This window comes from Peromyscus californicus, unplaced genomic scaffold (genome assembly GCF_007827085.1).
Source record: "Peromyscus californicus insignis strain IS unplaced genomic scaffold, ASM782708v3 Scaffold_10__1_contigs__length_136768540, whole genome shotgun sequence".
In the NCBI taxonomy this organism is placed as follows: Eukaryota; Metazoa; Chordata; class Mammalia; order Rodentia; family Cricetidae; genus Peromyscus; species Peromyscus californicus.
The window spans coordinates 91,648,134-91,792,312 of NW_026294391.1; the positions used below are offsets into that span (position 1 = coordinate 91,648,134).

General features: G+C 40.5%; 3 protein-coding genes across 3 annotated transcripts in view; 2 read left to right on the forward strand and 1 right to left on the reverse strand.

The window, feature by feature from the left end:
• Positions 1–15,155: 15,155 nt before the first annotated feature.
• Positions 15,156–95,651, reverse strand: Gucy2f (guanylate cyclase 2F, retinal). Its single transcript, XM_052746486.1, has 18 exons — positions 94,922–95,651; positions 86,020–86,321; positions 68,817–69,171; positions 67,362–67,449; positions 63,132–63,228; positions 56,548–56,679; positions 49,004–49,093; positions 44,432–44,608; positions 42,000–42,156; positions 36,974–37,123; positions 33,677–33,825; positions 31,514–31,677; positions 30,587–30,779; positions 27,134–27,308; positions 24,013–24,111; positions 20,973–21,067; positions 15,340–15,428; positions 15,156–15,243 (listed from the first exon to the last, which is right to left on the reverse strand). Exons 1-18 carry the CDS (start codon positions 95,649–95,651, stop codon positions 15,156–15,158), a joined length of 3,330 nt encoding a protein of 1,109 aa, XP_052602446.1.
• A 5,722-nt stretch (positions 95,652–101,373) lies between these two features.
• LOC128115614 (MLV-related proviral Env polyprotein-like) lies at positions 101,374–102,405 on the forward strand. Its single transcript, XM_052746500.1, has one exon. The coding sequence runs from the start codon at positions 101,697–101,699 to the stop codon at positions 102,351–102,353; it is 657 nt and encodes a 218-aa protein (XP_052602460.1). The 5' UTR covers positions 101,374–101,696; the 3' UTR covers positions 102,354–102,405.
• A 38,548-nt stretch (positions 102,406–140,953) lies between these two features.
• The window catches only part of Nxt2 (nuclear transport factor 2 like export factor 2), a 10,993-nt gene continuing 7,767 nt past the window's right edge, over positions 140,954–144,179 (forward strand). Inside the window, exons 1-2 of the mRNA XM_052746511.1 lie at positions 140,954–140,983; positions 141,916–142,002. Of these exons, the coding sequence (XP_052602471.1) occupies positions 140,969–140,983; positions 141,916–142,002 (102 nt within the window). The 5' untranslated portion in view covers positions 140,954–140,968. The remainder of the gene's footprint in view (positions 140,984–141,915; positions 142,003–144,179) is intronic.

Sequence of the window (144,179 nt, forward strand, 5' to 3'; positions counted from 1 at the left end):
AGTGATGATGATGATGATGATGATGATTCCCTACTAAAAGGAACAGATTTAGTAGTTTTCTGATTTGAAACTAACATTTACTAACTGACTCTTCAGAAAATTAATGATGCTTGGAATTAAGAGCCCCAGTTAATGTTTGCTCAGCAATAATGAGCTAAGAAAAAATAAAGATTTAGAAATTCCACAGTGACTTGGTTCGTCACAGACAATCCAGATCATGTCCACACCCCTACAGCAAACAAAGCTCTACTGTGCAGATAGTTTATCTGGTTTGGCTTCTTCTGTGACTTACCAGAGTATTTGCCAGATCTCTTTGCCATATGTGCCAACCTTCCCTTGGTTCTTGCTTTTGACACGAGATTGGAAGGGAGTCAGAAAAGAAATCCAATACTTGCCCTTCTGTTACTGCCTCTTTGACATTGTGATTTAAACTCAAACACTAGAAAAATTCCTAAACATATGCCAAGGATTTCCAGGCAGCATAAGGCTCTTCTGATTTCACAGAAGGAGGACCAACCAATGAGTGACTCCAGTGAGTAGCACCTTCAGCATCATCTAGAGGACAGTTTGTTGGAAATTGTGCTGTGTGGTTAGTTAGATAAATGGTGTTTTAGGTTTTCTGTTGACTGACTGTTCCACCGCTTAGCATTCAATACATAACTAATCCTTTTGGACACCAGAGGTTTCCATGAGCCTCTGGAAGCTTAGAGGCAGGGAAAGATCCTTTTTTAGGGGCTTCTGAAGGAGCCAGCACCTTGATTTTAGATTTTTGGGCTTTAAAATTTTTGATAATAAGTTTTCTAATGTTTTAAGTAAAAAACAAAACAAATTAAATAAATCATTCTGTCATCTCCCTGGAAGCCAAACTTATCTCTATGTAACTGAGCAGACAGAGATCTGAGAACATGTCAGAACTACAGATCCATTGGAAAATGTGTCCATTGCCTACTCACTTGGAACACATTCAAGTTCCTCTTCCAAAGACAGAGGTCATTGCTGCAATGAGTATCACAATTTAGTGAATTAGAATTCACTACTATAAATACCATATGGAATTTTAGAATTACTTAATATGAAGGAGAATTTTATGAAGTTCATCTGAGTCTACAGCTATTCCATGCCAACACATCTTATCTCGTCTGATATTGGAAGGAATTAATCTGACAAGATAGAGGATCTGGTAGTTCCTTGGTAGGTAAGTCATCATAGTTATAATTTTTCAAAGTCAGTGAACTTGGGCTAAAGTACTTGAAAAATAACTGGGTAATACTTGATCATAAACTGATCCACAGATTGGTAATTTCAAGTCTCTCTCTCCTGGAAGAGAAGAAAACTGAACAAATATGTTGTATGTGTGACTTACGTCACTGTAAAGTATAAAGACTAAATCCATTTGGAAAGTATAAGTCAGGAAATTATTAAGAGCATAGACTAAATGAAAAATTTGTGGTCTTTCCCTTGTACTGATGTGATATAACTAGCCAACTGAAACTTGTCCAAAAATTGGCACTATAGATGAAGGAACAATATGCAAGATCACATGAGAGGTTAGAAAAGACAGTGCCAAACAAAAAGATGCAATTAATCACCAATAATGTATTGGCCTCTTAATGGAAAGGGGTCATACTATGGTGAATAGAATTGCAAACATTATAGAATTAAGGACATGGTATATTTTCAATAGTGGATTCCCTTATTGACAGAGTTTGAATTTAGCAGCTACTATGCACCTGAAACAGAGAGAAATACAATTCTAGTTCAAGCTCTGTCATTTACCAGCAGAGCAAACTTGGAGCAGGTACTTTCTTATTGATGATTATTTCCCTAGTTGATGAAATTAAAAAGTTGAAGCCAAAGACATATAAGACCCTTCTTGCTTTGAAATTCTACAAACATGTTTATTGAAACCATAAAAAGGAATAAGGAATAAAAACAGAATATTTAGGGGCCTGCCAGTGGGACATTTGGGTACATAACAATGATGTCTATCATTGTCATCAACCATTGTGCTTGACCTGATTTCTTAATACATGCAGTGCCATTGCCAAGCACTTGACATATTGTGCCAATATTGCTATGAGTCACTGAGTTATTTTCATTGCTGTGTTTATGCCAGCTAATACTCTTCACACCTAGAATAAGAGTGTATACCCTATCTGGTGTCAGTACCTCATAATTTACATGGAATAATAAGGTTCTGGTAACCTCTAAAGTGATTTACTTTATTAGTCTGTGAAGACACCAAGAAATTTGGAGGTATATACTTCTTTATATTTTCTATATTATAAAGAAGCTGACATTTCTTTAACTCAATGGCACACATTTCAAAACCACAAATGCAAAACTGTAAGAGTTACCCTCACATCCTTCAGTGCTTTTAATATAATTGTCTCTCAGCTACAATTCCCATCAATAGAGAAGAATAGTGTGATCAGTCATTGAAATATTTGTATTTAGCTTTCAAATGTGGTATTAGGTTTTTATATGAAAAGTTTTGATAATGCTCACACTACAGCAAATATTGAAGTATACCACAGAAGACCAGCTTAGGGAACTTCAGAAGGTTTACAGCTGTCAGAATGATACACAGGGATAATTAGGGGAGGAGCTGCAGTCATTCTGCCAGAGATGATATCTTTTCCAACCACACCTACTACCAAATTTTTCAACAGTTAAACATTTTTTCTATAGGCTTTATTTCTAATTCCTATGAAGAACCCTAATCTATAAACTGACGTGAAAAAAAAGGAAAAACAAGCTAATAGCAAAAGGAGGTAAAATTGGTTTTGGTAATCCATCTGTCTATAACAAAACGTTAACTGAACTGATCATATGATATGATCAAGTGAAAATTATGGTATACATATTCATAGCCTTCTCTTTCCTCTATTGCATGAAGGAGAGATTTTCTGTTTTCTCATTCCTAGAACCTATCTTTGGCAAAATCCATCTTTGATCTTTTGTGCTATAGAATCCAGTAGGGGCAGAAAGAGCATATGAAAGGGAAGGGGGAGGAGTTACACTACAATCTATGCCAATGGCATAAAACAAAGTTCTCAGGGAGAGGAGGATATTGATATTTATGTGGATGTTTAGGAATGGTTAGGGAGAGGTGTTGTATTAAAGGGAGAGGCACTGGAAACATGGGGAATGGGAGTTTTTAAAAAGCAAGCAAGGAATTGTGACTTCAGTGGTTTACTCTTAAGTATGTACATTGTAGCTTTTGATTAGTACATGACTTTGAGTTCTTTTGAAATTATTTTCAATTACTAGACACTCCTATACTAGTCATGGAGGTCCAAACTCCATAAGAGTTTCAATAATTTCATAAAAACATCTTTCTCCTAGGTTGTGTGTCGTGGCCCTGTAGATATGCAATGACATTTCATAGCAGACCTGACAAATTGGCTTTTCCCAGTAGCTAAGCACCAAAGCCCTCCCTGGGGCCTTAGCAGTCTGGTGGCAATAGCGCTATTCCTCATCTCTGACATTTGGTTAAAAATTGTAACTTCCCCCATAATGCTTTGAAATCAATTTTCTCTTCTTCTGTCCTCATGGAAACTCTATGAGATTGCCCTATGGTCCTACGATATAGGATTAACATGTGTATTTTTATTGTCTTTTGCCAGTAAGTAATTGGCAGAGATTACAAATACTTGGCTCTTAATCTCAGTGCTCCTAGAGATAACCTGCACAGAATGTGGCAACAAGTTTGTCACCTAAAGGACGACTTGATACAGAAGATACTTGCAAGTAGATAAAGGTCATGTTAACTGTCTAGTCCAGGTTTCCTTAAATCATATTATACTATTATAGGGGAACAGAAAGCAACTTACCTAAACCCAAATACTTTAGCTTCCTTGGAGGGTAATGAAGGGAAAATTCATATTGACTTAACCTGATTTTTATATGCCTTTCTGTCTTTTTGAAGAAGAAATGATTTCTCATTTAAAATAATGTCTATGAATTCTGTAAAACTACATTTTCACAAATAAAAACATCAAGTATATAAAAAAATCACATTATCAATTCCACCTTAAATTAAGCAGCAGGGAAGAAATGAAGCACAGAGAAGCTCACAGGCATCATTTTTCCTCAGTAGGAAAGTATGCAAGCAACTGGGGAAGGGCTTGTGTTTTCTCTTATTCCTTTAGCTGACAAGAAACTCAGGGTGAAATTTAATGACCAAATATGATGGATTTGTCAGGGAGTCTGTCTGAATTATCTAGTACTATTTCTTACAATCTTTCCTTTTGGTTTTTTTTTATTTTGTTTTCTCCTTCGTCGTCGTCGTCTTCTTCTTCTTCTTCTTCTTCTTCTTCTTCTTCTTCTTCTTCTTCTTCTTCTTCTTCGTCGTCGTCGTCGTCGTCGTCGTCATTGTCGTCATCATCTGAATTAACCTGGTTTGGTGTACTTTTGACATTTGAATACTGCTTAACTTGTTTTAAGAACATAAGCAAAGGAATTATACACGTAAGGGTTCTCAGCAGAAAGAGAACTTAATTTAATACCTGAAATACTATCTTTCCAACCACTTGATTATTTAGCCTCTGAAGACGTCCAGATAGAGAAGAGATAGCTAGCACTATCTCTAAGGCTCAATCACTCAGTTGTGGACAGCTCCTGACCACTAGGAAGTTCTTACTTATGTAAAGTTTATAACCCCCGATTACATAATTTGACCCAGATTCTTCTGCGAACACAGAAAACAAAGTGAATATTATGCTCACCAATGAGTACATTCTTTTCAGCACATGAAATGGTAAAGGGCTTCCTATCAAACAGTAACCATCAAGGGAAAAATAGGCAACTAATTACAACATAATAAATATGTAACTTATTTTGGTAGTTTTAAATAGTATGTGTGGAATATGAAAACACTACATGGCTTTGCAAATAAAATTAAATTTAACTTCCAATGAATGCAACAAATATAATATAGTATGCTTTCAAATAATATATATATATATATATATATATATATATATATATATATAAAATGATGGTGAAAGGGAGGTGATGTAGATAGATACATGAATAGAAATACAAGAAAATATTAAGCCAAAAGGAAAAATTAACAGAAAATCCATTTATTTCATACAGTAAAATACATACAGAGTGCCACTTAAGTATATCAGGCACTGTATAGAATACAAAGAGGAATCAAACATTGTTCAAGCCCTCAAGAAGTATGTAATATTTATCTTTTCTTCTAAGTCAAAGTATAATGCAAGATAACAAATGTCCAAACACATTAAAAAGTTAATAGTTCATAGCCACTAAAGAAGTACAGATAAAATTATTATAGGAGTTGGAAAATAAGGATATATGTGTAGAAGAAATAAGAGCTTTCTAGAGGAAGTAATAGTTAACTAGACTTTCTTTGAAGGATAAGTGGTATTTGGACATGTGGAGGCAAGGAGACAGAGAAGGACTTTTGGGTAGAAGGAACAGCATGAATAAAGGCAGAAAATTGGAAGTCAGACCAGGTTAGGGGAAGCAGTAGGTATGGGCTAGAGCAAAATGTGGGAAGCAGAGGGTAAAGAAAGTTAAGTGAAAGTCAAGGAACTGACAAAAAAGAAGAAAAAGGAACACTGACATTTTTAAAGCAGGAATATTAAAAGATCAGTACTGTAAGTCGCCCCCACAAAAAAATATGCTGAATACAGAAAAAGTTTTATATACAGTGGTGGGGGTCAGGGGGAAATACATACAGGAACATAACCATGTTGTAACATACTTTTGGAATACTATCTCTGAAAAATCATTAAAGTAGCACTACACTTTCAAATTATAGGCATAAATGGAGATGATTCACATGAATGCTTGTCCTCGAAGCAACTGAGTACACCAATCCAAATCTGATCAAAGAGGTTCTACATGTTAGAAAATAGTCTTACTCTGTGTCTAGATGGCTCCTAGATCAAGAGATGCCTAAAAGAACAACCTGCTCTTGATTCTGAACCACACAAAAGACTAAATTAAAATACTGTCACTGATAAAGAAACAAGTTCCAACAGGCCGTTTTCTAAGTTGTTTCTTTTTATTGCCAGTGTGACTTAGAACAATTGCTTTTCCTTTGCTTTATAATCCTAGGAAAACATGGTCATAAAGAGTTCATCTGAGGCTACTTCCCAATCTGGGCTCAATCGCCTCTGCAGCTGCTGGCATCAGTGAGCACAGGGGCAAAGCCTCTCTATTGGCAGCCTGACCTTACTGGGTACACAACAGTAGCCACAACTCAGCCACTTTCATGGCTTTGATGAATAAAAGTGCTATTAATAAGTAGTGATCATATTCAGTTTTTATCTTGCTTTGAAGCAGGAAGGCTTGGTTTTCCTCTATCTCTCCTCGTTCTAAACTCTAGCCCTCATTTGTATGACAGACACATTGAAACCATTCTTGACATCTGCCAATGTCAATCATAACCTCAGAAATTTCTAAGAATTTAATTCTGTCAGACATAAACCGTGTACCATAACCTGTGAATGAGCCCAATCCATAGGATGAGGCAACTGGAAACAGAATTGGAGACATAGTTGTGTCTATTTATATCAAGTCAACTTAGTAATTGTATGGCCATGGATAAGATCCCATGTGTATGATAAAGGCAATTTATTTTCAAGAACTTCACAATCTTTCCTTTCTAGCCGACTTGTGATGGTGTCAACAGTTACACCATCCCATGCTAAACTATCCCTGTCAAACTTGTGTTTATGCATAAAGTTAGAACTATTATGCCCAGGATCTCTATGAAGTAGTTTCAAATATCAGAGGTTGTTCTAGATAAGTTAGAATTTTTTTTTAACAGAGGTAATAGCCGAAGAGATCAGAGAGTCACGGCTACCTAATCTTACCACCTTGCCACCATTGCTTCGCCAGAGAGAGAGCTTATAATGTCTGACTTGTCTTTTTATTGCCTTTCTGTTCTGCCTTCTCATTGACTCTAAACCCAACCACATGACTTCCTCGTCACTGCCTGTCTATACAGACCTCCAGGTCTCTATGGTTGGTACTGGGATTAAAGGTTTGTGTCACCATGTTTGGCTGTGTCCTTGACCACACAGAGACTCTGCCTGCCATGTGATCAGATTAAGGGCATGTGCTACCATCACCTGACTCTGCTTATGGCTCACTATGACCTCTGATCTCCAGGCAAAACTTTATTTATTAACATACAAATAAAATCACATTTCAGCACAAATAAAATATCACCATAGAACTTGTTTGCATCAAAATGGAAACTGAAGATTATATAAAGGAGGATAACTAGAAAGTTGCATTTATGCAAACTCTAAGCTTATAAGATTTATTAATTGTAAATTGACAACTCATATTTGGGATGTACAAAATGGAATTCTATAACAAACTTACACATTTGAATAATTTTAGTAGAAACATATAACAGGGTCAGAATTAATGGCTTAGTCTTCTGGCAAATGAAGTTAGCATCTTTTTTTAATTTTATTTTATTTTATTTTACAATATAATTTAATTCTACATATCAGCCACGGATTCCCTTGTTCTCCCCCCTCCCGCCCTCCTCCCCTCCCCCCAGCCCACCCCCCATTCCCACCTCCTCCAGGGCAAAGCCTCCCCCAAGGACTGAGATCAACCTGGTAGACTCAGTCCAGGCAGGTCCAGTCCCCTCCTCCCAGGCCGAGCCAAGCGACCCTGCATGGGCCCCAGGTTTCAAACAGCCAACTCATGCACTGAGCAAAGGGCTGTGTCCCACTGCCTGGATGCCTCCCAAACAGATCAAGCCAATCAACTGTCTCACCTAAGGTTAGAATATTTTCACCTTAGTAAAAATGGTTGTTTATCTGCTAACTAAATGGTGAATTCAGGGAAATGTTTTCTCATTTCTGAAGCCCATAATTTCCTCCATAGTATGATGGACTTGACATCTCCAAAGTCTCTGCCAATTCTATGATTATATGTGCAATTTAATTGGAATCAAACACCTTTGAAAAGTATTTAGGGACATCTGGAGCCACTCTAATCTATAGGGAGCCAAAGTGAGTATACAGATTAATGATTACTTCTGTTCTAGGTCTTTCTTTGAAAGTGATCCATTATTGCTTAGCCTATAGATAATCCAAACTGAAAAATAAGGAAAATGCCAGGGTTTCTACCAACCACTCCAGAAGAAATCCAAACAAAATCCAGTTAACAGTCACAGCATGTTTTATAAAACCTAGTTTCTGTCTATGTCTGTGTTGCACCTATCAACCATCTTGACCTGACAAGGAGACATGAGACAGGAAGACAACAAATTTCATTGTGCAGACTCCACGACTTCCTTTTTTAAAAAAGATTGATTTATTTATTATATATACAGTGTTCTGTCTGCATGTTTGCCTGCACACCAGAAGAGGACATCAGATCCCATTATAGATGGTTATGAGCCTGGGAATTGAACTCAGGATCTCTGGAAGAACACTCAATGTTCTTAAACTCTGAGCCATCTCTCCAGCCCTCACTCCTTCCTTTTTAAATTATTTTTGATACAGGCTTTTATATATCACAGTCTGGCCTCAAACTCACTAAGTACCTGATGATGACCTTGAACTTCTGACTCGCGCCTCCACCTGCTTAGTGCTAGGATAACAGTCATGTACCACTATACCTAGCTTATGGAGTACTAGGTGTTGGACCTAGCTAGGACTATGTGTATGCTAGGTCAGCACTCTACCAACTAAACTATATTCTACTCCATATTCCATTATTTTAATAATCTGTACAATTAACCAGGCGGAAAATGTTCTTGATTAGATCACCCATATTTGCCTGAAGAAGAGGTTAAAGTAAATGGTCAAACCATTGTCTTCTTTCAGCTAATTAATGCTGCCTTGATTCAACTGAGTAAGTTATATTCTGTTGCTTGATTATCACATAGATGTGGCCACCTAGTACACAAAGTACTGCTGTTTGGCTATTTGCCACTTCCTACTCCTTGCAAATTGATTTCATTTGGATTGAGGACAAGGATGTGATGAGACAAGATTCTTGCTAATCTTGTTGTTTGTATAATAGTAAGCCTAAGACAAGGCAGTCATGGGAGTCCTTAGGCCAATACAGCTTAATAGAGTAGCTTTATGTAGTAAATCAAGTTATAGACCTTGGAGGAGGTAGGTAGTCATCTGTTATCTCCTTCTACTTTGCTATGCCAACTGAGATAAAGAACAAATGGATCACCGAAATCTGCCCACATTCTACAAGATTCAACTCCTACCATAAAAATATTAGAAACATTGCTGGCAAGAAAATAAAAGCAGAAGGGTTTAGTTTGAGAACCAGCTGACTTATCCTGGCTAGAAGATATAACATCATAATCTATTGAGCCAGCCCAAATAGTAATTACAAAATAGAATAAATGATCTAAAGTGATTTTGAGCAATCCCATCCTCCTTTGTGGCTTTCTGTGTTTTCTATATTTTCTACGATTAACACATACTGCTATTGAGGTCTATAGAGAAAAAGCTAAAAGGAAAAAAAAAACTAAATAATCCCTCATAGATGACCATTTCAGTAAGTCATGCTGAGAATGGACAATAAAACTTCAAAAAAATTAACAAAACCTAACTTGTACCTCATTAGCATTTTGTTTTCTTTTTGCAGTAATTCATTCTGAGAAAAGAAACCAATCACAAGGAAACAAGAAGATATAATGGTTAAAATGAAACTAATTTAAATCTCTATTGGAAAATCTTTAGTTTTCTAAATTTTTTTTATAATACAGGAAATGCAAACCACTTAAAAAACATTGCTTTGAAAAAAATCATTTGGGTCCCCACCATCTGCAGTCACTGTACTAGCAAGCAACGTACTGATAATCCATTGTATATATGAATCAGACTATACCCCCACCAAGTCAATCAAATGAAAGTGAGGAATATGTTCCTTCTTCCTAAATAATTAATAAATACCAAGGCAAATAGAAGAAAGCTATTAATGGTGAAGGCATGCATGAAAAAGAAACCAAGAAGGAATGGAACAGCTTTACACAGAAATTCACTCATGATTAAATCAAGGAAAAGAAGATGTGGTCATAAAGAACACTGATAGACTAGAAAAGTACCAGCTAAAGGGCAAGAAAGGAAATAGGGGATAGGATCAGGCAAACAGCAAGGGAGCACTCTCATTAGGTCTTGTTGCCCAATGAAAGATTTGAGCTACACCAGTGGTTCTCAACCTTCTTAATATTGCAACCCTTTAATACAGTTCCTCATGTTGTGATGACCCCCAATCATAAAATTATTTTTGTTGCCACTTAATAATTTTGATTTTGCTACTGTTATGAATCATAATGTAAATATCCGATATGTACCCCCGTGAAAGGGTCATTTGACACACACCCCAGGGGTCATGACTCACAGGTTGAAAATTATTAGGCTAGACAGTAATTATTTTGAAGACCTACACATTGGGAAGCCCAGAACTGGAGTATGTCTGAGATGATCCTGATCTATAGAACGCTGTACCTTAACACTAATACCCATCCCCTGCCCTAATGACCCTTCCATTTTCATAGCAGAGAGCTTTGCTACCCCTTCTGAAAGAGGAACACTGCTTGGAATCATCTCTCACTCTAGAAGTAAAGTCTTAAAAGCTCAGCTTTCAACCGAGTCCTTGACACAAGTAGATGATGGCAATTTTATGTTTCCTTCTTCTCTAGAACATCCAGAAAAGGAATCAGAAACTCATCTCAAGAAAGTGAAGCCAACATCAGTCTTCCTGCATCCTCCTAAAATGTTGGCATAGTAAGGAAACCACCTAAGACTGTGAGAGATAGCAGTTCAGGGCACTTTGAGTCAGCACTGAAAGCAAAAGAACAGTTGGGGATGGCATTTGTCTCCAAACTCACATTCAGGGTAAGTTGATTATGGAAAAATTAAAGAGTGAGGAAGGTACCAAATTATACCTTAGGCATTTCTTCCTTTTAAAGGGGTTGTTCCAAAAGAATTAACTTCTTTACTGGCTTGCGTGTTTGTGTTAGGTTTTAATAAAAAGATTATTTTCATAATAAAGGGGAAGAAAGCATGCTTAACCACTTTAAACATGCCTGTGTCTTAAGCCTTGCTGCTTTAGTCCATGTGACTATGGCAAGCCACTGCCAACAACCTCTTGAAAATACAACCTGGAAAACTAAAAATACAAGTGAAAACAAATGTTGAAAGGGATCACTTTTAGGGACATGGATAAGGGACTGAAGACAGAGTAGTCAGAAGGGAGGGGAAGTATAAAACTTGAAGGAAATTGCTCACTTCTATGACTTCTATATCTTTTATCCTGACAGTGTCTCTTACATTTATTCTGTCATGTTCAGTGTATGTCCCTGAGGCCCAGGAAGATTCTCACCTACCAAGGACAATTCAATTGTATTGTCTAGATTCTCTTTACTTAGATAAGAAAAGAGACAATAACAATTTGAACAATAAGCAGTAAGAAGAGAAATTTCTTCTTAGCCTTCAGTTATCCAGATAACACAGTTAGCCAGGCTCATTTCCTGCCCTCCATTCTCTAGGCATTCCAATCAACTAAGATCACAGCAGAACAGGAGTAGCTGTACATTTATTTGCTAGAAGATCCCTTTCCCTTGATCTAATCTCATATTTCCCTGGATCTAATCTCATAGTATCAGAGTTATAAAGTATGCTCATTAAAAAAAAAACTGTCTAGACATCTGAATGAAATTAAAAGGAAAACAAAGTAGTTTCTACTTTTTGTGAAAATAGTCTTCTTATCTTCATTCAAGACACCCCTGATGCTTTGGAATGACTAAATTTAGATATGGTTCTCAACCCTTCCTTGGTATTCACATTCACTTCATTCTGCATTCAAATAGTTTGTTTTTTGTTTTGCTTTTGTTTGGTTTGGTTTTGGTGATATCTTGGTAATGAATAAAGCTTATGGGCAAAGTTCCTTCCCAGAAAACCCCATACATTGAAATTGGGCTTGACTTATCCCTGGAGATTTGCAACCACTGAGGAATAATCATTCATGAATATCTTGCTCAGGCAGAACAATGTCTTGATCTGGAATGAGCTTCTCCATTGCCTTGTCAAAAGGAGATTCAAATGCTGGAGCTCTTTCCATCTAGGTAGGAGAAAGAGAAAATAGTAAGCACACTTTCTGTATGCTTCCTTCCACAGGTTTTCAATATGAATGATTCTACCCACATACAACCGCTATCCTATGAATAAGCCATAAAATACTAAACTTTCTGGATCTTTAAATGCATAAACATCATTACATCTATACACAAATATTGGACAAAGGAGGAAGAAACATATACAGGTAGTTTTTAATTTGCTGATGAATAATTAGACTGTGGAACATGGAATACTTTCCCCCATAGAAACTATGAGATTATATGTATACAATGCTCAGATTTCTAGTCAATCTGAAAAGGCTGATATAGCCCATGTGGAGCTCCAATCTAACTCTCCTTCTGAAAGCAGAAGGTTAGGAAGCTTTTCTCCCAGTCTTTAAGTCTAAAGTATCTTCAAGGAAAAGATTTTAAAAAGGTGGAGTGAAAACTGATTTTCCCATCTTCCTACTCATTTAACCCATCTCCCAGGGGTCCATTGTACTCCTGTTCTCCCAAACCTGCCTCTGTGACTCCATTCTTCACAACTGACAACTTCCATAATTCTCCCTATCCCTATCAAAATGAAACTCTCAGGTCCTCCTAAACATAGAATAAAGTTCCTCTTCATTATGATAGAAATGGGTGATTAATTGCTTTGTACTCTGCAAAAGGTACATCCATGGATAAAAAAAGTGGCTTGTCAGTCTCAAATTCACCACAGTTAGTGAAACTTAGGAACTGTAAGGAAGGGAAGGGGAAAAGCAGGTTTGGGAAGCCATTAGTATCTAGGGATACAAGAGAAAGTGACTGGATCAACAATGTGGCCCTGCCTATCAGGCAGCCCCTGTAACCAATCTGTCAAAGCTGTGCCCTCTTTCCTAACATCTTTCCTTCTACAGTGTCTGGCTAACCACACAGGGCTTGATCAAAGTTTGTTTTCCCTTAATAGTGCCAATGATGTTGGCAGCAGGTCAGAACATTCATAGGTATTATGAGTCTTTTGTACATTGAGTCTCTTTCACTAAGAATCAGCCTGTAAATTCACAAAAATTTGCAAATATTCTGCAGTAAGTGATCTCATTGTGTGGCATTAACGCAGGGCATTTAATGAGAAATAAATGAGGTACTTGGGAATTCTTGGGTTTAGGTTAAGCTTTCTGAAATTTGTTAAGGGTGCTGCTCTTTCTAGAGACCTTGTGATTTTTCACAGGCCACCAAGGTCAGAATGGGCAATTAATATTATAATTAAAGCACAAATACAAATGAAGCCAGGATCAGAGGTTGAATCCCCTCCTGGGCCAATGATTTCAATGTTTCATATAGCCACCGTCCTGGCTAGCTGCCGAGGGTCCAATGAGTAAGTTTTGATACAGCCTAAGCTATATCTAAAGCCAGAAGAGCACCACCAAGCACACAGTAATGATGGTGAGTCAGCTGCACTATGTTCTGCTGCAATGTCCAACACATTTTTAGGAATAGGTAGGTTCTTCTACAATTCCCTCAATGTCTACTTGACTCTTTCCTTGGGGGAGGAGGGTCTTTCAAGAGCTTCCAGACTCTTTCCTGCAGTGAGATGGGGGAAAGGGGGAAGAGGAAAGGGACAGAGAAAAATAAGGGAGAAAGAGAGAGATCGAATCTGTGACTGGCAGTACCCTTGTTTCCCTACTCATAGGAAAGAATGTTTCAGGAGTTGATGACTGTGTGTCCCAGCTGCTTATCTGCTTATGCTGGTCAGCAGGAAAGAACAAAGCCAGACCACAGGTGGCAGAGAATCAGGAGGTGGTATTGAAAGGCCAAGAGCAGCTGCTTGTGAAACAGAACATTTTTGACTAGTACATAGTACTTGTGATTGTTGCAAAAATGAAGATACACTGTGGTTTTCTTATGACAGAACCACTCACAGACAGTTGACAAAACTAGCATGAGAATAGGTGTTATGTGGGTGTCTTTTGTAGATTTTGCTAGTATTGTGATTATTCTGGACCATGCTAGAAAGCAAGTGACCAGGAGTGTACAGAGATACTCGACTGTTTTTCTTAGAATCTTCTGATATCTGTCGACTTCTGTGACTTCCTAAAGATATGTGGAGAAGGAAATATGCTTTAGGGCCAAAGTTTCTTTCCATGAAAGAGAGAAGAAGAAATCAATACACAGGAGGCGAGTGCAGTAGTATGCACTTGTAATCCCAATGCTGGGCAAGCAGAGACAGGAAATTTCCTGGGGCTTGCTGGCCAGCAAGTCTAGCTGAATTGGCAAGCTCCAGGTTCAGTAAGAGACTCTGTCACAAAATAGAAAGTGAAGAAGACAGCCAACATCAGCCACCAACCACCGGCATCCACAAGCACATGTGATTGTCGCAAAAAATGAAGTCACAAAAGTCGACAGATACCAGAAGATTCTGTAGATGATACAGATATCAGAAGATGTGGAATATAAGGAACCAGTAGGTCTCTCAGTTATAATTATGTGGTCATAATTATTTTGCTGTTGCTCCTACAAAGCCATCTCATCTTAGCAGGGAAAAGGGAATGAGACTTTATCCTGAATCCAAGCCAGGATAAGTAATCTTATTTGCTTAGCAATTCCACCCATGGAAAAGATCAAGCAGTGCCTCCAGAGGAAATGACATAAGTATCCCCTTCAATACAGCCATGCCAATGTATCCCACAAAACCGAGGATATTTCTGTGTTGCCTAGATAGATGTATCTACGGACCAGCAGTGACTAACCATATGGCACAGGTGCTCAACAATGAGAGACAGGTGCACCTGCCTGGTAACTGCATAAAAAGGCCATAGTTGTCAGCATTCAAACATGTGATCAATGGAGAAGACAAGGAGTTCTCGGGCCATGGCAGCCAATATCCCTCAAGTATAACGTACTCTGAAACAGGCCTCACCACAATAAGGTTTTTGCCCAACTCAGTGGAGCTTGGAAGTTTCCCAGCTACACTACCTTCTGCCAAAAGAATACAGTCTGAGGGTGGCACACATGCCAAAGGAAGCCCCAGCTTGGGAAATCTGGCAAGATTTTGTGCCCTGTTTTCCCACTGGTCGTTACCTTATGGCTTGTTTCGCACCAACTGCCTTTCTGCTTTTCTTCTTTGAAATGCTGCAATCTCTGCTGGTTGCAAGCCATGGCCCACTTGCCTGCAGGGCAGGAGACACCAAGATAGGTATAAAGAGAGTGTGCCTGATTGGGGCATAGGAAAACTGATCGCATGATTAAGTCTGAATTCCACTTACCCATCTTTGCCCACTGGAGGAGGTACAGGAAGAGGTTTCGTGAAACCTTTTTTTCCAATAAGCCAGAAGGTCTCTTCTGTGCCTTTGCCCTTATTGAAAATACAGACAACCTTAACCACATAAGAGTCAACTTTTCTAAAAGAATCCTTTGGTCAGTAGGGTACAAGCATTCATTTCAGCTCAGAAATAGTCTCTGTTCTCCCAGAGTCAACATTCCTTGTACCTATTTTGCTATATGGCTTCCTTACCATATGCACCGGAGGCAAGACAAGCTCCAGATTCAAAGTGAACACCATATTTTTTTTTTTTTTGGTTTTTCGAGACAGGGTTTCTCTGTGTAGCTTTGTGCCTTTTCCTGGAACTCACTTGGTAGCCCAGGCTGGCCTCGAACTCACAGAGATCCGCCTGGCTCTGCCTCCCGAGTGCTGGGATTAAAGGCGTGAGCCACCACCGCCCGGCTGTGAACACCATATTAAGCTACATTCAGATGTTCTATGTACTCACCACTAGACAGCTCCATCTTCAGCAACATGTGAATTCCTTACTTCAAAGCAGTCAAACATCTGATGGTCAACTGAAAGTGCTGCCTATTATTTTGGCCCTGATCTTTTGGCTTTACACAAGCCACTGTCTTTTCCTCCTAGAGTACATGCATGCAGAGTCTACTTTCCCCTTGCTCTACAATCCAACAACTTGTATAAAAACCCAGAAGAGAAAGTACATGTCATCTACAACTTTGCTTTTAAGCCCAGGGTGTCTTGATTGCTGTGAGAAGTCTATATTTCTGCAGCATAGTTTTTCTTTCTGACAAGGGATTCCTCTAGGTAGGTTAAGACCCCAAGGATGCCCTCATTTATAGGCAATTTGGTTGGCTGTCAAGAATCACAGATTAACAGGCAGTGGTGGTACATGCCTTTAATCCCAGCATTTGGGAGGCAGAGGCAAGCAGATCTCTGAGTTCGAGGCCAGCCTGGTCTACAGAGCGAGTTCCATGACAGCCAGGGCTACACAGTGAGACCCTGTCTCAAAAAAACAAAAAAAAGAATCACAAGCCTTAGAAGAGAAGATCATAAATTCATGCTCGTCACCACCAGACTATCTCTCTGATGACCCTGAATCACCTCCCTCTATTCTTTCCCCCACTTTTCTAGTAAACCTTTCTCTTAATGTGCTTCTCTCTCTCCTCCTTTCAATTATTTTTTGCCTGTCTTCTCATTTCCTCCACTTCATGAGAAACACAGTGTTTATTTAGACAGAAATCCACATATATATTCTTTCCTTAATAATAATGGCAATAACCATATACAAATTAGGATATATAATTAAAGAGTCTCCAAGCAGTTTGCAAATATTTGGTTCAAACAAACCCACCATGAGACAAGTAGAAAAATAATACTCCAAAGCCCAAGTTCCACTAACTGACAACCACATAATTCACTTTCACATAGTAGGACTGTTTGATGCTACTCTGTCTTCTGGAGAGAAAAATAAACACAAGAATATACTCTATCACTCATTCTTGTATTTGTATATCCTTCCTATACCACAATTTTGAATAAAAAAAAAATGGTTCTCTCCTTAAGCATCTCACAGAATAGTTAACAAAAAACAACTACCAGGTCACCTTTTCTAAAACATTAGGCACTATTTGTCTACTTCCCCGTCTCTTTCGTCATGGTACTTAGTGAAATGTCTTATAGAACAGTTGTTTAGTAAATGAGCAGACAGTTCCATTAACTGCAATTCCTAACTTTGGAGCACTTAGAATTCTTATAAGGTTCATATTGTTAGAACTCAAACTTGAGGACCCAACTTTTAGCCATATTTAACTGTCTCTCTTGAGATCTACAGGCCACTAGGACAGCACGTTAATTTCCAGAGAAACTTTGTGAATGCCAAGATTATGGGTGGGTCCCGGGTCACTCTGGAATGCCCAAACTAATGCTTGCAAAAGACGATGGGAGTGTTACAGGCTCAGGCCAGGGTCCAAAACAAAGAGTATGGAAAGGAGCTACAGGGGTTCCTTGAGGTTTTGAAGCTCATCCAAGCTGATTCTTGGAATCCTGGCTCCCTGTTGAAACACCAACTTCCACTATTCTGAAGACAGGAAGAGAGGCAAAAACAACCAAAGCCAGGAGCAAACTCTCTGGCCCAACATCAATCCCTGGGAGGATGCCCCACCCCCACCCAGTGTGCATCCAAATAACAGCATCTTGCTTTGGCATGACACTTTTAAGACACTTTCACATCTCCTATCTTATTTATTCTTTATAGAGGTTCTTGAAGGTATTTTTATTATCAGTCTCATTCTACAAATTGGGACACTGAAGTCCATGACATTAAATGGCTCATTAATAAACAAGCGTAACAGACTTGAACCCAAATCTACCAGACTACAAATTGTTAATGCCTTTCTCTCCATACTACATGGTTTCTCCAATATATTGGAGTCACAGGGCATATCTAGAAGCTAAAAGTCAACTCTTAGGATCTTGAAGGTTGTGAGACTAATGAGCTTCCTGGTAATCTTAGGTAAGAACACACCTCTGTATAGATAAACAGAAACACAGAGATGATGGAGTTACTTGTCTGATGTCATACAATGATTAGAGAACAGACCTTCATAAGCCTAACAATATTGTTTCTTCATTTTTTAGTTCATCTGCACGTGTGTGTGCATGTCTGTGTGTCTGTGTGTCTGTGTGTGTTATGGGTTAAAAGAAGGAGTAAAAAAGATTGGAGAAGAGAAATCACAAAACAATGCTAATATTTATATACCAGAGAGCCAAATAGTACCTAATCCCAGAAATTAGAGACAAAGTCTGAAAGCGTCAACCTCTAGCAATGAAAACATATGTTTGCTGAGAACAAGAGTTTAGGGAAATCTTTTTCAGAATGAAAGTCTATATTTAAAAAAAAACCTCTGAGAAATGGAACTGATATGCTATGATATGTACAAAATTTCAGCAACAAGCCTCAAATTTGTCATGAGAACAGTGACCTAAGTAAACTCAGCTAAGTGAACAGGTAATAAAAAATTAGAATAAATTATTTATTTATTTATATAGCTATTTATAAGAATAGTATTTTATAAAGCCATCAGGAGGAAAATACTGAAAAAGCAGAACTGGCTGGTTAGGCATTGGTAAACTTGTTGCCAATATAATGCAGCAGGGGGTTAAGTGGGCATGGAGCTTACTCTCCCGATCAGCCAAGCTTGTCATCTCTAAATGAGTCCTTTCCAAAGCTACCTCAGCTTCCTCATTTTAGTCTCTTTCTTTTTATACCCACCCAATCACTATGAGTACCCAATGTAATTATTATATTCTATGCTTTTGCCCAATCTAAGCCACTGCCTGTATTCCATTAAGGCAAGCAACATAGAAAAAAAAAGTCATCACTTCAGTGAAGGAAATAACTAAAGGAAGAGCATTGCTACTGCATCCAAAGGTTGAGCTCAGGCAAAGAGGTGTTACAGTAGGGAGTTCAAGCATCAGTCAGCTGGAAGGAGGCCATGTTTGTAGCCACCATCTTTGAAATCACAGCTGGCTGGTCTGCACATGTGGTCTTTCTTCCCCCAAGTACTAGGGCAACTTTTGCTTGCAACAACAGAGTGGATGAGAGGTCAAATCTTTTTTTTTTTTTTCCTGTGTTTTGAAACAGGGTTTCTCCGTGTAGTTTTGGTGCCTGTCCTGGATATCACCCTGTAGACCAGGCTGGCCTCAAACTCATAGAGATCCACCTGGCTCTGCCTCCAAGTGCTGGGATTAAAGGCATGCTCCATCACCGCCTGGCAAGAGGTCAAAATCTTGAATTAAGACATTCTGAAATATAGTAGCTATCTGATACATGCATGTATTACCTATCTCTAATACAGTAGAAACCTCCTTTGCCCAACTCCTGCTATACAGTGTGTAATTTCTGACTCTCGTGGGGAAGGAAATGGAATGAACAGAAACAAACAAACAAAAAGCCTTTCCTATGTTCTCCCTTCTCTTTGTGTCTTCTCCTCTTCTTTCCTTTCAATATTCCTTCCTTTCCTCTCAGTTTCAACCCTGCCCTCTTAATGTCTCTTCCTCATGAGGCTCCTGCAACCCTAAAAAACAAGGCCCAGTGAGGCAGGTAAAAAAACACTCCTTCCTCATGCTTGCTATAATATCTTCCAAAATTCCCTGGGATCAGGGAACGTTTGGGTTGCAATAGGCTGCTTTGAAGTTAAGCCTCATTTCTCATTTGTGTACATGAAACTCCTAAAGAGTCGACTGCTCCTGTCTAGAATCTGTAGAGGGAAAAAAAAAAAAAAAAAAAAAAAAAAAAAAAAAAAAAAAAAACACCATGGGACTAGGGCCAGTTTTTCTCTTTTTCGGTTTCAAAAGTGAGAGCTCTTCAGTTCTTCGGCTTTTAGGTGAAATTTCTGTACCCAGCAATATGAGGAAAGTGCTTCAGCCTTTGTCCCTCACTCCTGGGAAATGACAGAATGTACGGTAGAATCACAAAAGCCTTGAGCGATCAGATTTGCTGCCCAAGTAATAGCCCTAGCCCCAGCCTGCCATTGTGTGAGTTCTCTGCAGAAGTGATGAAAAGCCTCTGTCCTCTCAGAAGTGAATCATCCCACCTACCAGAAGATACTAAAGATCTATTGGAAGAGCCAAACTAACACGGGGTAGAGAAAAAGGGGATCAATGAGAGTTAGGCCGTCAAATCTTTAACTCCTAAAATCTAATTACATGGAAATCACCACCACCATTCATGAATGACAGAAAGAAATGCACCACCCTTACTGCCCATCTTTTGCTTTTCCTTATGAATAATCGCTTAAAAATCATCTTCATATACCATGGTGTCATGGAAGCAAATCAGGCGTATTGAGATTTGGCCTGATTCTGAAGGCAAATGACTATGTGACCCTGTCGAAAGGCTTCACCTTTCTAGGTCTTGATTCCTTTCCTGAAACGGAGCAAGTTAGATCATCAGATCAGATCCCTGGCGTCTCCTACATTTAGGTCCACAAGATGAGAGAGATAAGGAAAATTCAGTGGAAATTCCAAAAGAGAGATTGGATTATCTTAGTGCCAAATTCCAGTTCAAATAATAGCCTCAACAGACAGGAAATATGTTATTAAATGTTTGTCTTTCATGGAAACAAACTGTGTCCCCATCCCCAAACCTTCCAGTGCCCCTGGCCTTGGAGAAACACCTGTGTATATAATGGGCCAATGATGTGACTGAAAAGTCAAAAAGACATTGAGTGAGCTGAAAGAAAATCTAAATTCAATAATACTATTCAGCAGTGCCAAAGAGCAAATAAAATGGAAATTAGACAATCAAAATAACAGCACAACTCATTAGTAAACCAAATTCTGGACAGTGCTCTTGGTTAGAAAGATAGAACTTACAGTCTGAAAAAAAAAAAAAAGCAGAAAGATTTTCAATTCTCCCACACCCTGTTAAAGGTTAATATTTCAAAAAGAAAAACAAAGAAGCACAAGACAACCTCAAATGGAACTCGAGAATCTGCCCAGCTTGCAGCTCCATGTCTCAGACTCCCGAGTGAGCTTTCTCAACAGACCGTGACCTCTCGAGACACAGGTGTGTCCAAGTGGTTTGGTTCCCCAAACAAAAGGTCATTATACCTTGAGCTCCGTTCTTCCACGAAGCTCTACTTCATAACCTTCACCCAGAGTTCGAAGAATTGTCACCGTGCTGAAACTGACATGAATTCGGTATGCTGTAAAAGAAGGGGAGGCATCACTTTGGCTCCTTTCTCACTGGTAAAAATCAATGAGACATTAACAATGTAATGAACGTCCCCGCTTTAGAGTACACAAACCTCTCAGAAAAGTGGAGAGAGAGAGAGAGAGAGAGAGCTTTAGTCCTACTTAAATAAAAGGAGGAGGAGAAGTGATGACCTCATCAAAGAAGGCATTAGCAATAGCACCTATCAGCCCTCTTGAGACACTATCTCAGATGAAAGGTCATGCAACAGCAAGGAGTCAGCTTAACTGAAAGGTGGAGATGGAGAAAGCAGCAATAACCACTGTGCTCTCCGCTACAATGTAACTTCCGCTGAGGAAAGTGTGACTTCAGCAGCCTGGTGCACCAGCGGTTATTAAGGCTGAATTATCCAGACCTATGTAATCCTTCTTTAGATTAAAAAGTGTCTTTTCCAAAATGGGTGCACTTACAGCCATCTCTTAGTATTATCATATTTAAAATGTCAGTGGGAAATAGCCCGAGATTTCTGTCAATCCATATTTTGGGAGCATCAGACATCCCCTTTTTTTATGGACAGTGAGTGCTTCCAGATATAAATGTGCATGAGTATATTCTTTTGTAGTCTTGGATTCCAACAAGTGACAGGAGCTTTACATTGGGGAATTAGATCTTTAAAAATTCATTGAGGACTAAATTGTAATTCTTTACTGAAGACCAACCACTTGCTCCCTGAGACAAGGTCCCTGAGCCTCCTAATAACTGTTACTATATGACCTGACACCTTGTTGAGATTGAGTCTTAAGTAAAAGTCCAACACCTGCTCTCATATGTACTCGCAGAAGCGGTCCATCTAGAGTCTGGTTATGATCTAACTAGGAAGGCATGGCTGAAAAGAACAAGAAATTTTTATCATGTATATTCATAGTGACTTTCCTTTTCTTAACAGCACACTACTATTGTTTGTCTTTCTCACTGAATCACATTCATCCAAAGCCTCTACTCAGAAAAAGGTTCTGTTTCTAAAAGCCACATCCCTGACTAGTGTATTCATTCCACTAGGTGCCATCGACTAGCATGTGATCTTCAGGAGGTCGGATGATCCTGCTTATGGGGGGCATATAGCTCAAAAGGCAGTTGATTTCAACCGCTGCCTAACTATGTGATAAGGACCACTCTTAAGTCCCTAATCACTCCCATTCAAGAAACCCAGTCTATTTAACTGGATGTGAAGGAGATACTGATGAAATTGATTTTTTTATTAAGATGGTTGCTACACGCCCTAGTGTCACATTCAACATGAGGTCAGAGGCTACCTCTTATCAGACCCTCACTCAGTGGCGGGGTTGACTGCCATACTCGGTTCATAGACTTTAGAAAAGCACACTAACCGGGTTCAGGAGCACAGAGGTCACACAAGCATGCTTCTTTGTATCCCATGCAATGCCTTCCTTTAGTAAGCCAGGGCTTACTAAACACTTATTGCGGATGATTCAGTGCATCCATTTTCTCTTTGTGCCTGACGACTGACTAGACAAGATGCTACCTAAATCTCAGAATTCAATTTTTGCTCTCAGCTCTCTATTTCCAAAGTGAAATGTGTGTCGTTTTCCCTAGTGCATACCAGAAGATGACTTCAGCCTTCTATGAGCTTACATCAGTTCTAAGCATTGTGCCAAATCTGCATTGCGGTTCCATGATCATTTTCATTTCATCTTGGGTTGCATTTCAAGCGCAAAGTCATGTGCAAAGTCATGTTCACAGAGTGGTTCCTGGAGGACTACTTCCATGGCTTCTGTCATATCTGTGGGGTTTTAAAGACTTTCCCAGATGCCAGAAAATGTATTCTGCAAACACTTTCTAAGTTCTGTGGTGCCTCTTAATCATGGCTGCACAGGCTAGATAGGCTAAGACTGGACCCATTGTCTAAACCTGTTTCTGTACATGAATGATGCGGAGTGGGGTCACACAGGGCACCACCCGCTGTGCTACAGGCCACCATATCATCAAGGACTAGTTTCAGAACGTTGCTGAAGCTGAGGAAGAGCTTGCCTTGCCTAGTAGCTGCCAGCACCAGGACTGCTGATGGTTTAAATGATTGCTTTCTTTCACTTAAAAAAATCCATGAAAACTGTGTATAGGATTTAATGCTGTTCCATATGTTTTCCTTATAATAACATTTGCTTTGCTTAACCATGATATAAATAAAAAGACATATTGTGGTGCTGACCATACCTCAGTAGAGGCAGTGAGCAACCAAGAAACCAATAAAGCATCTTGTCCACAAAAACCAACAATGACAGAATCATTTGTACAGTTTTAGTTGCAAAGAAAGGAAGAAGTAGAATCTTTGCTACTATGATCATTTTGAAGGAAGGAAGGACGAGTTTTATGTACAGGCAAGTTGGAATTAATTATCTTGGAATTCCAAGCTCCTTAGATTGAAGGATTATTACTAACTAAGTTCTATGGGCTTATTTGATAAAGCCAGAAACTCCTGGAGTCCTAACTGGTTCAAAAAATTGGACTAAAGCAGCAAATAGCAGCAGCCAGCTGGGAGGCAGCTGGCTCATGTGCCTTCACAAACTAGTTGAAAACTGAAAATGTCAGTCTCTTACCTAGTTCTTTTCTCTACATGACTCCTTTGTACCTACCAAGCTGGCCAATTCTTTCTTTTGCTCAAATGACTTTTTTAAGTTGTTTTGATCAAAATGACTGGCTGCTTCAGTGTCACTTAGCTACAGCTCTATTTCTAGAACAGGATAGGTGCATGTTCAGTCCAACATCACCCCCTACTGGTTTGCTATTAGAGACCAGAGAAATGTGTGCTAAGTCTCAATCGTCTTGAATTATCTTTCCTTTTTCCTTAAAACACTGAGTACCCCATTTTCTTCCTCCCCTTTGAAGAATCACTTTCCTAATCACAAGATGGTCCCACTCTGTCCATCTACAGATACTCACGTAGCCCGGTTGATTCCATTCGTGAAGCTGTGTTTACAGTGTCTCCAAACAAGCAGTATCTGGGCATGGTGAGGCCCACTACTCCAGCAACAACAGGCCCTATTAAACAGGAGGAGAGTGGAGCTGGAGTCAATAAGTGTGTACTCAACACTATTAGAAAAGATCCACAAACAGGGTGGGGGCAGCTTTGCAGAAGAACTAAAGTTGCCATCAAACCAATCTAGAAATCTAAAGGATGACTGATGATTGAGTAATGAACTCTAGTCTATAAGAAAGCAAATTTACCATGCTCCAAACATGACTACCTTTCTGATTTATACCTCTATTGTAGCAACAGTTTTACTCAAAATGATGATATCTGCCAACAACGATAAATAAACATCAGGATCAAACCAGAAGAGCCTGAACAAGGACTGAGGATTCAAACAGGTTTGTTGCAAAGAGAAAATGTGACTGTTTATTGTGCCTTATGGTTGAAAGAATCTTGTAAGTCTATCTCCCAACTGTGCCTACAAAGAGAATTATTGCTCAGACAATCAGAAAATGTGGAAAAAAGTAGAGCTGCCTTTCCATTATCTGTAGTAGGAGTGTGGAAGAACAGTGTGTGGAGATAATCTAAAATTATTTCCCATTTGTTCTTGCAGAAATTTTTGTTCTTACACTATTATGGCCGTGTTACATGTTGAAGATAACTGGAAAAAAAAAAAAAACACTTCAGCAGGCAGACAGAAAAATGAGTTCAACAGTCTACTGAAAGTCCCCCAGTCTTACCTTTCTGATTTTTTATTTTTCTATGTTTAAAATTGTCAGCATTATATTTTTGCTGTTTCCTATGTTAAAGGCATTGTTTTTGTTTCCAAGGGTTCTTTCTGCTGTGAATAAGAGCAAACCAGAACTAAAACTATATTTTTTTATTTTAATTCATTTCTTTCTTTTTCGTAGCATCTACTTGGGTATCATGGCAGGCACAATGGAAGTCAAAAAGAAATAATATATGGCCTACATTATACCAGATATTCTCATCTGAATAAAGAGAAGAGACTACCAAGCAGGAGGCAAGCCAGGCAATGTGGCTGAGGCCAACAAATGGTACAGACAGAAGAACTGGAGCAATTTAGAAGGTGAAGAGTCATAAGGAAGAAGGTTCCTGTGGGCAAGGTTTTCCCAGACTCTTGGAAGGTGAGTAGGATTCAGTTATAGAGAAAAGAGACATAAATGAAAGGTTTGTGATTGAGACTTCAGCATGCATGGTCTTTTTGGAAGTTCTTAGAGAAAACATTCTTCCAGTTCAGGCATCTGAGGAGAAACTACAGATAAGTTTGGGTTAAATGAGTTGTACAAAATGCAGTCCTTAGCCCACTAGAGAATTTTGAGCAAAGGTTATAGGCAGAATATTCTTTGTCTTTTTTTTCTTCTCTGGTCATGTATTGGATGCATTGAAGGAGGAGTGGATGAACCTATAGAAAAGCTATTAGGCATTTGATGTGGTGAAACCAAATAGAAGGCTTTGAAAAGGAGGTGATGGTTTAAAATTGGCAGCCAAAGTGGGGACCTGAACGACAGACATTGTGAGAAGAGAACCAACAGGCTTGTTGGCTATCTGATTGATGACCATGACTAAACTGGCATGGGGCTCTAGGTTTGTGTTCATTCATTGGAAAAGACAGTTTGAAAATTTAAATACATTACATTTGAAATAATTATGAACTGCCGGGCGGTGGTGGCGCACGTCTTTAACCCCAGTACTCGGGAGGCAGAGCCAGGCGGATCTCTGTGAGCTTGAAGCCAGCCTGGTCTACAGAGCGAGACCTAGGACAAGCACCAAAACTATGCAGAGAAACCCTGTCTTGAAAAACCAAGAAGAAAAAAAGAAAAAAGAAAAAATTAGGAACCACCCCAACTGAGGTACGCTTAGGACACTGCAGGTGTGACACTGGGGCACAAATGAGGACAGTGATTTTCTTTGGGGAGAGGGTGAGCAGCTGCTATAGTCAATGAAAAATATGAATAAGATATGGTCCCTGCTGCCAAAGAGCTTAAAGTCTAATGCGGTATAGACAAGACAATGATAATTATGGAAAGGATGAATAGAGAGAGGCAAGCATGGAAGCAATATGGTGTTACTAAAATGATCAGTCCAGGAAGGAGATGCTGGTGGCCTAGACTTGAGTAGTGATTGTCAAGAGGACACAAGACAGTCTCAAGAAATGTTTAATAGGGAAAGAAGTTTAAAACCTCGCAGTTGGGGCTGGCAAGGTGATTCAGAAGACAAAGGCACTTACCACCAAGCTTGACAACCTAAGTTTGAGTTCCAGGACCAACATGATAGAAGGAGAGAACCAAGTACTGTCAGTTGTCCTCTGACCTTCACATAAGCACTGTGGCATAAACACATACACGGTAGAATAAAATAACCAGTAGCTGGTTGAATATTGAAGGTCAGAGGGAGAGAGGAGTCCAGGATGACTTCTATGATGATAATCAGGTCATTGGCGGTAACACTAAATGAAATATAAAGCACAGGCTAAAGAGACATTTGTATGGGAAGAAAATAATTCTGTTTTAGACCTGGTGAGTCTAAGGACAAAGTGAAATGCTCAGGTGGAAATGTCACACATAGGTGTGAAGCTTAAGGGAAAAGACTGTCCTGGAGTTGTAGTGTTAAAAGGAAGTGATATAATTACATTTTAAGTTCTAAAACTGTGTTTATAAAATAGATAAATTGTCTACAGTCACCAGCATATATGTAGTACTTAAGTGGAAAAGATATTGGGGGGGTAGGTGCTTGAAGACATTTATGAGAGAGGGGATAAGTCCAGGAGGAAAATGTTCTTGATTAATTGATTACATTATCCTAAACCTCACAAATACTTGGCGATCTTGTAGCATAGTAAATGTAGACATGGCGGTATAGATAGAACAGGAGCTGCTGTCCACTGCCGTGGTGTAGGTGGAGTAAAGAAGAAAAACTGGCTAAGCAGAAAGAAATGAAGCATTGCTGGACACCAGGATAATCCAGCTGTCCAGAATCAGAGGACATCTACACATTTCTCCTTCCTCTTCTAAGGCTCCTACGAGGCACATGCAAATGGTTTCTCTTGCCTTCACTAGCTTCCATTACCTGAGTGCAGGCCTATGCGAATTCGGACTGGCACTTCTGGCATGTGTCGCATCTTAAAGGTGCCCACAGAGCTCAAGATATCCAGGGACATGTTGGCAATCTCAGCAGCATGCCTACTGCCATTCCTCTTTGGGAGGCCTGAGGCCACCATATAGGCATCTCCAATGGTCTCTACCTGGGTATTACAAAAAGTAGGATTAACAAACATGTAATCTATTCGTATTACTTCACACACACACACACACACACACACACACACACACACACACACACACACACACAGAGAGAGAGAGAGAGAGAGAGAGAGAGAGAGAGAGAGAGAGAGAGAGTTAGTTTCAGGAGTATGATGGAAGCCAAATATGTAAAGTGAGGAAGACAATGTGGGGCTGTCAATAATTCGCAGGCCTGAAAGTCCATCAGAATCATTTAAGGAGCTTTATTAAAATACTGATGTACAGGCCTCACAAGCAGAGATTCTGAAGTAAGTATAGCTTTTTCAAAGGCTATTGAATGACCCTAGGAAAATATCAAGCTTCAAGAAATTTCTATATGAAGGGAAAGTGGGACTGTCCCCAAGATGCCCCTGGCAAATTACTTGGGGAAAGTGTACCCAAGATACTGTCAGAGAGAAAGCCTTTCTCTAGCTAATTTTAGAGAAATGGGCAGCCTTGGCAAAGCATGGGGAAAGGCAAAGAAGGACAAGAAGAGTCCACCCCCTGATTTGTCATGCTAATATGACAATGTCATAAACCTTTTGGCTATGTGACCTAGGTGTTTCCCCACCAATCACCTCTTCCTCTCCTATTGCTATATCCTTGAGAGGTGATAATTCTGGTCTTTGACTATTCTGCAAGAACCAGAGAATAATTTTTTTTTAATTTTGTATAAAGAATCTGATCTGGATACTTGGAAATAAAGATGAATCTCTGCTCTTCATCTTCTCCACAGAGTGTGCTCACTCTTTTAGGTAACTCGTACATGGGAGCTTCTCAGGAGAATAACTCGTACATGGGAGTTTTCAGGAGAATTCAAGTCACAAGCAAACCGGAAGGACTTCTATGAAATGTGCCAGTCAGGATGGCCTACTACGCATTTGATTACAGCTAAAAAATCAATGAAATTCTGGAGACATACTGCCCTGCATAGAATCTCAGACTCACCACTTACAATCAAGGGGCAAGTTGCTTAATTCCTCTTTGCTCCATCCAGTGTGCCCATCTTTAAAATAAGATGATGCCAATGCCTCACTTGTAGGATTTTTAGGACTAAATAATTTAATGTGCATCAAAGCACTTAAAACTGAGCAGGTGGATGATAACATACGTTAAGTGTAAGTTATCACTACTACTACCATCATCACCACCACCAACAACAACAACAAAAAGCATGTCTTAAAGTCAGTCTTAGGACTATGGTTATTATTCAGTTCCATAAAATGAAGTTTAGGATTCACCAATGGGGCTCACATAATGACTTTCTAAATAACCAATAATAACGGACATTTGCCCCCATGGGACTTTTACTTCAATGTGCTTCCCTTCAGTCTCCCAGCATTGGTATGGTTTGGAGGGAAGATTTCTGCTGTCAAATGGTCATGACAGACTTAACAAAAGAAGGGTTAGAATGCAAATGTTATTTGGGTACAGTGAGTTAGTGGCTGGCCATTATCAGAGCATGGTAGTTGACCACTTCGCTTTGATAAGTTGTTACCCCAGAGACCCCAGTGATATAAATGAGAACATTAGAACACAAAGCCAGGCACAGGTGAGCACTGGTATGTAGATGGCTATGAGGAATTATGGGATGCAGCAGTCAAAGGACATTTCACGGGAAGCAAAGGCGTAGAAAAGGATCTGGTTGAAATGGGGCAGTGGAAGAAGTGAAAGTGAGAACAAATCACCAACTTCTGCAGTAGACTTACTTCTCACATCCATTTTAGATTATCGAGTTCCAAGGGAGGTGATTCCAATTTTATAGGTAAAGAAAATGAAAATACACACACATTCGGTGGCTCACTGATGGTTCAATTTTTATTTCCTTTGCACTGTGTTGTTTTTAATAAACAGGCTTGAAATTTTAGATTCCATTTTTGGATTCAGACAGCCCTGTTCCATCTTAAAAAACAAACCACTAACTCCGTATTGCAGCCAAGAAGTACCAAAATAGCTAATGGCTTCATCCCCAGGACCCCCAATGATTGTCTGAGCAGAATCAGCTGGATTGATTAAACTAGTGGCTGTGTTACTGCCCATGCTGAATCATCTTTGATTTTAGTTTCAACTGAATTAGCTTTCAGTGATTTGTTTTTCTCTTCAGGCTTCTTGAGTTCAACAAGTTAAGACAGGTAGTCTGATTCCATAGATTTTTTTCCTCCACAGTGGTTTCCATGTGCATTTCTTGATTAGTTTGCAGCTCCTACTGATTGACAGGTATGATGTCTATTTCTGAACCCTATTTAGATGACATAGTTTAGGCCTTAAGGGTCTCTATCTGTCTAATCTGAGATAAATACACTGCCTGGTGTGTGATTTGAGAGCTGGACCATTTGAGGCTACTGTGAAGGATCCGATAAATGAAGCTACTCATTCTCCAGCTCTTCTATGGTTCCTAAGACAGGAGTTATCTAAACTTTGGGATACCTGAGGCATCTTTTTCCTCCAACATGACAAGCATCCATGTCACTAGCAACATGGGAATGTCTCCACAGAACTATGAGACTTTTAGTCATTTTCTACCTATTTCTACCTAGAGACAACATATCATGTAAAAGGAAAAATAGTAAGGAAGTGTAGGGACAACAAGAGTGAAAAGAATTATCTGTTTTCTCCTCATATTCTGCAACATTTGATTTTTTTAAAAAAAGAATGGAACTAAGCTGGAAGGATGGGAAATGGTGAGTTAATACTTCTTCAAACCTTAGATGAATAGATGTACTTTGGGTTAGCCTATATCAATCCCCAAAAGGTGCATCTTTAGAATACTCTGGTGTAATGCTATGTTCCTTGTATAAAAACAATACCTAGGGAGAAAATCAAATTTTCATAGCATGTATTATATAAACATAAACTTTACCTAGGTGTACTCTAGGGCAGCCATCAACTATGAGAAAATCATCAGTATTTCTGTATCTTTTCATTACCCAGCACAATACTTTCTACATTGTGAAGATGCATCCAATGAACTACAATAGGTCTCCCCATCTTAACCTCTTCTTAGTCATAATTCTAGAAAACATCTCAAAAGAAATCTTTCTGGTAATCTGTTCCTTATTTGAGACTTGTTCTACCTGGCCTTCATTCTCAAAAGAATAGTAATGGAGTGATGTGTTACCTTAATTTTCATTCCTAAAAGACAACATTCTGCAAAATTGCATCCTTCAATTTTGAAATACACATAAATAAATCTCATGTAAAAGTTTCATGCTAGACAGCATTAGTCTGCTAATTAACATACCTTGTAGACATCATGACTACCAATGATGGCATCAAAGAGTGTGTACAGGTCATTCAGAAGATCCACCACTTCAATGGGCTCACTCATGGCTGAGATGGTGGTGAAGCCCACAATGTCACTGAAGTACAAGGTGACCAAGTCAAATCCCTCAGGTTCAACTGTGCAGCCCTTTTTGAGGGATTCAGCAACTGATCTGAAAAGTAGACATAGCTATTCCTAAGAAGAGATTAGCCTCCTTATGTACCACACACTAAAGACAATTTCTCTAAAAATCACTTTCAGGTAAATGGTGAGAAAGAGTTTCACCTGGGTAAAGCATATATTGAGTACAAAGAATGTGTCAGGCGCTGGGCCAGGTGCTGGAATATAACATTGAGAAGACAGATCTGGTCTCTGTCTCCATGGAGTTTCTTCAACTCCCAGTGCTTCTACCTTACCCTCTCTCTTTGGAGTAATGTTCCCTGTTGGTTAGTTTTCCACAAGACTAGTTTTAGCAATGATCTCCTTGAAGACCATATTACTTGGGGTGGGGTGTGCAATGGAAATTCTAGCAACAGATAAGGGAGAAAGTCCCCTGGAAACACAGGTCTGCTTCTTCCCTTTAAGAACTCCTGTTATTTGTTTTGTTTGTTTTGTTTTTAAATTGGCCATCCTCTTGGCTCTGTCATGAAGTAAGATATAGAAAAACCAAGCCGCCCAAACTGAAATGATCATTATGTTCCATAGGAAGTAGGGAATTAGGATGTATGTTCTGCTTCCTTGCTTTCCAATTATACTTTGATTTGAAGGTGTGACTCAAAGTCATTGGGAATAGAAAGGGTGAAAGACAGGGGGAGGGAACAGTTAGTTGATGGGTAACTTCTTTCTTCTTTTTTTAAATGGAACACATGTAATAATGATTCACACTCCTTGGGTGTTCACACATACAGTGGCAGCATCTGTGTTAGAAGCTTTTCCGTTTTCTGTTTTTCAATTTCCAGTTCTTCAGTCCGTTCCCGGATCAAATCTTCCAAGTTGCTAGAATACTGCTCCAACATCCGAAGCATAGAATCAATAATATTAGTCTTTTTCCCTTTATTGAAAGTTTTAAACTAAAAGTAAAAGAGAAAGAAGAGCCTATGACTACATGAGCCCCAAACTCAATACTGATGGAGTAGAACTCACCACAAATCTTTTCCTCTGAAGGGCCACATCAGCAGAAATGAGCCCAGATATAAATAGGAAAGGTCTCATTGTCACCCTGCTCCATTCACAGAGCACTTTCCATTCCCTAGCCCCCAAACATTTCCTCCCATACTCCTGATTCTTTCGAGCCTGAGCACAGAGGTTCAGAGCAAGATACTCCAGTTCTGAAATGCTATAACAATAGTAGCCATTTTTAAGGAAATAGGGTTTGGTCTAGAGCCCAGGTCAATTGTGGGTAACATAAGGAGAAATAGGGCAGGAATTGATGTTTTATCATTGAAGTTATTAACCTACAAAATCACCCTTATCCTCAAATGATACAGTGTTGTCAAAGATGGTCTTGACTACACAGAGTGTTCCAAATAGAACATGGCAAAATTTCCCTCTACTTCTTCCCATGTGATCCAATACTACATGGTTCCATCTAGTACCTGCCTTTCATATCAGTCAGGGTCATGTAGAAGTTTGGCTAGTTTTGGCCTGTGTTGTTCCCTGATTTCTAAGAGGTTGCTGCTTGGTATGAATGTTCAATACATCCTCTCCAGACCTTGTCCATCTGCAAAGAGCTTAGTAACATAAGCACTACAATCATGAGACAGTAGCTCCCTCCATGATGTTATAGTCACCATGTTCAGAACCAGAAAATATTGGTAGTGGCTTTGCTGGGTAGACTATGAAGGTTCTGCCCAACAAACTTTCTACAGCATGGCCACACATGCTCTGTATAGCACTCCTTGCCCCAAGGTGGACAGTAGAAGGCTCCTTCTAAAATCTGTCCACATCTATATGTCCACTAAGATCCTAAGCAGCCAGTTCAAATCCTCCGGGCTCCCCCTGTAGCCTCACTTAGAGAAGCTTATTCACCTCTTTGCATTTAAGCTGTATTAGATGCAGGAAGTGAGGAGGCTACACTTGTCATCAGACAGACTAAACTTCCAGTAAAGCATTTTAGTGAGGGTAGCCCCAGTAATGTTTTGTTTGAAAGTTGCATCATGGGCACCCTTACTATCTATCAGCAACTTCTCTCCTGTCTTCTGAAATAACATCTTCAGCATCAACACAAGGACAAATGATTTTTCATCCTGCCTCACAGTAAGTTTTTAGAAATGTGACCTTTATGGTCCTTTGCTTTTTCCATACCATTAAACACCTGTTTGAGTGTCCTCAAGAACTCTAGCCAGACTAATGGACTTCCATTGTTAGCTGGAGGACACGGATGACTTCCAAAGCAGGGCCCTCTCAGGCTTTCAGTCCAAGTCTTTCTCTTTTCCGCCTCAGGTACCTGCCAGTCACAAAGCAACTGAGTGCTGGACTCTAGCCAGGCTCAAAAGCCTCTTCTCCAGAGCTGACACAGCACTCATGGAGAGCACCCACAATTTCTGTAGCGTGCAAGTCAACAAGGCTTAGACTGCATATGCCAACAGAGGAACTCTGTCTTTTCTTCCACCCTCTTCCTAGCTCTGACTCTAGGAAAAATATCACCATCTTTAGAAAGGCAATATCTTAAGGAGAGGGCTTATCACTTTCCATGCACTCATTCCCTCCAGTAGCTCTCAGGAAACCTAAGAAATCTAGTTTTATGTTCTACACAAACAACCTTTCAAACAAGACGTATTTTTTTATGACCCTCCATAAACAACCTGGCATCACCTAAATACTATACTCAAAGGAGTTCCTTAGAAACATTGAAACATAGCTGTGTCAGAAGTACCACATGTGCCAGGACCATCATAGAGGATGTGCTGGTGGTATTCCAGGTTTAAGGACCTCAAAGCCAGTCCTGGGCTGCTTCTTAAAGAGGAATGTCCTTTCCCTTTGTAAGGAGCCCCTTCTGCAATATAAGACCCAATGAGTTTAGCCTCAGAGAGGCAAATTACAGGGTAATTATAATTTTAATAGATTTACCTGGTTAAATATTTCATCAAAAGTTGGTCGTTGTTCTGCAGCCTCAGCCCAGCATTGCTTCATCAGCTGGAGACATTCTGGAGGAGCATACTCAGGAGAAACCACAGGTCTATACACAGGGGGAGGCTTTTGAAGTCTGTCTATGATTTCTGACAAGGCACAAAAAGAGAAAAGTTTTTGAATCAGGAGAAGTGCACCAGGATTCAGCAGAGAGCTGAATTTCAACCAAGAAAGGGATTTGTCAGGAGAAAACATGAAGGGACCTTTTCTTTAATTTCCCCTCAGATAGCTTTAATGTTGAGTACGTCTCAGGAAAGGCCTTTTGGGAAAGGAGTGAGAAACAGATCAGTTGGACTTTTGTTACCATGCTATCCTGCTTCTGCTAGGTTATAGATGCCATTCATGATACCAATTCCAATAGGGCAGCTTCAGTATCCTGTCCTCTTCACCTGTCCTGAAGTCCCCTCATAATTACCACAACAAAGACACTGAGCCCTCTCTGTGAGTCTATATCCAGCCAAGGTTCATGCATTGGTTCCTAGGATAATCACTAAACAAAGGGAATTTAAAACAACAGTGAACAATTCGGGGCCTTATTAAGACTCTCATGGCCGTTGGTCAATGAATGCCGCTTGGAGTAGAAAATTTATTATACACCAAGCTATAGAATGGGCACTTGGCATGTGTTTGTTGTTTCATTAGATGCTCAGCACATCTGAGGTGGGCGCTCTTATTCTTCCTGCAGATGGTAAAACTGGAACATACAGAGTCAGTAACTTGCCAGAAATCACATGGGTAGTGACAGAGTTCAGGTCAGAACCCAAGCCATCTCTGCCTATTACACTGCTCTGCTTCCAAATGTCTCAGGTCTCAACTGCAAGATCACAGAACCCCTATATAGAGCCAAAAGTCTTCAGTGGCCAAAGGCTTAGTTTATCCAAACTGAGTCTTTTTCCAAAAGCAGAAAACTCTTTATAAATAGGAGAAAATCATTAGCTCCCAATGTCCCCATCAACTCATATTGAGCCTCAAACTCATTTTTCTGCTTCTAGCCTTAACTTCTCCAAACCATTCTAAAAACATATATCTGGTCATGTCACTTTTTAGTTCAAAATGCCTCCATGACTTCTATTTCCAACAGAATAAAGTCCAAGCTCTTTAACATGGCCCTGACTATTTCTTCAGACTCGCTACCCATCCCAAGTCTCCTCTCCACCACCACCCTCAACTTTTAACCTCTGCATCCACCACCAAACTTTGACTGCCTTTTCTACCTCTGCATTGACCGTAAGCCTTCAGTAGTGCTACTGCATATCCTAATGCGTGATGCTAGCCTCCAGGGAAGGAGTTCTGCTCCTGCTTCTCATTTCTCTCAGCTCCTTGTATAGCACAGTTTCTTCAACCCAGAGTAGCTTGTAATGGAGCTTCCAGTGCCATAGATTCTGTGGGAATGAACCCCTTGGAAAGTGACTGCTCCAGGAAGTCTACTTTTGTGTCATAAAGTATGTAGTTGACTTGGTCACTTCTCTGCTGAGGCCCAGCATGGCTTATCCCCTTGAGGATTTCACAGTCCAAGGAGATAAGCAATGAAAAATATTACAAATGTTTTAGCAGATACAGAGAGATACAGGTAAGAACAAAGAAGATGCACACTGAACAAGTCAAAGGAGGATTTCCAGCATTGGTGGCAGGAGTTGGATGAGCCAAGTGGGAAGAAAGTGAGGAAATTCCAGACATTATGAATGGCATGTGCAAAGGCATAGAGGTGAGGGAGACCATGTACTCTCAAGGCACTAGAATACTAGAAGTGACAAAGGGTAAACACAGGCAGGAAGTGGGTGGAATATGAAGGGCCATTATGCCACATGAAGAGCCTGGGCTTCATTCAGAGAGAGATGAAGAAAAGTTGGAGGGCTTTAAACACAGTGTGACGTGGAATTCTAACTGTGGCAAAAGACAGCTACATAACTTAGTAATATTTCCTACGTCTTTAAAACCGTTTACTTTGAAGTAAATTTAGACTTCCAGAAAAATTGTAGTAGGACTCAGTGATTACCTGCGTAATTCTCACTGAGCTTACTGTAATGTTAACACAAAATACCATTGAGGACATTGGTATTTGTCTAGTACTATTACTACAGTCCTTATCTGGATTCCGTCAATGTTTTCTCTAATGTATTTTTTTCTGTCCCACAATCCAATTCCAGATCTTTTTCTGCATGTAATTGTGTCTTAATCTCTTCCAATCTGTGACAATTCTTCATTCTTTTCCTGTCGTTCATGATTTAGATATAATTGATCAGGATTGGCCATTTATTCATTTATTTATAAATTCCACACTGGCCTGGAACTTGCCATCCCCCTGCCTTGGCCTCCCAAGAACTAGGATAACAAGACTGTGCTGCTATGCCCAGGTGTTGTTATCCCCACAAGGTTATTTTGTAGCATGTCTTTCAACTAGCATTTATCTGAAGCTCTCTAATGATTACGCTGAGGTTATTCTTTGCTTTTGTTTTTGTTGTTGTTGCCAAGAAAAAGTACTCTACACAGCCACAAAAGTACTGTACATACCTTGGTATGAAATAGCACAAAGGTGATGTACTATCTTACTGCATCATGTCAGGGGTACATGATATAGCTGTGTTTTATTATAGGTGACAGTAAGCTTGATCACTTGGTTAAGGTGATGTCACCAGGAGCCTCAACTTAATAAACTTACTATTTTTCCATTTGTCGTTACTAAGCATCTTCCGAGATCAGATGAGATCGGGCACGTTCAGAGTGGTATGGCCGTAGACAGTTACTAAGCATCTTGGAAGCTCACACTCTGAGAATATGCAGCTAACTTGTTACCTTTAAAATTTCCATGAACTGATGTTATTCTTCATTGACAGATCTTACCTAACACTCATGTGTTTCAGTGGGAGACAGGCAAGAAAAATCTGTGGCATTGCTACATGAAAAGACTGGCATCAGGGAGTAGCATGAGCAGCACTAAAGTACTTGGTAAGAAGTATCTCAGAAGAGCAAAAGTACTGCATGGTGGGGGTAGCGCAGACTAGAAAATTGACAGAGGTCCTAAAGTCCCTGAGTTTGTAAAAGGACCAGCTTCCTGGGTGAGAACATTTCTTCCAGATGCTAACTAAAACTGTCTGGCTCCAAGCCCTACCTTCACATAACAGACAAGGGCAGCTCTTTGCAGGGTAGCAGACTGTTACCACAGTCTTCCAGCAAATGGTGAGCTGCTGATACGGGAACCAGTGGGTCCCTGGTACCTTTTTCTCACTTTCAGCTTACCTTTGGCAGGCAGATCCATCATGCAGAAAGGAGCACCCCGGACCATCACTTCTTGCATGATGATGGCAAAGCTATAGACGTCTCCTGCAAATGAACCTAACCTGATGCCCCTAGGGGCTCTTAACAGTTCAGGGGCCGTCCACAGCAGCTCTGCAAAGAAAGAATTATCTAATAAATGTGAGGAGGATTAACTGACATCTGCAATGCCCTAAAGGGCTCTGAGGGTGCTGTTTTATTAACTGCTTTATATTTTTATTAGACAGACTGGCATGCTAGTGCCCCTCAGGGTCTGAATCTATTAATCTAAGTGATTACACACAGACAGAGAAAACTTACTACTCTCTCCACCACCACCCCCAGAACTACACAGCAAGACACAGTATAAAGGTGTGGGGAAGGTCAGGACACCAGAAGTGGAGGCACTATCTGATGCTTGCTTTCGTGCTCTCTTGAGCCTGCAAGTTGCAGTTGGCAGGTTTCCATGGAAAGGCAAGGGCAGTGCCAGACTGGTTGCCATGGATCTGCTGCTCGCTAAGATCTATATGTGTCTGGTAATTTGATTGTGCCGGGGCTCAGGGATTCACAACTTGCTTTCTCCAGGTCTTCTCTGCAAGGATTAGAACACCCTCAGGCCTCTGATGTTGCTTGCAGAGAAAAAAGGTACAGCAGCTACATACCTGACTGCAAATATTTATTGAGTATGTACTATGTACCAGGCACTGTGCTGTGGGGAAAAATGGTGCCAAACATGAAGCAAACCTTCACTCTCCCAAGAAGAATTTACAGACCAGGGGACAAGACAGCCATATGCATCCCTTATTGCAATACAAGAGGGCTAGTGATGAGAAGCACTATATGGTACAAGGAAGTGAATCTATTAAAAACCAAATTGGAGTAATGGCTGGGTTCTGCTGAACCTTAGGCCCTGTATGGGGTAAAAGTTTATCTCTGCTCCCATAGTTTAGCAGTCAGAACATCGAACATTTTTGTAGCAGGCACCTTAACAAATAAAGAAATTGACTTTATAACAAAAGAGCAAGTCAAAAGAGGAGGCGGGGTTTTGTTATTGTTGTTGAGCTATAAAAAAAAAAAACACCATTTCTCTGAGTTAAAAAATGATTGAATATGGGTAATTTCATCAGATTTAAACTAACAAACAACTGAGCTGGCTAAATTAATCCAGGAAGACTTCCTGGAAAAGTTCAATCTCAAATGTGCTCATTAAGAAGGTCAAGGGTGCAGCTTCGGGAGCCGAGAGGTGAGGGCTTTGCAGGCAGAAAGAACAGTACGTGCAAAGGAACAAGAGGCAGAAAGGAGCAAAGTGCGGGTGGTGGCAAGGTGGCAAGCAGATTAGTGGAGGGCTGAAGACAAGGGCTCTGGGAAGGAATAATGAGAAAGGAGAAATGGGGCTGGTGAAGTGGGAGGAGGAGGGGGGCTGAAGAATGGGGGCAGAAGGTGAGAGGCCCTGAGAGCCAAATGAAGGCATTTGGAGTGAATACAAAAGGCAGTGGGGGGGGGGGGGGCTGGAACTGAAGAGGGATTTGATGAAAACCCTGTTTGGGAAGATTAATCTGGCAGCCTGCACAAGCTGGATGGAAGGAGAAAGGCTGGAGTCGGGGAGATCGGCTGGGAAGCTCCTGCACTGAGAGCTCGCTGTGAGGTGAAAGGGACCTGAATGGGGGGGGGGGGGGGATGCAGCAGGGAAGCGGGAACCAAATACACTGAGGGGCTCCAACGGAAAAGGAAGTGACAGGGTCAGGCACCTCCTCCCTGGGCTTCATGAAGGAGGAGTTAGAGGAAACATGTTTATGTCCAAACTGGAAAGCTGGAGAATGCCTGCTAAGGGGTATAGAAGCTGGGGCCAGGGTTAGGGCTGGTGATGGCTACATTTTCATCACGTTCAATGTGAGGTTGTTAGGAAGGGAGCCTAGGAAACAAGTTCCTGCGAAGCAAGAAGGTGAGTAGAAAAGAGATTATTTGCTTTGTTAGTAAAAATCCAGGAAAGAGAATTGTAGCCTTATTTTTAGATAACCATGGTGAAGACGCCTGAACAAAAACTTCTAGACTTGGTCTTCTTCATGTGCCCATCTTCTCACTTTGCCTTTCAAGTGTCTGTTCCCAGTAACAGGCACCTCTGACTTCCCACCCAACACCCACTTCTGTGACAGTCTCTGGTACACTCACAACAGAGGTCCACTCGTGGTGGTTTGCTTTTATATCTCCCTTCCTAGAAAAAACATATTTACAAAAAAAAAAAAAAAAACCCCAAATGACTGAATGATCCTTTAGTCCAAGGAATGTCTCCTCTGACTGTGAGATTTCAAGCAGAGGAAGTTGAGGAGGGAGAGCCAGAGTGGATATTTGAAAGCAAAATCAAAAATGGCACTTGTTCCTGGCATGCTCTCCCTGCACCTCTAAAAGCATGAGACCAAGCAAACTGTCTGGTAAAAAGCTCAGTTATTAAATACAATCATTACCAAATAGTACTTTCAGAAAGCACTGGTGTGTATGTTGCTAATGGCTAAAACGAGCTTGTATCTGGACTACACTACAGTCAAGAGTGAACAGTAATGAACACTCCTCCCCATCTTCCAACCCATCCCCACTTCCTCATGTCCACTCCAGAACCATGTAAGAGCCACTAGCTACCATTACACATGGACTGTCCGAAAGGTGAGGAAAATTACTTAGGCTTCTTTTGTATTGGCTGCAGCCACTACTTACTCTGAACTTGTCATATTGATAAAGTCAACTTTGAAGAACCATGATGATATAGCATTAAAAAAGAAGAAAAGAAAACAGAACTGGAAGTCAAGAGATCTGGGTTTATAAATCCCAGCTTGACTACTAATCAATTTATTTTTTCTGAACCTCCGTTTTCCCAAAGCAGAAGTTGAGCCAGATGACCTTCAAAGACTGACCATTTACAAGACTCTATAAGCCTCATCATTTAAGATGGAGATCAGCTCCATTGTTTCTTTTTTTCTCATTCATTCATTAATCTGACAACTATTTATTCTGCCAGACACTGTGAAATTACTGAGGGACTCAAACCTGCTTCTTATCTCCATGGAGCTTATAATTTGGATATGGGGAATAGACAACTGAGTAGATAAGTATTATTACTAAGAAAGTACAAATCCACAATAAATTTGGAGACCTTAAAGATCTTGAAGAGAGCAACTTAGCTGGGCGTCAGCGGTCATAGGAAACCTCTAGATGCAGCAGTACTTAAGCTGAATCATAAAGGAAGAGGACTTAGCTATGCTCAGATAAGTGTTTATGACAACGAGAAAGGAAGAGTATCCCAGGCAGAAAGCATAACATGTGTGATAGGGCTGAAAGAAAGAGAGCTTGACATACATAAACAACCTGAAGGAGTTCATCAGGGCTGGAGCAAAGAGATAGAGGAGAAATGGTTAAGCTCAAACCAAGTAAGACTCATGTCAGTCAGGTAAAAGAATTTGAACTTTACCCTAAAGGCAATGGGAAGTCATTCAGTGAGGGACACTTACAACAAAATCAGATTTGCAGTCTAGAAAGTTCCCTGTGGCTATAGTATGTAAGTAATAGACACCAATTTGGACAGTGGAGTAAAATAAGGGTGAGAAACCAAGGTACAAACAGAGACAGTAGACAGTACATGCCCCCCCCCAACACACACACACAAATGCACACAAACACATACACAGAAGCATATGCACCCACATAGGCATAGCTCTACACAAACTGAAGAAATCCTTTCCCCACTTAAGACCAAATGTCCCTATAGTTGAAAGTTTTGCCAGTCTGTGAATTAAATGGAACTCTGGAAAAGTATTGTGTTTTACCTTTTCTCAATGTCTAATTTTTATAGACTGTTAAGTACCTGCCATCTCTGCAGCTATTATCCCAACACCCTATTGTAAAGCAAGGCAAATGGCAAACTAGGCATTCAAACTAGAATTAGACAAGCAATTACCACACAGCTATGTCAGGGACAGGGGAAGGGAGAGGGAGCAGGAGAGGGGAAATATCATAGCTGTCACTATGATTTTTCAAGAGTTTCAACTCCTCCAAAACATGAATGGACAGAGAAGGAAAAAACTGGGGTTTTTTGACTAGGTGAAGACCTGAACTGAATTGCTGCGAAGTCACTGGGTGGTCTTAGTAACTCATGAGCCTCTGTTCTCTCATCTGTAAATGGGAGAGTTGGACTAGATGGAGCCCTACAGTTTAGTGTTGCACACATTTTGGGAAGTGCAGATGTGATGTCCTCAATGAAAAGCTGTCCATCTCTATCAGGGCATGTGGCTCTCTGTTTTTTATTGTTCCTGCCTCCCATGTAGCGAAGTCAGCAATTTTAAAACTTGTAAGGCCACCGTTTTCTAGTGGCCTGTCTTTGGGGGATTGTCTGTTCTCCCACACCTCACATTTCTCTTTTAGCTTTGATGAGTTATGATTCTGCCAGGCATTCCTCGGCGCTGCCACTTGTGCACTAGACAGAAGACAAAAGCACAAAATGGAAGTCACAAGCATGCCTGCTTACTTATAAGTCTGTTGCTCTGTCTGAAGCCATCCCGCACAATCCATAGAGCACTCATTTGCAGGGGGCTGCCTCCTTGCTTCTTTCTCTCTGAAAGACACAGTGCTGATATGCTCTAGTGACATCCCATTCTAGAATATACCTTGTGGGGGTCCAACTTCTAAATTACTCTCCATTCAATCTGACAAGTATTTATTGAGCGCCTACTGTGTGCCTAGCACTCAGCAAGATTCTCCAGGGACTGCTGGGGTGTCTAAACAATACAGCCTAATCCTGCCTCAGCAGGGACTGAACATTATTGCAATGGCTTTGTTTGGAAGGAAAGGCTGGGCTGAGGTTACAGCATGCAGGCTTCATTCAAGTCCCTTGGCTTGGAAATGAGGCTGGATTTTCAACAAAAGTGAAGAGTTGAAATCACCAAAAGGCTTAAATTCAATGCATAGTTTCATTTGAACCTTGAAGTTACCTTGTGTGCATCAGAGGGTACAATTCATTGCTTACCTTCTTCAGAAGGTTCCTCTTCAGAGAGTCTCAGCATTTCTAAGATGTCATTAAAGCCATAATCTGTCACCTTTAGTACAAAACGCCCATCTACCACACAGTTCCGAGATTTTAGCCTCCCGTGAATAAATTCTCTGTGGTGTAAGTATTTCATTCCCTGCAGATGATACAACAAAATTTATTTAGGCACTCATTTAACTGTTTTATGCTTTTAGAGCCAATTTCTGTGATTGTTAATGGCATGGGTGATTATGATCCAGAATTCAACCTTTCTCTCTTACTTGCAGGCAAAGCAAACCTTTCCAGTTTAGACAAAGTCTAGCTCTAAAATGCTTGACTTTGATTAAGAATCATATCTTGTGTTTATTGAGAATTATGTGCACTGGGAAATCTATTGACATTTCAAGCACAAGACAAATCCATATGCGTGTAATTGCCAGGAACTGGGAGATTCTGATTTTCCTCAACAGATCTAATGCAACTTTCAATCCATTATTAGCAGAAGTAGAAACTGGTGAGGCTTTGAGGGATGGCAATTTAACAAGAGCTACAAAATTTTTACATACGTATACTGTAGGGGTTCTACTTCTTCAGAAAAACCATGTATGCTTGCATATATGTACACAAACAAAGCAAGGAAAACACTCACTGCAGCTTTGATTTTATATAGTGTATAACTGGAAATAAACTAAATATCAATAAGGGAGTAGCTAGATTTACCATGCATTCTTATCTTTGCATATTCTGTAACACTTAGAAAGAATAAGGTTGATCAGTACATACTTATAGTGATATAACTATAAACCAAATAGTAAGTACAAAATAGTGAGTTGCCGAGTTATGTGATGGCATGCACATTAAAAACAAATGCAATTGTTTTTAATATATGTAAATAAACGTAAAATGAATTTCAAGTCTAGCTTCCAAATTTCTAGCAGTAGCTAATTTACAGTAGAGGTGATAAAAGGAAGAGGGTTGGATAAATGTCAATATTTTTCCCACATAGATTTGTAGCACTTGATTTTAATTTAATGTACTATTTTAAAAGAAAAGAATAGCTAAAGGATGCTAGGTATTTCTGATCTGTGGGATTGCTTGAGAGCCTTCATATGGCATTCAAATGTGATGTAGAAGAACTCTCCATCAGATGAGTTTAATCACTTGCAGAGAAATACATCTGTATTTTAGTGCAGTCATCTCAGCACTGTTGATGCCAAGTGTCCTTTTAGTGAACTAGCTCTGCTTTGCAGCCTGATACCTCTTTGATTTCTCATGCTTTCCATTTTCTGCTCTCAGGAAGGCATGCTCTTCAGTACTTCCAAGCCCAGTCTACAATGGGCATGCTTTTCCCCAGGATAGCTAGTGCTTGAATATCACTCACCATGGGCCTGAAGAAAATAGTCATTTAGAGACGTCTCCCTTGACTAGCTGGGTGTTGCTTGCACTGTGAGTAGAAACGGCACTAGACTAGAAACTGGTGGATTTGCATTTGTATTAGCTATGACATTACTAACCACCACAGCATTCTACTATCAGCTCTTTCACATAATAGTCAGCTGATAAATACATATTAAGAACCTATTATGTGTGCTAGATATTGCAAAATAAAGGCTGTCTCATGTAGCTTCTCTGAGCCTCTGGGGGCTTGGAGAAGGTTAATTGTGGCCATTTTACAAAGGGAGAATGAGATAATGTCTTCCCCTTTCATACCTCCTTGAAAATGTTTAAGTCACTATACAAAATTCAAGGTTGTGATTAATGTGTACATAGCTCAACAAGTACTCAGACCAACTCCATTAAAATACACATACACAGAGCTTAATGTCATCTCATAGAGTTCATTGGCTTTATAGAAGATCATCCATGGACCTTTCCATAAATTCCCATTGTAGTAGTCCATGGTACAAACAATGGAGCTGCTGCCTTATATAATCAGTGGACATTTGTGTTCCAGTGGTAGAGTCCCATATCCACACTTAGATATGCAAAGTCTCATCATCTAGTTCCAGACTATGACACCTTTTAGAAAATGAAAGCCAGCAGCTGGTTCTAAATAGTGTGGAAGATTCTAGGCATGAGTACTTCCCTATATCCACAAAGCAGAGAAGTGGGATATGGCTAAAGGCAGAAGAGGACTTAATGGCAAACAGAAGAGATGGAAATGTGGCCCTCAGATTGAGAAGAAACACAGGCAAATACTTTCTATATCAATACTCCATAATGCGTATGGACAAAAGGGTGGTGGGAAGGTAGAGAGTCAGTACTTGGGAGACAAGGCACAGGAGTGAAATGATCACAATAGCCCACAGGAAAGAAAACATCTCCAAATCTTAAATTTCTGACCTAAAAAAGTAGAACAAAAACAAGTCAAAATCTTTGTAAACTTCAAATCTATAAGGAAAATCCAAGACTCCCTTAGTCTTGCCAGTAACCTTGATGAGATCCAGCAGTAGTGATGATTTGAACATCCAATCGAGTTTCACATCATCATTAGTCAGTATGTCTTCTAGGCTCCTCCGAGAACAAAATTCTGACACAATAGCAAACATCCCTGAATCATAGAAGAAGCCCACTAAAGGGTTGACATTCTCATGCCGCAGGTCTTTCATCTACAAAGAAGACATACAGAGAACAATCACAGCTGTCTTCTTTCAGTGGCTGACTGTTGATTGTACTACACAAAAGGTACAAGAATAAGGATATGCAAGATGTCCACATGAAGACCCCTGTTTTTATACAAACTGTAAAAAATGAAAAAATGAGAAAAATAAATATATTTTATATTCTTATTTGAGATATGAGAAAATGATAAGAAGATCATATGAGAAAAAATAAATACAATGCAGTCACTTGCCCCAAAAGAGCTCACACTCAGTGACAAATAATAGCAAAGTGATCTGAAAAATATATCTCATCATGTAATGTGTTTTAAAAGAGACCATGAGATGTTAAGTGAACTCAGAGGTTAAATATCTCATCCAGACAGGCAGCAAGGGAGGGAGGTATCAAAGGAAGCTTTCCAAAGAACTGATAACTAGACTGTACTGAAGAACATACAAGAATGGAGTTACAGATGATTATGAGCCACCCAACATAGGTGCTGGGAATTGAATTAGGGTCCTCTGGAAGAAAAAGCCATTACTCTGAACTGCCAAGCAATCTCTCCATTCCTGGGACTTTTAAAATTTTGTACCTCTGTCCCCACAGCTTTTTTGGCAGCATTAGGAATATATTTGAAAATTAAGAAAAAATGAAAATTACTACAAAATGTGTTGATAAATACAAAACAATGTATTTTAATTGTCTTAATTTCTATAAAATATGTATGAATATTTAAAGTAAAAACTGGCCCTGTATTATGTGGTGCATGATATACATGAAGGTAATATACATTCAAACATTAAAGCAAAGAATATAGACAAGCTAAAAAGAGCAATGTGTTCACAAATTTCCCGTTTGGGGTAAAGTGGTACAATATTAACTCTAAGTATATTATGACAAGTTCAAAATGCATTCAGGACTTTCTAGAACAATTACTTTAAAAATTAAATGAAGTATACCTAAAATGCAAATATAAGAAGGAAATTGAAGTCCCTCCACATAATTGTAGCCCAAAGGAAGGCAAGAAAAATGATCAAAATAAAACAGAGAAATAGATGAGGTCATAAACAGCAGAGCCAGCTCTGAACTATTTCAGTTGGTACCTCAATGTACTGAAGACTACAGTTACTAAGTACAGGTTGTAGAATAATGGGGGGGGGGAATGCCAAAAAAAAAATATATGCTGCCAGAAAGAAAACATTAAATCCAAAAAATAAATAGATTGAAGGTGAAAAGATAGAAAAATACACAAAATTGAATGAGATAATGAAGTGGCTATATTATTATTGAATAAAATATAAATCAGGAAAATAAGCATTTCCAGAGTGAATGGTTTATAATGATAAAAATGAAGACCACACTATCATAAATGTACATGTGAGGCTATATCCTGGAGCTGACTAGTACTGAATCCGAGGAAGAAAATTTTACAGAATTCTGTCAACACTGTTTGCTGACATTACACAGGTAGGCAAAAAAAGAAAAAAAACCTCATAATGGAAGTATTTACAAAACAGTAATCAGAAAATATTCAAAATTGTGGTTTTTTTCACATAGAAATGTTGCAAAGTATTTACTAACACACTAACATATATACCCTTCCTTAACATTAGAGTATCAATGTACACAAAGAAGAAAAATCATAGAATTAAACAATAGGGAAAATTTAATGAAAAACACATTGAAAAGAATGTAGTAAGGATATATAAGATCAAAAGTGATCCTAACAATAAATCTTTCTGATAAACATAGTTGTACAAAAAAACCCTAAGTATTTAAAGAAGTACTTTAAAAGAATAGTGTGGAATGAATAAGTGGAATTTATTCCAGCTATGTTAAGATTTCCTCAATACTTATTTTAAAGCAATGTACCTTACTATATTAACAGAATAAAGGCATGAACAACAGCCATTTCACCAGGCAAAAGAAATTGTTTTGAGAAAACTACATAATTGAAAGTTCTAAACTATCAGGAGTACATATCTATGACTTAGAGATAATATTAGACGTAAGTGAACTGTATTGAATACTTTTCTTTTAGAATCAGAAATATGGCAAAGATGTTGACCCTCCCTAACCAACTGCAAAGCCTGTGTATGCATAATGATTGAAAAATAAAATAATATAAATAATATGGGAGAAGGGAAGGCTCCTTCTTATAATAAATGTCAACCAGTAAGTATAGAAAGAATGTTAGCATTATAAAATGATTGCCAGGCAGTGATGGGCACACACCTTTAATCCCAGTACTTGGAGACAGAGGCAGGTGGATCTTAGTGAGTTTGAGGCCAGCCTGGTCTACAGAGTGAGTTCCAGGACAGACAGAGGATACAGTGAAACCCCATCTTGAAAAACCAAAAAAGAAAAAAGAAAAAAATTATCAATTAGTAAGTAAAATAGTGAATAAGAGTGAACTATAAAAAAAGACCCAAGAATGGTGTCTCACACCTTTAATCTCAGCTCCTAGAAGGCTAAGGCAGGAGGATTGCTATGATTTGGGGGCCAGGCTTTATTACAAAGTGAGTTATAGAACAGCCTAGGTTACAGAGTAAGATCCTATCTCCAAAAAAAGGGGAGCAAACTATTTCCATAGATTCAAATTATTTAAAAAACATGTACTAATTGTGTGGGGCAAAGTAACTCACGGGTGAGGAAGCTACGTAGTTATCACTTCAGCAACACACTCAAAGTGAACATCACCAACAGTGGGATGGTCAACTTTGTGTGTCTCCTGGATAAAGTGCACAAAAAAGACTACCTCACTCCTGGAATTATGTGGCTAAAGACACATAAAGTAAACCATGAGAATATTAGGCAAAGTCAGGTAGAGGGCAAATTTACCAATCAATAACTGACCAGACTTCTTCAAAAACTATTAAGGTGAAGAAAGAGAAGTCTGAGAAGTTGTTACACCAAAGAAACCCTAAGAGATATACAGCCAACTACAATATGGGAACCTATAGTGCAAACTGACATGGGAAGAATTGCATTATAATTGTATTGTATTAAGACAATTGATAAAATTAAAATATGGGTAGTAATTTAAATAACAGTGTTGTATAAATGTTATATTGTCTGATTTGAATCATTGTACTGTAATGAAGTATAAAAATGTCCTTGGCTTTAGAAAACAAATGCAAAAGAATTTAAAGGTGAAAGGACAATGTCTGTCACTTACCTTTAAGTGACTCCAAATGTATAAATAGACAAAAGAGCAAACTGTAAGCAAGTGCAAAATCTGAGCAGACTATGTGCAGGTCCCCTGAAACATTCTTGAGGGTTCTTCCATAAAATTGAATTCATGCCCAAATTAAAACTCAACATACACACACATCAAAAAGAGAAGGTGTGATGCACAACCCCCTGTGTTGGCTTATCTCTTTATTCACACACTTATATTTTATCAGCTTCCATAGTTTGGGCCACTTTGTCTCTTTGAGTATAATTTTTAGGGTTAGCATCTCAGGTCATAAAATCACTGTGAAATGGGCTATTTCAGCTGCCTTTGGTCCTCTTGGATTTATCTCTGATTATTTTCCCTTCATTCCAGGCACCAAAATTCTATGTAAGGGAAAAAACACATCATGATAGTTCCTCTTAATCCTTAGGAAAACCCTTGTTCCCCATGGGCCACATCCCTTGTTTCCTTTCTTTCCTCACTTGTACTGGGGTCTGCAGGCAGTTGGTCCTCATTCAGATCTGTTGGAATGATTTACCTGCTTTGTAAATATAGAGAAATTTACTGTTAGTAGCATTTGAAGGAACCAAAGACAATATCCACAAATCTTTCATGGACTCCAATCCAAGTTCAAGGAGGAGACAAGAATTTAAATGGCTTAGAAGAGATCATGCCTGACTTATTTATAGGCTGCTTCCTTAAGTAAACCATCCAAGGACACTTTGAACATAACCAGTGGAGTTAGGAAAATATCATATTTCAAACACTAATTATCAGGTGAATCTTCAAGGTCTGAAAAATGGGCATATTGACGATTATGGTATACTTAATTGATAATTATATTAATAGGTATTATTTTGTAAAGAAGTTATGAGCCAGGAATATGCAAGATGCATTGTGTGCATTGTCTCTTAATTCTCTTCCTGATATAGGAAGGAAGGCAGTAAAAAGCAGACAGACATTTTGCAAATAGGGACATGAAGGCGCAGGGAGTTTGGGTGATGGGCGCAAATTAATAAAGCTCCTTCTTTGATTCAGATTCAGTGTTTTCCATTTTCCTACCTTTGCCATTGTGTCACAGAATCATACCAAGCTAGTAATAACAAATCTGCCCTTCCCCTGCACAGATTTTCTAAGGTTGCCTCATTCTGGATGGTCACTGTTAATTACTTGGAAGAAAGTATTGGTTTGAATAGGAATGAATAGAAATGAGGGTTTCTCATACCATTTCAAATACATCACTTGCACTTGATTTAATAGACTTAATGTCCCCAAAATCTCCAGGAGGGAACTTCTTCAGCCACACCCAGTCACCCTGGAAAGAAAAGGAATAGAACACTGATGAGATTCAGTTGTCGGCAACTAGAGCAATGTACCTTCCACATAAAAGGCTTAGAGTAAAATTACCACTACAAGCAGATTTTGTTTTCTCCCCCCCACCCTCTACCCCAAAGAAATTCCATATTCTGGGTTAAAATTAACTCATAGAAAGTAGCTAAAGTTAAAAGTGTCAAAGCACTCAGAGCAGGGAAATAACCCACGTGTATGCAGATCCCAGGAAATACAAGGATACCACTCTGAAATGTCTTCCTTAACTAACTGCAGAAAGTGCTAGGTCATTTCACTTAGTCATAGCTAAGTGATGTGGCACTGGGCTTGCTTCGATTAATGGTGATGGTTGGTGATTGCAATTCCCACTGCCTTGAGGCGTCTGTAGTGGGAAATGCAAGGCAGGAGATGGAGTGCCACAAATGTTTGCAGCATTTACCTTAACTCATTTTTCTCTTGTGTGACAGGCCATGGGGTGAAGGTGGGGGCTCTCTTATACATTCCTCGTAAATTGACTAATTTAAATGTAGATTAAACATTTTTTTAATTTTGATTCATACATGTACTGCTACAGTAACAAGTCATCTAGACCCTTTCCAAAGTCTCTTTCCAACTTTTGCCATTCATAATAATTTTATTTTTTTAGTTGAAGTGTTTGCAGGTATAATGGGATAATTTGATACATGTATACAATGTGTAAAGATCAAAGCTGAGTAATTAAAATTGATTCTTAACTTTTGCAACACAAAAGTACAATTTTTAAGGTCACTGTCAATTCAAACTCAATTATTTTATTGTCTTTCTTCACTTTTGCTGCCAGTACCTGATAATTTTCTTCTGCATGCATAGCCTCAAGGAGTCATCAGTCATCAAGCCCTACTTAGTTCTGTCCAACCAAAAATTTTTTAAAAGCAATATAAATATAGATTCCTTTTCCTCTGTGATAATGATAATGTCTTACACTGTGCTCCCTAGTCTTCGAAGTGCCTGCACATCTATTACCTATAGCCTGGAGAGTCCATTTCAAGCTGCACCTACTTGTCATCAAGTAGAGATAATAAAGCAGAGAGCTCTGTGCAATCAAATTGTGAAAATAGGAATGTGTAACCACTCTCTTATTACGGAATATACCCAGCTGTAGCTGTTCATCTGGAAAGCTGCCAGAGGCAAAGGCTAATGGTAGCTGCAGGCATCACAGTAACTCTCCTGCATTTTGTATTGCAAAGCATCTCCTAGCCAAGGAGTTCAAAGTCTCTCAACTTGGGAATGACTCTAGATTTGTCCAGAGCTGGACAAATCTGTGAGAGCCAAGCTCATTGCCCACAAAGCTCAGAAAGGCAATGTGGCATGAGTTGGTGCCTGCAGCAGAATGGACAATGTGGGACCCTGGACCAGCTGCATCACTGTCAGCTGGAAACTCCTTAGAAGTACCACTAACTGAGTTCCACAGAACACCTAGAGAATCAGAAAGTGCAGAGTTGGGACCTGTAGTCTGGATGTTAGCTAGTCCTCTCCGTAATTCTGATCTATGTTCAAGTTTGCAGCCTAAAGCCCAGCCTTTCCCCTGGCCTTATCTCTGTGATGCTTCCTTCATTCACGGCCTCTCCATTTGCCTCTCACTAAGCTTCTCTTATCAAATTCTGCTCCCAGACAGCGATCTAAAACTCATTTAGAAAAGTCAAGAGAACTGCTGTGTGGTGGTGGTGCACACCTTTAATCCCAGCACACCGGAGGCAGAGGCAGGCAGATCTCTGTGAGTTCAAGGCCAGCCTGGGCTACAGAGTGAGATCCAGGACAGGCTCCAAAGCTACACAGAAAAGCCCTGTCTCAAAACAAACAAACAAACAAAAGTCAAGAGGATCTGCCACAAGCTTAACTGTTTTATATCTCAAAGGACTTTGCCCTTTACAGCCATCAAAGGTTAAGCCTTAAGCTGATAGAACAAAACTCTAACTGGAATTTTACAAAATGAGATGATGTATAATGCACACTAATGTTTTTTTGTTTTTTTGTTTTTTTTTTTTTTAAAAAGCCTCCTCAGCCCCTTGGCAACTGTCACTTGGCCCTCAGTAACTACCAGCTGCTATGGCACCTTAGTGCTAATTAGATAATGATGTTTTCCCTCAGGTGAAAAAAGAAGCCCTAATTCTTTGAGTATATAATTGTGCACTTTGTTTTTGAACAGTAAGTAGCCTTGGGTACATAAATGCACGCACATTTTACAAGCATACATGTTTCACACTCATATTTGCTCACCCACACCCTGGTCACAAAAGAGCACATCCCACTGGTAGTGTGTACATTCTGTATATCACCAAGGTCTCCCTGCCAAGGGAAGCCTCTTTTAGGAGGTGTAGAGTCTGACTATCAGGGTGGGAGAAACAAACTGGACTTAGGGTTCCATGAATACTAGATAGGAGAAAGAGGCAACCTCAAGGAATTTCTGAAGCACGGTCAAAATAATGACTGAATAATATGCATAATCGGTAATGATGGTATAGAGATAGATGTGAGGCTTGACACCCTACCCATTCCAGAACTAGACCCAGAAACCAGAATGTCTGCATCTCCTTCTGTACAACTCACATTTAAGTTAAAACGTATTGTCACTGCGAACAGAGCCCTCATAGACGTGATGCCCTCATATGGTGTACAATCTGAACATCAGTTAATTACTAACAGCTCTGACTGCCTTACAGGTCATACACGATACCTTCTTAAATGGAGTTAGTTCCATCAGAGACACAGGTTGACCTTCTATTTGGATTATTTACTGCCAGAATAGCTAAGAATAGTTTTCCTGTCAAATCACTAAATTTGACATCAGGAAAGGGTCTTACATATACATAACTCAATCTCATATCTCCATAAAGAACCCAGAACAATAACAGCACCAATATCTTCCAGTGCCCACTTTTTTCCTCTTTTCCCTATCAGGCTCCCTATGTTTGGAGTATTTGATTTGTTTACATTTTAGTTCTCACACAATCCATAAGCAGATTTATATTGCATCTGTGTGCATACTCATTCATGAAAAATGAAGGGAAAGGAGGAAATGGGGAGCTTTTCACATGGACTAATTAGCTTTTGTTTGGGACTTTTAAAATATTATATGATATTATATAATATTTAATATAAAATATTAAAATATGATAAAAAATATTTCACTTATCACTTACTTTTTAATTAAGAGAAAGAACCATTAAGTTCAATTCATGGAAGTTTTTTGAACTAATTTAAAGTCTATCTGTTTTGCACTAAGGCCATTGTGAATTAACTAAAATAAGAGTACAGATCCTAAACACAACTCTTCTTCAAGCTCAAGGGTAGCTTAGCAGATCCACTTAATCAGTCTTCTCTTCAGCTTTCCCGCCTTTAGAACAAGGTACCAGATGATTTCTCCAGGCTTTGTTACTTTAATGATCTACAGCTCCATGATGAGAGACAATGGCTGATGGAAGCGAGAGGGGTAGAGGGAGCTCAGTGTTATAGGAAGGAGGAAAAAGAAAAGGTTCTGAGCATGGTGAATGAGTGCATGGAGAAAGAAGACTCGAGGAGCAACACATAGGGAGAGACTAAGAGTTAGAAGGTGCCCAAAAAGGAAGCAGAAGATGAACTCAGGGACGTCTCCTGGATTTGGGTCAAGATCACATTGCTTCCTACCTCATCTCTCCAGACCCACAGACTATGGTTATTAGAGCAGATCATGATAAATGCCTAACAGCATCTGCTGTCACTGCTGTCCCCCACACTGGTCAGCTCACCTGGCTCTCTTTTCTATATTCAAAGAACATCTGTGGAAGGTTACACATCTGTACATGAATCAGAGTATGACTATTGTGTCGCTCAATACAATGTGTGGGACCCCCTAGATAAAAAGTCTGTCTTTGGCTATTGAGCATCTACAAGCCTATTACATGGAAATTCCAGGAATCCCAGGAACAATTCTCCCATTTGGTTGGTTGGTTGTTTGGGATTGTTTGTTTCTTTGACTTTGCACGTGCGTGCAGCAGTAGTAGTAGTAGTAATAGTAGTAGTAGTAGTAGTAGTAGTAGTAGTAGTAGTAGTAGCAGCAGCAGTAGTAGTACTAGTTCATGTGTGGGAAGTTCATGTGCACTTGTGTTCATGTGCGTGTGGTGGCCAGAGGTTGAAGTTGGATATCTTTCTCAATTGCTCTCTGCCTTATGTTTTGTGACAGGTCTCTTACTAAATCTGGAAACTGAAGACTAAACTGGCTGGCCAGAAAGCCCCAGGACTCTGCCTGTCTCCACCTCCTCAGTGGCAGGATTATAAACACACACTGTTGTACTCAGGGTTTTTTTAATGGGTTCCAGCAGATTAAACAAAGGTCTTTGTGCTTCTGTGGAAAACAGTTTACTGACTGAGGCTTCTTCCCAGTAGAGGGGATCATTATGCAGCTCTAACTTGTTTAGTAACTACTACGTAGTTCAGGCTGTCCTCCTGTAACAATCCTCCTGCCCTAGTCTCCCAAGTGCTCGGATTACAAGTATGTATCACCACGCTTGGCTACAGTAACAAGGATTATGGAATACTGACTTGTTTGCAACAGAATCTACTGGATGCAGAAACCTCAAACAACTTCCAACAGAGGACCATTTGAGCAAGCTGCTGAACTTTTTGTTTTTAATCTACTGATTCAATTGACTTACACTCCATCTTAGACACCTCTTTAACCTTAGCCAGGGAGTTTTGTAGACTGTGTTTCTTCCTTTACAACTTACTCTCAGCCTAATATTTACTTCACTATATGGTATTATTGTTATTAACACCCCCTGGGGCTGGAGAGATCACTCAGGAGTTAAGAGCTCTAGCTACTCTTCCAGAGGACCTGGGTTCAATTCCCAGCTCCCCCGTGGCAGTTCACAACTATCTGTAACTCCAGTGCCAGGGGATCCAACACCCATTTCTGGTCTGTGTGTATACACACAGGTGGTGTAGATATACATGCAGGCAAAACAGCCACACACACAGAAATAAATAAATAGATAGATAGATAGATAGATAGATAGATAGATAGATAGATAGATAAATGTCTTTTTTAAAAAAAGAGCATATTCCTTTTGTAAAGATAAAGATCCCCCACTCATGAATTGACTGACCAGCAGTCATTTATGGAAAGTTATATAATCAGTTTCCTGTTCAACTTCCAAAACAAGAAAATATCTGACAAAATCTTCAAGGGCAGTGACAGACTTTTATTTTTCTTTCTCGATTCTACTCTGTAACCTTGCAACCCCACCAATAAAGTATACCATGATTGAACACATTAATTTGTCCACTGAATCAGAGAATTATAGCAGAGCCATGCCAGATGTGGCCTTGGAGGCTTCTCTCTCTAGAAATTACCAAACCTGGGTACACATATCTAAAAGTATATCAATTGGCTTAAAAAATACATCAATGCCTGGTTGCAGGTCCCTACCAACTGAATACCAACAAGAATCAAATGGTAAGAATGGGAATTTGGACATAGCTCTTTTTTATTTTAAGTTTCAGAGGGCAATTTTAATGCATCCCCGGGATTAAGAACTCACTTCAGTTTCTAATTTGGTAAATGAAAAGTGAAGGTTATTGATACTTTCTTCAGAATCCTGTTGGTGCATTGTGACTGTAAAGACCTAAGTTCACGCTGTTTGACATTCCAAAGCTATCCAATCACTTCTGCCTTTAGTTTTTCAGAGAGGAGATTCTTCAAAATATCAAGCTCACATTTGAAACAAATCCCCTCATTGATTAGATTAAATCACAGTAAAATCCAGAGATTTCCTGCTTCAAATTAAGATAAAACCCTCACCCTCGGGTATACAAAAAGACCATGTGTGATGCTAATTTGGTGTGTAGTCATAGACAATCCACTTGTGAAACTGGGCAATGTGTATATATGTATATATACATATATATAATTTATTACATATATGTATTTATGTTTATGTATTTATTATGTATATATATATATATAAACAAGAATTTATTTATCACAGTTCTAGAGGCTGGAAAGTTCAAGTTCAAGGGATAGTAGATTCAGTTGTTGAGTGAGAATTGCTGTTTATGTCCAAGATGATGTTTTCACATCCTTTGAAGTGGAGAAATATTGTGTTGTCCCATGGTGGAAGGCAGAAGGGCAAGCAGGCCAAATGCTGTACAAAGTTTTGTTTATAAGGACTTTGCTCACATTGATTGAATCACTTTTTAAACTCTCATCTCTTTTTCACTGACACATATTCATTGAACACAATGATAAGTTTCATAAAGACAAGTTCTTTCAAGAATACCCTGTACTTTAACCACATTCATGCCCTCATACCCTCCTTCTCTCCCTGCCACTAATCTCCTCCCTTCCCCCAGTCTTCTACACTCATGTCATATACCTCTATATATGTTTATACATTTATAAAAATTCTAGGATCCATAAATGAGAGAAAACACATGATATTTGTCTGAGTCTCACTTTTTCACTTAGTATCTCAGGCTATTACAAATGTCGTCATATTGGTCACTAAATTTTAACACCTAAAGTTTGGAGGTAACATGTTCAGTCCCTAGCAAACCCCTTGCGAATTATTTATTTGATGGAGGAGAATATTCCTGGAAAATCCATTGCAGTCAACAATCTGAATTCTTCCCTGCTTTAGACTTCCTTTGCAGTTCCTATTGAAGCTGAGAGTGTCTGCTGCTCTCAGGAGTGTCTCCAAACACAACAAGGGAAGCACACTGGGAAAGCCTCACTTAGGAGGGACAGAAGGACTCACTTAGGAGAGACAGAAGGACACTCTGTTTTCCCTTTACCCCCTGCTTAATGTTTTCCTGCCGAGAAGAAACAGCTCATCTCTACAAGTGATGCAAGATTTGTTCTGGTTGCGAAATTCTAATATCTAAGAACAATGGGGAGGAGGTGACCTCTTAAATCTTGAAAGACAGAAACTTCAAAGGGGTGTTTCTATTTTATAAAGCATAAAGTAACCTGTTATTCCCAAAGATAGTACAGGTGAATAAAAAGAAAATTTTTAAAGTTTCAATGTCACCAGAATGTTACAAGTGTAGGAAAAACAACTAGACTTTGAAGATTCCCTCCAAACTTTACCCTGCATATCTGTATCTCTAGGCATCTCACACCAAACAAGTAACTCAGGCAGTCATTTCTTCTATTACATATAGTGTTGTGGGATGACTGGCCCATTTAACTATGTGGGTCTCAGGTCTTTTCCCCACAAACCTAATAAATGCATTGAGCTGAAGTATCAATGAGGTTTCAAGTAGGAGATCAGTTGCTGGGGAAAATCACTGTCAAAAACAACAGTCAAGCAAGCTTGTAAATGGACACAGACAGGAAGACTTGGAGGAAAACAACTGACTCTTCAATGACAGCATTGCTTTAAAAGCCAAGGAGGCTGCAGATTGAAGAACTTTTACATATCTTACCTCATAGATTGCTATGTTGGAGTTCTCATAAGTAGCTGGAGTTAGACTGCCTGAAGAAAAGGACAGCCTTGGGGACCTCGCACTTTGAACTTCTGAGATAATCTGGAAGCTTACACTGGCACGACTTCCTCTCTGTGAAAGGATTAGGGGAAAAAAAGGTTATAAACAACATTGTCATTATTTAAAACCAATTCATTATAACCATTCAGAACACTTTCTAGGCTATGGTTGGAAACTTACTTAAATTCTATATACCACCAAGGAACGGCTAATATTCCCAAGTATTTTTTTCTTCCAGATAACTTGCTTTTTTAAAATTAAAATATAATTACATCATTTTCCTCCTTCCCATTCTTCCCTCCACCCCTTCCCTTACATCCCCCCACCCCTTCCCTTGTATCCCCAATTGCTCTTTCTCAAATCCATGGCTTCTATTCTTTAGTTGTTGTTACATATATTTTGTGGATATGTATTCCTAAATGTATAAATACAACCTCCTCAGTCCCTATAATGTTACTTGTTTGTTTTAGACTGGGTCTCATTGTATGGTTTATAATTCATAATCCTCCTGCCCCAGCCTGTCAAGTACTGGGATTACAGGTATGCAACACATCATCCCTGGATCCCAGAGAGAATTTGAGGCAAGAAAGAATACCTGTCACTAATTTAACCTGGAATCCTCATTTTATAGACATGAAATTTAGACCCAAATGGTGAAATATTTTTCCAAATATCATCTAGTCAATCATTTAGTTAAGAGAAATGTGGTTATAGAGAAATCAAAACTTTTAAAAATAGAACTAGGGGATAACTTCAGTCCCTCACTCCCAGTACTGGCTCCATTCTGTTCTGCTCTGCCAACTGGCATTGTTCTTTCTGAAGATGAGATTAATGACAGAAGGCCTCCCACAGAGCAATTAAGTTGACACAGAGTAAGTGGGTTATCGGCCCATGATAAGTGTGAGGCTGAAGTAGGCCAGATTCTTTATTCCTTGATTTTACTTAGACACACAGTCTGAAAGGGGGAGCTGCAAGCTTCCCAGTTGAAGGACAAAATCAAGAGAGTTCTCTACAATCTGTATTAATCTTTACAGATAAGCTTCTATATCTTCAAATAAGCCAGTAGACTTAATTTATGTGAGGATGGATTAAATCAACAGGTACCTCAATCTTTTTCTCTTTAGTTCTTAAAATGTCTTTTAAAAGAATTACAATGAATAGAAATGAACAGATATCACTGTTATTATCTAGGCAAGGCCCCCAATACCACCATTTATTCATTTCTTACTAATTACTTTTATTACTAGTTGTCATAGTAGTGTTTCCATTACTTTGAAACAAAGTCTCACTCTGTGGAACAGGCTAGCCTTAATAACATAATTCTCCTGCCTCTGCCTTCATCGGACCAAGATTGCTGGCACATACCGACAGTGCTCAGCTTCTCTTCTCTCCTTTTTATAAGGAAGAAAAAGACAGCTCAAGAATACAGGGGTTAAACAAGGATTTTGGTGTTATAGTTCCCCGTCCTGCACTCTTTCTTACCATCATGCTTTCTATCAGTCTTGCTTGCCAATAAGAATTTATCCTAAGTACTTTCTAACATTTCGATTACAATGGTCCTTGATCAACTGAAAATAACTGGTTGCCTTAGACTTGACTTAAAAGTTCTTTCGATACCAAAACTATGACAAAGTCTGAAGAAAATGTTCTGAAATTTTAGCAGCTCAAGACTTAAGCGCACATGTAAAACCTGACTCTTCACATAACCCCTCCATCAACCTGCACTCCCTCCAACAGATCAAGGCCAGGGAGCCACCTACTCCCCTTCTATTCTTTATTTTCACATCTCCGCAAGAGCACGTAGATGTGTATTAAGACATAGACCTCTCTGTGAAGGGCAAGGGAGAAAGTGATAAAATCTGCCAAAATCCACATACACTTGGATTTCAGCTTCACTTTCTTCTCAAATCTTCTTTTTCTGACCTGACTTCTCCTGCCCTGCCAGTTTTTCTGGACTGAATTAATTCCGTATTCTCAAAGAGTTTACACTTTCAGACATTCCTTTTGGATGGAATTCTTGGCTTGGTTTCTTGACTGATTAAACACACCCAGCTGCAAGTTTGTGACTGCAGAGCAATTAAGCAAAATGTATGCTTCCCCTATCTGTTCCACTCAGAAGCCTTGACAGAAGCCAAATGCCAAAAAGGGACTTAGAGGCAAGAGCTACGTTCTTCTAGGGTAATGCCATTCTTTTCCACTTAGACCAAAACACTTAAACAAGCATTAACATTCCCTAAAGAGCTATCGATATTTGCTGTCTTTTTCTCACTCTTACAGTAAAAAGTTGTAGTGATGTCTTTATTCTCTTCTGGTCAAAATGTATGCCTATCATTGTGTGTGCTGTCTTAAACCCTAGGCATTCTGTCTGTCTGTCTGTCTGTCAGTAGCACTGTTGTGCTTTTTATGACATTTTTCCAAGTACTGGCACATTTTTGACACACAAGTGCAGTTTATATATTAGTATAAATGAGAAGGCATGTGGATGGATATTTATTATAGACTTTACTTGGCTATTACAAGATCTCTGCATTGAAAAGGCCAGTTTGTAGCTAGAGTTTTCCTGCCTGGCCCACAGTCAGGACAAATCTCTGTCACCCAGCAGTTCCACAGCTGTTCAGACTCAAGCAAGTAAACACAGAAACTTATATTGCTTACAAACTGTATGGCCGTGCCAGGCTTCTTGCTAACTGTTCTTATATCTTAAATTAATCCATTTCTATAAATCTATACCTTGCCATGTGACTCATGGCTTACCGGCATCTTCACATGCTGCTTGTCATGGAGGCGGCTGGCAGTGTCTCCCTCCGCCTTCCTGTTCTCTCAATTCTCCTCTCTGCTAGTCCCGCCTATACTTCCTGCCAGGCCACTGGCCAGTGTTTTATTTATTGACCAATCAGAACACATACAGACCATCCCACAGCACTAATATCTTAGATAGAACATATTAAGTATTAGATTCAGGTTCTTTAGGATAGGACACATTTTGGAATGATCTTTGTAAGATGCCATTTACCTACACTCTAGATTTCTCTGGATTTTAGTATGTGTTTCTTGCTTGATATTGTTCGCATTGGTTGTAGTTCCATCTTATCTAGGTCATTATCCCTCATTATTCCTGGACAATATTTGATAACCATTCCTTTGTATATAGTCTTGTATTAGGTTAGAACCTTCTTATTTAGACAAAAGGGGGAGATGTAGTGGGTAGCCATTCCAGCTTTGATCTTGAAGTTCCAACCCCCATTGAGGCTTGGTAACTGTCACGCCTACAAGGCGGGGTGAAGAGAGGACCCTGAAGACCCGAGATCTGGTTGTGCTGCCTCTCTTCCTGCTTGGACAGGGGACACTAGAGGTAGACAGAGGAGAGTTCTCCAGAGAACACCGCAGGACTGAGCTGCGTCTTTCACAGAACCTGCAACCTACCTATCCCTTCATTTGTAAGTTATGCCATTAAATAAATCTCCCTTTTAACTACATGGAGTGGCCTTAATAATTTCACCAATACCAATTTAGGTCCCAAATTGAGCATAGTTATTGTTTTTGCTACTTTAGAACACAACATCCAGACAGCTGTCAAGAACTGTCAGGTTGACATGGGTAATGCCAAATTAATAAGGGTTTTGGAAATAAACTGTATGCTTTGACCAAAACTTTAGTACATTTATCTCTATTTTCACAATGACTTTTATGACTGATCACATTTCTAGATAAAAAAAATTTAACCACAACACTGAATTATTTTATCTTAGTATCAAGTCACAAATTGGGATTGCTTCACAGCTTTCGTGTCAGGGTCTGCACTTTCTCCTGCTTCAGTTGAGGAATTTCATACAAAGAATACTGAGTCTGAGTTTGAAAAACCCAGACAGATCCACCACCATGACTGCTAGTGTCCTCTGGTGGTTTCAGAAATGAAAATGAATTTTTGTGGCATGAGAGTAGTGTAGAGATTTCAGCCAAAGTGATAGGTCTGCCTTTCATCAGCACATTTCTAGGAAGGAGATATTCACCTTCCAAAGCCATCGGAGGATTTAAACCAGAGGATTCTAAATGGGAAATGAATCAGCTAGCTCATCCATTCATTCAATCAACCACACAGGACATTATCACATAACTCCATTCTTCATACAGTCAACTAATTACATGTAATTTTTAGTGTCATTTTTAAGCAGCTGACCAGTTTGCCACTGAGGTAATCAGTTCTTAAATCTGGTTTAGTAAATTGACAGCAGTAAACGGCATGTCGAAGCAATATGACTGGTGTCTTTGTATCTTCTCTCGACATCTTGCCACCCCACAGTACATGCAAAGATCAGTGTCATTATTGCAGCCAAATAAACTAGCATAAGGAAACACACCAGCTCCCTTGACAAAAATTCCATACCCCCACCCCTACCCGTCATGCTCGCTTTCCATGCTTCTGTTTATGCTGTTTCCTCTGCCCAGAATATCTATCTCTCAGGGCCAGGAAGACAGGATGGAAACTGAATAAAACTACATAAAACATGTCTTTTACAAAAAATGTAACTACTCGCTACTGAATTTTGGCCGACTGCCAACAGTTAAAAAATATATTGAAGATAATTATACAACTTTATAGAGTACAGTATGATGCTGTTCATAGATACATACATTGTATATTTCTCGAATGAGGATACTTAAATTGCCTGTCATCTCAAACATTTATCATTTCCTTGTGATGAGAACATTCAAACCCCTATATTCTAATTATTTTGGAGTATATCACACAACAATGCTAGCTTGCAATCACCCTTTTGTGATAAATACCAACACTTACAACCCAACTTTTACAAAAGCTCATAAATTCAGATTTTTTTTATGTGTAATTTCAAACCTTGCTACTAATTTCTCCTGGGAGGGTCAAAGCAAAGTGATTGATAAGCAGTCTGCCATCTAGGACATAGACAAATTCTACCTTCCCTTCTTTTAAGCCTCAGCTTTGGATGCAGATCTCTGAAAAGGCTCCTTCCACTAATCTGACTTCTCTGAAGTCCTATTCGATTTCCAGCTCATTTGTTCAATTTGGCATTTATTGATTTCCTTGCATGACTTCATTGTCTTCAACTTGACTAGAATGCCCCAGAAAGTAAGGACTACATGTAATCTCAGAAAATGTGTCCCAGAGACAGTAGCAGGTCCTTATGAAGATCACCTATTATAACACAAATATAAGCAGGAATCTTGTGAAACTCAACCCTCTTTAATGAGTTGAATCATTGTTTTCCACTTTTATTTACAACTGTAAACAGGTTGTGTGTTAGAGGCTAATGTAAAGTTTACCTAAAAGGGGTTATATGAAGTCCAAGCTAAACTATTGCCCAGAGTGGACTATGTTCACTTTCAGAACACAGTGCTAAATCAGTATTATCTAACTGAAATATAACATGAACTATATATGTAATTTTACTTAATAATTAATATTCAAACATATGTCATGATATAAAATTAATTAATTGATATATGTACATAATGCATAATAAACAAATCTGAGTAATTAATATTTAGATATCCTTAAATATATATATATCATTTCCTTTTTTCTTTTTTCTTTTTATTCTCTCATACAATACTCATTTCTTTTTTTAATTTATTTTAATTTTATGAATTTGTCTGTGTGTACATATATGCATGCTACACGCTTACAGGTGCCTGTGGAGCACTGAAGAGTGTGTTGGATCCCCTGGAGCTAGAGTTACTGCTGGACATGGGTGCTTGAAAATAAATTCAGGCCCTCTGCAAGACCAATGCAGCTTTTAAGTGCTGAGCCGTATTTCTATTCCCCTATATTATTTCTTTATGTCAGTAACGATTGGCCTCCTCTTTTTCTTTTCTTTTTTTTTTCTTTTTTGTATATTATGCAGTAAGTTTAAATTACAGTCACTCAAGTGTTCTCTAGAACACTAGAATTTATTCCTCCTGTCTAACTGTACTGTGATACCAGTTATCTAATCTCTAGTTCCCTGCTTTCAACCCTTCCTACCCTCTGGGGATCACTCATCCGTTCTCCTACTTCTACATATGAGCAGGATCATGTGATAGTGCCTTCCTAGATCTGACTTATTTCCTTTAGCATCATGTCCTCTAGTTCAATCCATATTGCTGCAAACAACAGATATTGTTCTTTTGTGGCTGAAGAATATTCCATGACACATATGTAACTATGTGTGTTCTAGCAGTCATAGTAAAACATAAATTAAAATAGATAAAATAATTTAATAATATGCTTTCTTTAACCCCATATATCTAAAATAGTTTTTATTTATAATCAATTTTTTACAAATTTTTGTGAGATATTTTATAGGTTTTTATACGAAGTGTTCTAAATGCAGTGTGCATTTTACTCTTGTGTTTTTGGTTGTGAGCCTAGCCTTTTAATGGCTAAGCCATCTCTCCAGTCCGTGCATTTTCATAATTGAAACTAACTAAATGTCATGTATTCAATGATAACTTGTAGCTTCTGGTTATGATATCGGGCAATATAACCAAGAAAAGGGGCTACTTACCTTACTGCCAAAGTGGGGATTAATAAATGTCACATCTTCCAAAGTCAGTAGAATTCTGTTGGGTCCTTTAATCAACTGGATTTTATTTATACGTCGCCTGAAACAAATATGAAATAAAATAGGGGACTGGATGTTTTGCATACTCTGAGGGGATCTGCTTTACCATAATATCTGCAGCAAAGGGAAGCAGCAACTTACTGTTGCATAGGGATAGTATCTCAGACTAATAAAATAGTGACCTCTCATCAGGAGCACATTCAAAACATCTCTGAATAATTTTAAGGAACTCTGCATAGTTCTTACACTATGCACCCTAATAATCTTAAGGTCAAAAGTCATTGATCTCCGGTTTATACACAAAAACACATTAAGGAAACAAAGCAAAATAACACAAATTGGGTGAGATTCCCTAGCCTTAGGCAGAGCTGGAACTGGAATCCTTGGTCTCTGGCTGCAGGCCCAGATTTCTGCCCATAAGACCACTTGTCTTGAAAAGTTGCATCCATGCGTTGCCAAAGCAACAGATTGAAAAGTGGAAAAATTCAGTCAGTTGTTTGCTTTGTCTACATGATTCCAAACAAGTGGGCTGACTCGGGTTTTTCTGTTTTGTTTTGTTTTCCCTGTTACCAATTTAGTCTCTTGTCTGAGTAATACATAGACACAGTTTAAACATGACTCTCTCCAAACATGCCCATTAATTTGCAGTCCATGTAATTATTTTATGCAAATCAATTAGTAGACACATAAGAGTGTACAATGTCTACCTCACACAGTCAGATGGGTGTACCAAACAATTTAGGATCAAGACAGAACATTAGTCTGTGCAGCTCTCATTCTCTCTCTCTCTCTCTCTCTCTCTCTCTCTCTCTCTCTCTCTCTCTCTCTCTCTGCTAGAAGCTAAATTCTGATTTTGTTTTTTCCATAATTCAATAATGCAATGTGTTCACTGCAAGAGTCAGGGTGAGAAAAACAACCACTAAATGCTTTGTCAAGCTGGCCTAAAGAGACTTCTATAACATCACTGTAGCTTTAAGTACCAGCAGCCCAGTCAATTGTTCTCCGTGACTTCACTGGTTTGGAAACAAACAATTAATGTGCTCCTAATTGTCTGCCAACAACTATGTCCCTTATCACGGTGGGAGCTGCTGCCCTGCAGAGGAAATTAAAAGAGCCCTGTAGTGACTTCTTGGGTAGAGCACATGAATCTTTTGGCAAAGTAAAACATCACTTCCTAACTTATCTGTTTCTTATGTGTAGAAAAATGTCTTAAAGCAGGCACACCTGTAAAAATAATTGTGCTTCAAAATACAATCTAGTAGAAAGTAAATTGGATTCCCAGTCTGGGGGTAGTGGTGCTGGTACAGATTTTGTCATTAATTAGCCAGGTGCAGGTGACCTTGGATAAATAATTTAACCTCTTCATGCCTCAGTGTCTCCTATTGAGTTGGATAATAGTCCTTACATTACCTGCTTTAGAGAGTTGTTTGGAAAATCAAATGGGATAATGTATGTGTAAGTGCTCTGAAAAGCATGAAGCACCAGGAAAGAAGCACGGCTCATTATTATTATTATCATCATTAGTATTACAAAGCTCGGGAGAGCTTCACAGAAAAGCAATGCAATCCAGTTCAGAGGAGCAGGGAGTTCAAAGAATCCTTTGTTTTGGGGTGGTTGGGTTCTTTGCACATCTTTCTTTCTGGGGGAAAAAAAAACCTTAAACAATCAAAACACACAGAAAAGGAAGGAACAGAGAGTCACTCTCCTGCAAGTAATCATCTATTACAGAAATTCATCAGCCGCTCAGCTCTTCTGATTGCAGCCATGGTGGGCAGAGAGAGGGAGGAAGGCAATGAAGAGGGGTACCTTTTATGCTTTGTTAGCTGAGGAACCAAGGACCAAGAGACTCTGGGAAATGATGTGCCTTGTTCTCATCTCTGAGTTTTCTGTGACCACTTGAAGTACCAATTGTCTCAAACTCATTTACCTCTCCAATCATTTTCCTCTCTAATCATGTCCCTCTCCAATCATTGTCCCCTCCAGTCTTCTTTACCCTTCAGCTCACAGCTCCAAACAACCCCCCACCCCACATACACATACACACACACACACACACACACACACACACACACACACACACATCCTTGTGGGTCCTCTTTTTTTCCCAGAGTACCAGTCCATTCAGTTTAAAAGACCAGCAAGAATTATAATTTGGGAATGTTGATTAGTAATATAAGCAGCTGACTGGGTGGAAAGAGCCTATGACTCCTAAAATCTCGAGGGTGGGGGTTATTGTCTGTCATTTGTTTTTTCTGAGTATCTAAGGATACTAATTAAATATTAAAATATTTGGCAACATGTAAAGGATATTAAATTTCTGTTCTTAGCACTGACATGTCCCAGCCACAGAAGTTAGAAGAAAAATTTTCTTTGATTAGATGTCTTCATCAAGTGTGTCTTAACAATTCATAACCTACCTGCTCTTTTGTGTGTGCTGATCAAGTTTTTAACTAGATGATGCTTTTTCACAGGGATGCCAACATATTAAATAGGAAGAATAACACTTGTTGTGATGGTTTGAATCTCATTTGTTCGTAAGTTCATTAAAATAGCAAAGCTGAAGGACTCTTCAGCTTCATCTAATCTAATTCCTTCACTGTACAAATGAGAAAATCCTGGCCAAGTGAGGTTAAGTGACTTGTCCAAGTTCATATACTCTACCTACTTTTTATTGGAACTTAGCAAAATAACTCCCAATGAGTCCATACCATATCATTGTTGAGACTACCCTTACAAAGAGATGACAAGGTGGAAAGGAGAGACCTACTTCATTTCTCACTGTCCCCAAATTACTCTCATATGGACACAGTCCAACTCTTAAAATACAAAGATCATAAGAAAGGATTTTCAGATTAAGTGACATTCAGACCAGTCTTGAAACAGGTCATCAAATTAGTGAACCACCTGTTAAAGGATTTGAGGGAGGAATACAGAGTTGATGATAACTATGACGTTGATGAATAGAGGGGGTAGTTTCTATCCAAGGAAGAAGAACAGTAGCAATCCGGATTGTTATACTTGGTCAAGAGGCATAGATGTTGCTGGGCGGTGGTGACATAGGACTTTAATCCCAGCACTCGAGAGGCAGAGAGGCAGGTGAATCTCTGAGTTTGAGGCCAGCCTGCGTTCTACGACAGCCAGAGCTTCACAGGGAAATCCTGTCTCAGAAAAAAAAAAAAAGGCATAGATGTCCAGATGAAGATTCTGGGTTCACAACAATTAGCAGGAAAATCTGGTGTATCTACAAAGGGCTTAAGTTTTTCCATTTATTGAGTGCCTACTAGGAGTCATGTATGAGGTAAGTGCTTTGCTCACTTTTGCTTATTGAACCTTTATTGTAATCTTGTTTTAAGATTGTATTTTTAATTACATGTACATTTGTGTGTAAATATGGGTACACACAGGAGTGCAGTGCCAGAGGAAGCCAGAAGAGGTCATCAACTTCCTTGGACCTGGAGTGAGCTACCTGACATGGGTGCTGGGAGCCAAACTCAGCATTCAATCTTATCCACTAAGCTACTCTCCAGCCCCTAAAATAGTTCCATGTATTCTCTGTGTGTGCATGGGTGGGAGGGGTGTTGAGCACTCATGTGCCACAGTATGCATATGTAGGGCAGAGGACAATTTGTAGAAGTCAATTCTCTTGTTTCACCATTGTGGGTCCCAGGATTCAAACTCAGATCTTCAGACTTAGCAGCAATTGCCTTTATACACTGAGTGATCGAGCAGGACCTGCTACTCCAAACTTAGGAATTAGCACCGCTCTTTGTAGAGCTTAGAATCTAGTCAGTCTACCTACAATACTCCAACTCCATTCCCTCCCATATCATTTGGGGAAGGAGATGGTTCCTTTTCTAGCAGGAATGGGGCATAGATAAGCAGTAATAAAGAAGCTTAAACTCCTGGTTCTTTTATTTCGCCATTATGTTGAGACCAGATCTACTCATAGGCAACATCACCACTGACACTACAACTGAGAATGTTATTCTCAGCATCCTGAAAACACTTCACTCTAAATGGGGCCAGTAAGGATGGTAAATCACCATGGAAAAGAAAATCAGTGGGTCATATAATGAGGCAATTGTACTGAAACATGACTTCCTGGAAATCAATATTAACAAGGCTATTGTGGACTTCTATTTTGTGTATATAAAAAAGAACAAAAAAATGTACCTTATAAAGTAAGCAAATCCATTAACAGACAGCAAGGCTATAAGCAAAGCAAGGCAGACCATCATGGCTAAGGCGGGGTCGATACCGGCTGAGAGGGAAAGAAAAAAAAAAAAAGAACAGCATTGAAACAGAAAAGCAGTAAATACAGCCCACCACAGAGCGAGTCCTTGTGCTTCCTGGTGACTCTAAAATCAAGCCACATGTACCTAACCTAATTCCATTTTTCTACAGCACAGTCTGTCTTGTTGACTTTATGGACAAGAAAGCAATTTCACTGTTCTGAAGCAAAACCACTCACCACTCTGACAATAACAAATCACATGAATTAAGGCTGACCAGGGTGTTTTCTTTGGAGGAAAGTCTACAAATGGAAAACTTTGAGCGCATTAATTTAAGTTGGACAGCAATAAAATTCTTTAGAATAGGTATGGCATCTTACCTGTGAAGGGTAAGTATTATGCTGTCTAAAATAAAAGACCTTTTTAATCCATCTGAGTCCCCGGACCTTATAAATTATATCATTATTTGATATAATTTATCAATGGTGAGGTACAGTCTGGTTTTGACAATTAGTGTCTACATAAGCATATATGTTGGTCTCTATGAAATCTAAATATCTGAATAGGATTACAAATATTTCAGGGGGAAGTACATGATGATGTGAGTGAAGAAGCAGCTGGATGTGTCATGTTAAAGGAAAATCAGGGTCAAAGCTTATTTCAAGTAGATGCACTTGTTTTTGGAAAGGTATAGGCAGATACTTAAATCAGAATACTACGGGTCCTTCTAAAGGTACCCTCTGGCTCTCAGAGACTTGATGAAGCTTCCCTCTCCCAAAAGCTAAAAGAGTCTTACTAGTCAATCAAACTGCTAAGGGACATCAGAATGACTAGCTGTGGTTCCTACCCTCAAGGAGCAGTATATTTTGCAGAGTGAGGAGACACAACCAATCCATGAGAAACAACTGAAAATTGATTTTGTGCTAAGCTGTGAGGCGGAGAATTTTAGTGTAATGGTAGTTCAGACAGGAGATGGTGTAAATACGGTGTTCTTGTGGTAGAATCTGACTGACAGCATTTGGATATACCATGGGATACCCAGGTGATCTTTTTAGTAGAGGAAAACAACCAGAGGCCCCAGGCAACTCAAGTGAGGGGGCAGGAAGGTACTCTCCTTTTATTAAAATAATGTCTTTGAGAAAGACTGAGCCTTCTTTCAGAACCCGTGCTGGGTTACCTTTCAAACTGTGAATGATTCTTTAAGGCTGGGGAGTGCCTTTTGTGGTTCTGATTATTTTTAAATTAAGGAGATGGAGTCCAAGACGTTTGTGCAATCTGCAATGCAAATGTGTGACTTTGAGAGTGTTTCAATATTAAAACAGACCTTGTCTTAAGGAAGTGCCCCCTATAAGCCACACTGAACTAAACTGATGACCAGTGCGTTCCCATTCCTTACCTCCTCGGCAGATCTTCCCTTCTGCAAACCAGCATTTTGCATCTGCGCTAGTGGGTCTGCCACCAGGGAAGTGAATGGGGGTCCCTCTAAAGCGAAGCAGTTCAGTTTCCATGTCCACGGTGTAGGTGCTGCGGAGTTCCCATTCTTTCCAGTTGGTGTCCAGAATTACATACTCCGAAATTCCATTTCCATTTGAATCTGTCCTTATCAACTGGTTGAATCCATAGAACTGCATGCTTCTGGAATGCTGAACCAGGCTGGCAGCACTAGCCTGTCCATTTTCTTTCAGAGCATTATTCACGGCTTGTGCGATAAAGTAAATTGAATTGTAGATGGTTCCAAACAGCGGTGAAACCTATTTTTAAAAGTTACAATTATCTTGAGCCCTAGTCACCCTAGAGCAATTTCGGAGTATATTCCAAGCTTCTCTTCATTATTATGTGCCACACGTCTGAATGGAGCAGAGCTATGAAGACCCAGAGGGGGGGAAATATTTCTAAGGACTTGCTTGGTTTCTCCCCTGAATTTTTCTGTTTTTCCCCCAAGGCCTCCACATCTTTAAACATATCAAATATGACAATTTTACGAGCAAACCAAGTCATACATAGTATACGTTTATGCTCCTCAGCTTAAAAAAAAAAAGGTGATTTAGGGTTAAAAAGAGCACTAAACACAAGCCTGAGCTAGACAAGGGGAGTTCAAAGGAAATTTCCCAGGCTAGTTACTGGTGCCATGGTCATGGGGAAATCACTTCCTTGCACTATTAGAGTGGTAGGTGTATAAGGCAAGATTGTAAATAATGGGTCTCCACAATCCATGCCTGTGTCCTCCTGTCTGTCCCAAATGCCTCGTCTACTAGACACACGCCTCAGAGAAGTGGCTACTAGGATCCCGTTTGAAAAGCATAGCCACACACTAGACAACATGTATCTAAATCAACTAATCCCACACCCTGTGGGCTGGCAAAGTTGCAAAGCGTGCGTTGATGAGAAACCACTGTAAGTCAGTAGGTATGCTACAGAAAACTGCATGACTCCGCCTGCTACCCAGTTGTTACAAAGGCAATACGATTTGTATACTATGCCTGATATACTGCTCATTAACCTTGGAATGACTCCTGTATCTTTTATCACAAAAGGTGAAGAAAAAGGTCAAACAATCCCTGTACTCTGCAGCCTCCACAACCACGGACTTGTGGTTTCCTATAGCATTTCAAATAGATTATGGAGGTCATTTTACCAAGCTTTGAAGAAAGCTGATACTCACTGTTTTTGTATCCTAAGGTCTACAAAGCTAACCTCCTGTGACAAGCTTCATGTGAGAGAAAAAAGTATTTAAAATTAACCAAATATGCTTGTGTTGGAAATGCAGTTTAATATACAGAGCAGTATAGTAGCTAACAGAATAGTTCCATCCTTTGTTTACATAGACTATGGTCGGACGACCATGACTACATCACCTGAGGAACATCAACACCAAGCTCATAGCAACAAATTGGGATGCTAAATTTGGGAGCCAGAGATCAGAATTATGAAAAGCTTCCTAGAGGTTCTAATATATCTAAAATTAGTAAAAGCAATGGACTGTTCCTAAGGAAAGAATGTTTGGGTGCGTCACACATTACTTCACTCAGTATCTTCTATAAAGTGATAATACACAATTATGGCTACCATAACTTTTTATGTCATTTGATTAGGTATCTTCATAGGTAAAGAAGGGAGATTCAGAGATGCCAAGTGATCTGACACATTCACTCATTCAATCAGAAAATCAAGGCTAGAATACAGGGCTCCTATATCTTGGGTTAGTATTCTTGAGTGGGGGGAAAATGCTGGCTACAGTCCCTTCTGCCTCTTAACTCTCCTAAAAATTTTTGACTTTTGGCATAGTCAAGGGACTAAAGTTAGCAGGCAGCCATTTTTGTTTGGCCTACATATGAGTTCTTGTTTAGCTTTCTGTTCTCTTCATATTAGAGTGCCCCAAAGTCCGATCTTTAGCTTCCTTTCTATCTATACTCTCTCCTTTGGTGACCACTTCTGCTATTATGAATTGAAATTGCATATCTATGCCATAACTCTCAGATTCAAGGTTACAGCTCAGACCTCTCTCCTATATTCCAGACTCAAATAGTCAAGGGCTTACTTCAATAACTTTATTTGCATGTTAAATTTCAACATACCCCAAATTGATCTTCACCCCAAAACCCCTTGTATCATCTCTAATAAGTATCCCTCATTTTTTTCTGAGCAGTTACTGTATTCTTCCAATCATTTAGACTACTGAGTCTCAGTCTCCTGAATTCTGTTTTCATGAACTCTCTTCACTACCCAACCCCAACACACATCCTTCAGAAACAGATTAGAAACAGATCAAAACAAGATGTCCACCTTTAGTGAACAAGAATACACAGAGATCCTTTAGGAAGTCTTCAGTAGTCTCGTGTCCAGACTTTCTTGACAGTGGTAGCCTTTAGTATTCCTGCCAAAGCCCAACTACTTTCTGAGATATTGGTATGACACCAAGTGAAGGAAGGAAGGCGAAGTACAAAATCAATACTAGCAAAACAAAATAAAAACGAGTTTTTAAACACCCACAGGGCAGCAAGTCCCTGAAAGCAGAAAAGAATGCTAGTGTTCTGTTCTGAAAGGTATAGAGCCTTCTGGGAAAGAGACTGTATCTTTCTATCTACTACCAAAATAAAACATTGAAACTCTTTTTGAAAATCTGCCTCTGAGTTGATACACTGCACTGTTTCCTGCTAGCTAGTCTATCCTGCCTTCTGTGTTCTTAGGCAGGCCCCTGTTAGAACGGACTGACAGCAACTCTCGAAGATTACTGAGACTTGAAGCTTATTCTTTGGGAATCTCTTACCTATGCTGCACACACACACACACACACACACACACACACACACACACACACACACACACACAGAGAGAGAGAGAGAGAGAGAGAGAGAGAGAGAGAGAGAGAGAGAGAGAGAGAGAGAGAGAGAGAGGAACCTGATATAGGTGTCCTCATAGCCACAAAGTTATAATGGAGAAAGGACTTGAAGTTAAGAGAAAAGCCTAGCAGCAGTATTCTATTACAAAGGGGATCTGTCACCATTGTCCACCGTCCTTGAGAAGCCTTGGGGCTTATTTCACCCATTCCACTCCTTAGCAGTGGAAATTTCCCCTTCACATAAGTCCAAAGTCCAAAGCATGCTCTGTTAGTATCAATCACAAAAGTTCTCTAGTTGTATTTGCAGCAAATGATGAGAATAGGATGCAGAAGATGAAATAAGGGAAGACTGGCCATGCTCCACAGCCCTGTTCTGGCTTCTCACAAAACTGTAAAGAAGTGTGGTGGTTTGAAAGAGAATGTCCCTCATAGGCTCAAATGTTTAAATATTTGGTCCTGAGTTGGTGGAACTGTTTGGGAAGAATTTTGAGGTGTGGCCTTGTTGGAGTGGGTGTAGCCTTGTTCAAGAAGATGGGTCAATGGAGTTGTGCTTTGAGATTTCAAAAGCCAACACCAGGCTCAGGCTCAGTCTCAGTCTCTCTCTCTCTCTCTCTCTCTCTCTCTCTCTCTCTCTCTCTCTCTCTCTCCTCTCCTCTCCTCTCCTCCTCCGGACCATGCCCACCTGCCTGTTGCCATGTTCCCCACCATGATAGTCACAACCTCACCCTCTTAAACTGTAAGCCCCATTAAACACTTTCTTCTATAAGTTGCCTTGGTCATGGTGTTTTGTCACAGCAATAGAAGCAAGACAGAATTGGCAGGAATACCAGTCAGAGAGATGACTTTGCTGACATCACAGTCCAGAATTGGAAGACCAATGATGATCTGTGCTGCTGTTTTTGTTTACTGTGTAGGTCTGAACCTGAATAAGTGAATTGTAAACAAATGGCAATTGAAACATACCATTGATTTTTATTGCCTGACTTTAGATAACTCTATTCTAAGCCTTTTAGAACTTCTGAAGATGAGAAGAAGGCCACAGTAAGGAGCTCTGAATTTGTTCAGCAGTTTATGCTGTTAAGTTGATTATCATCATTTCAGATTTGTTGTGTTTGAGATGGCCTCAAACTTGCTTCCAAAGAACTTGGTCCTCAGAAGTGTACATTAAAACCTACTTCCTCAAAAAGTCATTACTTTAATGACAAAATGGCAACATCAGTTTTGAACATGAAGCTAGACACATGTAGAGATTTTAAAATTTTAAGTTAATTTAATTTCTGTTGTTAAAAAATGATACTTAGGCCAGGCAGTGGTGGTGTACACCTTTAATCCCAACACTAGGGAGGCAGAGGAAGGCAGATCTCTGAGTTCCAAGCCAGCCTGACCTACAGAGTGAGTTCCAGGACAGTAAGGACTACACAGAGAAACCCTGTCTCAAAACAAACAAACAAAAAATGGTACTTACAGTAATTCATGATCACAACTCTTGGACTTAGCCAAAAGCTGGATGAAAAACCATTTGTTTGGTATGATGCTCATGAACACAATACTCTTATTTTACAGAGAGTAAGGTATATAGACAACTCGCTTCAAAGTTTGGGAAATCTTTCTTTATACCCTGTCTGCTGGGCTTCTTTCTGGAATGCTCCAAGCCTAACTAGATCCCCTTCAGCTTAGCAGCCCCCTGCCAAGCACTCATATTTGGGACAATGGAAGACAATAGGTATATGGATCATTCTAGGAAACCTGGAAGATTCTCTTTGCTTAACTGTATAAGGCCACATGTGGGGAAAATATCCAAAAATGTGTGCTCCAGCAATATGACTGTAGCCAACAGAATTTCATTTAAAACAAACATCAGAGTATAATAAAAAAGGAAGAATTTAGGCATCAAAACCTAATTTCAGAAGTCTATTTTGTGCTCAAGTAGAGGTACATAGTGATAATCCTTGCTCAATCATCCTGAGACCAAATTAGGAAGTTTGTTAGTGATCTCCCACCCCTCCATCTCTCCATTCTGATTTACTGTTCTCTTCTCACAGATCCTTGTAAAGTCTTACTACCTCCAACATCCAAGGAAAACAATCCAATAAACATGTTCAGATCAAAATATTTGTCACTTGGTTCTGTTACTTCCTTTAGTAAAGAATGAGCACCAGCTATTAGCCGAATGTAATAACTTACAGTGAGCCTGATGTGTGGTTCCATGGTCAGGTTTAGCAATCTTTGGTGGAATCTCAAGACTGTCAGTTGTCTTGACATTGAGGAAACTGCTTTGAGCTTTAATTTCCTTACACATAAAATATAGATGTTAGTGTGTACTTTGTGGGTTGGCTTGAGGATGCAATGGGATCATTTATGTAAACTACTTAGTACAGAGTAAACACTAAATACACAATGCCTGCTATTGTTTATATTTATGAAGAGGAGTTCCTGTCCCTGGTAACATCATCCTGTAAATGTGGTGGTTATGCCCTTATTCCAGTCTTGAATCTATGACCAGTTGTAGTCTAAATGTCCCCAAACTTTAAAACCATTCCTTCTTACTGGGACAAAGATCTATTTATATTTTGTTTTCCATTATATCTCCTGAAGAGTTCCTGAGTTGTAGTAATAACTACTTTATTAATAATAATGGCTAACATTTATTGAGGGGTTATTAAGTGCCAGGCAAATCCATTAGTGTCTTGACTCATTTGAATCTCACAATTCTGTGAAGGGGTACCATTACTATGTGCAATTTAAAATGAGGAGAAGCTACAGAGTTTAAGTATATTCAAGGTAGCCTCTTTGAAGCTTTTAACCAATGTTCTATGTCTGAGCTCAGTAAATATGTTTAATTAATTACAGAGCTGTAGTAAACAATGCAAAGGAATATCATATGCACCCTTTTGTAAATTCTTTTGTCCTTCATGTTTTGTCCATAGCTTCCTGGTATAGGGAGAAGAAAGAACAGAACATTAGTGCTTCATAATTAGCAATATCAAAGTCTTCTGCAAACCTGAGCCAGAGACCATGAAGAGAGGAGGTAGCTGTAGGAGTAGTAACTGATTTTGCGGAGTGGAGGTCAATCAAACTAATTTATCTTCAGAGGAAAGGATTGATAAGCAGCAAGCAACTAGGCCTTCTCAGGACACTGGAGAGGGTTAGTAGTTAGGGGAGCTCAGCACTATGCTAGTGGGGGTGAGGCTGAGCATTTATGAGAGAAAAGTCTTTGGATATCTGAGGGAGGAGTACTTAGACATCTCCCTGTCCTGACATCCACTGAGAAGAGAAAAGACCTCTTAAAAAAAAAAGCACAAATGCATTATGTTGATTCACAGCAACTCCAGAAACAAAACAATGGAAACCAAGAAACTGGGAATTGAGATGGGGCACCAAAACCAGTGATGAAGTTCAAGTCTTCATGAAGCTGAGAGTGAGAATCTCAGATTCTTTCACCCCAATTTGTGCCCCGATTCTGGCAGTCAAGGTTATGAAGTCTCTATTCTGAAGACAGTCATTGACTCAAGGGTCAAAACTGCACAGATATCAACTAAAACCAACCAAGCAAGCAAACAAAATAAAATGAGACAACAGGTAGCTAGCCAACTGCTCTCTGCAGAAGCCCACTAGGCAACACACCTACCTTCAAATCTGCTGTTTTGAGCTCCATTCTTAACTATAAGCAGATGTTCAGATTGCCAGATATTCCAGCAAAACTTCTAACAGTAAATAAATGATTGAAACAAAGAAACATGAAAAATGAGGAACTAAGGGGAAAAAAACAGAAGTGAACTTCAAAGAAAATATGATATTTCCAAAAAAATAAGAACTCTCCTTGTCCTTGAGTTTCATATTCACAAATTGAACCAAATGCAGATCTCAAAAATACAACACACATATTTGCATGCATATAAATATATATTCATATATTTCCTTGTATATATACTTGAGAAGAATGTGTATATACTTGAAACTTTTTCTGTTATTCCCCATATAGTATAAGACATAAGTAGCACCTGTATTAGAAATCATAAATCATCTAAAGTTGATTCAGAGCATGTGGGAGAATGAGCATAGGCTATCTACAAATGCTATAGCACTTTATATAAAGGGCTTGAGAGTGCATGGACTTTGATATGTGGGGGAGATTCTGAAACCAATGTTCCATAAATACTGAAGGACAAATATAGTCTGTCTGTGGCGATATATTATGTACCCTAATAAATTTTGCCTGAAGATCAGAGAACAGAACAATCCACTAAATTAAAAATAGATGCCAGGAAGTGGTGACACACACCTTTAATCCTATCACTCAGGAGGCAGAGATCCATTTGGATCTCTGTGAGTTCAAAGCTACCCTGGATTACATGAGATTGATTCAATCTGGGAGAGAAAACAGAGAAACAGAGCCAGGCAATGGTGGCACACACCTTTAATCCCAGTACTTGGGAATCACATGCCTTTAATCCCATTACTAGTAATGAAGCAATATGGCTGGGCAAAGGAAGGTATATAAGGCGTGAGGAGACAGGAACTAAGCCTTTTTCAGCTGGAGACCTTTTGGGTGAGGACTCAGAGACATTCAATCAGAGGATTCATGGAGTTGGTGAGGTAACACATGGCTTGTTCCTTTGTCTCTCTGATCTCTCAGCATTTACCCCAATATCTGGCTCCAGGATTTTTATTAAAAGACCATTTTAGCAATTCGTGTTACATTTGTCCTTGATGAAACAGGACACCAATAAAATAGAGTGGACTCTTAGAAATTAAAAATTCTGTAAGTAAGCACTTTGTAAAAAGAATTGATAAAAGACTAAGAGCACAAAGTTCAAGAATTCAATAAGGTAAACTAAATCAAAGACATGGGACATATAAGAGAGTAATAAAACTATGAAAAGATCAGTCCAGCTTATAGAGCAAGCAGAGGAAATGTTTACACAAAAGATACTTGTACCTCCATGTTTATTTCAGCACTATTGAGAGTAGGCAGAAGAAGAAGGCAACCCAGATGCATCATCTCAGCAGATGAATGGCTAAAGAAAAGAAAGTATATGGAACACTCACCTGTTAAAGATAAAATGTTGTCATTTGCAGCAATATGAACTGGAAAACCTTATTTTTGGCAAAAAAAAAAGAGGCAGAAATACAAATACCATATGTCCTCACTTATTTAAGGAAAATAATAAATCAACTTGTAAGAGTACAGGGACCTCTAAAGAAAGGAAAAGACAAAAGGGGACAAATAAATGAAGAGGGAAGAGTGATGGGGAGGGAGGGGAGAAGTGTGGATGGACATCATGGATGCATGATGGATGTGTACATAGAAATACTAGCTTGAATTCGATTATTTTCAAAATATGCATTAATAATTATAATAAAAGTAGAACTAAAAACTAATCATTTAAGTATTACTTATTTATTGTTGTTTTGTGATTTTATGTATTAGTTTGTTTCAGACAGGGTCTCATGTATCTCATGCTGATCTCAAATTCTCTATGTAACCAAGAATAACTTTAAACTTCTGATCCTCCTGCCTCTACCTCCTTAAGTGCTGGGATTATTGGAATGCAGGACTGGGGGTTAAACCCAGGGCTTCTTGCATACTAGATAAGGATTCTACCAACTGAGTTATACCCCCAGTTTCTCATCACTTATTTAAATAAAAGATTTCAATACTTTTAATATAAAAGAAGCTCAATCTAGAAAATCTTCCCTACCTAATTGTCTTCCTAGAGATAATTAAGACAAAATTATTAAAAATAATATCAAGTAAATAATATAAAGAAATCTCCCAGGAAGAATGGGCTTCTAGATCAAAAAGGTCTACCAAAGGAAAAGTATAAGATGTGTTAAAGACTCATACATCATCATATTCCATAGCATAAGAAATAAAGATAAATAAAGCTGAAGACTCAGCTCAGTGGTAAAGTGGTAGGTGTGAGGCCCCAAATTCAATCCCAAGCAACTCCCCATCCCCATGAAAAGAAAGTAAACTTTAAAGGACTAAGGGAAATGATTTTTTCACCAAGACTGATACAGTAAAGATAGACTAAAGACTTTCCCAACATGCAAAACTTTAAGTATTTAGCACACATGCCCTTTTCAGAGGCTAGTAGGAGATGTGCTCAACAAAATAAGTGAGAGAACAAATCAAGAAAAACGGGAGTCATGAGAGTTATGAACTGTAGTGAATCCAGTCCAGAAGAGAGGAAATAGGAATTTGTAAGGTGAAAATGGAGAATTCAGACAAATAGTTGTGTGGCACTCTTAAAAAGCATAAGCTTAGATGGGACTAGAAGGCAAGGAGCCTCAAGGAAAACAAAGTTGATAAGGGATTTTACGGGTTTTATCATGTATAAAATTGTTTTAAGAGGATTTTACAGTCTTAGCAGGAAGCGTGGAATGACTTAGAGATGAAAATGAAAGGAAGTTTATTTTGTGTATAAGGTAAACTTGCTGGTATTGTTGGAACATATGTCCTAAAGAAACTTGTGATTTCTGCAACATCATAACTGAATGATACTGAGATGGATACTTTATTTAAAATACTGCTGAGTGTAGTAGCCACTAACAGAAGTAAGAGGATCAGGAGTCCATAGCCATCTGTCTTGGCTACATAATAAATTTAAGGTATGCTGGGATTCATGAAACCCTGTCAGAGAGACAGAGAAAGAGAGACAGAGAGAGAAACATACTTATATTTAACGAAAAAGAGTTAAATGTGACATTATCATATTGAGGATTGGAATCAGGATAAGAACGTAAAAAAAAAAGCCAGGCGGTGGTGGCGCACGCCTTTAATCCCAGCACTTAGGAGGCAGAGCCAGGTGGATCTCTGTGAGGTCGAGGCCAGCCTGATCTACAGAGTGAGTTTCAGAACAGGCACCAAAACTACACAGAGAAACCCTGTCTCAAAAAAACCAAAAATATGGGGGTGGGAGATGGCTCAACAGTTAAGAGAGCATACTGCTATTTCAGACAACCTGAGTTTGGCTTCGAGCACCCATGTCAGGTAGCCAGTAACTCCAGCCCATGGGGTCCAACTCCCTATTCTGAACTGTGTGGACTCCTGCACTCACATGTACATACTCACATACTCATAGACACACACACACACATATATATATATGATCTTTATAATAATATAGATGCCTACAAGAATAAAGCCCCTAAACCACATGATAGTAAATACTTCTGATGAAGGGGAAGATGGAAACTTAAGAACAGCCTTTTTGTTTCTATAAACATTTCAGCACTTCCTGACTTTGAAATTTACATGTATTCATCTCTTTGATAGTTTATTTGCTTGGTTTTAGTCTTTATATTTTATCTTTTAAGTGATGCAAGAAATAAATTAAGTGTATTTGAAACCTTTGCTATAGGTAATGAAGCTTATGTAGAGAAATTTCAGGTCCACTGAAAGTTATTAGGCAAAATAATATATCCACATCAAATATATTTATTTGACTTATGTGGATGTGTGTAATCTGCACGGGTAAATGTGTGTCACATGCATGTAGGAGCCCACAGAGGCCCAAAAAGGTGTCATATTCCATGAAACTGGAATTATAGATGGCTATAAGCCATCATGTGGGTTCTGGGAAACAAACCCAGGTCCTGTGCAAGAGCAGCAATGCTCTTATCTACTAAGCCATCTTTCCCACCTCTACATCCCTACTTTGTAATCAATTACATTATTTCAAGTATGAGGTATGTCTAATACACTTGCTAATCCAGAACTCATTTGTTCACTCATTATTTTTCCTCTGTGTTCATGTAAGCCTCATGTAGACATGCTAGTAAATGTCTAACAATGAATCTCTAGCTACAATAAAAGCTTCATTTGTAGTGTTTTCAAGTTCTGGTCATGTAAATGTTCTTTCCATGCCTGATTTCAAGCTACCAAAATGATGCCACTGAACATTGAACTGCTACAAGTTGCACCGATTTGGCTTTGGTGAACTGGCTCCAACATAGCACTGAGAGAAACTGTTCCTGTCTTTTCCCCTGTTTTCTCTCTCTTAATTGCAGTGCTTAGCATATGGTGACTGTTCAATAAACAGCAGTTTACCTGTTGATTGAAAAAGAATAAACAACGTAAGCCCAGATATAGACCAATGTTGAATGAATGTAATCTGTCTGAGAAAACCATTTAAAATTCTCAAAGCCAAATAATGTCGACCACTGAAAATATTGAAAGATCCTCTGCTATTAATCAGAAAACTTTGAGAGAACAAGAAGCTGTATAAAGTCATTGCTCTTTGTGACTAAAAAGGTTCCATTGTGTATCTATACTACGACTTCTTTTTTTGTTTGTTTGTTTTTGTTTTTTGAGACAGGGTTTCTCTGTGTAGCTTTGCACCTTTTCCTGGAACTCACTTGGTAGTCCAGGCTGGCCTCGAACTCACAGAGATCTGCCTGCCTCTGCCTCCCAAGTGCTGGGATTAAAGGCGTGTGCCACCACCGCCCGGCCACAACGACTTCTTTATGCATTCATCTGTTGATGGACACCTGATCCATGAAATCACGTTTACAGATTTTGTGAGAGCAGAAGGGCAACTGTCTATGGGGGACAAAGGGAATGAATGAGAGAGGGAAGGATGGGAGAGAACAAATAGCTCAAAGCTATTATATACCTGAATGTAAAGAACCTTCTGGAGCCTGATCAGACAAATTTACTTTTTTGGTTTTTTGAGATAGGGTTTCTCTGTGTAGCTTTGGAGCCTGTCCTGGAACTCACTCTGTAGGATCAGACAAAAATTTTAAATTGGATTTTAAAAATGTAAAAGCTTTTAAAAATTAGCCAGGCAGTGGTAGTGCATGCCTTTAATTCCAGCACTCAAGAGGCAGAGGCAGGTGGATCTCTGTGAGTTCGAGGCTAGCCTGGTGTACAGAGCGAGATCCAGGACAGGCACCAAAGCTACACAGAGAAACCCTGTCTTGAAAACAAATATCCAAAAAAAAAAAAGCCTTTAAAAAGTAAAACGGCCAGGCGGTGGTGGCGCACGCCTTTAATCCCAGCACTTGGGAGGCAGAGGCAGGCGGATCTTTGTGAGTTCGAGGCCAGCCTGGTCTCCAAAGCGAGTTCCAGGAAAGGCGCAAAGCTACACAGAGAAACCCTGTCTCGAAAAACCAAAAATAAATAAATAAATAAATAAAAATAAAAAAAAAAATAAAAAGTAAAACGAAGCAAATACAGATAGCTGAAGTTAGACTGTAAGATGATGCTGTGTCACCATCAATCAATACTGTCATGTCGACCCCAAAGGAGAAAAAGGAGAAATGAAGACAGGAGTGAGCCAAGCACCCAGCAATTCGGTTTATACATGCTACTTTGTTTAATCATCACAATAATCCCAGGACACAGGCCTCCCCGTTTTACAGATGGGGAAACTGAGAGTCATAAACTCCAAGCAACTTTCTCAAAACAGTAAGGATGAAATCAAGCTTTCATGTTATATATATAAATTTATTTATTTTATAATTAACTTAATTTCACCTATCAGCCACGGATTTCTCCGTCCTCCCTCCTCCCACCCTCCCCCAGCCCTCCCCCCAAATCCACCCCCTATTCTTACATCCTCCAAGGCAAGGTCTCCCCTGGGGAGTCAGCCCAGCCTGGTAGACTCAGCAGAGACAGGTCCAGTCCAGTCCCCTCCTCCCTGCACCAAGGCTGAGCAAAGTGTCCCAGCATAGGCCCCAGGCTCCATAAAGCCAGCCCATGCACCAAGGACAGGTCCTGGCTCTACTTCCCCTGCCTCCCAAACAGTTCAAGCTAATCAACTGTCTCACTTATCCAGAGGGCCTGATCCAGTTCCATGGGGGCACCTCAGCCATTGGTTCACAGTTCATGTGTTTCCACTAGTTTAGCTATTTGTCCCTGTGATTTTTCCAATCATGGTCTCAATATCTCTCGCTCATACAATCCCTCCTCTCTCTCGCTGACTGGACTCCCGGAGCTCCACCTGGGGCTCCCCATGGATCTCTGCATCCGCTTCCATCAGTCACTGGATGAGAGTTCTATCATGACAACCAGGGTGTTGGGCCATTCGATCACCAGAGCAGGTCAGCTCAGACACTCTCTCGACCATTGCCAGTAGTCTACAGTGGAGGTATCTTTGTGGATTTCTGGGGACCTCTCTAGCACTCTGCTTCATCCTATTCCCCTGGGGTCTTCATTCATCATGGTATCTCCCTCTCTGTTCTCCCACTCTGCTCCTGATCCAGCTGGTACCTCCCATCATGTTTTCATTTTTTGCTTACTTTTAACTGACATATTAAAACACAAAATTATACATGCTAATGGGATACCCAGTGATGGTTTTATACATGTTTACCTTCTATAATGTCTTAAACATTATAACATTTATGAGATAACTAACACAAATAAGGAATCATTCATATAATCTATCATTTAATAATGAAAAAAATTTTTTTTAAATTCTTTCTTCTAGCCGGGCGGTGGTGGCGCACGCCTTTAATCCCAGCACTCGGGAGGCAGAGCCAGGCAGATCTCTGTGAGTTCGAGGCCAGCCTGGTCTACAGAGCCAGATCCAGGACAGGCACCAAAACTACACAGAGAAATCCTGTTTCGGGAAAAAAAAATTCTTTCTTCTTCCTTTTTGAAAAACATGCTACAGCACGTTATCTACAGTCATCCTATTATGCAGTTTCTTACTCCTACTGAGCTGTACCTACGTCTTCCTGGATCAACCTAGAGCTAGGGTTAGACCTAAGTTTGCCTCACTCTCATTATAGTCTCTTCCAGCTTTGCCAGTTCCCTTGAAAAATACCTTTAAGAAAAGTCATTTTTTTTAATGGTGGTTTTGCTTATCAGAGACATGAGGTTAATTATCTCACCTCGTTTCTTTGCATTCTTCAGTTATACAGATTTAGCCTATGTACCTGAAAAGTGGGAGTAGAAATGCATGCAAGGAGGCTTTTTAGAAAAATAAGCTCTGTACTCTGTTGTAGCTCTCTATTTTCTTGTCTAAAGCAGAGTGCAGGCTGCCTAGCAACCAAGCTAATGGCGTCTCTTTTTTTTGGCATTAATTATCTTACATTTTGCACAAGTTCAAAGGAATTGAATCAAATAACTAGAGTGCAAGGTCTGAGTTTTTTATATCAATAGATGTGTTCGTATATATGCACAACACATACACACACACACACACACACACACACACACACACACACACACACACGCATACCTCTTCTTCCCTCAATCCAATGACTAAAGGAGAAAGATGACTTCTCAGACTGTATTTATATGATGCTGTATCATTGGCTTCAAAGGCACAAAAATTACCAACCAGAACCTTTGTGTATAACTACAACACAAAATGACTGATCTGAGCAACTCCCTTAGCAAATTCAGAGAGTCCTGTAATTCCTGACTACATTGAGCACTTGTTTTCAGGTGTTTGTATCCCCTACAAGAGAGCTTCCTAAGAGACACAGCAGTGTGTGATGCAGAGCAAATCCAGTACTATCAGTACTTTTGTGAGTCAGTTTTCTTAAAAGAAAAACAATCTGAGAAATCTTTGCTATCAAGGCAAGAAATCATATGTAATTCTAAATTTCATCTGAATCGCTTTTTCATAGAGAAACAACCAATAGTACAAAAAAATAAAAGCTGGTAAGACTCCTAGCAATAAATAGTGGAGAGGGTGCCTGGACTTACCTTCCCCTGTAATCAGATTGGTGACTACCCTAATTGTCATCGTAGAACATATATCCAAGTAACTGATGGAAGCAGATGCAGAGATCCACAGCCAAGCACTGGGCTAAGCTCCTAGACTTCAGTTGAAGAGAGGGAGGAGGGACCATATGAGCAAGGGAGAGGTCAAGATCACAATGGAAAAAACCACAGAGACAGCAGACCTGAGTTAGTGAGAGCTCATGGACTCTGGACTGACAGCTGGGGAACCTGCATGGGACCGAACTAGGCCCTCTGAATGTGGGTGACAGTTGTGTGGCTTGATCTGTTTGTGGGGCCCCTGGCAGTGGGTCCAGGCTTTATCCCAGGTGCATGAAATGGCTTTTTGCAGCCCATTCCCTATAGAGGGATGCCTTGCTCAGTCTTGATGCAGGGGGGGAGGGGCTAGGCCCTGCCTCAACTTGGTATGCCAGACTTTGTCGACTCCCCAAGGAAGGCCTTACCCTCCCTGAGAAGTGGATGGGGGACTGGATGGGGAGAAGTGGGGAGCAGAAGTAGGGTCTGTGGTTGGTATGTAAAATTTTTAAAAAATTAAATAAAAAGAAAAGAGAAGTGAAAAAAAGCTGAATTAACAGCATATCATTGGGGAATGTGAGAATTAGACACAATCTCCCTTCTTCTTTGCTAACTGAATTTTGGTTTTGTTCATACTCTGTTGGCAACTATAGACTATATCACAGTGGTCTTATTCCTCTCTCCAGATTATTGTGACAAAGAAGGTCTGGGGAAAGTCTACATGGGTAGCTTCTGAGGAATATTTTCTCAGTCTTCAACAGAGATACAAGAACAGAACATTCCTGTTTTGCATTTCTGAACATCTATACCTGTGTATAATGTCTGGAACTGTAGCAGTCATTTGGGGACCTTAAGGTGACTTGCAAAGCGCTAACAGTGAAAAACTGGATGACATTATTGATTTGCTGCGCTGATCACCACTAGAGCTCTCTGTTTCACATTTTGCAAAATAACAATTATTAAAGACAACACATGTTGAATCCTCTGTTATTTATAGTGAGAATCAATAGCATTGATATAATATCATTAATAAATTCTTGAACTTTGAAATTTATCCATATGCCGATCTAACTGCCTTTGAAAATGCTTACTGTCTGTGTCTAACTTCCAACCTATAGAAACTACCACATGGGCTGGAAGTGGGTGCACATAACTCAAGTTCTCCCATTTGGGAAATAGAAGCAAGAGGATTGCAAGTTCCAGCCCAGCATCTGCTATAATGAGGCCTTGTCAAGAAAGAAAGAAAGAAAGAAAGGAAGGAAGGAAGGAAGGAAGGAAGGAAGGAAGGAAAGAAAGATAGAGAGAGGAAAAAGGAAGGAAGGAAGGAAGAGAAAGAAGGAAGAAGGAAGGAAGGCGAAAGAAAAGAAAGAAGGAAGGAGAAAGAAAAGAAAGAAAGAGAAAGAGAGGAAGAAAGAGAAAGAAAGAAGGAAGGAAGGAGAAAGAAAAGAAAGAAAGGAAGGAAGGAGAAAGAAAAGAAAGAAAGAAAGAAAGAAAGAAAGAAAGAAAGAAAGAAAGAAAGAGAGAGAGAGAGAGAGAGAGAAAGAAAGAAAGAAAGGAAAGAAAGAAAGAAAGAAAGAAAGAAAGAAAGAAAGAAAGAAAGAAAGAAAGGAAAGAAAGAAAGAAAGAAAGAAAGAAAGAAAGAAAGAAAGAAAGAAAGAAAGAAAGAAAGAAAGAAAGAAAAGAAAGAAAGAAAGGGGGCAGGGAGGGGAAAGGCAGAAAGACAGGAAGGAAGAAAGGAAGGGAGGGAAAGAGAGGAGGGAGAGAGAGGGAGGAGATAAGGGAGGAAGGAAGGAGGGTTGGAAGGAAGGAAGTGACAGAAGCAGGGAGGGAGAGAAGGAGGGAGGGAGAAAGGAAAGGAGTGAGGGAAGAAGAGAGAGGAGAAGCTTCCATGTGTATTTCTCTAGCACAAACAGCTCCTTTGCTTTCCTGTCTTCCTCTTTCTTCTTTGCTCTCCACACACTTCTCTACTTTCTTCCCTTCCACTCCTTTTGATTTCTCCAGCCTTAAGTGACTTTAACCGTTACGTATTTTGTGTGTGTGTGTGTGTGTGTGTGTGTGTGTGTGTGTGTGTGTGTGTGTGAGTGTGTGTGTTTATAAAACCTAAATAGAACCTGCTCAATTTGTATAATGTTCCTGTTCCTTGTATATATGTTTTCAGGGCTGACCATTTGGCAATAGACAACTGACTGGTGTCCTTCCTGGGGAAGACCACATCTCCCGTTCCCAAGCTTTCCTCTGTTGCTTATAGTTATAGCCCTCTGTCTTGTCTTGCTGGTGAATTGGTTCCAAACTTGGATCACAAGAAGGACTTCTATTTTATTAGCTCCCCTTGAACAGCCCCAGCATATGTTAAAATACGTTTTGGTTTCCTAGTTTCTAGTTACCAGAGAGAAGAGAAAGCTGGTAGAATTGGGGGAATGTTGGCAGCTATTCATCTGACAGGGACTTCTCAGAATATGTGGTAAGGGGGGAAAAAGCCATTCGTTTTCTCATTTTTTTTCTATGTTCTTGGCTTATGCCAACTTGTGAGTGTGCACTTACTTGGTGTGAATCAAGCTTGTCAGGAATTTCTCCACTGGCTGCTGCTTCTGAATAGGCTTCATAGAAGGTCTTCTCATGGGAGTCCATTGTAATAGTCAACACGGCATCGTAGGCTTCCCGGAGTTTTTGATTGTTCCTCAGGACCTGGTAGGGGGTGTGCTTATAAGGTAAACTGTAGAGTAGCACATCATAGGGGACAAAGACGTAAGTCCCATCAGTCATTTTCAGATCATGAGCCAATTCCAAGAAGTGTGTCTGAGTCTCTCCCCCAATCAAGGCTGAATGCATACACATGATGATTACTGAAACCAGGGGGAAAAAAAAAGTTATGGTAGTAAAACGTAGAGGCAGAAACCAAACAAGAGAAATAAATAAATGTGTTCTAACCAATCATTTAGAAATGATTACTTTCCTATGGCCACAGGATGAACAAGAGACTGAGGTCCTAAGTTAAGGCTGAATTATGTACGGGAACTCTAAGTTGCATATAGAGGCAGGAAGGACATGTCTACAGGCTGCAGAGCCTAATTCTAAACAGGAGCAATAGTACAACCTGGGGACAGAAACTAAGAGGCCCTAAGGTTGAAAGGCCTATTGAGGTTATATGCTGATAGTGCTAAGTATAGCTGTGTACTTCTGGGTAAATGACTTTTCCTCACTCTGCCTCCAGGTGTCAACACTTCATGAAGAGGTAGCGATAATGTAAGGAGAAAACTCATGAGGTGGGTCTGGTATCTACTCTTGTATCTAAGAAGGACAGATTGGGAGAGAGGCCCATAGTCACTACTGCTTTCTGCTGTCCACTCGTTACAAACACGCACTCCAGCATATTGTGACTAATGTCCCCTGCTCCTACCACAAGCCATTATAGACCATGAATGGCACTAACACATACTCATCCGTAAACGCTACTAATATTGTGGATGATATGTTCAATTTTTTCAATCTAACTTCCCTATAATTGGAATTACTTCGCACTCAATTTAATTCTTTCTAGACTTATGAAACTACGTTGTTTGGCAAGGCTATGCTAGAATGGACTGGATTAGAGGGGGCCACGGTTGAAGAATGGCAGCTAGATCATGAGGCCGAAAGTCTTATATCCAATTTTGTCCTTGGCATGCTAAATGAGTTTAGTTTAAGCCCACTTGTGCTTCAGTGCCCACATCTTTAAAATGCAGATTCCAATGCATTTCACAGGTACATTGAGTAGTTTAATTACATAATGCCTGGCAAGTACTCTGAGCTCCTTGAAGAAAAGCAGAAGGCCTATCACCACTGGTAAATATTAATTATACATGCTTCTATGGAACCTTTAACCTCAGGAACTAAGTGTGCTTAACTGCTTTCAATGACTGGTCTTTGGCATTACCGTATTGCTACGTGTGTTTTCAAATGCTTTCTTTACACTTTCTAAATACTCCTGAAAAGTTTTGCTTTGGAACTAGAGCTGCCACTCCTCAATTATAAGCCACCCAGTAACTTTTAAAGTAGATTTTTGTTTGTTTGTTTATTTGTTTTTCAAGATAGGTTTTCTCTGCGTAGTTCTGACTATCCTGGAATTCTCTCTGTAGACCAGGCTAGCCTCAGACTCGGAAATCTGCCTGCCTCTGCCTCCTGAGTGCTGGGAGTAAAGGCATGTGGCTTAAACTGCTGGCTTAAGATGGATATTAAAGATACACACACAAAACATACATACAACTTGGCCAAACGAGTTTTTAAATGACCACTAGTTCCTGGAAAATAAATACTTTAAGAGGGTCTACGTGTATCCTAATGCTCAGACTTTCCTCTGAATGCTCTAAGGAGATCTTTGGAGTGATCTCATGAGCCACACAAAGAATTCAACTTCAGTTGTAGATAACCACACACTGTAGAATGGGAAAATATGGCACCAGAGAGGTTTGACAGGTCAAGAGTTGGGCTTAGGAAAAGAAATGAAAACTACCATCACCCTCTCTGTTTGACTACCCCATCAAACATGAATTCATTTGATCTAATCAGTCAAGTTGAAGGGGGCAGGGTGAGCTAAACCATGTGCTTTAGTTAGTGGCTAGTTCATCAGTATTCTCGGCAAGTAAGTCAGTGTTGGCATTTCTCCTGACTTGATCAAGGTTATCAAACACAGTTCCAGTTAATTCCCTTAAGGAATATTGAAGTCACTGCATGGAAAACATTAAATAGGATGAAGTATTTTGTGTTTATTAAGATACAAATATTTCAGAGCATTCAGTGGGAGCTATTATGATGTGCCATCCAGACACATCCACCTCAGGACTGACACACTCACTCCCCTAGCTGCTGAGAATGTTAGCATGTGATAGCTAATGCCTCACCAGTAATTAACCTCAGCTGAAGAGAGCCGCCTCTCACAAGGTCACATGCCTTTAGCAGTGAACTGAAGCTGGCGGGGGTTGACTCACACGGAGCCTATGGTTACATTTTCCGGACATCTGTAAGCCAGTAAACAACATGTTATTAGCTTGAAATTGGCCATAGTGAAGGTGATTTACTCTATGGAAATCAGCAAACTACAAATCAGGGCTTTCTCATTCCTGGGAAGATGCTTGCTAAAACAATTATTAGCACATTGTACCCATTCTTTCAGTCAGCCTACACCTAATGAGCAATTTACACGGAGTTGTCCCAGCTCCAGAGTACCCCTTAGGGATTGGATGAGGCCTTTGTTGTTAATTCTTCGCGCCTAATTTTCTGGCTTTCTCTTCCTCATGAGTGTTATACTTGAAAATAATCACCAATAAGCTTCATGCACTCAAAGTTACATCTGACTCCAACTCCAAAGAACCCTATACCCTAAACTGGCTTCTATCATGACATGCACAGTATTTGTTGCCTTAGTTTGTATATGACAGCTTCTTCTATGAAACTGTGGACTTCTTTGAGTCAGAGACTGGGTCCTTTTTATCTTCGCATCTGGATACACACACTCACACACACACACACACACACACACATGCACACACGCACACATACACGCTCACACATGCACACACACACACAATTGTTTAGATGAACGCTTGCATGCTAGCAAATTCCCGGGAGAAAAGAGTCTGCATTCATGTATTTTTTTAAGGGTTCCATGAGGTATGTGAGACATGGACATACTTGCATTAATAAGAAAGCAGAACAAAAGGAAGATATACTCTTTGGTAAGTAGACACTAGCAAGCTTATATTTAATGCCAAGTGCCATTATCTTACCCCTCAATCTGAATCTCTTTTTTTTCATTGCCACATATAAATGACATTTTTTTTAAAAAAAGGGGGTCCAAATTTCCAAAACTAGGAAGACCATTTAAGAGTATCTAACCCAACCTTTCCCTCTCATTTTTAGCTGAAAAAATGGAAACCTTGAGAGGGTTAATGATCTCAGGCCTCTATTTTTGCAAGGCAAGAGCTTGCCATTGAACACAATTAAAGTGGAAAGCATAAACACTGAATTCAAACAACAGCATCTTAATTTAATAGATTGAGTGCTTCATGCACAGGGATTTATGGACGCATCTGTTCTACGAGATGGTTTTCACTAAATAGCTTTTATTATCTCAAAATTACATTCATTAAAATGGGATTTGACCTCTATGTTGTTGTCAGAAAAGGATTAGTATACAGAAAACTTAAATCCTAGACAAGGTTTAGGTCAACAGGTGGTCACCAAGTAATATTAATTTGTAAGTTTCCATCTTGATTGTTAACAGTCAAGCCCTTCTATAGCCAAAACAAGGACCAGAAAACACCCCTCTGGAGATCATATCTTACAAGAATGATAGGAGCACTTTCTCTGGTACATGTGCACTCCACTTGAGCTGCCTAGCAACCAAATCTTCAGACTGTGGCGCTGCCTGGGGTAAGCTATATAGGACTCTCTCTCACCTCCCCTGTTTCTAGAAAGGACTATCATGAAAACCCAGGGAAAGCCAGTCCCTGGATTCCTCAACTCTTCTTTCTCTCCCTATAAGGAAAGTCTCTACCCACTATTTCCTTGAGATAGATGATTTGTATTCTTCAAAGGGCAAAACTTTCAGACATTGTTCTGCAGGCCTATGATCCCAGGACTAGAGAGAAGTGGGCAGGATGCTCTTGATGAAGTGTTACAGTACATGGCCAGCCTGAACTATAACAAGTTCAAGGTTAGCCTGAGATACACAGGAAGGCCTCGTCTAAAAACAACAACAACAACAAATATCCAGCAGTTCTCACTTTATCTCACAGACACACTGACTATAGAATCCTCTGTAGAGAAAACTGGGGTCTAGTTTTCACACCTTGTGAGATGGGATTGGTTCCACGAACTAGGCGTAAAGAAGCCTCTGGGACCATGCTCACGTTCGTGAGACCTCAGGGAACAGAAAGTCCCATTCTTCTGCCCTCCACCTGCATTTGGGACTTCGGTGTGCTGTTTTCTTCCCCTGCCACTCATTTTAGCCCATTTCAGTTTAATGATTTGCTAAGACTGAAGGGAGGACAGAGCCCAGGAGGGGAGAGGCAGAGAGGACAGAGTAGAGGAAGCTTAGAGGCTTCCTCTAGTGCTGGGTCTTCAATGATTTGACCATTGCTGAGAGTGGATCTGCTCATAAGGGCAAGTGGTCTTCTCACCGTTTATATTTATGCACATTTATATATTTACATTTATCTATAGGGAACTGTATACCAAAATCCCTAACAGGACTGACACCCTTTACCACAGTACGGCCAACATCACTGTCATTAGTGTTGGAAATGGGTCTTAAACCTGGCACACTTGGGAGCACTTAAAATCATTTCATCATTTCATTCTTTCCTAGAATTAAGAAAGAATAACAGAAACCAAAGGGCTGAATCACACATATCCAGAGAACACGGACTCCCCAGTGCATGTGTTTTAGGAGCATCTCTCAAGCAGAGAGGAAGCAGTGAAGTCCTTTTACAGTGATGTTAATGGGCCAGCAAGGTGAGCATCACTTGGGAACTTACTAGAAATGCATATTCTGGACCACACCCCAGCTTCTCTGAATCAGAAACTTTGGAGAAGGAACTCAGCAAAGTGTTTGAAGAAGCCCTTAGGGAAGTTCTGATGCTCACTTAGATTTGAGAGCCACTATGTCAGATAATCCTGAAGACATATACCTCAGCTGCCCCATTCACTAGCTGTGAACACCAGGCAAGTTACTTAACCTTCTGCCTCAGAGGTCTTACCCATACAAATAGAAAAAGTCATCAGCATTAGTTTATAGGGGCATTGAAAGAATCGAATGAAACAGTCCATGTAAAGTCCTTTCAAAATGCCTAGGATATAATAAATTCTCCATAAATACTAGGAATTATCAGTTATTCTTTTATGTGCAAGGATGTAATCAATGTAAAGAAGCTGGTCAGGCCCTGGCTTTGAAGACAGAAAACTGTATCTAATTTGAGGAGAACAAGAGAAGGCCATTTTGACTGCCACAAAAAAGCAATTCCCATTTGGAAAGATTTAAAGGAAACCCCAAATGGTGGACAACCAGGTAAACTCAAATTGAAAGGATTTCCAACTAAGAAGACAGGAGGGATTGAAATCATCATTTGAAAAGTCCTCTGCCTGCTCGAGGTAAGGCCTCCTGCTGGCCTTTGTAGGAATAAGAAAAGGAATCCCTCCTGGGTAGATGCAATTCCTCAGGTGCTTTGCATGGCGAGTGAATGTTCCTTTGTGCCAAGGGACAAAAATCTCCAGCAGGGCTCATGGTTGGAGGAGCAGAGAGTGGATGGAATTTAGACCCCCATATCCACTCTGCTAGGTTCCCAGGCACAGGGCCCACACAGTATTCCTGACTGCAAACTGAGGTTTTTGTCTTTGATTAACACCTCCACTTGACTTTGTTAGAAATAAAGATATGAAGATTATTGGCAATCGCTTCCAAGATTGAAAAGAAATGAGCTGATAACCTTTAAAAGGCTGAATCCCCCTACTCTGAGGCTTTATTGCCCCTATCATCTGGTGATAACAATGCCTACACCTATCTACTTGCTCTTGTGAGCATCACAGATATTGTAAACTTCGAAGAAGAAAAAAAAAACCCCAAAAGACAAAAAACTCAACTCCTGGAAAGTACTAACAAATGAGATGGTCAGTGTGTAAATACCTTGTAAAATGTAGAGCGCTGCTTACATGTAAGGTAGAATGAATAATGGTTTCTCTTGTTGTCTCTGTGACCCAACATCTAATAAAGCCTCTGCTGTTTCCCTTTCTAAAAGTCTGCATCTATATTATTGTTACTTTACTGTTTAATTGACCATTGCCTCTGTGCTGTATAAACATGATTCAGACTTGTTTCTGAGAAAGACACTTCCTCTAACTCCAGTGAAGCACACCGGTCATCCGGCCTAATTGGAAACATTCATTTATAAGAGACAGAAGTGGCATATGGACCAGAGTCTGCTCTTCTCTCCCCTCCATCCCTATTACCAGCACCCGTCCCACCAGCCACCACCACTGTCACGCAGGAGTGCCAGCACTGTTACTGTGAGCCAACCTTCCCACTATTACCAGATCTCTTCAAAGGAAGAGGTCCCTTCCCACTGTAGTCTGTGTACCATTGAGTTACTTGATCGTCCTGTGGAGAACTCCCGTCTTGGGTTACAAGGCTTGAAGCTCTTGCTTTCTCAGCCTAACAAGACCTATTTTCTCTTCTAACTCCCACTGCCACAACTCACCTACCAGTCGGCACAGACTCAAATCCCAACACTAAACTGTACCAGTTGTGGGAGCCACATACTCCTCTGCCCACTCTACAGAGATACATGCAATCACACTCAGTCTATAGCCCAGCTTACAACTCAATTTCTCTGCTTCCACACCCAATCACATCGTGACTCACGTCAGTGAGGTCCTGGGACACCTCATCTGACTTTGCTTATGTTTGTCAGAAACAGAGAAAAAGAATCCAGGAGCACAGAAATTTATCTTTACCCCCAATATTGTGTCTTTCAGAGTCGTCCTCCTCCACCACCTGCTACTGTCATCCTTCTTACAATAGGGGCTTTCATTGCTCCTTAAACAGTCTCTGTTGGGGTCTCCTCATTCTCAAAATTCCCATCCCTTTAGTGGGCCGATTCATATCGTCATCAAACAGACATTCAGACTAAACAAAGGTTAAGGCAAAGATGACTGGTCACTTCAAATGATGAACATTTATTTGCATTCTAATTACCATAAAGGTAGTGGCTCTGAAGTCTGTTTGTGCTTTAGAAGTACCTGGGAAGCTACTTAAAAGACCTTTGCTAGAGGGCCCACCACAGGCCAGTTCAATTCAAGTCTCTGGAGGTAGCTTCAGCCATTTTGAAAAGATGCCCCGGTAATTCTAGTGATCAGCTAATGCAAGAACTCTTGAAAAAAAGAGGTAGGCTTCCAATGGTAAGACAATAAGATGCATGTTTGTTATCTCTCTACCTCAAAGGAACTGGTGGTGGTTAACACTCAATACTAATTCCTCCCAGTTTGATAACAAAAGAGCCTTGGGGCCTGGATTTCTTTCACATTTCATGATCAGGACCAAAATATGAGTATAGTATTTAGAATGAGTGGGATACGACACACCCATGGAAGGTAAACTCCTAAGAGACATAGGACTTCATGAAGCTCTCTAACATACTATAAAGTTCTGACACTATATATGTTGTTTTGTTTCTAGCATGGCTCTTCTCTGGAAACAATTTTCTATCTTTAAAAATAAGTCTGTGCTCGGAAAGTACTACGTTCTGTTATGAAGTAATCAGAGCCACGCCGACTGCCTAACACTGAAGATTTTATAGACTGGAGTTTACAGACTGGAGGACTACTGTAGATCCTGGAACTAAATCTTCTGGCCTTCATCTGCCCGCAACGATCATAATTAAGGTCCAATAGTGGAGACACTTGAAATTTAAAATGGATTCTGGCTATAAGCCAGGCCTAAGATGGACCGTTCTCTAGCAAGTCCATTGTTCCGTTAAAGAAATGAATGGGGACCAGGAGTAATCCTAGAAGCAATCAGTTTGACAAGTGGTTTCTGAGCTACAGGTCCTGAAGTGATGGAGTGGCTGCAGTTTGACAATGGGCATTGTTCCCATATATCACTGCCACTTCCAGAGGAAGGTAAAGAGATTTCTTTTACAAACCAAATAAAGTGGATGGAAAAGAAAATATCAAAACCAAGTGTCAAAAATGTAAGAAAAAAAGAAAAAAGATCTGATTCTAGAGAACAAGGAAGGTTCCCTCCCCAAATCAACTCAAATCCTGTTAGTAATTGCAGCTTCCGTGAGTCAAGTCCTCTGTGGTACATTTTGCCTATTTCCTCTGCAAGAATCATTTCTGAGCACAAAGCTTCCCTTGAAATGAGAGGCATATTAACACAAAACCTGCTTTGCAATGTTTCATCATCACCTAAGTGCCCTCCATACCAATGAGCTCCATGCTGCAGGCACAAGAATCCCACTTTAGGAGAAGAGAGGTTCTAAGTAAGATGTGATGACACATCTGATACTGGGCACCTATGAAGGAACGACTCAGAAGAGTCAAAAGCAGATCTCCACTCCATGACTTAAAAAAAAAAAAACAGACAAAAATGAAAGCACACGAGTGCATCGCTGTGGTCCTCAGAACAAGGACAAGGTGTGGCTACATACTCTTGATGCCATTCTTCTACACCAGCTGCTGAGATCAGGTGCTGGTGCACAAGGGTATTTTGACCCTTCTCGAAATCCCTACTAAGTTCCTAAGATTGGCTCTGCTGAAGCCACATTCTTGGGGTTTGAGTATCTATGAGAGAAGGCATGCACATAGAGACCTAGGGAATATATGCTAGCCTAGAGTATGAAGGCAGAAACCCTTTTAGAGATTTGTCATGTTTAACCCACATTTAAACCTCAGCCGGGGAGCAAGCACTCACTGCGAATTCTGTCTGCCTGTCGAATCTGCTGCAGAGCTTTCTGAATGCTTTGGCTGTCTTGTCCTGTGGTCAGGATGACCCCTACAGGTAGGCCGTGGCTCTGAAGAGCACTTGAGACTCGATTGGCTGTATGCACCCAAATGTCTTCATCTGAGGAAATAACCCCAGCATGAGCCCACTGGAAATACTTCATGACAGTTACAAGCACCCGGATAGGAGAAGGGAGTGTCCGAGAGAAGGTCGGGTGGCTCTGTTTGTTATCTAATTCATGGTTCACACAAGCCCAAGAGAAAATCCCTTTGTCCCAGCTGTTTCCCAAGAGTGAGGCTGCCTCACAGTAGCCAGGGTTGGCAGGTCCAACAAATCCTGAGGCCATCTGCTGGTGGGAAATGAAACTGGAGAGGGCCTTGGGAGTCTGGCAGTCTTCATTAAGAATCACATATTCGAACGAGTAACTCCCGTCAAATGACACATCCCGGCTGATTCGTTCAATTGCTAAAGCAGCAGCAACCTCAGGCAAGGCCTTTGAGAAGAATGGGTCACATGTCCAGGGGCCTATGACCCCTATCTTGTAGGGGAGTGCTCGCACAGACTGTATGAGAGACAACAGGACCAGGAGGCACACGCATTGTAGGAACTTGGAGGACGCAAGGCCATGATGTCCTGACAGTCTACTGGAAATGGCAAACCAGGACAGAAGTCGAGAAAAAGACCAGGGTCCGAGGAACATAGCCTTGCTGCCTTCCAGCAAGCTAACGATGAGATACTGGAGGATTACTCTGCCCTCTGGAGATGGACAGGAGTGTTTCCGAGTGCCTGTCAACCAGAGCGAAAGGTTTGTTACATGATTTCTGAAGCGTCTCAGGGAAAATCACTTCTGAAACAATGCAGCCTCCCAAGTTGAAATCTTCCTTTCTCCACCCCAACCAAAACTTTGCTTCATCCTGTCCTCCTCACCTCTGTAGACAGCATCTTCTCCATCCACTGTTCACTCGGATGTTTCAGTCAAAACCTGTAACTATGGAGGCTCCTTGTTTGCTAGCCTCCACATTCAGTCCACCACCAAAGCCAGTTGATTCAACTTTAATTATAACTGCCCACCTCACAATGTTCTGATGACTACATTAGGTAACATACGGGAAGTGCTTATAACATGGCCTTGATAATCATTAGAATTACATTTGGTGGTGGTGCACGCCTTTAATCCCAGCACTCGGGAGGCAGAGGCAGGCGGATCTCTGAGAGTTCGAGGCTAGCTTGGACTACAGAGTAAGTTCCAGAACAGCCAGGGCTGTTACACAGAGAAATCCTGTGTTTGAAAAACAAAAACAAAAACATATTTGGTGTACTATTATAGTCATGATGGTTTACAAGATGTCCATGTACCCCCATACTGCTTTTCTAGAGATAGACAGGTGAAAACAGGTAATAGCAACACCAAGGAAAAAGTGCTATTTGAGGTAGCTCACACAGACGAAAACAAACAATTGTCTCAACTCAGAGGTGGGGAGAAGAGAGGTGGGGAAAGGAAAGAGCAGAGGCAGGGGGATTATAAGCACTCTATATTTCTGGCTGTGATAAAGATACCTTTTTTTGTTTGATATCTCTGTACTTATAGCATTTTGTACTTTCAAGCACAAGGGAAGAGGCAAAAGAAGGGAAAGGAAAAAGAGAAGGAAACAGGAGAAGGGAGGAAGAAGAGGAAAGAAAAAGGTGATCTCTCTATAAGTGTTGAAAAGCGAAAGGGAGCCAGATAACTGTGGCTCACAGTAGAGAGTACCGTAAGGCTTTCACGGCTTTTCTCTTTGCTGACAATATGGAGAACGAATCAGAGTTTAAACTATGTGTATGTAGCTGAGCATGGTGGCACACGCCTTTAATCCCAGCACTTGGGAGGCAAAGACAAGAGGTCTCTGTGAGTTCGAGGACAGCCTGGGTTGTTACACAGAGAAATCCTATCTCAAAGTAACAAACAAAGTCTACATTAGATTCCAGAATTTCAAAGCATTTCATCTACCTACCTGGATTTATGGAATCAATCAAGACAAAGGCCAGATCACTAAGAGGTCTATATGTCATGATTTTTCAAACTTCTGACACTGTACAAGGCATCGTCATCTACAAAGATCATGCTTGAGAAATGTGCAATCCTGTATTCCACCCCCAAATCACAAAATAATCTTATAACATCTTAATGCATTTAGGATTTGTTTTAGTTGGGCCAACTTCCCAGCTCTCCCTAGCTGCATGTCAGATGTGCATGCTAGCCGTGGTGTGGAGAGTGAGCTGAAGGCTGGCAAGACCAAGACCAAGACAACAGAGTGGAAGCACCCTGAACAAGACGACAGAATGGAAGCACCAAGAACAAGACGAAAGTGTGGAAGCACCCAGAACAAGACGACAGTGTGGAAGCACCCAGAACAAGACGACACAGTGGAAACATCCAGAACAAGATGACAGTGTGGAAACATCCAGAACAAGACGACAGTGTAGAAACATCCAGAACAAGACGACAGAGTGGAAGCACCCAGAGCAAGACGACAGTGTGGAAGCATCCAGAACAAAACGACAGTGTGGAAGCACCAAGAACAAGACGACAGAGTGGAAGCACCCAGAACTGTTGGGGCCCAACTCCGGACAGCTGTGTCTTGAATTTTGTGTGACCTTCCTTACTTTATCAAACCTTGCAAAAACAGGTTCCTGGCCTAACCGCGGGCTGTACAACTTCCTGGAGTAGGTGCTAATCAGCCAGCTGCAGGGGCCTGGGACCAAAGGGACCTCACCCTTCCTTAGGAATTTTCCATTCTTCTCTCCTTTTGCTTCCCCTGCTCCCCCTCCCTGCCTGAAGCCCTGCTTATAAGCCTCAATACCCAGTCAATAAACGAGACCTTGACACGACTCAGACTGACTCTGTCTTCCCTTATGTGCCTGGTCTCCTTTCTCTCTCGCCCCCATTGATCTTTCAGGAGGTGCCTCCTCAGGTCTCCCCAATAACCTGGCCCACAGGACGGGTCAAGTGGCGTCCGAACGTGGGGCTCGAGGCCGGTGACCTGCCGGACGACGGACAACAGAAGGGGCCCCCAGAGAGGATCAGGGTAGAGACGCCCGGACCGCATCACTCGTGCAACGCGGGAGAGTCTTGAGGTAAGTATGTCGTCCCATCGATCATGGGCAAAAATTTATCTAAAGAGGCTGTTTTTCTCAAGGAGATGAAAGGTAATCTTAGGGAGAGAGGAATAAGAGTTAAGAAAAAGGATTTGAGGCCAGGCGGTGGTGGCGCACGCCTTTAATCCCAGCACTCGGGAGGCAGAGCCAGGCGGATCTTTGTGAGTTCGAGGCCAGCCTGGTCTACGGAGCGAGATCCAGGAAAGGCGCAAAGCTACACATAGAAACGCTGTCTCGAAAAACCCAAAAAAAAAAAAAAAAAAAAAGAAAGAAAGAAAAGAAAAAGGATTTGATAAAATTCTTCCAATATGTGGAGGAGAAATGTCCCTGGTTAGTGATTAATGGACCAGGAATTCACCCTTTGACTTGGAACAAGGTTGGAAAAGATATTAACAAATTAATCAGAGACGGGAAAATGTCCCCGATGCCTTTTTTAGTTTTTATGGTGTGATTAGAGATGTTCTAAAGGAAGCAGAGGGAGATGGGCATGTTTCACATTTACTAGCCCTTGCAGAGGATTGTCTCTCAAACTCCCCCTGCCTGACACCCAAGGGTCCAGAGGTTTATTAACATCTACCGGTAAGAGCGCTCTGTCTTGTCTGTGTCTCTCTGTCTTGTTACTTTTGTTTTGTACTTTGCAGGCTTGATTTGTACTTTGCAGGCTTTCACTGGGACAGACGTGTCCGGACAGTGAACCTTGCGGCGAAGGGAGACGTCCCAGAGCCCTAAGGCCACCTCAGAGGTGACCATTTGGTTTAGGAGCATCTTTGGGTATCTTCCCCCACGGTGGGAGGAAGTGCCACTTTGTATTTTGTCCCGGGAAATTGTCAGAGCCATTTTGTGGGGTTTTTTTTGTATGTTTTGTTGTGATCATTGTTACTTTACTCTCTCCTTCTCTTCCAAGAAAAAAAAAAAGGTGCATGTCTGACTGACAGGGATGTGGAAGCCCCTGATGTCTGTTTGATTAAGGACAGAGATCCTGTCTGAGAGAGTCTGGATTGTTTTTGATGTGATTGAGCCTGGAGGGTTACCCCCCACCCAGAGCACATCAGGCTGTCATTGTTCTTGGAGCTTTGTTGGTTGTTTTGTTGGGGCAAAGTTTTTTCGTGTGCCCTTGGTCTTGTGTGTAATGTATTAACTGTTCTCATTGTTGACTTGACTGTGGGACAGTTCCCTTCTTCTCCACTAGACCTTTGCCTAGCCCACTGGAAGAATGTGTGAGCCACAATAGAGGGAACTGGGTCCCCCACCCCCACTCCCCGATTGAACTGAGATAAACAGGTAGCTCCTGCCAGGTGGGGCTTGCATACTACAAGAGGGCCTTGTTGGCTGTGAATGAGGCGGTCGTCTCAGTGCTGATGTTCCGGTTCTTGGATTGTCTGTGTAAATGTTATTTGTTTCTGTCTACTAACCTCCCTTATTTTCCTAAAGGAAGAGGAGGAAAGAGAGGCATAACAAAGGCCACCTCCGTCCCTCCCTAGCTCTCTTGCTATCAGGACTGCAGCCAGCTGGCCGCTCTCATGAGGGTGGGGGTGCATGCTCTCCATACAGGTGGGCAAAGACAGGAGCTCTGGACAGGGCAATGGGGACTGCCTGCAATTGACAAAAACTGTGTGAACACTGAAGAGAGAATCTGACTTTAGTCAGAGGAGTTAATAAAAACTTTTTTTCAGGAACACTGGCAGCCAAGGACACGCTCTATGCCCACTGCTCCCCTTCCCTTCCTTTACTGTGATAACTTCAAGGTCTCTTCTGCCGGCCAGCAGCTTCTCTTGTTAACCCTTCTCTGTCCTGATATTGCTTAAAAAGAAATGTTAAATCACCAGTTCAAGATACTGGGAAAATTATGCTTTTGTTTCCACAGGAAAAATAAAAATTTACATGGGTTTTGGTCATTTGAGTTCAATGGGTTACAAATACTTGCCATCATTTAAGAGAACTGGTTTCAAATTATTGTTGGTTAAGATAAAAAAAAATGTTTTAAAAAATATATAAAATGCAAGTTATTAGAATATGTAAAAGCAAGGTATAAAGGTCTGAGGATAAAAAGGCTTAAATAATGATTTAAAAAAATGACTTGAGATATATAAAAAAATGAAACGTGTTTCAGATTTCTTTGTCTTGCTATTCTGCTGTTACATTGAGACTCCAAAGGGTCATAGTTCTAAAAATGTCTGTCTACTCTACAGGTATGAATGAAAAATGTGGCCACATGTATGTTTGGTTTTGAATGTCTGAGTTTGCATGTCCTTTATGTTAAGGAATGCAAGTTAATACTAGTCATCTGGCTATTCAGATACTAGTTTAAAGCATAAACTGTTCTATTTAAAAAAAAAACATTTAATAGATAATGGTCTGCAAACCTGTCAAAGATCTGTTGAATATGGCATTTACATTACAAGAAGATGCCACCTGAATTGTGGACAACACCGACCACTGGGCAAGACGCTCTGACTCAACACCTGCTGCCAGGGATCTAGCCTATAGGACACTGACAAGATAAGGTCAGTTTTTACCAAGTTGCTCCTCAACAGGGAAAATTTCACATTATGGGCTCAGCAGCCAAGACTGATGCTGTCCTGACACCTGTCCTGCCAACACTATGAAGACTATAGGAGCCTGGGATGATGGCAGTCTGGGTAATGGATAGTCTCTGTTGTTTTTTTAAATAGGTTTAAAAGTCTGCACTCAGGTAAAGTTTATCCTTCTCAGATCTTTGATGACATTGATGACTGGACTAGCTATAGCTTTCTCAGCTTAATAATTGATTGATCAATGGATTAATTAATTAAAGCTAATAAGTCTCTTTAAAAAAGATAAACAGGTTCTAAATATAGACTTACAGATGCTTTTCATTGGGTCAAGGAAATTTCAGTCCAATCTATACTTGGCTCTCTAGATAGAAAAGACACTATGGATTTCAGGGCAAATTGATAATACTACAATTACTAAGACTATGGGTCTAAAACTTCCCAATAAGTTCGTAAGTTTTAACTCCTGTTCCTAGTTTATATCTATCTCAACAGGTTTCCACTTGGCTGACAGATACATCCAAGCATCATTTGCTGGTGACAACCTACTGCAAATGACTGTGAGCCCTGAACTTGCTGAAAGCTGATATGGACCAATTCAGCCGATATGCATACCATCTCTTCAGCTGGTCAATAGAACGTTCCCTCTTGTCTTTGACTAACATTCTGGCTTTCCAGGGCCTTGACAACAATGTCCCAATGTCAGCAGGAAGTAATTACAGAAGAGAAAACATCACCCTTGTTTCCCGTCCCCCCAGAATGTTAGATCAAAAAGGAATTTCTTGTCATAGGGAACCTGAGACAAAGTTCCAAGTTCCTTGAGGATAAGGAACTCTGTCAGCCATCATAAGGCTTTTGGCCCTTGTGCTTCTGCTAATTATTGTTGGCTCTTATATCACTGATGTCTTAACTAAATGATAATTCATGTCTGGGTACCACTAAACGGAGGATGCTAGAATTCCAATATCCACCTCTGAACCCATGACACACTTGCAGATGGCAAAAACTAAATAAGGGGAAGCTCGCTTTGCCATTGATAATGGGAAAACTCTTATGTTCTGGTCCAATTAGTCTCCGATATGGAATTCTTTGAGCAGAGAGGCAGATACACTCGAGAACCTGTGTCTATGACTATTGCCCTATTGTTAGGTGTTGGGGGCATCACTGCAGGAATTGGTACAGGAACTACTGCCCTCGTGCAGAGCAACCACCTTATGCAGTTACAAATGGCTATGACTACTGACCTAGAGGCCATAGAAAGATCCATTTCTGCTCTGGAGAAATCTTTAACCTCACTCTCTGAGGTTGTGTTACAAAACATAAGAGGTCTGGATTTACTATTTTTAAAGAAGGGGGAATTAAGTGCAGCCTTGAAGGAAGAATGCTGCTTTTATGCCGACCATACTGGTATTGTCAGGGAATCGATGGAAATATTAAGGAAAAGGCTAGCCCAAAGAAAAAGGGAGTTTGAAGATCAGCACGGGTGGTTTGAAAATTGGCTGCAAGGGTCCCCCTGTCTCTCCGCCTTGCTACCTACCATTCTAGCCCCCTTAATTGTTTTTCTCCTTCTCATTACCTTTGGTCCCTGGGCCTTTCAGCGGTTGACTCGGTTTATCAAAAATCAGATTGATTCGGCCTTACCACGACACGTCTCGATTCATTATCACAGAGTAGATTCTGAGGGGGCCGGCCAGGAGCCCCATCAAGGACTCAGATTCAGTGTCCTAAGGCCCTAACGTCCCCACGGTCCTGCTAGAGGGTACCCAATGACGGGAATAGTACAGGGCCCATGCCAGAGACAACAGCCTACAGAGGTCGTCGAGACCGGCTCAACATGGCACGCTGCCGAGCATGGGAAGCCCCCTGTATAGCCTAAGACAGGGACTCTCTCGGACCCTAGCCACCCCGATAACAATGGACTTGATCCATTTTTGAGAAAAGAGGGGGAACTGTTGGGGCCCAACTCCGGACAGCTGTGTCTTGAATTTTGTGTGACCTTCCTTACTTTATCAAACCTTGCAAAAACAGGTTCCTGGCCTAACTGCGGGCTGTACAACTTCCTGGAGTAGGTGCTAATCAGCCAGCTGCAGGGGCCTGGGACCAAAGGGACCTCACCCTTCCTTAGGAATTTTCCATTCTTCTCTCCTTTTGCTTCCCCTGCTCCCCCTCCCTGCCTGAAGCCCCGCTTATAAGCCTCAATGCCCAGTCAATAAACGAGACCTTGACGCGACTCAGATTCTGTCTTCCCTTATGTGCCTGGTCTCCTTTCTCTCTCGCCCCCATTGATCTTTCAGGAGGTGCCTCCTCGGGTCTCCTCAATAACCTGGCCCGCGGGATGGGTCACAGAACAAGACGACAGTGTGGAAGCACCCAGAACAACACTACAGAGTGGAAGCACCCAGAACAAGACTACAGTGTGGAAAAATCCAGAACAAGACGACAGTGTGGAATCACCCAGAACAAGACAACAGTGTAGAAGCACCCAGAACAAGACGACAGTGTGGAAGCACCAAGAACAAGACGACAGAGTGGAAGCACCCAGAACAAGACGACAGAGTGGAAGCACCCAGAACAAGACGACAGAGTGGAAGCACCCAGAACAAGACGACAGAGTGGAAGCACCCAGAACAAGACGACAGTGTGGAAGCACCCAGAACAAGACGACAGAGTGGAAGCACCAAGAACAAGACGACAGAGTGGAAACATCCAGAACAAGACGTCAGTGTGGAAGCACCCAGAACAAGACAACAGAGTGGAAGCACCCAGAACAAGACGACAGAGTGGAAGCACCAAGAACAAGATGACAGAGTGGAAGCACCCAGAACAAGACCACAGTGTGGAAGCACCCAGAAGAAGACAACAGAGTGGAAGCACCAAGAACAAGATGACAGTGTGGAAGCACCCAGAACAAGATGACAGAGTGGAAGCACCCAGAACAAGACAACACAACAGAGTGGAAGCACCCAAAACAAGACGACACAGTGGAAGCACCCAGAACAAGACGAAAGTGTGGAAGCACCCAGAATAAGAAGACAGTGTGGAAGCACCAAGAACAAGACAACAGAGTGGAAGCACCCAGAACAAGACGACAGAGTGGAAACATCCAGAACAAGACGACATTGTGGAAGCACCCAGAACAAGGCGACAGTGTGGAAGCACCCAGAACAAGACAACACAACAGAGTGGAAGCACCCAGAACAAGACAACACAACAGAGTGGAAGCACCCAAAACAAGACGACACAGTAGAAGCACCCAGAACAAGACGAAAGTGTGGAAGCACCCAGAATAAGACGACAGTGTGGAAGCACCAAGAACAAGACGACAGAGTGGAAGCACCCAGAACAAGACGACAGAGTGGAAACATCCAGCACAAGACGACAGTGTGGAAGCACCCAGAACAAGACGACAGTGTGGAAGCACCCAGAACAAGACAACACAACAGAGTGGAAGCACCCAAAACAAGACAACACAACAGAGTGGAAGCACCCAAAACAAGACGACACAGTGGAAGCACCCAGAACAAGACGAAAGTGTGGAAGCACCCAGAATAAGACGACAGTGTGGAAGCACCAAGAACAAGACAACACAACAGAGTGGAAGCACCCAGAACAAGACAACACAACAGAGCGGAAGCACCCAAAACAAGACGACACAGTGGAAGCACGCAGAACAAGATGAAAGTGTGGAAGCACCCAAAACAAGACGACACAGTGGAAGCACCCAGAACAAGACGACAGAGTGGAAGCACCCAGAACAAGACAACACAACAGAGTGGAAGCACCCAGAACAAGACAACACAACAGAGTGGAAGCACCCAAAACAAGACGACACAGTGGAAGCACCCAGAACAAGACGAAAGTGTGGAAGCACCCAGAATAAGACGACAGTGTGGAAGCACCAAGAACAAGACGACAGAGTGGAAGCACCCAGAACAAGACGACAGAGTGGAAACATCCAGAACAAGACTACAGTGTGGAAGCACCCAGAACAAGACGACAGTGTGGAAGCACCCAGAACAAGACAACACAACAGAGTGGAAGCACCCAGAACAAGACAACACAACAGAGTGGAAGCACCCAAAACAAGACGACACAGTGGAAGCACCCAGAACAAGACGAAAGTGTGGAAGCACCCAGAATAAGACGACAGTGTGGAAGCACCAAGAACAAGATGACAGAGTGGAAGCACCCAGAACAAGACAACAGAGTGGAAACATCCAGAACAAGACGACAGTGTGGAAGCACCCAGAACAAGACGACAGTGTGGAAGCACCCAGAACAAGACAACACAACAGAGAGGAAGCACCCAGAACAAGACAACACAACAGAGCGGAAGCACCCAAAACAAGACGACACAGTGGAAGCACGCAGAACAAGACGAAAGTGTGGAAGCACCCAGAATAAGACGACAGTGTGGAAGCACCAAGAACAAGACGACAACAGAGTGGAAGCACCCAGAAAAAGACGACAGAGTGGAAACATCCAGAACAAGACGACAGTGTGGAAGCACCCAGAACAAGACAATACAACAGAGTGGAAGCACCCAGAACAAGACAACACAACAGAGTGGAAGCACCCAAAACAAGACGACACAGTGGAAGCACCCAGAACAAGACGAAAGTGTGGAAGCACCCAGAATAAGACGACAGTGTGGAAGCACCAAGAACAAGACGACAGAGTGGAAGCACCCAGAACAAGACGACAGTGTGGAAACATCCAGAACAAGATGACAGAGTGGAAGCACCCATAACAAGACGACAGAGTGGAAGCACCCAGAACATGACGACAGTGTGGAAGCACCCAGAACAAGACGACAGTGTGGAAGCACCCAGAACAAGACAACACAACAGAGTGGAAGCACCCAAAACAAGACGACAGTGTGGAAACATCCAGAACAAGACGAGAGTGTGGAAGCACCCAGAACAAGACAACAGTGTAGAAGCACCCAGAACAAGACGACAGTGTGGAAGCACCAAGAACAAGACGACAGAGTGGAAGCACCCAGAACAAGACGACACAACAGAGTGGAAGCACCCAAAACAAGACGACAGTGTGGAAACATCCAGAACAAGACGACAGTGTGGAAACATCCAGAACAAGATGACAGAGTGGAAGCACCCAGAACAAGAGAGTGTGGAAGCCCCCAGAACAAGATGACAGTGTGGAAGCACCAAGAACAAGACGACAGAGTGGAAACATCCAGAACAAGACGACAGTGTGGAAACATCCAGAACAAGACGACAGATTGCAAGCACCCAGAACAAGACGACAGTGTGGAAGCACCCAGAACAAGACGACAGTGTGGAAGCACCCAGAACAAGACGACAGTGTGGAAGCACCAAGAACAAGATGACAGAGTGGAAGCACCCAGAACAAGACAACACAACAGAGTGGAAGCACCCAAAACAAGACTACAGTGTGGAAGCACCCAGAACAAGATGACAGTGTGGAAGCACCCAGAACAAGACGACAGAGTGGAAGCACCCAGAACAAGACGACACAGTGGAAGCACCCAGAACAAGATGACAGTGTGGAAGCTCCCATATGAGCCATAAGAGACCAAGAGCAGAGGAGCAAAGATGTAATTATAGGAGAATTTAGATGAATTTCTCCCAGATGAAAACAATCAAGGAAAATCTCGGAGAATCCACAAAACTTAAAGGAAATAGGTCATAATGAAGACTTACAAGCCAGTAAGGTAAGAGAGAAGCTTATTGTGTGGATGATGAAGCTTGGAGGATACAGAGCGTTTGTCCGTACCACACTCTAAAATCAAGTAAGTAAAAGATAGCTAGGGGCCCAGGAGACTTAGACTCAGAGAGTAAGGATGCAAGTCTGAGGACCATAATGAGAAAAAATAAATAAATAAGAATGAATTAATGATTTAAGGTCAGCCAAGATGACAAATGCAAAAAGCTTCAGTCCCTGCATCTCTTCCCCCCTCTCCTGTTCTTCTTTCTTCATGCTCTCATGAATGTCACATAGTTCTTCTGACACATCATCTGACAAGCCTAGGATCTGGAAAATACCATGCCTTCTGTGTGGAATCCCCGCTTCTGTTTTCCCATGCTTCCCTTCCAGGCTGTTTTGATGAACTCTACCTTCAAGAACCAACTGAAGTGTTCCCCACTTTGTACTACCTTAGGTAACCCTCCCAGGTTGAGTTCAATGCACCCATATTCATAACTGTGAGAGAAGGTATTACTCCCACCCAAAGCTCTCTATATTTCTGGCTGTGATGAGGATACAGGCCTGACTGATAGCTCTGTACTTACAGATGTCACAGGGAATAAGCAAGGATGAGGGCAGCTACTGTGGGATGGTCTGTATGTCAAATGTGTTGCTGATTGGTCAATAAATAAATCACTGATTGGCCCGTGGCCAGGCAGGAAGTATAGGCGGGACAAGGAGGAGAATAGAGCTGGGAAGTGGAAGGCTGAGTCAGAGAGACACTGCCAGCCGCCATGATGAGAAACAGCATGTAAAGATGACGGTAAGCCATGAGACATGTGGCAAGGTATAGATTAATGGAAATGGATTAATTTAAGCTGTAAGAACAGTTAGCAAGAAGCCTGCCACAGCCATACAGTTTGTAACCAATATAAGTCTCTGTGTTTACTTGGTTGGGTCTGAGTGGCTGTGGGACTGGCAGGTGAGAGAGATTTGTCCTGACTGTGGGCCAGGCAAGAAAACTCAAGCTACAAATGGCGTCCAACGTGGTGGCAAGAGTTTCCACCTAAAAACTGAGAAAAAAAGATTCTAAAATGGAGCTAAAAACAGCTTCCTAATTGTCTCTCTCAAATGAGCAGCAGCTGCCAGTTTGAGCTACTGGCGGGTTCCTAGCGTGCGTGCATGCTCAACCTGCAGTATGGCAGGAATGAGGCCTCTGCAAGTGGCACATTAAGCTGTGTGGTGGATTTATCCTTTGCTAGTACAAAAAAAAAAAAGAGGTTTCTGGGCTACACACTGCTTTGATAGAAGCATAGACCCACTATTTCTGAGAGTTGATGGCTCCCAGAGCTGGCGGAAAACGTACCACCGCCATGTTGGGAAGCTGAAGTGGAGCCAGCAGCCATAGTTCCAGCGCCGTTTCAGGCTTAGAAGGCTTCAATTTAAAGCAATAGGCTCAAGCTAATATAAAAAAATAAGCCATGTAAAGATGGCTACCACACAGAGAATCTGGATTATGTTCTCTTTGATATTTGGAACTGAAGAAAAACATTTGATTGCAAAAGCTGTTGAGTTATGCCAAAATGTATATTTTAAAGGTACCTTGACTTCAAAATTTGGATGTAAGGATATGTTGCTTTGGAAAGGAGGCTCTGCTTTTGTTTCCACAGAAAGCCAGAGGCTATGGGTTTGTTCCAGATTAAGATACATCAGGTTTGACCAGCCAAGACCACCTGAAAGGTCTCCCTGACACCATGGCCCAGATGATCCAACATCCAGAACCATTTCAAGGCAACTGGCTCAGACGATATACCCTCATGGACTACTCCATAATCCTAAAATATTCTTTGTTTCCCCATAAGATACAGCGCCCCCCTCCAGCAGGAAGTAGTAAGAGAAGGTACGCCCAAATTCCCAAATATACCAAGCTGACTTTGGAGATGTGTAAAGGTTAAAACCTTCCTTTTTAAGAAAAGAAAAGGGGAAGTGCTGTGGGATGGTCTGTATGTCAAATGTGTTGCTGATTGGTCAATAAATAAATCACTGATTGGCCCGTGGCCAGGCAGGAAGTATAGGCGGGACAAGGAGGAGAATAGAGCTGGGAAGTGGAAGGCTGAGTCAGAGAGACACTGCCAGCCGCCATGATGAGAAACAGCATGTAAAGATGACGGTAAGCCATGAGACATGTGGCAAGGTATAGATTAATGGAAATGGATTAATTTAAGCTGTAAGAACAGTTAGCAAGAAGCCTGCCACAGCCATACAGTTTGTAACCAATATAAGTCTCTGTGTTTACTTGGTTGGGTCTGAGTGGCTGTGGGACTGGCAGGTGAGAGAGATTTGTCCTGACTGTGGGCCAGGCAAGAAAACTCAAGCTACAGGCAGCAGTGTGGAGAAGAGATCCCACTGGGCCAGGAGTTCCTAAAGCCAAGTTCCCAGCAAAGAAAATCAGGTGAGTGTGTGTGTGAAAGAAAAAAAACAACATTCAAGTTGACTCGAGGCCATGAATGCCCTCAGTAGATAGAATTATACTCACAACTGTGATCACAACATTTAAGAAATTAAGAAAAATAGACTGCAGAGAGTTCAAGGATAGCCCAATGTACAGAGACCCTGTCTCAAAAGAAAAATTTTAAAGAGAACTATATATATATATTAAAAAACAATTGATCAAGAGAGATGATAATGAGAAAAACCATTAGTAAATACTTGCTTGAATCAAATGTCAAAATAATGGCTTGGCTCTCCTCAGGGCTGATAATCCGCACAGCTGTGCACTGATCAGGCCATGCTATTTTTTTTATTAACTGTAATCATTTTGCCTATGGTAGCCCTGTTGGATGTAATTCTGCCTCCAACTCCTAATTTTGTGAGAAACTCTAATTGGGGCACACCTGGTTGATTTTAAAGACCCACCCAACTAGTGTAGCCGACATTCACACACCAGAGCAGGCTGTTTTAATGACAGTGGAGGGCAACATGGGAAAGGAAGCCGTTCTGAAAGTAACATGCCGAAGACTGAGGGGTGTGAGGGTCAGAAAGAGGCTCCCAACTGCTTTAGGGGTAGAGAAAGGGGCTTCTGGGATGGCTGCAAGACTGAAGATCTCAGATCCATTACAAGACTCTGAAAGATAATACGGTCTAATCTCTCTTCCATAAAAGCCCACACCTGGCCTGTGTGCTCTGGTGGAAGCATGTGGGTCAGATACAACCTGAAGGATAAGGTGTGGGCTACAAGCTGCCATCTAGTAAACAGCCATGTGCTTCTTTCCCAGCTTCTTCCCATTTCCAGTGGGAGGGCTCCCTGTTTCAAGTATGTTTTGTGATGAAGATATTGTATTATAAACTCTTAGCTTATAGGCCCTCACCCTTTCAACCACCATGAGTGGACAATGAAAGCAACTCCATGTGGTGAATGGATCCCTGTTTCCAGTAATAAGGTGAAGAAGCTGCTATCGCTCATATGTGGCTTGTGTGTTACGAAATTCGCGATGAAGCATCATCCCTGGTGTAATAGTGTTGTGCTAGAACTTTGAAGAGGTGAGTGGGCCTTTAGAGGGATTGACAGGCTTTGGAGGGACATAGTGTTCACAAAGGGATGAATAAGTTCTTGGGAGAATGAGTGCATTCTTATAAAGTGAGTCCCTAGTGGTTCATGCCATGTGATCTCTTATATGTGTTCCTACCGTTCAATGTCACCTGAAATGTTACAGTTTACCACGAGGCCCACAACGGGTGCAGCTGCAGATCTTGAATTTCCTGTTTTCAAAGCTGTGAGCTTAATAAACATCTTTTTTTTTATAAAGTACTAAGCCTCAGATATGTTGTCATAGCAACACAAAATTGACCATGAAGACAAACAATTGGTTCTTCTAACGCAAATATACCAGTTTTATGAGTTCTTTTCCATAACCTGTAGATTTAAATTAGAAATCAGCACCCAGAATAATAAAGGCTAAAATGTACTGCGTTCTTAGTATGTGAAAAGCACTAGGTTATAGCCCTTGCATATATTATCTTATTTTAATAACAACTTAATTTAAAGAATTCATTATAGCATTTAGAGGTACCTGCTGTCATAATTAATTATAGATGAGGAAAGAACACTGAGAAAGAACAACTTGCCTGGAGGTGCACCATAGTAGACTGAGGATTTTCACCGCAGTTGATTAAACACTGTGATAGAAGGCTTATATATATCCCCTAATCTATAAAATAATTGAGATCCCCTCATTATGCCTTCAATTCGACTCAAATTGAATTTTATCGACTCATTTGTGGTTTAAGACTTCCTTAGTCCTCCCCTCTCCATGAAAGAACAAATCAGACAAAGAGGTAGAGAAACAAAGGAAAATTAAAAATTCACAATCTAAATAGAAGAAGCCTGTAATTTGAGTTTAATCCTAGCCCTGCCACAACCTGACTTGAAGCAGACTGTTGCCAAAGTGGAACTGGGGGTCACTAGTTAGACTGCACTATAGATAAAGCCTACATTGGTGTTCAGGAATGGAAGTCTTAGAAGTATATCCTCCAGCGCTCAATTTCTCCGTCTGGAAAGTGGGATTAAATATAATCTATAATCTTTTGAAGAGAACTGGTTAAATAAATTACAACTCTACGTACTCAAGTGTCTTCCATAATGCTGTTCTTCCTTGCTGCTCGCCAAGTGAATTGTACTGACAATCAGAAGGCCAGGTCTCTGGGTCCAGCTCTGCTAGTGACTCACCATGCAACGGGCAACAAATTGCTCCCCTTTTTGCCCTAACCTGGACCTTGGGATCTTCAGTTACCTTTCTTCTCTGGCATACACGGATGCTGGCTTCCATGCTTCTTCCAGACAGTTATTCCAAACCACTCCACTATTAACGTGCTTGCTAGACCGCTCAACATCCCCCTGCAAAAAGCCTCCAGCTCCTAAGAGGCTTCTTCCTCAAGTTTCAGCCCCAACCCTTTCCGCTGAATTCCATCTGGCAGATCCAGTTTCTTACTTTGGATTTATAACCCTCAAGGAAGGATTTAACATGTGAAGCCTACTCTCTCCTTCAGTGCGAATAATACTATGCTGACAGTTTCAAGTCCTAAAGCTATCACTTACCATTATTGTTCCTAAACACACATTTAGAACCTGAGCACTTTGCACTGTGCCTAGAACATAGTACATGCTCAATAAACACTTGTTGAGCAATTAGGAAGAGGAGAAACAGCAGCAATGAGATGTTTGTTACATTACTGTGTTGTTGAAAAGGCCCTATTTCAGGGTCCGTATCTACCTTTCAAAACTATCTGTGAAGTGAAGCCTGCCCCTCAATTTTTTTCTCAGTTCTTGCTGGCCTCTCCATTAATAGAGAACAAAACAACTCTATATAAAACTCTCTCGAAATAATCTGCATGGATACATGAGGAATGAGAAGATACGATGCCTTCTCTTTCTCCTCTCAAGCGAACAGTGTTGGAAATAGTGGTAAGGACACATCGTGCCAAATGATCAGTGTCTAGTTTGCCATACTTTCAAGCTCAAGTTGTAGGTATGTGAAGAGCATCCATGTTTTGAAGCGGAAAATTAGAGCTTGTAAATCAAAGACATCTGCTGCCCTTTTTAGTGTACACCTAGCATTCTAATGGTATAATCCAAGTCACTCTTCCCAAGCACAATGCCTGACTCATCTCAAATTCTAAAACACTGGCTTTTCTTGAAATATTTTCAAAGTTTATATGCACTTATAGCACAAGCCCTTCCGCTAGCCATGGGTCAGAAAGTGCCCCTTGCCCATCCCTCCCAGTTACTGATGCTCTTTTCCTTCATTAACTGCAAAGTTAATGCTCCGCCAAGCTGGAGATCTGCCCTCTCACACTTTCTGGCATGTATGTCGTGCATTAAGCATCACTACTAACTCTGCTGGGTCTCCCTGGAGAACCAGAATTGTCTATGTTGCTATAGTATTTCATCTTGATTCCCCGGCTCAAGACTTTACGGGAGGAAAGCTTATTCTTTAAAAAGAATAAATAGAGGAGTGAAAGGAGGGATGGAAAGGGAGAAAGTGGAGATAAGAAGGGGAGGAAGAAGGAAGGAAGGATGCCTTCACCTGTTGGTTTTGATTTAAAGACAAATTATAATGCTCTTGTGTTAAAGGCCTTTGTCTATATAGCCTTCAAAACAAGCCTGCGGGAAGGTTCCCTAGGGTTAATGGGAAGCACACACGTAAGAAAAATGAAATCTCAAGGTATGAAATTTTGGAACTAGAGCACGACTGACCCACAGTTCTGGGGTCGTTGCCTAGGTAACTCAGGTATGAAGACCTGCACGGGAGTCAAGCTTCCTCGCACAGTGCTTAGCACACAGGGCTGCACCATCTCCTTTCAGGTAGTTTTCCCAATCTGCTGGACATACACGGAGAACGACTGTGACACACAGAGCTGAGGGAAAATGGCTCCTCATCCTAGCTTGTCAAGCTGGGGACTTCTCTGGATGATTGATCTTTGCAGTTACAGCCTGAATCAAGTTAACAGCTTGGCTAAGACAACATCAGGAAGAAATAAAAAAGAATCATGAGAGAAAGTAAATAAGAGCTTGGAGGAGTTTTTAAATCCAAATCTTGATTTAAACGCCTCACTCTCTCTCTCTCCCTCTCCCTCTCCTCTCGTCCTCTCCCTCCCTCCCTCTCTTTCCTTCTTTTATACCACATATCACAGTAAAAGTAATGTATCTCAGGCAGCGTCTGAGTTCACAAGTGGGCTATTTTTCTTCCCCCCATCACTATCTCTCCTATAAACAAGAGTTATCAACTCCTTACCATGTAATTCACCATTCAAATACCTTCAGTGGACAGCCTGCACATGCAGATGCACAGCTACTCCAATGCATCCATTTCTGCACATCTTCTGGGCTCTCATAATCCTGCCAAGGACTCCGGTCTGTTGAAAAATTCCATTGAAAGGGTAAATGACTGTGAGGCATAGTAAACCTTTGGAAAAGCACTCGAGCATCCCCACACCAAGACCTGGATTAGGATTTAGAGTGACACTTCTAATCCTTTAAAGTGATCCCACCTGTAAGAGCTGACCTAAATGCATTGACCCAGAGGCTAATAATTAGAATCCTCTAGATGCATGTGTCCTCCACAGGCTACTGCCTTCTACCTTTCTAGGCAGACTCACATGGCCTTGGATTTTGCCTTTTGTTCCTTCTGTCTAATACCTACAAAGATCCCCTTTCTCCAGGACAGCTAGCTCTAAATGCTAGGACACTCATCAGCTGTGTTTCTAGTCCAAGATATGAATGATAATCCACACTGGCTCCCTGAAAAATTCAAAGTACATGAAATTTCTCTCCCTCTTGTACCTCCCTTAGGGGCCTGCACTTCCTTTCCTTCCAAAGGGGGTTGCTAACTTCCCTGTACTCCAGTCCTCCTTCCTCCTCTAGAGTTCAGATCTGTGCTTTTCCCCACCATCCCTCTCTCTGGGTGCCTGCGCACCATTTATTCAGGGCTCTACTCTGGAATCCGGAGTTTAAGAGTTGAGATATTAATGAATAAAAATGACTTCTATTAAGTAATGGTTACTACATGAAAACCATTTTTTACAACAGCTTAATTTTGGTATAGTTCACCTATCATATTTACTCTCATGAAATGTATGATTTAGAATGTTTTAGTATATTCACAAAATTGTACAATTATTACCAGTCTCTCACCCCAGAACAATTTTCATTTTCCCCACAAGGAAATTCTACGCCCAGTTAAAAATCACTCTTGATTCCCCTTTCCTCCTATGCCTAGTTAACCACTGATCTGCTTTCACTTTCTGTGGCTTGCCTTTCCCGGCGGACAGCTCATATAACTAGAATCATGCAGTACGTGGTTTTTTGCATCTACCTTATTTCACTTACCATTATTGTTCCATGATTCATGCTTGTTCTATCATTCATGAATACTTTACAACTTTTTATTAATGTAAAATGATTTTTTGGGCGTTTGTGTGCATGTATGCGTATATGTGGGCATGTGTGTGTATGTATGCAGAGACAAGAAGTTCAGTGTCTTCCTCAATCACTATCCACCTTTTTTTTTTTTTTTGGATACAGTATTTCTCATTGAACCAGAATTTGGTTAGAGTGCTAGCTAGCGAGCCTGGGGGATTCTGTCTTTGTCTCACTAGCACTGGGATTACAGGAGCATGACACTATGCTCAGCTTTTTATGTATGTTCTGGGAAATAAACTCAGGTGTCCACGCCTGCACAGCAAGCAGTTTACAGACGACGCCATCTCCGGAGCTGCAATTACAGAGAAAAATTTTAGGTAGGCCAGGAGGTGGTAGCACACACCTTTAGTCCAAGCATTCAGGAGGCAGAGGCAGGCAGATTTCTGTGAGTTCAAGGCCAGCCTGGTCTACAGAGTGAGTTCCAGGACAGACACTAAAACTACACAGAGAAACCCAGTCTTGAAAAACAACAACAAAAACCATGAAGTGGAAATATTATTTCCTTTTCTCTTGGGTACATACATAGAGAAGTTACTGAGTAAATATATTCAATCCCTTAAGCACCTGCAGAGGGAGCCCATTCTTGACTTCTCCCTTTCCATAAATTCAGGGCATTGAACTTGGGCCTCTAGGCCTGCAGGTTCCTTTACCTACTGAACCATCTAGCTGCCCCGAGTCCTTCCTTTGCAATTACAGTTACAAAGGAAAGAAAATACAGCCCTTTACATTTACTGTGTTTCCTGCTAAACACTACAGGACTTCAAAGACGTGTATCACGGAAAAGTGGCAAAGGCCTTACATGGCATTAGATAGCAATCCTCATATTCCTTCATGATGGAGATGCAGGCTGGAGCATGGGCTATAAAAATAGATCCACAGTGACAAGTCCCTAGTTAATCATCCAGAATGAGGCCTTGGACATGTTCTTTCTTCAAGTCTGGAAATCTTGTATGAACCTGGGGAACATGTTTGGAAAAATAAGTATGAAAGATAAAGAAAGCTGCTAGACAAGATGTTAGACAAACTTCTACACCCTCCTATTTCCAATAAGGGCTCTTAATGGCAACTTCCAACCCTTAGAAAAGGTTTCATATGACTTTATGCCACTGAAATTTCTCTTTTAGAATATTTTTGAACAATATTTGCTATCTTTATGTGTTTGAGTATTTTGTCTGCATGTATGTCTGTGTACCACATGCATGCAGTGCCCATAGAGGCCGGAAGAGGGCGTCAAATTACAGATGGTTGTGAGCTGCCATGTGGGTAGTAGGAATTGAGCCTGGGGCCTCTGGAAGAGCAGCCAGTGCTCCTAACTGCCGAGCCCCATCACTGAAATTTCTTTAGCCCATTCAGTAGTAATGGCAAAGGTCTCTCTCCATTTATCATTCTTATCATGCTCAACAGGAGGAATCAACAGGATGTATGTATCCTTTAAAAGGGTAGTCTGGGGTCAGGAGCAATATCATAAATACCAATTACTGTACACTTCCTCACAAGCGGCACTGCAAATGCATTATTTTTCACAACAACCCTAAGACACAGGGACAGTTCCTAACCTCATTTTACATGTGGAGAAACTGATTAAGCCCATATAGATTACGTGGCTTAACTAAGGTTACACAGGAATTCAGGGAGTGTGGTTTAAGAACTTAACACTTAATCATTTTGTTATATTGCTTCAGACCGCACAGAAACAGTAGGAAGGTAATTTCTATGCACATATTTTGTGCACATATATGTATTTATCTATGACATTACAAATGGGCTTGGTTTGCTGCAGTTTTAACGGGACAGATGGAATTTGGCTCCAGCTGTCATAGTCCAGAAAGCATGGCCAGCACAGAGCTCAGTGCTGCCCTCTGGTGGTCAGCTTAAAAACTGAAATTAAAACTAAAGCTGTAATAACAGCACATAGCCACAGGATGTCACTATTATATCATCATGACTATAAAAATTCCTCTAACGTGTATTTTTAATATTAATAAAAGGGTTCACATGCTGGTTATGAAAACATTTTGTGAGACAAAGCAGTAAAAAATCATTAAAATGTTTTGTTTATATTGAATATCGGATATGTGTATTTGCTTTTTTGAGACAATTAGCTACAATGTAGGCTGGCCCAAATTTGTGGCAATCTTCCTGCCTCTGCCTCGCAAGTGCTGTGATCAGAGACGTCAGCCACCGCACTGAATTTATATTTCATTTCATTTCATTTCATTTCACGAGACAAGATCTCATGTAGCTTTCGCTGGCCGGGAACTGTGTATACCAGGCTGGCCTTGAATTCACAGACCTGCCTAATTCTACTTCCCAATTGCTGGGATTAAAGGTATGCACCATTATACCCAGTGCAGTTATTTTTTTAAATATGACATTATAACAAATATGTTCTCATTAAAACCACTGGGCCTACCTTCAAACCATTAAAGACCTACCTTCAAACAACAGCTCCATCTTTCCTAACTTTATGAACTGAGATTAAATGTGTAAATTCCTTAAATCGTGAATTTGCTTGTGGAGATTAAAGATGGTAAGTCTAGTACACAGCAAGAGCTCACATCATGGCGTTTCTTATCAAGGCCTTGTAAGTCTATGGTAGGCCCTCTGCACTTTCGCTTTGGGAGGCTGTGACCAATATCTTCTCCCACATACATTGACGTGAAATGCTAAACATATATTGAAGAAGAATTTAGAGGCTTGGAGAGATGGCTCTGCACCGGCTGAGCACTGGCTGCTCTTGCAGATGGCTAGGGTTTGGTTCCCAGCACCCACATGGCCACTCCTAACCATCTGTAACTCCAGTGCTGGGGCCTCAGCATCTGCTTCCGTCCTCAGAAAGCAGGCATGCGTGTGGTGCACAGGCATCGATGCGGGCAAACACTCACGTGCACGAACTGAAAATAAATCTTTTACTTAAAAAAGAAGAGCCTGAAGAGTTTTAAAGCTTTGACTTTACAATTTATTGCTTGTCCTTTTCTCGGTGAAACTTCAGTGGTTGTTCTTTGAGACTGGTTCTCATGGACAGCCCAGACTGGCCTCAAACTTGCTATGTCACTAAGTATGAAACTGAATTTCTCTTTATTTTATTTTAAAATTTGTTTTGAGTGTGCATGTGCATGCGTGTGTGTGTGTGTGTGTGTGTGTGTGTGTGTGTGTGTGTGTGTGTGTGTGCAAGCATGCTGCAACATGCTAGTCCAGGTCAGAAGACAACTTGTGAGAGTCTGTTCTCTGCTTACACCATGCGAGACCTAGGTAGCAAACTCAAGTCATGAGACTTTGAACTAAATACGCACTGAACCATCTCATTGGCCCTGACACTGAACTTGTGATCCTCCTGCCTCCACCTCCCATGTATTGAGAGTATATTTATACTTCTCAGTAGAAATTGTATATACTCAGTAATTCTTATAAACTTACCTTTCAACCAGCCATGTTCACAAACTACTGAATTTTTCTGAGTTTAAAAATGTAAGCATTCATAAAAATCAATGCATTGTATGTTTTGACATTTACTTAACATTTATTGACTTGGATTTCAGAGTTATCTTGATGTGTTGAGCCAGTAACTCCAATAACTTTAGTCAAGCTTCAAACTCCTTTGCAGATCCTTGAGAACTTTACAGACCTGAGGCATTGTGCCTATGATGTTTGAAAATCAAAGCTTCTGGTTAATATTATTATCATGTCCCTTATATATTATTTTTATGGCCACAGAATATTTGCATATATTCCAAAGTGGGCTCATCTATTTTCTATTATTATAGTTTTAGGTTTCGTTTCCAATTTTCCCATTATAAATGATGCTGCAAAGTGCAATCTTTAAATATAAACCTATTTACAATACATTAGATGATTACTTTAGGACAGATTTTCAGAAGTGAAATTTACCACATCAGTGTATATGAAGATCAGTTATAGTTCACAGCATATGTAATTATTTTACAAAATACTAGGACCAATTTGTGCTCTCACCAATAGCAAATAAAATAAAAGTGCCCATTCTATGGCTTCTCAATAGCTTCGTGGGTCCTCCAAAATGACATTTTGTTTTAGTATGTATTTTTATAATATGTGATTTAATTTTAAAAAAAAATCTGTGTCTATGATTTTGTAAGCCAAACCCACATCCTGTCCAGTGAATTATCTGTCTTTTTCTGTATCTAAGGTCCAAGAGTAAGCAGTATTTTCCCCACTTATGTAAGACTGTACAGCGAGGGGCCTGTGAGATGGCTCAGTAGGGAAAGGCACTTGCTGCTAAGACTGGGGACCTGAGTTCAATCCCTGGGACCCACAGGGTGAAAGGAGGGAACTGACTCCCATAGGTTGTCCTCCGACCTGTGTGTGGTGGCACACGTATGACCACTTACACACACAGAGATAGATGCACGTGTACACATGCACACAGTAAATAAAAACGTAGGACCAAGAAGTCAGTTTCCAGAAAGAAGGGGAGCTCATCCAGACAAGCCCAACTTTCAGCATGTTGTTTTTTCCCCTTATGGTATTTGTCAGCCTGTGGTCCAAACACATGCTAAAAGGGGCTTCAAAGAGGCACAAAAGCCAGAATAGCTTTAGGTAATGTTTGCAACCTCAAGAGAAGTCTCACCAGCCTCCAGCACTATAACCCTCTTGTCAGAGGCACCTGAGTCCTGTGATCATTTGTGGGTGCTACCACTCCCAGATAAAAGGCCCACCTCTTCCTCACCTTTTCACTGTGTACCCATAATACATTGGGCTCATGTGTTAAAAAAATTCTCTCTCACCAATAGGCTAGACACAGGCAAGTTACAGACTGGGGTCCTATGTGAGATTCTCCAGTATCTCATAATCCTACAATAAATAAGGAAGAACAGCAACGAAGTTTGTTTCACAGTGAATTGTTACTATTGCTTGTGTTACTATTGTTACTATTACTTGGGCTTGAAGGAGAAAGATGGAAGAGTGAGCTCAAACACTGGCTTGTCCCTCAGGCCCCAGGGCCTGTGTCTCAAGAGCCCAGCAGCTAAGGCTCAGCTTTGAATAGGCCAAAGCATCACCTGGAAGGTGAGCACCTTTTCCCAGTAAGACAGAGAAACCTAGAAGATGATCATGGAGTGCATCCCAGAACTGTTGATACCCACATACCAGCAGGCACCCAAAGGATGCTGCTCAGAATCTAGAATCTGTCAGAAGCTCAGATTCTAGAAGGAAGGGGAAGGGGCTCATCAAGAAAGAAAGGAGGTGCTTCTGGACTGGATGGGGCTCAAGCTGGTCTGTTGATCGAACTTCATCAGTCTGATAAGGATACACTGGGATGTGAGTATAAACCCTATCTTAGGGTTTTATTGCTGTGAGGAGACACCACGGCCCTGGCAACACTTAGAAAGGAAAACATTTAATTGGGGCTGGCTTACAATTCAGAGGTTTGGTCCATTGTCAGCATGACAGGAAGCACGGTGGCAGGCAGGCAGACATGATTCCAGAGAGGTCTGAGAGTTCTACATCTGGATCCAAAGGCAGCAGGAAGAGACTAACAATAAGGCTGGTTTGAGCATCTGAAACCACAAAATCCACCTCCAGTGACAGACCTCCTCCAACAAAGCCACACCTACTCCAACAAGGCCACACTTCTTAATAGTGCCACTTCCTATGGGTCTATGGGGACCATTTTCATTCAGACCACCACATACCCTTTCTTTTCTGTAACTGACTGCCATCATTAGGGTGAGATTTCCACTGGTGCCTCCTGTTGGCTGCTGGGTAAGATTAACTTGCCCTAAGATGTTCCCTCTGCACTCTCTGCTTCCTGCTGGTGGAGGAGGTATTCAAAGATACGTGGCTGTGCCAAATGCAAAACATATTGGAGAGGTCAGATTAATATGTGAAAGCAGCATTAAAAAGTAATGTTCCTACCGTATCCAAGAATTGTGTAAAAGAAGAAGAATATGAACACATTATGGAACACAATTTGGATACCACAGAAGAAATGGATTACAAGAAACGTATCATCTGAGCTGGAGAGATGGCTCAGCAGTTAAGAGTACTGACTGCTCTTCCAGAGGACCCAGGTTCGATTCCCAGCACCCACATAGCAGCTCACAACTGTCTGTAACTCCAGTTTCAGGGGACCAGACACCCATGGCAAAACACCAATGCACATAAAATAAAAATAAAATAAAATTTAAAATAAGAAACATATCATCTACCAGGACTGAATCATGAAAAAGAAACAGAAATATGAACATAGCAACAGCTACTATGATAGTTTGAATATAATTGGCCCCCATAATCTCATAGGAAGTGGCACTATTAGGAACTGTGGCCTTGTTGGAGTGGGTATGGCCTTCTTGGAGGAAGTGTGTCTCTGTGGGAGTGGGCTTTGAAGTTTCCTATGCTCAGGATACCACCCAGTGTCTCAATTGACTTCCTGTTGCCTTCTGATCAAGATGCAGCCAGCACCATGTCTGCCTGCACGCCATCATACTCCCCATCATGATGATAATGGACTGAACCTCTGAACTGTAAGGGAGTTACAATGAAATGTTTCCCTTATAAGAGTTGCTGTGGTCATGTTGTCTCTTCACAGCAACAGAAACCCTAAGACAGCCAGTAAGGTCACTGAATTTAGGCACAGAAGGAATGTATGTCAGTTTACCAAAGCCCGGATGTGACAAAAGCACATGTGACATCACACTGAATGTGGAAAAGATGAACAGAGGACTTCCTCTTTACCACTTCCACTCAACAGTCTACTAAAAGTAGTAGTCAATTCAACTGGGCAAGAGAAATAAATAAAAATGATCTGAGAGGTTAAGAAGAAAATCAAACCAAACCACCCTCACAAATAATACAATGTTCAATATAAAAAACCCTAAAGGCTTCACCAAATACTATAAAAACAAAGAAACAAACAAAGCCAAATTTGATAATGCTGAATAGAACACCAACATATAAAAATCATATGATTCCTATATATTAATAAAAGCTAATTAAAAAAGAAAACAACATAACATCTGTAATTACTACAAAATATTTGTGAATGAAAAAGAGATGAATGATGTCTATAGCAGGTAGGCTAACTGCGGATCTTCACCTCTCCTTCCATCCCTCCAAATCTAATCACCTAGTGTCTTAGTTAGGGTTTCTATTGCTGCGATAAAATACCATGACCGAAAGGCAAGTTGGGGAAGAAAGGGTTTATTAGGCCTACACTTCAGCATTGCTATGCATCACTATAGGAAGTCAGAACAGGAACTCAAACATGGCAGGATCCAGGAGGCAGGAGCTGATGCAGAGGCCATGGAGGGGTGCTGCTTACTGGCATGCTTCCCATGGCTTGCTCAGTCTGCTTTCTTATAGAACCCAGGACCAGCAGCCCAGGGATGGCACCACCCACAATGGGCTAGGCCCTCCCCTAATGGATCACTAATTTAGAAAATGCCTTACAGCTGGATCTCACTGAGGCATTTCCCAACTGAGGCTCCTTTCTCTGATGACTCCAGCTTGTGTCAAGTTGACACACAAAACCAGCCAGGACACCTAGTTTCATCCCCGCATCTACAGCAGACCACCTGCTGTGGTCTCCCCCTCCTCTCTGCCCTCACCTTCTGGGAATCTAGCAGATCTTAATCCTCCAACCTCCCTCCCCACTCATCCTGTTGTCCCAGCCCCCAACTAAGCAGACATTCTCTAGGAACCTGTTGTATGTTGTACCCGTTTCGCAAAACCCCCAGAGACCACCAAGGAGCTGGTTTCCGATGCAAGCACATAAGGGTCCTTTTATTCAGGTTCAATAATAAACTGAAATAATAAACTTCAGTTGCTGACTACACTGCTCCAGACGACTGGGAGCTCCAGACTTGCTAAAAGCTGACATGGACCAGCCCTGGGCCGCTCCTTGGCAGACAGAAGGAAATGTGGTGATGGCCACGAGTCCAGGTGTAGAGGGGTTTTGTAGGGAAAAACCACAAGCCGGGAATTGGTGACTTGGGATTAGGTAGAAGGGGCAAGGTGATTTTTTGAAACTATTGGTCTAGACATTTGGCGGGAACAACAACCCACTGAACAGGATTATCTGGACTGCTCAGCAGGATTAAAGGGCCATAAACCACAGACAGGATCCTGTTAAGCTTTCCTTTCCTGTATAAACAGCAGACAGGACGTCTGCAGGAGGATACTGCTCTGTATCTGTTTGAGTTATCGTGGCATATTCCTGAGCCTGTAAAGTTAAGTCTAGGCCTTCACATTCCCCCCTTCACAAGTACCAATGACAGGACTCAATCATGAGTCCTACCTGTCCAGAGGTTCAAGGGTATTGGGACCTAAGAACCATTAGCTAACAGATTTTTCTAGGGCAGTGACATCTGTATCTATTGCCATTTTTTTTAAAGTCCTGTAGTTCTGATCTTTGAGTATAACCAGATTAACATCTTATATAGTACCTCTTTGGTTCTGCATAAAGAAGGTCAAGTGTCTTATCTTACTGCAGAACCATCCCAGTTAATAAATTTACCTATTGGCAACTCTGAACCTATTTTCATGGTATGTCAATGGGCATTATAGTTGGCCATCTTAGATCTATGCCAGGGAGTTTCCTTTTGATCCAGCGTTTCAGCCTTTTCTGAACAAGGAACATGGGACGATGTATTCTCTTCTGAAACTGCTTCAAGCTGGCATTGGGGCACTATTGTCAGGGCCCAAAAAGGGCTGAAAGGCTGCTCAAAGGCTGGGCAATGGGGCATCTGTCAGAAGCATGTGGTTGTCTGACCCTGTAGAGACAGGAAACAATCACATTGGCTGGGCTGGTCCACAACAGCTTTTAGCAAGTCTGGAGCTCACAGTCGTCTGGAGCAGTGTAGTCAGTAACTGAAGCTTGGAGGTGCCTGCCAGCCAAGTGGAAATCTGTTGAGACAAACTTAAATTAGGAACAGAAGTTAAAATTTATGAACTTATTTGGAACCCTTAGGCCCATACCCTTAGTAAATGGGAAAAACAGTAGTCCCAAGACCAGGAGAGAGGAAAAATACCATCCTTAGGAATAAGCTGTACTTATCTGGGGTCCTTCTGACCTTTGTAAAGTGGATCCAGGTTTTATGACTCTTTTAATCCTCTGAGGCCTACATAAACTATCTTACAAAATGACATAAAAGTTTTAGATACGCACTCGGGAGGCAGAGGCAGGTGGATCTCTGTGAGTTCGAGGCCAGCCTGGTCTCCAAAGCGAGTACCAGGAAAGGCGCAAAGCTACACAGAGAAACCCTGTCTCGAAAAACCAAAAAAAAAAAAAAAAGTTTTAGATACATTAGTATTACCAATCTATACTGAAATCCATATTGTAGACAAATCAGGTAATGGGTATCTGTAAAAGAGCAGAAGTGGACTCATACCTTTGAGTCCCAACAAGAACTACAGATTTGGGTTAAAAGCTTGTGTGTTTTCCTTCTGTCCAGAGAGCTAGGTATAAATTGGACAGAGATTTTTGGCCTGATGAGAAGCACTCTTAGGTTTATATTTAGATATATTTAGATGACATCTAAAATGTTGAGCTTGTGACTGAACAGTAAGTAGTCATTGCTCTACTAGTTTATCAGAACTCTATTAAATGTTAAGCTCTAAACTATTATATCATAGAACAGGAGAGCAATCTGAAACTTTTTTGTCTTAAATCATTTTCTGAGATTCTCAAAGCTTAGAAGCTTTCCTATCCTCAGACCTTTCTTAGACTCATATCTGAACCTTTATGACTTACTTTAACTTTTATATCTTAGAACATTTTTTTAAACTGAGCTAACAAGCTTGCTATAGCCTTGCAGAAGGATCTGGTTGTCTGATGCTGCCACACTGACAAAGTTAGAGCTAGCCTAGCCATCAGTACTATCAGAGATCTGAGAAGGATAAACTATATCTGAGTATAGACCAAGCAGCTTCCAATCCTATAAGTTACAGGGACCAGTCCCTACCCAGGTCTCCATAGTGTTGGAGGCACCATTCAGAACATCATCAATCTTCTTCTGCCATCAGGCCCATAAGGCAGAGTATTTTTCATGTGGAATAGGGACACAGAAGACTGACCTTGATTTGTGCAGGCAAAAGGGTGCAATCAATTCCAGTGTCCTGCTGCTTGTCCACAGTCTGGGCTGGGTCCTGGCAGCAGGCGTTGCATTGGGGCATCTTGCCCTGTGGTCGGTGTTGCCATAATCCAGGCAGAGATGTTGTGGTGCCTTGTACATAATCTTCTTTGGAGACCCTGAGTCACTGCTAGGATCTGGAAGTCTGCCTGATATAATAAGCTTTTAGATCAACATTTAAATGCCATATTCTGCAGATGAGGGCTGTCCAGGTATATCTGAATAGACAAACTTTGTTTCTAGTTACTTATTTTAAGCTCAACCCTGAAAACATATGCAAGGGACTGAGTAATCTTATCCCGGTAATATTATTTCAATACTTACCCTGACTACAATTAAAAGAACTTGATTATTTATGACTATTTATGTTCTCTAATAGTCTACAATAAGTAGCCTTAAAAACAATGATTCTAAATTGAAGCTCGTCTAGTATCAAATATGGGTTCAGTAAAGAAACCAAAACAAAATATTGATATAAAACATATATATATGCATCAGTTTATCCAAATAGCTTAAGCTTAACAAACTTAGCAAATACAAGGAGGCCAGACAACATTCTGAAGCCTGAACGTACCTTGGGCAAGGAGAAACATTCTCCAAGTCATTGGTTCTCAGCTATCTCAATGCTATTTCATAACTACAGTTTTACCATTGTTGAATCTCAGTGCAAACATCTGACATACAGTAAGTCCTAGGCCACCCCTGTAAAAGATTTTTTTAACTCCCAAAGGGTGAAGACTCATGGAGTCAGAAGCTGTTTCAAGCCCTTTGTCAGACTGCTTAGGTCATTGTCTTGCTGCATCACAAGAAATAAACATCCCAGTTTCTGGTTAGCATTTGGAGCTTATGGCTGTGACCCTAATTTTAGCCTTTTATTTTAAGTCCAAATATTAACAATATAGAGCATTTTATAAGCTAAAAATGTCCCATAGCCTTATAAACTTTTATATTTTAAAAACTGTTCTTAAGAAGATTAAGATCTCTCAAATGTCTTCTGTAATATCAACAAAAAAATATCTTCTTTTACTTTAAGGGGGAGAAAACATGGCATCACCACAATCTGTATAAAGTAAAACCAAGCTCCAAAGTGCAAACAATCTCAAAGTTCAATATCTGGGATTCATTCATAATCCTTTTGGTTCTTTTACTTAGAGGCTTGGATGATTTCTTTGACCCTACCCTTGGCAGCACATACATAGCCTGCTTGCTCCATTTCATTGTCGCTGGTGCTTCCAGTAATCATCACCTGGCACTGGCATTTTTCAAAACTGCTAAGGTCCACCATTGCATGACTCTTTTTGGAACTCTAGCCCTGCCATGCATTTGCAAACCTCAGCTGTTTCCTATGATTCCTTTATGTCTTTAAAACTATTATCATTTTACATGGGTAAATCTTAAATTACAAAGTTTAGCTGCCAGAGCAAGGTATATTCCTGTGTATAAAAGCATTGAGGTGCAGCTTTAATATTTATTAAATACCTTATTTATTAAACATATGTTGCCATCTAGAAGCTTGCTGTTGAACACTTGGTAAAGATATAAGTACTTAGGTGTTAACCTGAGTAGATCTTTATTTTTTTGTTTGTTTGTTTGTTTGTTTTCAAGACAGGGTTTCCCTGTGTTGGATCCAAGTTACATACACATACGTACAGTTAAACTTGTTCACATTTACATATATAGTTAAATCTAAGTCACATACCTGTCCACATACACACATACATAAGCAGTTTGCAGAATCAGTGGCTATTTTAAAAATGAAAACCAACCAGAATTAATTTTTAAATTCAGCATTTGCAGGTATAAGAAATCATAACAAACATAGTTCATATCACATCCCCTCTCACTTTCTACAACATGTACCTACCCTCAGTCCACTCCTTTGATCTCTCAGACATTTACTCAAATTCCGCTTTTTCTTTTCTTTTAAAACAGAAACTTTTACCAAAGTCTTTCTTGTGATATCCCTCAGTAATCTAGAATATATTGTAAAGCTACAATATTTTAAATAAGAACAGAAATACATGCATATACCATAACAAGAATAACTCTAGATTTGCATCAGCACTGTACCACAGACAAGAAACTGTTGGTTAGCCTTATAACATAGCTGCGGTAGCTTAGCAACCATAGGCAGTGACATTCCATTCTTGGAGTCAGACCTAGATCAGGTTTTAGCCCCAAGGCAGGTCTTGGGAGCCCCACCCAACAGCATGGGACAGGAAGAGGACGGGGACAGGGAAGGCGCGCACCATGGGGACAAAAGATTGCTGATAGCCTCAGATTTTCAATAACACGAGAATGGCAGACTGAACGTGACTCCATGTCCTGGCTAGGCCCACAGACTTGTAGGCCACTCCTTAGCTGTGACCCTGGAGGGGCAGTTAGTTCTCCACCAGCCCCTCACCCGGTTCAGTCACACTCTGAGCTCCTCCAGGCCCCTGCCAGCTCTGCCCCGGAGCTCTCTGCACCACGAGGGTCCAGTCAGAACCTGTCGGCCATGTCTGGGCCCCACAGTTCTCACGGCCGGCCCTAGTGCCCAGTCATGCCTAGTTCCCATGCAGCCTCTGGGCTGACCTGGCTGCCACCCGCATCATGCCCTAAAGTCTCCACTCCACAGATCCCTGAGCGAGCTGGTGCCCAGAACCTGCCATGTCTGAGCCCTGTGGTGCTCACTGCCACCTAGCCCCACTCAGCAGCACCCCCAGGTCGCGGCAGAAACCCCTGGGCTGTGCAGCGGCTGCCCGCCAAAGAGAGCTCAATCCCTTCCGCTGGCCATTCGGCCCACAAGTCACAACACACACACACAAGCTCACTCAGGCATAAAACAGCACAAACCACGCTTACATGGGGCCACATTTCGTACATACTTACACATTCATATAGGTAGGACATTCCAACAGAAAGGCAAACAAAACTTTACAACATAAGACAACAAAACAGCTCTCCTAGCGCCTGGAGACAAAACCAAAAAGACTATACTACAGATGTGGGGTTCTCCGCTCCCACTAAACTCATTAACGGGGTCTGAAATGTCTTTCAGCCCCTTGTGATCTTGGTCTGTGGTGCGTCCACCCATTTACCGTTCCTGATCACAAACACCGACCTAGGCATGCCACAGAGACAAAACTGAACACAGACAAACACTTAAGAGACACGCTTACCGGCCAGTGAGGAACGCTCCGGTTCGGAGTTCCATGGGGTCATGGGGGTTCCCGGCCATGCACCATATGTTGTACCCATTTTGCAAAACCCCCAGAGACCACCAAGGAGCCGGTTTCCGATGCAAGCACATAAGGGTCCTTTTATTCAGGTTCAACCTGGGCCGCTGCATGGCGGATGGAAGGAAATGTGCCGAAGGCCACGAGTCCAGGTGTTTTGTAGGGAAAAACCACAAGCCAGGAATTGGCGACTTGGGATTGGGTAGAAAGGGCAAGGTGATTTTTTGAAACTATTGGTCTAGACTTTTGGCGGGGAACCACAACCTGCTGAACAGGATTATCTGGACTGCTCAGCAGGATTATCTGGATATCTCCAAGGGCCATAAACCACAGACAGCATCCTGTTAAGCTTTCCTTTCCTGTATAAACAGCAGACAGGACGTCCACTGGAGGATACTGCTCTGTATCTGTTCGAGTTATCATGGCACATTTCTGAGCCTGTAAAGTTAAGTCTAGGCCTTCACAAACCCACCATCCAAGACTGACAGAGAAGCAAGTAGGCAAGCCAACTGAACAGGTAAGTGAGCTTTGGATCTTCACTCTCCTCTCCTCCACGCCCAATCCCTCAGTCTCGACCCCAGCTCTGGAGCAAACTACCTATAGTGGCCTCTCTTTACTCTCTGCCCCTATTCCCAGGGGACTAAACAGATCTTGGTGAAACACCCTGATTTCCTCCCTCCTGTGGCCTTGCAACCCCACCCCATCTAGTCCATCCCCATTCCTAAGTGTCAGCTCCCAACCCTAGGAACGTGTTTTACCGGGAACCTCCAGTGACCACACCTATCAGGACCCCAGAATTCCTTAGCAGGCAACACACAGTCACCATACCCTCATAAGAACCAGAGAGGAGGGCTGGAGAGATGGCTCAGTGGTTAAGAGTTCTGACTGCTCTTTCAGAAAATCTGGGTTCAATTCCTAGCACTCACGTGGCAGCTCACAACTATGTGTAACTCCAGTTCCAGGGGACCTGAGACCCTTAAGCAGATATACAAGCAGGCAAAATACCGATGCAGATAAAATAAAAATAGGGGGGGAGCCCTTTTAGGGGCTGGAGAGATGACTCAGCGGTTAAGAGCACTGGGTGTTCTTCCAGAGGTCCTGAGTTCAATTCCCAGCAATCGCATAGTGACTCACAACAATTTGTAATGAGATCTGGCGCCCTCTTCTGGCAGGCAGAACACTGTACACATAATAAATAAATCACCCAATGACGGAGAAATGGAAGAGATCTACATGAACAGCCTGGACATGAGTGGGGGTAATGAAGGGCGAGGGTCGAGGGAAAGAGAGCTTAGGGGAGCGGGAGATCCCAGCTGGATCAAGAACAGAGAGGGAGAACAAAGAATAGGAGACCATGGTAAATGAAGACCACATGAGAATAGGAAGAAGCAAAGTGCTAGAGAGGCCCACAGAAATCCACAAAGATACCCCCACAACAGACTGCTGGCAATGGTCGAGAGACAGCCCGAACTGACCTACTCTGGTGATGGGATGGCCAAACACCCTAATTGTTGTGCTAGAAACCCCATCCAACGACTGAGGGATCTGGATGCAGAGATCCATGGCTAGGCCCCGGGTTGAGCTCTGGGAGTCCAATTAGCAAGAAAGAGGTTTATATGAGCGAGAATTGTTGAGACCAAGGTTGGATAAAGCACAGGGACAAATAGCCAAACGAATGGAAACACATGAACTATGAACCAATGGCTGAGGGGTCCCCAACTGGATCAGGCCCTCTGAATGGGTGAGACAGTTGATTGGCTTGATCTGTTTGGGAGGCACCCAGGCAGTGGGACCAGGTCCTGTGCTCATTGCATGAGTTGGCTGTTTGAAACCTGGGGCCTATGCAGGGTCAGTTGGCTCGGCCTGGGAGGAGGGTACTGGACCTGCCTGGACTGAGTCTACCAGGTTGATCTCAGTCCTCAGGGAAGGCTTTGCCCTGGAGGAGGTGGGAATGGGGGGTGGGCTGGGGGGAAGGGGAGGGGGGCGGGAGGGGGGAGAACAAGGGAATCCGTGGCTGATATGTAGAACTGAATTGTATTGCAAAATAAAAAGAAAGAAAGAAAGAAAGAAAGAAAGAAAGAAAGAAAGAAAGAAAGAAAGAAAGAAAGAAAGAAAGAAAGAAAGAAAAGAATACATATAATTTATGAAAGCCAGGCAGTGGTGGCACATGCTTTTATTCCCAGCACTGGAGAGGCAGAGGCAGGCTGATCTCTGTGAGTCTGAGGCCAGCCTGGTCTACAAAGAGAGTTCCAGGACATCCAGGGTTACACAGAGAAACCTTGTCTTGAAAAACCACAAATAAAAAATAAATAAATAAATAAAATTATTTAAAAAGGAGAAAGTGAAAACTATGTACCCACCGTTGCTGGAAAAAACTGTTCCCAGAATCTATAGATTACTAAACAAAAATTCAAATGCCAGAGCATGAAACATCTCCACAAGTAGACAGGGAAGCACCAGAGGCCCATAAAACAACTCAGGCTTTGGCCATTTGTCTTGGTTGCCCACCAAAACTAAGTGATTACATGACTATTCACTATCTAAAAGATCTACAAATTATTAAAATATTTAAGTGAACACAACCAAGTGCTAGATAAAATTAAACAGACAAAATCATTTGTATGTGTATATAATTATCAGCAAACAACTAGAAGTAATTTTAAAAGATTGACCAGATTTGTTACTATGTGCCTGTAATCTCAGCACTTGGGAGGTTGAGGAAAGGATTTCTGTGAGTTCAGGGCACCTTTAGCTTTGGGATGAGTTCCAGGTCAGACCAGATTATATGGAGACACTATCTAAAGAAGACATTTGTGAGAAAACAAGACCATTTACAGTATCATAAAAATCTGAGCTACTCTGGAAGAAATCTAATAAAAGTTGTTTACTATCTCTCATAAGAAGCATTACTGAGAGAAACCGGAGACCAAAATAAGTAAGAAAGATGTCATGTCATTGTTTTGGAAAGTCAATATTATTATAATTTTAATTTCTTTAAGTTGATCTAATATTCAATGCAATCAAACCCCAAGTCACAACATAATTTATTGGGAAATCAGAAAAAAATTTGAAACTTTATACCAAGTTTCAAAAGGCCCAGAACAGGCAAGAAACATTGAAAAACCAAAGAAAAGGTTTTATTTTCACAGTTTTTAAGAGATATCTGAATATCTAATAATTAAGACAGTAATTCAGAAACAGAAAAAAAAGTGGAACCGAGTGACATTTGTAAAACAAAGACCTGCGCCTGGCAGTGGTGGCACCTTTAATCCCAGCACTCTGGTGGCAGAGCCAGGTGAGTGAGATCCAAGACAGGCTCCAAAGTTACACAGAGAAATCCTGTCTTGAAAAACCGAGAAAAAAGAAAAAAAAAAAAAGACCTAACTTATGATGAAGACTACACTGCTGTTTACCAGGGGAAAGGATAGTCTTTGCAATAAAAGCTTACCTGATCAATGCTTCAAATAACACTGTGTAATAAAGAACACAAACTGCTAAAGCATAGGAGAATATATTAAAGACCTCCAAGTTAGTCAGCTTTCTAAACCGGGAGACAATCATTCAAAGGGAAAAGTGGCAAATTGCAGCTCATCAAAATTAAAACCTTCTGCTTATCAAAACACACCAGTGAGAGAAGAGAATGGAAAGCCATGAATCTAAAGAGGATATTCATAGTACATACATGGTTTCAGTGTTCAATATATGAAAATTGCATAATGTAATTTCTGGAACACTAAATCCACTAAAATATAAGTATATAAATAAGAAAGGGAGAATTACTACAATATCTTTTTTTAAAATAGGACTAGAATATAGAAAAAATCTATAAATCAAGTTTTAGAAACACAGACTATCAATTTTTTTGATGATTTTGTTTTTTGTTTGTTTGCTTGCTTGCTTTTTAGTTTTTCAAGATAGGGTCTCACTGTTTAGCCCTGGAGGTCCTGGAACTCACTCTGTTGACCAGGCTGGCCTCCAACTCACAGAGATTAACCTGCCTTTGCCTCCCGAGTACTAGGATTAAAATGTGAGCCACCACTGCCCAGCTAGACTTCTGATTTTTAATTGAGTAAAATATGCAAATAGCCTTTTCTCTATAAAGAGCAAATAAATAGACAATTAAGTATAAGGAGCTCAACTCATTACCTACCGAGAAACATAAATCAAAATGGTGGTGAAATACCAGCACACATCCTCCAGAATAGTTCAAAATAAAATACCAACCACAGAAAAAATGTTGAGTAAGTAGAATTTTTAAAGACTCTTGAGTAGGGCAGTAGTGGTGTCTCAGAAGGCAGAAGCTGCGGTGATTGTGAACACTAATAAATTTATCTGGGGTCAGAGAACAGAACAGTCACTAGATATAGAGGCCAGAAAATGGTGGCGCACGCACACCTTTAATCTTAGCATTCCAAAGGCAAAGATCCATTGGATCTCGTGAGTTTAAAGCCACATTGGAAACAGCCAGGCATGGTGACATGCCTTTAATCCCAGGAAGTGATGGCAGGAAGCAGAAAGGTATATAAGGCGTGAGGATCAGGAAGTAGAGCCTGGTTAAGATTTTAGGCTTTTGAGCAGCCATTCAGCTGAGAACCATTTGGATGAGGACTCAGAGGCTTCCAGTCTGAGGAAACAGGATCAGCTGAGGAAGTGGCAAGGTGAGGTGGCTGTGGCTTGTTCTGCTTCTTTGATCTTCCAGCATTCACCCCAATACCTGGAGTCAGGTTTGTTTTTATTAATAAGACCTTTTAAGATTCGTGCTACAAGAAGCTGGTGGATCTCTGTGAGTTCAAGGTTAGACTGGTCTACAGGGGGAGTTCCAGGACAGTCAGAGCTACACAAAGAAACCCTGTTCCAAAAAACAAAACAGATAAATAAAAAAAAAGATTATTGGTGAATGTATCAATTTGAATTATATCTACCAGAATCTCATAGAGCTAATCATATTTGGACACTATACAGAAAGCAGATGAGTTCTCTTCACATGGTTATCCACAACAACTTTATGTAAAATATCTCCAAACTGAAAACAATGCAAAGGTCAGTTGCTAAGAGAGGAAACAGATATACTGTTATACATTTATATAAACAAATAATACAAATTAATATAAAACAACAAGACAACAACAAGGATGAATCTCACAATAATTTCCAATGGGGGGGGAATCAAGATGTGCTTCAAGACCTGTTGAATACCAAAGTGAGAGTGGTTAATAATAAAAGCCTACTATATTTCAAAATTGTAAATGACAGATTGATGTTAAGTGTTTTCTTGACAGAAATGATAATTATGTCAAAGATAGATGTGTTTGATATAGTTATTCTGTGATATATACAAATAATTAGTATTTTAACCACTAAGTCATCACTGCAGCACCTATTAGTCAATTAAAAATTTTAAATTACATTTAAAAAACAAGCATTAAAAAGATATATTATTTAATGTCATTTCTATGAAGAGCAATAACTGTCAAGTCCTGTCTATAATGAAAGAAGTCATTATAGGTACCTTTAGGAAGTATGTACTGGGAGAGGACAAGAAGGAGCATTCTGGGGCAATGCAATTATATTATATACTTGAACATTATGCAAATTACTGTAATTATGATGGCTATTCTTGACCATCAACTTGACTACATCTGGAATTAATTAAAACCCAAATGGAGGGGCCCACTTGTGAGGTATTTTTGCTTAATTTGTAATGGAAAGATCCAATTCTAATCCAGATCTTCCAGGTGGGAAGACCCACCTCTAATCTGGGCCACATCTTTTATTGGAAGCCTATATAAGGATGTAGAAGAAGGAAGCTTTTGCTCTTTGCCTGCTTGCTCTCGCCTCACTAGCAAGTCCATTTCTTCACTAGTACAAAACCTACTTCTTCGGGATTCCAGTGTATACTGAAGACCAGCTGAGACATCCAGCTCGTAGATTGAACAGTTACTGGATTCTTGGACCTTCTGTATATAAGCAGCCATTGTTGGATTAGCTGGAACACAACCTGTAAGTCATTCTAATAAATCCCCTTTATATATCTAGGTAGGTAGGTTCATAGCTTCATTCTATAAATTCTGTTACTCTGTAGAACCCTGACTAATATAGTAACTAAATCCACCTTTGAAGGTTGGACTGAGATAGGGTCTCACTATGTAGCCCAAACAGGTTTGGAACTCACTATGTAGCCCAGGGTGGTATCAAGCTAATAATGATCTTCCCACCTCAGCCACTCAAGTACTGGGACTACAGGTATATGCTACCACAACACCCAGCTGCCACTATGGGTTTTTGTTTGTTTGTTTATTTTTAGGAATATTTCCTGGCATAAACCTATGACACAACTATGTGCATTTTTTCATTTTTTAAATTAAAACATAATTACATCATTTCTCCCTTTCCCTTTCCTTCCTCCAATCCCTGCCATGTATCTCCCAATCCCTTGCTCTCTTTCAAATCCATGGCCTCTGGCCTCTTTTTCTTTACTTGTTGTTACATATATGCAATTTTGAAAAGGCAATGTATCTGAGAAGGCTTTTGGGAATCCAGTGCCTGTGGTGTGACACCTTGCACAGCCTTGGTGCAGTGAGGAGGGGCTTGGACCTGCCTAGGCTCAGTGTGCCGGGCTCTGCTGACTCCTCATGGGAGACCTTGATTTGGGGGATGTGAGGATGTGGGGTGGCTTGGGAGGGAGGACTGGGGAGTGGGAGGAGGGAGGAGGTGGGATCTGTGGGTGGTATGTAGAGTGAGTAGAAAATTTCTTAATAAAGAAAAATGAAAAAAATAAAAGAAAAGGCAATGTATCAATACTAGAATTCAGAAACATTGAAAATAAAGTGATGGAATGAAGTTATACCAGACAAATACTAAAAGTATTGATTAGGGACATAACTCAGTGGTAGAGCGCTTATGTAGCACAGGTGAAATGCTGGGTTCAATTCTTATTACCATAAAATACTTTGTTACTGAAAACATTAATATATTTATGTTATCAGAAAATATAATTAAAGGTAACAGAAAAACTGAACCATGACATTAGGTCCATAAATACATATTCTTTCTGTTTGGGAAGGCAGGCAGAGGAATCATGTACTGTCTTCATAATTTTTTTTTGTTTTGACTGGAGTTTGTGGAAGGGTGACGTTTGGGACATGATAGGAAGGAAAGAATACAAAAGAAATGGATACTTAGTATGAAGACGACTTCACTGGTAGAGCAAAGCAAGACAAAGAATTTGTCAAATTTTAGTTTGTCATCTTGTTAATTAAATGCTCATCTCTGTCAGAATCTTTCATGGCAATATCTTAACAATCATAATCATATTTTTCTAAGAAATTTGCAGACTGGATGAACCAGAGTCTCAACAAGATTTCCTGATACCAGAGAGCTCAACTAATACAAAAGCCTTATTACATGTTTTTATTCTGAAAATAATTAATTGAAGGCAAAGTTTCCAGCAGGGAGTTGAAAGAATTGTTCTCCCTTGAAGATAAGACTTGTGAATGCCCCATAGAGGAGGCAATTGAAATGTAATGAGGTGAAAATGGATTATGCTCTCACTTCTGCGTCACAGGAAAAAATAATTCCCTTTACAGGAAATTAATTCACACCTTCACTTCTTTCAGAATGGATTCAGAATGGGGATGTAGGGAGATTTACAAAGGGAAGAAATTTTATTTGGTCACTCAGGTTCAACCACATACTCTATAAGATTTTAATTGAGTGTCACTGGTTAGGGTGTTAAATATGTGAAAATTATAACATATTCTTCACAGGAATATCAAATCTACTAAAAAAATGAGTATATAAATAAGAAAAGGGTGATTACTAGAGAATATTTTAAATATAAATTTCATTGTGTCTATTTAAGGTAGACACTATACTACTCATCTCACAGTTCCCCAATTTCCTTCTATAACAAAATCATTCATTTACCCAATTCCTGAATACAAAGTACTACGATCTAGGATCCTGTGTTGTGTGCTAGCTCTCTAGACTGCTACTTTGTGTCCTTTGACCTGCATCTCCCCATTCCTTCCCCTATTTGCTTCCAATAATCAGTTTTAGTCTCTGCATATGACAATTTTTAGATTCGATATGTAAAAGAGATCACACAGTATTTTTCTTTCTATGTCTGGCTTATTTTACTTATCATTCATATTTTGTTAAATGGCATGATCTTTTTTAAAAAAAACATTATTATTTCTAATGACCATATACATTATTCGATACTGTGTTGGTTTGAATAAACATGGATCCTATAGGTCCATATATTTGAATGCTTAGTCACCAGAAAGGGACACTATTTGAAAAAATTAGAAGGACTAGGAGATGTAGCCTTGTTGGAGGAAGTGTGTCACTCGGCTTTGAGGCTTCAAAAGTCCATTCCAAGACCAGTCTCTGCCTGCCCACCTGCCTGCCTGCCTGCCTGCCTGCCCCTTCCTCCCCTGCCAGAGATCGGGATGTAGCTCTCAACTACTTCTGCAGCACCATGCCTGCTGCCATGTTCCCCACCATGATCATAATAGACTAATCCTCTGAAATTGTAAGCAATTAATTACATTAAATTAATTAAATCCCCAATTAAATACTTCCTCTTATAAGGGTTGATATCGTCATGGTGTTTCTTCACAGCAACAGAACAGTGACTAAGACAGATACCATGGCATTTTTTCCACAAAGAGTTTCTTTTTCTCCTTCTAAAGACTGAATAATATTCCATTATGTCCACACATATACACATACCACATTTTATCCATTCTTCCATTCGTGGATACCTATGATTCCATATCATGGCTACTGTGAATGCTGTTACATATCAACAGGCAATAAAAACACCGCTTTCTAAAGTTACTTATACTCCCATAATTATTGGAGCATTATATAGGTATTAGTTCATATTCACTAGGATGGCTATACTTCAAAAGACAAAAGTATTGGGGAATACATAGAAAAATGGAAACTCTTATATATGCTGGGATGGAATATAAAATGTAGGCAACTATGGAAATCAAGCTAGTAGTTTCTCAGCATATTAAGTATGTTACCATATGGTTCAGCAATTCCACTACATGGTATCTGAAATGTGCCCACATAAAAATTAACAAGAATATTCAAAGAAGCATTATTTAAAATGGCCAACATGAGGAAGCTACTCAAATAACAATCAATGGATGAATACATAGATAAAATGTGTTGTGTATATATAGTGGAATGTTATTCTCCAAATTGAAAGGAATGATGTCTTGACATGTGCTATAAAAATATTCTTAGTGAAAGATACCAAACACAAATGATTACATTTGTACAATTCCACGTCCATGAAATGTACAGAATAGGTAGATGCCTAGAATGAGGCAGAATATTAGTGTTTGCCAAGAGCTGCATTGAAAGGGTGAATAATAATCAGCTGATAAAGGGAAACATATTTATAATAATGCTTGAATAAATCTGTGACTGTATGAAAGCTCTTGGAACTGTATGCTCTAAATGAGTAGCTCACATTGTATATAAAGTATGTCTAAATCCAAGTATTTCAGAACACTGTTCAGTATGAATAAGATGCTTTCCAATTAGAGACCCGAGAGCAAGTGACTCACTTCTCAGGCCGCCCCCACCCCCATTTTCTAGATTATTTCTGCTCAAATCTGATGCAAGAGAAAGATTCAAGGAAAGATTGTGGTAACTACCAAGAACTTTAATTCCCCTAGGTCTACACTATAGAAGAGCTTGTTGTACAATACAACTACAAGGAATCCTAACCAACCCCAACTATTGCTCCTATAGTCTGTTTTGCCACAGTTCCCAACTCCCTCCTGGAGTGTACTGATGCTGCTCCCTACCTCTCAAGTTATCTAATCTCTCTCAACGTCATTTTATCAGAGTTTGGGCTGTCTCATCTCTGATATGTAAAGGAAAATGCATTTTTCAAACAGAGAACACGTGGGATTCTGAGTGACTCATTTGATTCTCACAACAATGGGCTTTTCAAAGTACACTTACTTATGTATACTTATCTGTATGGGGGTAGAGGGAGATGCATGCCATGATGAAAATGTGGAGGTCAGATAATAACTTGTAGGCGTTCATTCTCTCCTTCCACCATGTGCATCCTGGGGACTGAACTGAGGTTCATCAGTTTTGGTGCCAGGCTCCTTTTCCAATAAGCCATTTTGTCTACCCCAGCAATGCTTTGAGATAATATATTATTTCCATTTTACAGGTTGAAAGACTAAGTTTTATAATGCCTAGGTAATTTCTTCAAAGTCAGAGAGCTGGTCAGCATCATGGTTAGAATCTGAACTCAGACTGATGGCAAAAATAGTGTGTTTAATCACAATGCTATTTTTATTTATGAAAAGTCCTTTAATACAGTTCCTAGTCACTCTTCATACTTTCAACAATTGCACTGTTATCTAGTGAAGATGAACCTCATTTCCTGCCTGTTGTTTTCTTTCCTACTGGTTGTTTTCTTGTCCTCCCTGCCCCAACACACATCCAATGGGTTTTTCAAATATTTTCAGTTCAAACTTTCAACAATCAGAGCCCACTATTTATTTCTATGTCATCATTTTACCCAGCCTCACACTTTTGTGACACCTCAGTGTAGCCATTCTCCTATCATAAGACAAAATGATGCGCAAGAACAATCAGTTCTAACTAATTCAATCTAACTCAAGTATCCAGCTCTTCTCTACTCCTTTAGCATTATTGTCCATCCCAGTAGCCATGTCTACAGTCCTAAGAGTAGCATTCTATACACTATGTTTCTAGAAAAATGCAATGAGGGAAAGCTTCACAAAAGTGATCATACTTGCCCAGTTACCTGAAGGACAGGTAGAAATGGAGTAAACAAATCAAAAAAGAAGAAGAAATAATGATATATAAGTGAATGAATAAACAAACAGCACAGTATGTTGATCAGACAGTTTGGGTCTGAAATTCTGGGCCCACTTGCTGTCAGCTTGTTTTAAAATGTTTATATGTATGTGAATGTGCCTGAATGTATGAAGACTTATCACATGCACACTGGTGCCAGAAAAAGCCAGAAGATGTCTGATCTCCTGGAACTGGAGTTATAGACAGTTGCAAGTTGACTAATATGGGTGCTAGGAACTGAACCCAGGTCCCCTGCAAGAGCAACAAGTGATCTTAACTACTGAGCCATTTCTCCAGCCCAGAGCCAGGTTTTTGTTTTGTTTTTTCTCTTTGAGCTTCATCTCAAATTCTTAAAAATATGAGTCATATTAATATCTACCTCTCTGTGTTTTGTGAGGATTGAATGAAATCATATAAAATACCTTCCCTCATTCAAGAAAAGCCAACACCAATATAGTAATGAACAGGAGTCATTTTGTGGAAAAACATAGTTTACTAGCCTTTCTTAAATTTGGGAGAGAACTCTGGGAAAAATAAAACCACATCAAGGTAGACTTTAATATTAGGAGAACTGCGGGTGTGGGGATAGAGTGACTAAACTTAGAGGAGGTAAAGGTCAAGGGAGCTGGTGGAGGGGGAGAAGGAAAAAGGAAGAGAGGTTAATAAGGCAGAGAGAAAGAAGATGAGGTAGAAAATGTTTTAGAGATTGGCCAAAACTAGCTACTCAGAATTCATTACTTGGAATTCCTTTAAAATGTATTAATACTTAATTGATTGTTTGCCGCTCTTGTTTGTCCGTAAGCTTTGTAAAGATACTGTGTCCACTACGTTCACTGCTTGGCAGAGAGCACGTTCCACAATGCCCAGAGCACAGTAAATGATTATAAATATTTGTTGCAGCAATGAACAATAAGAGAACCAAAAATCAATAAATAAATAATGCAGATTCATGCATAGCTGACTAAGAAAATATAGACTAGAAATAAACTGTAGAAAAATCAGTTTAAATTTTGGACTTGAGAGTCCGAGAAACATGAGAAGCATGCAGAACAGTCTCATTTTCACTATTAGTAAGATTCCATATGTATAATTTCAGCTTCATAACTGTAGCGCAGAAGTTACAAAACTGTGACTTATTAGTATATGAAGAACAGTGGAGCATCACGTGGGAGTAGCTGCCCCGGAAGTAATAAGAATAAAGGCAGTAAGCATCATAGCAGGCAAACCGGAAGTGACTGAAGCTGAGTCGCGCACAGTCAGAAGAGAAGGCGGTTGCTGTCGGTGCGGTCGTGAGAGCTCGGCAGAGAATAAAAATATGAAAAAATACAGTAATAACTGGTCCTATGAGGGCAAACGTTATGCAAGATCTGGCTATTCCTCTCAGGATCCACAAACAAGCTACAGATAGTAAGTGTATAGAAATATTTGATTCGAATTTAGAAGTCTGTCATGGCCGCTTTGGGATTAACCGTTTTAAGAAATGGTGCCAGGGTACTGAAGCCAGTTTGACCTGGCATTTTCATTACTTAAGCTTAAATCTTAGTCACTTTGTAATCCTGTTTGTTGGTCAGTTTGTTTTAATAATGTGATGATAAAATTTAACTCACAGTTGCCTTAAATAATTGAATATGGATAAAAATGCTTAGAAAAGTGCTTGTAGTCATTATTAAACTGTTTCTGATCAGGCTGTGCTGAATAAGCTGTACACCATAAAACGTAGGATGTTGGGTTTTGGGGGTTTTGGGTTTTTTTTTTTTTTTTTTTTTGGCTTTTTGGGGAGGTGCTTGACATTTAATCCCGTCAGTGTGGAGGAAATCAGTAAAATATTTGTATTTTAAACAGTGGAAAATTTTTTAGGTATCCAACTAAGACGTTAGTAGCAGAGGCTCAGAGTAGAGAATGTTCTAGAACTTTGAATGGTTTTCGGCCTCTCGTGCAGTAGGCGGATTTCTGAGCAGTTCCTCAAGTTCTGCCCCCATTTCCTATTGGCTACTAACCTAGGTTTTCCCGTTTCTCATTGGCCCTCCAGTTTTGGGCCCGCCCCCTGGAATAAAGACATCCTGGTAATCAGGCCCTTTACTTTTAACTTGTGCCAGGGCCGGCAAATGGAAAATAGAGATGCGTTTGTTTTCTGTGTTAAGATTACAAGAGCTGGGTGGTTTGTTTTTTGTTTTGTTTTGTTAAGGGGGAATGTTTTGTGTTGTTTTGTTGTTTTTTTGTTGTTGGTTGGTTTATCTTTTTTTCTCTTTTATGCTAATAAACAGTTTGCAAGTAATTAAAACAGATGGACAGAATCAGTTGGAACTGAAGGGAACTGCTGCTTAAAATTGTAACATGGGGTGATTTTAACACCGGGATACAATGGGCAGGCTGAAAAATCTGTGCCTTTGCCGCCTTTCATTTTCTTGCTAAATATTTCATCTTTCCGCAGCCAAAGGAACCATTCTCGTGGGGAGGTAGTGACACCTCCACTGCTGGAGCGCAAGGAGCACACAGTTTCAAGCTCCCCCATGGCCATGGCTGTGGTGAGTGCATGCCACCATGGGGTGCTGAGGAGCTTGGGCCTGGGCTGCAGAGGGGAGGAGAGGCTAGAGCACAGCCTGGACACATGAGCAAGAGACTAATCAGGGTCTGGCTTGGCAGGCCTTGGGGCAGGGCTTGCTCCCTCCTCCCCCACCTTCTTAGAAAAGATGATAGGTGGGAGTAAAGCAACCATGGGTGGATGGGGGCTCAGTCATTTAAGGCTTACAGTGAGGGCCTTTGCATTGGCGCTTTAAAAATCAGAATCTCCTGATCACTCACAAAGAATGGCGATTATTTTTATTTCAAGAAATACGACTTTCTCAGTAAAAGGGTGGTGGCAAAGTTACTTAATCAGGGATCTTGCAAGAACACTCTGAGGAGATTCGTTTCTTGGTTTTTGGAATTCGTTTACAAACAGTAGTGAATGTTTATATAATGTAAGAAAAGTTTCTGAGTGAGGCTGTTTAGAATTTTCTTAACAGTTTTTAGAAAGCTCAATAATTTTTGAGCTTGGTCATAAATTGAAACTCAGCACTTGGTCAGTGACTATCCACCCCTCACACCTTGTCTACACCCACACCCACCACTCACCCCCAAGTTACTGTTTCAATGGTGTCCTTTTGTAGGTGAATGTTTTGTAAAATACTGAGGTATTCTTTACTTAGTTGTCAAGGAAAGATCCCAGAGTTATATGTAAAGAGTGAAAAGGGGGAGATGAACATGTTCTAAAGACATAGACCTTAAACTAGCAGCAGTTTGCTTTCAAAGCTGAAAACGTTTGTGCCTTGACCTTTAAAATACTCAAATTTATGTGATAGTGGATTTCCCATGCAGCTTTATAGTGATGAATATAAAGTGATAACTTCTGTTGCATATGTTGTGCTGTGGAGGATTGGTGGGATTATGATTTACCTTTGTGAAAATTTTCTTGTAGGATTTTAAAACGTATGTGGATCAGGCATGCAGAGCTGCTGAGGAATTTGTCAATATTTACTATGAGACAATGGACAAAAGAAGACATGTGAGTTTTATAATCTCTGTTGCTCTTTGTTTAAATAACTTTTATCTGACCCACATAAGTAATTACTATGCACACATTCTTTAAGAGTTGTTTTTATTTGGTTACAGTTTGGTGTTTTATTTTTCTTTTTTGATGTTGTTTTATTTTCTTGGTTTCGAAGGTTTCTGTATTGTGTTTTTGTTTGGTTTTTTGAGAAACTACTTCTTGGGAAGATAGGGAAAGGATCTAGAAGGACTTTGGGAAGGGGAAGAATATGATCAAAATATATTTAATTTTAAAAATTGTTTTAAATAATAAAAATATAATATTGCAAGATATTTGACCATACTTCGAGCCTGGAGCTTTCATTGTTTACTGGAAAAACCTGTTTCTAGTTGTGGTGTGACTCAGCCCTAACACACACCTTTTTTTTTTTTTAATTAATTTATTTTTATTTCATGTGCATTGGTGTTTTGCCACAGGTGTCAGGTCCCTTGGAACTGGAACTACAGACAGTTGTGAGCTGCCATGTGGGTTCTGGGAATTGAACCCAGGTCCTCTGGAAGAGCATCCCTGCTCTTAACCACTGAGCCGTCTCTCCAGCCCCGTAGCACACACCTTTAACACAAAAGTTTTCTGCTTGAGTGTTATAAACAGGATTAAATAAAATCAACCATAGGTCAAGAGGTAGAGCAGTTGACAGGAAGTGAATATAGGATTATCATGAAAAAACCATAGAGGGTAAGAGGGAGTCAGGAGGATGGATAGAGATACACACAGGAAGTAGAAAGGAGGGACATTAGAGCTGGGCGGTGGTGGCGCACGCCTTTAATCCCAGCACTCGGGAGGCAGAGCCAGGCGGATCTCTGTGAGTTCGAGGCCAGCCTGGTCTACAAAGTGAGTTCCAGGAAAGGCGCAAAACTACAGAGAAACCCTGTCTCGAAAAACCAAAAAATAAAAAAATAAAAAAATAAATAAAAAAAAAGAAAGGAGGGACATTCATTTTGAGGAGGCATAGGAGAAGGGGGAGGCTTCTGGGATGTCAGCTGAGGAGAAAGGTAAGTGCTTTCTCTGACTCTCTGAGCTAGCAGGCTTTCACCCTAGCATCTGGCTCCTGTGTCTTTATTGATAAAACGATTAAGATTTCATTAAAACCAACATTTGGCACCCAATGTGGGGCACAACCACAAGGACAGAGAAATCATGCCAGCTGTGGACAAACTGAGAAGCCATCAGATTTGGTAAGACACCTGGGAAGTTCTCAAGGAGAGAATTTAAGTAATATTAAAAGGAAAAATTTCCCCCATGTTAAGGATGGGAAATATAATATGGGGCTTTAGGATCCTATACAATGCTACTTTAGATGGCTTAAAAATAGAAGCAGAAAATGAAAAGATAAATGACTTAACTGAGATTGACATAGTACCAATTATAATCACTATCAATCTATAAATTCATATTTTATCCTTAATAGCCATATTGTTTTTTGTGCCAAATATGAAAATTGGTTTGATAATTATGCCAAATATGAAAAGTGGAGTGATAAGATACAAGCCTTAGAAAGACTTATAAATGAAAATAAGAAAAATGCTCAGACATGGAGGAATTTAGACAAGAACCTACCATGCCATCACATGGTGAAACTGAAGAGGGGTGGGACAAGGTTGTTAGAAAACCAACCTTAGCTTATCCAGTTACTATACAAGAACTACCAGCAGACAGTAGACATCCCCAAGGTTAGAAGTTAAATGGAATCCTATAGAAATACCGGATTTGAGGAGATTTAAGGAAGTAGTCATTTCATATGGTATGCATATGTATATTTTAAAGATGTGTTGACCTCGCAATGGAACCCGGATATGTGTGTTACGTTAGGGAAGATTTTGCCTTTGTTTCCAAAGGAGAAGAAAAGCTGTAAATACCATCTAGATTGATAAAGATTAGATTCGAACAGGAGAGACCTCCTGAATAAGGAGAGGTGATAGTTTATCAGACAGTTTGGTCATTCAGTCCAAGTTAACTTATAAAGACCAACAAATGCTTTTCATTTAAACAGGCATGAAAAAATAAAAATAGAAATAACAATATTTTCGAATGATAATTTACTAAAGGCACACTTGCCTTACTGGCATGAAAGGTAAATATTTTTTCTTGAACCACATGTCTTAATTCCACGTTAGAATGTTAGACTGTAATTG

Excerpts from the sequence above, each read along its gene's own strand:
- Gucy2f (XM_052746486.1), bottom strand. The coding sequence starts at position 95,651 with ATGTTCCTCGGACCCTGGTCTTTTTCTCGACTTCTGTCCTGGTTTGCC. Across the intron at positions 67,450-68,816 it reads AGGGAAGATCTGCCGAGGAG|CCGGTATCGACCCCGCCTTA; the intron begins GTAAGGAATGGG and ends TTTCCCTCTCAG. Across the intron at positions 56,680-63,131 it reads ATCCCCACTTTGGCAGTAAG|AGAGGAAGTCGTGCCAGTGT; the intron begins GTAAGTAGCCCC and ends ATCCTTTCACAG.
- LOC128115614 (XM_052746500.1), top strand. The coding sequence starts at position 101,697 with ATGGAATTCTTTGAGCAGAGAGGCAGATACACTCGAGAACCTGTGTCT.